The sequence below is a fragment of the Rana temporaria genome, chromosome 12, assembly GCF_905171775.1.
Source record: "Rana temporaria chromosome 12, aRanTem1.1, whole genome shotgun sequence".
In the NCBI taxonomy this organism is placed as follows: domain Eukaryota; kingdom Metazoa; phylum Chordata; class Amphibia; order Anura; family Ranidae; genus Rana; species Rana temporaria.
The window spans coordinates 44,604,939-44,749,117 of NC_053500.1; the positions used below are offsets into that span (position 1 = coordinate 44,604,939).

At 45.0% G+C, this 144,179-nt stretch overlaps 2 protein-coding genes across 5 annotated transcripts; both read right to left on the minus strand.

Moving 5' to 3' along the window:
- Positions 1-394: 394 nt before the first annotated feature.
- On the minus strand, positions 395-50,290 carry CASC3 (CASC3 exon junction complex subunit). 3 transcript variants are annotated; one of them, XM_040330591.1, is made up of 14 exons: positions 49,971-50,290; positions 32,999-33,035; positions 31,878-31,915; positions 28,761-28,967; positions 26,097-26,248; positions 24,828-25,007; positions 20,412-21,079; positions 16,805-16,866; positions 15,312-15,426; positions 15,127-15,225; positions 10,665-10,882; positions 7,789-7,914; positions 4,629-4,725; positions 395-2,119 (listed from the first exon to the last, which is right to left on the minus strand). In XM_040330591.1, the coding sequence occupies exons 1-13, from the start codon at positions 50,142-50,144 to the stop codon at positions 4,663-4,665; spliced, it is 2,139 nt and encodes a 712-aa protein (XP_040186525.1). In that variant the 5' UTR covers positions 50,145-50,290; the 3' UTR covers positions 395-2,119; positions 4,629-4,662. The 3 variants fall into 3 exon arrangements, with proteins under 3 accessions (XP_040186525.1, XP_040186524.1, XP_040186526.1); XM_040330590.1 differs by having other exon boundaries at positions 4,629-4,740; XM_040330592.1 differs by lacking the exon at positions 4,629-4,725 and having other exon boundaries at positions 49,971-50,288.
- Positions 50,291-81,213: 30,923 nt separating this feature from the next.
- MSL1 (MSL complex subunit 1) lies at positions 81,214-106,206 on the minus strand. Of its 2 annotated transcripts, none has more exons than XM_040331475.1 (8): positions 105,600-106,206; positions 98,540-98,769; positions 97,039-97,445; positions 87,108-87,172; positions 86,813-86,880; positions 84,509-84,633; positions 82,642-82,714; positions 81,214-81,590 (listed from the first exon to the last, which is right to left on the minus strand). In XM_040331475.1, exons 1-8 carry the CDS (start codon positions 106,059-106,061, stop codon positions 81,500-81,502), a joined length of 1,521 nt encoding a protein of 506 aa, XP_040187409.1. In that variant the 5' UTR covers positions 106,062-106,206; the 3' UTR covers positions 81,214-81,499. The 2 variants fall into 2 exon arrangements, with proteins under 2 accessions (XP_040187409.1, XP_040187410.1); XM_040331476.1 differs by having other exon boundaries at positions 97,063-97,445; positions 105,600-106,204.
- Between the last annotated feature and the right edge of the window lie 37,973 nt (positions 106,207-144,179).

Genomic DNA, 144,179 nt, shown 5'->3' on the forward strand with positions numbered 1-144,179 from the left:
ATACTGTAATCACTGAGCAGCAAATGATAGCACCTGTGATGTATTTCAGTTATCTCGCAAACCTGGCCTGTTAGTGGGTCCTGAGGACAGAAGTTGAGAACCCCTGATCTAGCCCATCCCGTCAGTGCTGGAGGAGAGAGAAATCCAGGAGGATTTCAAATCCCCAGACCAATGAAGCGCCATCCCAGTGCCCAACAGCAGGGGATCACGGGACTCCGGTTCAGTGGGAGATGGGAAGGGGGTCCAGTGTAAGTTCACCTGGCAGATTTTCTGTAAAAGTGAACTTGCACTTTAACAGGGAATTCTTTCCCCAAGAGAAGGGGGGGGGGGGGTGTGTCCTGTATTATGTCCTGTCCTAAACTATGAATCCTGTACAAATAGTGATCAGAAGACATTTTTTTTTTCAGTTAGTCCGCTTCTCTTTTAAGTGCCAGTTCACACCAGTGCATTGACCTGCTTTGAGCACAGCTGTAAAGACAAACACAGATCAACGGAAGGACATCTGAAAAACAATTTTCAAAGTGCCCTATTCACACCATAACACCACGCATGCATATCAACGCACATTAAAAAGTCAAAGGAAAATTAAAAGATGTCAGCGTGCGTTAAGAGATTGAGGGAAACGTACATGCATTTTCCATACACTTTAGCACAAGTCTGTGTGAACTGACCCTAAATCATACAAGTAAATTTTAACCATTTTCAATGAACTTTTGATTTCAAAGATGGCTGAAAGTATTGAAGACAACCTAATGCCAACAGTCCCGATTTTTAGGAAAACTATTGCTGGTACGTTGCCTTGACTCATTGGGGGAAACCGATAAAAAGTTTGAGGCAAAAAACTATCGCAACTGGAGTGCAGACAATCGGCTTTTAAATGTTCATTTTCTAAGCTGTGTGGAAAAAAATTTAAGATAGAAGCTGATTGTTTGCTATGGGCAATAGCACCAGCGGAGATAGAACTGGTCTCAGATACTTTTTTATTAATTCCTCCCATTAGGTCAATGTAGCTATTGGAAGCTCGTTGAAATTATTACAACGCCTAGTGCTTGGCCAGCATTAGCCCAATCCAAAGTGAACTTCAGCATATTATAACAAATCATCCACTGAGTAAATTGAGCAGCAACATTTTCTGCACCCAAGCGATCACCCAAATAATAATATCTTGAGTCTCGCCCTTTAGACTATATGAACGATAGCATCTGTGGTGCGTTTAAGTCACATGAGTGCACTTTAATAGAGAGAGAGTTCCTCCATTAAAAGTAAGCCTGTGCTTTGCCCATGCAGGCTTCTTAAATGCCCCCCATACACGTGATCCCATTGCTCTTCTGTTTAGCTAAATGAGCGAGAACAGCCCTGTGTAAGGTCTGAATTGCTCCGGTAGGTGCTTTCACATGACTAGGAACACCCACCCTGTCCCACATGCCAATGCTCTGGTGTCTACACTTAAACAGGTGGAGGACATCATGGCCCAAAAGTGACAGTGGGCCTGTTGATTTGCCATTCAGGCCCGAGTACGGTCACATATGGATGGTCTTGTGCTTCCTCATGCCTGAAAGCCCTTGGTTAGAAAGTGCTCTAGTGGTGCCGGAGCATAGTTTGGCAAGTATAACTGCCTTTGTGCTATCTGCAGAGACTATTACTTTGCTCAGAACAGGTAAAGTGACAGTGTCTCTTTAATGAGGAGAGCACCTAGTCCTAAACAGGAAATATTTGGTATTTCACACAAAATACTTAGAGATTTAGTTTGGTAAAAGAAAATACTTTGTCCCCCATGTATTTTTTTTTTTTTTTTTAATCAGCAGCACATGTTTTTCCTACATGGCAAAAAAAAAAAAAAAACTGTACAAATTCAACAAAAACAAAAATGGTTTCCTGTAACCATTCTGTCATGTAACATTACATAGGAAATGGTCTACCAAAGTACGGAAAAGTACACAGTAATATTAGTGAATGGCGAGACATATTCTGAAGTACGGAAAAGTTGCATAAATCCAGATGGCCAGGAGGAGTTTTTCATAATAAAAACACTGGTCTGAAATCCAAAAGATGGATGTGCGTCTTGTAAAAGGGAGCTCAGGAACTAGCCTTCTCTTGTCATCTTCAAGTTTCTATTTTCCTAGAAACAGCAATGTAAAAAGTTAAGGATCACAATTACAGCCAAAACAGAAATGTATAAATGAATCCGCGCAGTGGAAATAAAGGAGAATCAATGCACAATGTGGGATTTTGACACCCCCCCCCCCTACAGGTATTATAAAAGCAGCTGCTTCTACGCAATTTATTCCACCTGGGTGAAATAATGGATTAGATAGGGTGTGGAAGTAGGGGTAGCGCTACCTTATTAAATACCTAAAACTTAATGATGAAAATGTGTATGTTTAGTAGGGGTGCAACGGATCACAGTTGATCCGTGATCCGAACGGGTCACCCCCTTCGGATCGGAACACACTGTGATCCGCGGATTGCCACGGCTCTGGAGCTAGGCCGAAGCCGCGGTCTTTCCTAATGTTACGGCGGCGGCTCCGGAGCTAGGCCGAAGCCGCAGCCTTTCCTAATGTTATGGCCGCGGCTTCGGCCTAGCTCCGGAGCCGTGGCCATCTTGGTACACCCGGCGGCCCTACTCTGTTTACACCCACAGAGGAGGAGCCCGCACTCGTGGGACACGCCGCTCGTCTGTCGGTACTAGCTGGGGGGGTCACTGTCCTGAGCAGGAAGGGGGGGGTCACTGTCCTGAGCAGGGGGGGGGTCACTGTCCTGAGCAGGGGGGGGGGGGTCACTGTCCTGAGCAGGGGGGGGGGGGTCACTGTCCTGAGCAGGGGGGGGGGGGGGGCACTGTCCTGAGCAGGGGGGGGGGGTCACTGTCCTGAGCAGGGGGGGGGGGTCACTGTCCTGAGCAGGGGGGGGGGGGTCACTGTCCTGAGCAGGGGGGGGGTCACTGTCCTGAGCGGGGGGGGGGGTCACCGTCCTGAGCAGGGGGGGGGGGGGTCACTGTCCTGAGCAGGGGGGGGGGGGTCACTGTCCTGAGCAGGGGGGGGGGTCACTGTCCTGAGCAGGGGGGGGGGGGTCACTGTCCTGAGCAGGGGGGGGGGGGTCACTGTCCTGAGCAGGGGGGGGGGGGTCACTGTCCTGAGCAGGGGGGGGGGGGTCACTGTCCTGAGCAGGGGGGGGGGGTCACTGTCCTGAGCAGGGGGGGGGGGGTCACTGTCCTGAGCAGGGGGGGGGGGGTCACTGTCCTGAGCAGGGGGGGGGGGGTCACTGTCCTGAGCAGGGGGGGGGGGGTCACTGTCCAGAGGAGGGGGGGGGGTCTCTGTACTAAGAGGAGGGGGGGGGGGTCTCTGTACTAAGAGGAGGGGGGGGGGTCTCTGTACTAAGAGGAGGGGGGGGGTCTCTGTACTAAGAGGAGGGGGGGGGGCTCTGTACTAAGAGGAGGGGGGGGGCTCTGTACTAAGAGGAGGGGGGGGGTCTCTGTACTAAGAGGAGGGGGTCTCTGTACTAAGAGGAGGGGGGGGGGTCTCTGTACTAAGAGGAGGGGGGGGGGTCTCTGTACTAAGAGGAGGGGGGGGGGGTCTCTGTACTAAGAGGAGGGGGGGGGGTCTCTGTACTAAGAGGAGGGGGGGGGGGTCTCTGTACTAAGAGGAGGGGGGGGGGGGTCTCTGTACTAAGAGGAGGGGGGGGGGGGTCTCTGTACTAAGAGGAGGGGGGGGGGTCTCTGTACTAAGAGGAGGGGGGGGGTCTCTGTACTAAGAGGAGGGGGGGGGGTCTCTGTACTAAGAGGAGGGGTCTCTGTACTAAGAGGAGGGGGGGGGGGGCTCTGTACTAAGAGGAGGGGGGGGGGGGTCTCTGTACTAAGAGGAGGGGGGGGTCTCTGTACTAAGAGGAGGGGGGGGGGGGGGTCTCTGTACTAAGAGAGGGGGGGGGGTCTCTGTACTAAGAGGAGGGGGGGGGGGTCTCTGTACTAAGAGGAGGGGGGGGGGGTCTCTGTACTAAGAGGAGGGGGGGGGTCTCTGTACTAAGAGGAGGGGGGGGGTCTCTGTACTAAGAGGAGGGGGGGGGTCTCTGTACTAAGAGGAGGGGGGGGGTCTCTGTACTAAGAGGAGGGGGGGTCTCTGTACTAAGAGGAGGGGGGGGTCTCTGTACTAAGAGGAGGGGGGGGGGGTCTCTGTACTAAGAGGAGGGGGGGTACTATAGTTGGTGGGGGGGGGGAGGAGATGTGGATATTACAGTGGGGGAGATTATTTTTAATATTTTTTTGCCGATCCGAAATGATCCGATCCGTGAATCCGTGAGTTTTTTGATCCGTTGCACCCCTGTTTTGCGTTCAAAAAAATGGTGCAACTTATGCCTGAAAACAGTGTGCCATCCTGCAACTGGTGCAATAAAAACAAATGATGAAAAGATGTATTAATATATGAATAATTGGTTGAATAATTAATTAAATATATATAAATATAAATAATACAAAGTGCTCGAGTGTTAATTAATGTGCTGAATATACATAAACAGTGAGTGAATTGCTGTGCTCTCTATATCACAAGTTCTAAAGTGCTTTACGCCGGGTGAACTTCTGTTCCTGTATTGCACACAGTGACCACCTCAAACAGTGCGCTTATATGGTCCGCACTCACCGGATCCTTCACCCCCTCCTGGGGTGTAACACGTTCACAGTGTGTGCCACTGTGCAGCACTCTGGCAATAATCCGTCCTGCAGTATTCCTGGTGGCGCTTCCAGTGACAACCCCATATGTAGGAGAGAAAGAAAAAGTCAGGTCGACGAAACCGGTCGAGCGTTTTGACAGAACGTCACAACACTTCCGTTTGCAATGCATGTAGCATGAAATGCTTTGTTTAACTGCCCAAATGCGAGTACCCATTTATTCAATAAAAATACAATTTTAAATACCTTTCTCTCCTACATATGGGGTAATAACTGGTAGCACCACCAGGAATACAGCAGGACGGATTATTGCCAGAGTGCTGCACAGTGGCATACACAATGAATGTTTTACACCCCAGGAGGGGGTGAAGGATCCGGACTCGTGCAAGTGCAGTAGGGAACCGGGAAGTGAAGCCGTGGGCGCGCTGGACAGGCAAGTGTCCATATTTTAAAAGTCAGCAGCTGCAGTATTTGTAGCTGCTGGCAGACCTCTGCTTTAAAGACAACTATAACAGGAAAACTTGCATGGAGATAAGAAACAAATACATGTAATCAGAGTTCACACAACGTACAGTTGTATAACTCGACAGGGGTGGGTGGTTCATGGAGTATGATAACTCTTCCTGTATACCCGTTTTGGCTGTAGATAGGGTGTGGACGTAGGGGTGGTGCTACCTTATTAAATACCTAAAACCCATACTGTATGAAGTGGAGTACCCAATAGCATCCGCATAACACTGGGAACACCTGGGAAGGAAGGAAGGAACCCCCCCCCCCCCCATCTTGAATGACCTATCATTCCACCATATTCTGAAATGCTGCTTACCTTACAGCAGTAAGGCAAGAAGGTAGTACACCTACGGGTGTTACTCACCGAAGAGCCACCTCTCACGGAAGTCACAGTGCCACCTGTCATTGTTACAGAGCACCTGTATACTGCCACCTTGCACCTTGGATCCAGAGGAACTTTCCTTTCTGAGATTCGCCAGCACCCACAGCACTTTTGCTACACTTATAATGGACTTTTATTTTCATTTTATCATATAATTTGAACACTCATTGATTTTAAAAATCGTTGCTCTATTTCACTTGAAGTCACCCGTCATAGCACAATAGCACTTTGTTTATATTTATCCTCTCTATTTATTGTATTCAGCAAGAGACTTGCTGAGGGGAACAGCACCAGAAATACAGCAAGCATTGCAGCAAAAATTTTTTTTTTTTTTTAAATTATGATCAGTTAAAAGATTTTTTCCTGGAATTCTACTTTAAAGTGGTTCTAAAGCATACATATTTGTTTTTATCTTAATGCATTCTTTGCATTAAAGTAAAAATTGTTTAGGCATTGATTGTGGCCCCTTTGCACATTACATGCAAAAAATAAAATAAAAAATTGCCTTTGTTGTAAAGATGAACTTATGATTTAAAAGTATAACTCCACTTTTGTTGAGAAAAAAAACCTTCCCCTCTGGGTGATCGATGTACATTGCAAGGATTATAACAAACTTTGTTGCAGATTCCTACCTTTTGTTATTCTGAAGAGACCCATGTGCGTTTGTCTGTGCCTCTGTTCTCAGTGGGTCTAATGGGATTGGTTTCATAATTAACTGTCAGGTGTTAAGCTACAGGGCACTAATGAGGAAATCTGCTGGGCCATGTTGTCGACAAATGCCCCCATCGAATAGTGCCCGCACATGCGCAGGACGGAACCACACTCCAGCTGAGTTGGAGATCAGCTGGAGTGACGTGACCAGGGCGCATATCATAGGAGGTATCTCTTGATGGGAGATGCCATTTCACGGGCACAATTAAAACCTATACAAACAGTGAGGGAGACCGTAGTCCTCCCATTGTCCCTTGCTATTGTGGGGCGGCTGATGGTCCGGTTTGCTGTGTTTAACGGCCGGTTTTGCCTGTGTGAAAGGGCGGGTTGCAACACAGACAAAACCGGCCCTTCAACACAGCCACATGCCGCCCTCCAGCAGTAGCAATGCACAATCTGAGAACTACGGTATACCCCTGTGGTTTGAACAGGTTTAAAAATTATGCCTTTGAAATGCCATCTGCCATCGAGAGATACCTCCTACGATGTGCGCATGTGCCCGGTCATGTCAGCCAAGCAAATCAGCTGTTCCATGGCGTACGGCTGTGGTGAAGCTTGGGCAACGTGCCAGCCTCACACTGAGACTGGATGCTTTATGATAAAATGGTGCCCCAGGAACGACATCAGATTAGTGACAAAACGCGTTGGTCGCGCAGGCTTGCACTATTGCTTGCCAGCTTTCTGATTATTTCTAACACTTCTATTGCATGCTTGTAAGCATATTATTTATTTAAATAAAATACCACCCGGTTTTACCGATGGCAATTCCCCTCTTGTTTTCGGAGTGGATTCCAGTGGTTTGCTGCTGACTGTTGAATACATATACAGTCTCTAGGAACGCCTGGTTTGTTCGGCTATTGGAGGTGCTGGGAGGATCAAAGTCCCCTGGCTGGGTATTAGCCGCAAGCTCAAACAGCTTGTGTAGCTGGTAGGCTTGCACTATATCATGGGTGCTCAACCTGTGGCTCTCCAGCTGTTGCAGAACTACAATTCCCATGAGGCATTGGAAGCCGCTGACAGTTACAAGCATGACTCTCGAAGGCAGAGGCATGATGGGACTTGTAGTTCCGCAACAGCTGGAGAGCCACAGGTTGAGCACCCATGCACTATATGGTGGCGGATTCACGTTGTCTCAAAAGTCACGGAAGATTTCACTATAGTGTGTTGCTGCGATCACTTATTCAATTACCATTGACTTTAGGACGGTTGATTCACATGTATTGACTTATTCACTATAATCAAATTTTATACACACACAACTATATATATATATATATATATATATATATATATATATATATATATATATATATATATATATATATATATATATATATATATATATATATATATATATATAAAAAAAAAACACACACAAAAAAAGTAGCTACCCATTTACAAACATGAAGAAAAGAGGAAATGTACGTATGGCTTTGGGGAAATGTGGGACTTTTTAGTGAACAACATGTAATCAGAGTATATTCTATGGTGAGTAATGAAGTGAAGTAATAGGACCCATCCATCTTACCTCTGGTGGAGGTGGTTTAATAGTGACAGGCTGCGACGTCCGTCGGGGCGGGGAAGGTTTTGGCTGCACTTGCTGTTGTACGACAGGGTTATAATACGTCACTCCTCCATACACCTGTGACTGTGCCTAACACAAGAAAAAAAAAAAAAGCAAAACACCTTAACATATTTAAATCCCACTAAATATCATTACCTCATCTTTCACCTTTCTGAAACTACCTCTGCAAACTTTAGAGAAAGTTGACGTAAAAGCCTTTTTCTATCCACACTAATACTGTAACAAGAGCTGGAAACTGTAGAACAGAGACACGCTCTGTTCACTGCCAGCTGCATCTTCAGTTTTCTGAAAAAGTTAGCCTATACAACACAAAAAAGGGTCATTAGTCATTGACACACTGTTGAACATAAACGGACTTTAGGAAAAAAATATTTTTTTTTTAATTAAAACCCAAATATATAAAAAAAATAAAAATCTGCATGAAAGGGCTAAAAGCTCTACCAAGTTAAAAATGTTACAAAACCCAGGACCCTGCATTCACTATATCTGGTCTCATTGTACACAGAAAATGGCAATACAATTATTTTAGTAAATATAAACTGCTAAATACCTTTTTTCATCAGCAGTATATAGCAGTCTTGTGACTTCCATCAGTGCCTGGTTAAATCTTTTAGGAGTTTTCATCCCCCCCCCCCCCCCCCCCCCGATTGTCCTATGAGGCTGCAGGACCCCTGACCCTGTTTGGACAGTGCGGATTGGCCCTGTGTTGATCACATGCACTCTCCCAAGAAAACAAAAAACACAAAACTCTAGCAATACACACCAAACTGAGCATGTGCAGAGTGCCCCCAAGGCTCTGTTATCTCAGGAGATGGCTTTGGGACAGTGGAAGAAAAGGGGTGGGGGTCAGAGAAGACGGGATCAAACAGCCTTTTTACACAATGCAGAGAATTAACCCCTTAGGTTCCACTGTGCATGCAACAAGAATGCTTTACTGCATATACAGGCCGATTTTTACTGCTGTGGGTTTGGCAACACTAACTTCTGTATTTGTCCCTGTTAGTGAGATTTCTCCTCATTTTCTGGGCTAATACACATGACCTGGGGTGGATGTGATGGGAAAGTCCAAAACCTGGCAGAGCTTCTAACCCCCATTAACCTACAGTATTTTATCCTACTGGGAAAGGTTACCTTTACTTCCGGTTCTACAAAAAAAAAAAAAAAGGGAGTGAGGAAAACCACCACCTAAAAAAGTACCCACTTGGAGAGCACCCCTTGAAACCTTCTCTGGTGACGGCTGTGAAAGTTTGGATCTTCCATCACTTTGTTCTTTTGACCATGTCCACTGGCTAGAGAGCTACGAAACTTACCAGCAGGGATGGATTGGTAACTTTAGTTTCAATTCAGCAGAAACTCACAAAATAACCTCAGAACAGCATCTACCTACTGCCTGAAGACAAAGGGTTGTATATAAAACCCTGAAAATAATCTTAGTTCTCTGGGATTACCAAATATACAATTGAAAGCATAGTTACATCCATTTGGTCCTTTAACCACTTAACGACCGCCTCCTGCATATATACGTCAGCAGAATGGCACGGCTGGGCAGATGTATGTACAGGTACGTCCTGTACATCTACCCAGTCGCGGGCGCGCGCCCTTCCGTGACACGGTCCGAAGCCCTGAGACCCGATAGCCGCTGGGGTCCCCGGAGCTGAAGAACGGGGAGAGCCGTGTGTAAACTTGGCATCCCCGTGCTTCACTGTGGCGGCGTATCGATCGGGTCATCCCCTTTATAAGGAGACACAATCGATAACGTCACTCCTACAGCCACACCCCCCTACAGTTGTAAACACACACTAGGTGAAACATAACTCCTTCAGTGCCCCCTGTGGTTAACTCCCAAACTGCAACTGTCATTTCCACAGTAAACAATGCATTTTAAATGCATTTTTTGCTGTGAAAATGACAATGGTCCCAAAAATGTGTCAAAATTGTCCGAAGTGTCCGCCATAATGTCGAAGTCACGAAAAAAAAAGAAAAAAAAAAAAAAAAAAAAAAAAAAAATCGCTGATCGCCGCCATTAGTAGTAAAAAAAAAAAAAAAAAATTAATTAATAAAAATGCAATAAAACTATCCCCCATTTTGTAAACGCTATAAATTTTGCGCAAACCAACCGATACACTTATTGCGATTTTTTTTACCAAAAATATGTAGAAGAATACGTATCGGCCTAAACTGAGGAAAAACTATTTTATATATTTTTGGGAGATATTTATTATAGCAAAAAGTAAAAAATATTGTTTTTTTTCAAAATTGTCGCTCTATTTTTGTTTATAGCGCAAAAAATAAAAACCGCAAAGGTAATCAAATACTACCAAAAGAAAGCTCTATTTGTGTGGAAAAAAGGACGTCAATTTTGTTTGGGAGCCACGTCGCACGACCGGGCAATTGTCAGTTAAAGCGACGCAGTGCCGAATCGCAAATTAAGTGCTTAAGTGGTTAAAAAACAAAAAATAGTACATCAGCGGATCAGATTTCTGGCCTGTTCAACACATGCTGAGCTGGGCAGAAATCTGATCAGCTGATGTACTTTGTGTTACAGTTATCAGATATAATGTCCACAGCTACTGGAGGACTACATAACACCCCCACCTTCTGTGTTATGAAGAGGTGGTGGTGGTGTTTGAAGTGCTGTCTTATGGTGGGAAATTTGATTCTCCTTAGATACAGTAGAATGAGGGAGCGCTGTTACTGGCAGGATCGCCAAAATAAAATAAAAACAAATGCAAGTCGCATCCAAGGACTTACAAGGCTGCAACATTTTTACGCTTTTAACCATTTGTACAAACAATTTCCAGTGATAAACACCTGCTCACCTGTGTATTGGGATAGAGATGAGGTGGTGGTGGTGGGGGTAATGCACCTGGGGGATAAGGGTAGGCTGGGTTGCCAAAATTAATGACTCCAGGGGGAGCAGTGAAGTACGGTGGGGGCAGCAACTGCTGTGGGGGAGGCTGGCCTGGAGGAATGGAGACTGGCGCAGGGTAAAGGCTTGGGGTAGTCATGGGGGCAGGAGACTGGTGTGGGTGTAAACCTGAAACGAAAAAAAAAAAAAAAAAAAAATTATATATTTTATATAGGCGTTTCAAAAATATATGAATTAAGACATTTCTCAAGGAGTTGTGTATTTATTTTTCGTCTGTGCTAGTTTCCTTTGAATATTCTGGTTTCCTCCCACAATTAAAAAAAAAAATACACTTCATTCACTTATGACCAAATAGGGTTTTAGTGTGTATAAACTTATAGGAACATTTGATTTTAAGCTTCTCTAGAGAAAATCTTGCCATGCGTATACCATATTTATTCGAGTACAACGCGCACACGTGTATAACGCGCACACCTGATTTTCGATTAAAAATCGGTATAAAATCATTGTAATTGCCAAAAATCATTTATTGACAACGTAAACTGGTATAAACACAATACCGAAATAAAAGCCATGTCCCCCGTATGTGCAGCCATGTCCCCCGTATGTGCAGCCATGTCCCCCGTATGTGCAGCCATGTCCCCCGTATGTGCAGCCATGTCCCCCGTATGTGCAGCCATGTCCCCCGTATGTGCAGCCATGTCCCCCGTATGTGCAGCCACCTACTGTTAATCACCGCGGCGCGGGAACATTACAGACAGCGTTCGTTTGAACAGCTGTTTTCCCTGCCGCGCATAGACACTCCCCCTTGCTCGCGATTGGACAGATCCGTCCAAGGGGGAGTGTCTATGCGCGGCGGGGAAAACAGCTAACGTGCACCCAAACTTTGATTTATTTTTTTGGTATAAAATTTTGCGCGTTATACTCATATAAATACGGTATGTCCTGTAGCAAGTTCTACATAATATGATAGCGCTGTTGGCCCACAAATGGATGTATTAAAAAAGACACTTATGTTTGTCATTGCAACAGTACCTGTATCTGCACTGGGAAAAGAAAGCTGTTCAGAGACAAACACCATGGTCTGAATGAGATCAAAAACACAAAATGGACCAGACACTGAGAGAACCGGATTCACAAGCAGCTCAATAAAGAGACTTGTAATAGCTCAACAGGGCAGCACGGAAGCTTAGTGGTTAGCACTTCTGCCGGGCAGCGATGGGGTTCTCAGTTTGAATTCTGACCAAGACACGGTCTGCTTAGAGTTTGCTCTCTCTGTCCTTGTGTTAAAACCTTCCGGGTACACCAGTTTACTTACACACTCCATACAGACATGGTGGTAAATTAATTGGTTCCGGTTACAAAACTGTTCCTAGTATGATATTCTACTGAGAGAACATTCAAGACTGCTGCTTTACCATCTGTCCCAACAAAAGATAAATCGCTTAGATTCCCTAGGTTAAAAGCGCCGACAATAATAACAGATATTAGCAATTGTAGGATGCCATGGCACAGCTGATGGTAGAACCAGAAAATAATTACTGCCAAGGTATGTACCGCCATACACAGGAAATTGCACTGCTCAAAAAAATTAAAGGAACGCTTTTGAAATCAGAACTCCTGGGATATTGATCTGGTCAGTTACGTAGCAGAGGGGGAGGGGTGTATACAGAGGGGGTTAATCAGTTTCAGCTGCTTTGCTGTTAATTGAAATTAACAACAGGTGCACTAGATGGGCGACAATGAGACAACCTCCAAAACGGGAATGGTATTTCAGGTAAAGGGGTCTGACATTTGACCGTTTTTCACTAGTTTTGTATTTGACAAGGGTCAGTGTCACTACTGGTAGCACGAGGCAATACTTGGACCCTATAAAGGTTGCACAGGCAGTACAACTCCTCCAGGATGGCACATCAATACGTGCCATTGCCAGAAGGTTTGCTGTGTCTCCCAGCACAGTCTCAAGAGCATGGAGGAGATTCCAGGAGACAGGCAGTTACTCTAGGAGAGCTAAACAGAGCCATAGAAGGTACGTAACCCATCAGCAGTACTGGTATCTGCTCCTTTGTGCAAGGAGGAACAGGATGAGCACTGCCAGAGGCCTACAAAAATCACCTCCAGCAGGCCACTGGTGTGAATGTCTCTGACCAAACAATCAGAAACAGACTTCATTGGGGTGGCCTGAGGGCCCAACCTCCTCTGGTGTGCTCTGTTCTCAACGCCGGACACTGTGGAACTCGATTGGCATTTTCCATTGCACAGCAGAATTGGCAGGTCCGCCACTGGTGCCCCATGCTTTTCACAGATGAGAGCAGGTTCACCCTGAGCATATGTGACAGACGTGAATGGTTCTGGAGAAGCCGGAGAACTTTATGCTGCCTGCAACATCGTTCAGCATGATGGACAAGTGGTGGGTCAGTGATGGTCTGGGGAGGCATAACCAAGGAGGGACACACAGACTTCTACAGGCTACACAATGGCACCCTGACTGCCATTAGGCATCGAGAGGAAATCCTTGGACCCATTGTTAGATCCTACGCTGGTGCAGTGGGTCCTGGGTTCCTCCTGGTGCACGACAATGCCCGGCCTCATGTGGCGAGAGCATGCAGCCAGTTCCTGGAGGATGGAGAAATGTATACCATTGAATGGCCCCCATGCTCACCTGACCTAAATCCAAAAGAACACCTCTGGAAAATTATGTTTCGGTACATCCGGTGCCGCAGGTTGCACCTCAGTCTTCAGGAGCTCAGTGATGCTCTGGTCCAGATCTGGGAGGAAATACCCCAGGACACCATCCGTCATCTCATTAGGAGCATGCCCTGATGTTGTCAGGCATGCATGCAAGCACTTGGGGGCCATACAAACTACTGAGGACCATTTTGTTGTTGCAATGAAATTTCAGCAAAATGGACTAGCTTGCTGCATAATTTTTTCACTTTGATTTTCGGGGGGGCCTTTAAAATCAGCCCTCTGTAGGTGGATAATTTTCATTTCCATCAAACGATGTACCATCCATTCATTCCTACCCAGTCCATATCAATATAGATATCCAGCATGAGATTTTTCCCCGTTGAGATCTGATATGTTTTCAAAGTGTTCCTTTAATTTTTTTGAGCAGTGTACTACACATCTTATACAGAAGCCTTCCAAAGTCCCACTGCCATTTGATTGATTTAGATATACGGCACTGAAAAGACATACAGTCTATCCAGCCTTAAAGTGTTTGTGAACTCATAAGTATAAATCACTGCCAGCCCCTCTATTATAGGCAGGCATAACATACTATATATGGCTTATAAAAACGAGGCATGGAAATACTTTTTTAGAGCCATCTTGAGGCCAGTCACGTGACTCGTGGGGCGCTGTACAGCGCCGAGATCTCCCTCTGACATCAGCCGGGGAGGTCTATATATCAACTCAGCTCCTCCTTCAGTAGCCCTGGAGACCATCCAAGTCACGTGACCGCCCGACGCTCGCTCTTAAAGTGGTTGTTTACCCCAATTAAAAGACAAAATTAATAAATAAACAAACCCTGCAAGACAAAATGGCATAATGACCTAGTATGCATCGGATGTGGCCAGAGCTGCGATGACATCACTCATGCACGCGGGAGCTGGCAGTCATGGCACAGGCCCTTCAGAAATGGCACGGTCAAGCCGTTTCTTCAGTGCGCATGCGGCGATGTCGGCGCAAGCATATATGCTAAATATCTCCTAAACCGTGCAGGTTTAGGAGATATTTACAGTACCTACAGGTAAACCTTATTATACCTGTAGGTACAAGTGGTGCAACTAGATTTACAACCACTTTAAAAAGGTATTCTTCAAAAAATCTGCAGGGTATCAAATAATTATTTTCCCCAATGTATGTCCTATTGTGAGCAAAGATTGGCGCTTCCATTTTGGGGTTTTCTTGAAGTAGGATGGTCAGGGGCCTTATTACAGCATAGAATTGTTTAGGTAACAAAGAGAGGAAAGTTAAGTGCACATTTACTCAGTAACATTAAAAGACAAGTATGCGTCTATTGCAGTTTAAAACCATAAATTCATGAATGTCAAATTCTATAAAAGTGTTTGTTTCCCCCCCCCCCCCCCAACCAAAAAATAAAAAAATAAATTGGAGATCATGTTCCCTTAACTTCAATCCCTTCCTGCACAGGACAATTTTCAGTTTTCAGCGCTGTCGCGCTTTGAATGACAATTCCGCAGTCATACAACATTGTACCCAAACTAAACTTTTATCATTTTCTGGGGAGTTTATTAACTGCAGGGAAAAAAAAATGTCTGAAGTCAAAAACAGAAGTTGTAAAAATGTGCAATGTGCATGAGGCCTTATAGAGCCAACTGCCCCTCATTCATAGTGTATGTAACTTAAAGGCAGTTAACGTCCTTAAACACTCAAATACCAAGTACCTGGGTGGGGAAGGTGCATTTCTTGCTGTACAATCATGCCCTGAGGGGGCAAAGGGGAAGAGCCATCAGTGTGAGCATATATTGGTCCTTGGTACTGGACTGAAGAATCAAAAAGAAGAAATTAGTACACCAAAGCAATTTTTCCTGCAACAAATAAGAGCAGAATACATCAGTGAGGCACTCACGTGGATCATAGTAATGACCTTCCATAAGGCTGATGTGCATGGGAGCGGGAGCAGGATCAGGAACCGGCCTCTGACGCTGGGAGGAATACCTCTTGACACGGCCACTTTGAACTCCCTACATAGCAGGTAATAAACAAATCTTCACTCTAATTACTGCCAACCAAGAGCAGTAGGGCACAGAACTACATATTTAGGTGAACTGTCAAAATAGCCATATAAAAATACTGTTTAACTAGTCCCCCCCCCCCCCCATATCTTCAAAACTGGGTAGCCATGCAAGCACCACAATTTTTCCTTTTTTAGCTTTGTGGGCATATTCTGGGTCACTTGCCTCTCATTCGACTTTTAATGACCAGCAAGAGGTAAGCCATATCACTGTCCAACAAACATATAGGCTACATATGACGCTGCCAACTTGGAACCATCCCAACTTTGCATTTCTGCCAGAACTGTGTGAATCACAAGACTGGCTGAACAGAAGAAGATATTTTAGCAGGCAAATCAGTTCACAAACATTTCATTTAAAGGGTCACTAAAGGAAAAAAATTTTTTAGCTGAAATGATTGTTTACAGGGCATAGAGACATAATAGTTAACTGATTCCTTTTAAAAATGATTAAAAATTGATAAAAAAACAATCATATAATGTGCCTGCAGTGTAGTTTCGTTTTTGCTGTTGTTTGCTGGTTTTCTGATGTACAGAGAGCCACTAGAGGGCAGTCAGCCAATAGAGAGCAGTGATACTTTGTCTAAAACTCCTCAGCACCAATCCAGTTTCGTTTTACACACAGTAATCACACCTCCTTGATTAGTGACCACCGTGAGAAATCTCCCAGTACTGTGGTTATCAGGAAACAGGCAACCAGGATGTGTCCAGAACAGAGAGGATTTACAGCAACATCAGAGCAAAAACGAACAATGAGGACATGAAACCAGGACTGCAGCAAGGTAAAGGAAGCTATTTAGCTAAAAAAATAAATTCCTTTAGTGACCCTTTAATTTGGCTGTTTGGCTGGGGGGTTCCACTTTAATTTTACCTTGCACCATTTTATTACATGAACATTTCCACTTCCTTTTCCCTCCTGTTCTTTTACAATTAACATCTACACATACCGTGGTGCCTGGTATAAGGGGCGTACTCTTCCTGTGTGTATACTGGGGTAACTTCCTGACAACTCAGGAAAACAGAAGTGGCTTGGGGAAGCTACAAAACATTTTCAACAGAACAAGTCGAGTTTAATGTGACCAGTATGCCAAGGATGCAGCATGTTCCATGAATGATAGAGGTTAGACCTGCACTGAAGAGGACAGTGCAACCACTATGCATCACTACTAGCCAGGAAACACAGCATGCACATCTCATTAAATTGAAAGTACAAGTAAACAATCTAATGTGTTTGGGTAAAGTCTGAATTTCTGTCAAAGATTTTACCTCAACAAAAAAACTTGCAGTAAAAACAACACAGCCATTCTATGTCAATGGGAGTTTCTTACCATTCCCTCCATGCGGCCATATTGTGGGGGTGCTCCAGGCATGTGAATGTGATTCTGAATACCTGTTAAAAGTTGTTTAAAAAGATAAAAAATAATAATAATTTTATGAACACATGCTTAATACCCCCCATATTTTCTGCATGTGTACATACAAAAACCAACCAATACTGAACTACAGTGCATTCGTTATACACACACTGTAGGCATTCATTTTCTGCAGAGAACAAATTCTCAGTCTATGATTCCACTTGAATCTATTACATTCTTGAAACATTTTGAAACAAAGAATGGCAAATACCTACTTTATTTTGTCCAATCAGGGAAATTTCACTTCCTGCCCTGGAGACACAACTGGACATAAGTGGAGATTTGCCTATAGATACAACTTTGGGTAGGTGAGCTGTAGTGCGTTGTTACAATGCATCGCACAGGTAACTTTTTTTTTTCCCCTAAAGTGATTCTAAAGCCTAATTTTTTTTGCCTTAAAGGGGTTGTAAAGGAAAACATATTTTTTTCATAATAAGCATCCTTTACCTGCAGACATTCCTCTTTTCACTTCCTCATTGTTCGTTTTTGCTCAGAAGTTGCTCTATTTCTTCTCTGTTCTGTTCACTTCCTGCTTGTCTGATTTTACTCACCACCGTGATGGGAGGCTTTACTGCGGTGGTCAGTGACGTGCTCACCCCCTCCTGGGAACTACATCTGTGTGGCAGGACGCTCTCTACGTGGTTAGAGGCTTCAAGGAGATGAGAATTACTGGGCGTGCCGCAATGCATACTGGGAAATGTAGTTCTTACATGAACGAGCGCCGCAAACCAGGAAGTGAATGAGAGAACAGAAACTAGAACGCCGGAGGTGATATAGATGAAGGAATTTAATAGGCATTTACTCGTTTTTTAACAGAATCATTACACTATTCTGTCTGTCTACCTTGCAGACATTAATTTTAGGCAAAAATTATTTTTCCTTTACAACTCCTTTAATGCAGTCTTCGAATTTGGCTCCCCTCCCCCACACTTACTTGAGCCCTCATTCGATCCAGATCTGTGTATGACTGAAAGTTTTCTCACCCCTTCCTTCCATGTGTCATTGGCTTCGCTGGGGCACCAGGAGCCATTGGTTTCCACTGCTGTTAAAGCCAGTGAAAAAAAGGAGCGGGGGGCAGGGCCGGCTTCCTATGGGGGGCTCTGGACAGTAAGAAAGAGCCAGGAGCACCAGCAGGAGACCCGCAAAATTGCAGAATCTTGTTCCTACTTTTTCCAGTGCACGCCAATTCAGAGCCAAATGCATATGATGTGAATAAACCTTTTACACATAAAGCGAACCTTCAGTAATTTTTTCAACGTTCCATCTATGAAGATCATAGAATAGATCATATATCTATTTTTCATACTACTGCGACTTCAAAGTCTCGCGAATTTCAGGGAATGCCTGTGCAAGACCCCTTTCAAACTAGAGCGATTTGCAGATCCTAAACAGCTGCTGCCTTTCACACTGAAGCAGTGCGCTGCGCTAGCAAGACGGTACAAAAGAAGTCATGCTAGCATCTTTGGAGCAGTGTGTATACCGTTCCTGCCCATACAAATCAATGGGACAGCGCGGCTATATCGCCGGCAATGCGCCTCTGCAGAGGTGCTTTTTAACCCTTTCGCGTTCGCCAGCGGGGGTAAATCCACCCCCACTAGCAGCCGAATAGCGCCGTGAAATTGGCAGTAAAGCGCCACTAAAAATAGCGGCGCTTTACCGCTGACGCTGCTCAGTGTCCCAGTGCCCAGTGTGAAAGGGGCTCAAGTGGCATCAAAATCGGACCAAAAGTAGTGCAGGGACTACTTTGAAGTCGGAACGACTTCAAGTCGTAGTAATATGAATGGTTGTCATTGGAATACTTTGCCAAGTGTGAAAGGGGCCTAAATCCTCTGCCCTTGTTTTAACTTTAGCGATAGTAAAACATTTTTTTTCTGCCAGTAAATACCTTATACAGCCCACTTCCTGTTTCTTGTCTGGTCATTAGCCTAGGCTTATGACATCATGCACAGCTCTCTCACTCTTGTGAGAGTTTGCCAGGAAGGGAGGGGGGGAATGAGTCATATGAGGGCCAATCAGAGCTGCATAGATGAAGGTGTGCCTCTGTGTGTCTATGTAAATTGCAGGAAGTGAAAAAGAAAGAAGCAGCTTCAGCTGCCCACAGTTAAAATGGTTGCAGCCAGACTCAGTGGAAGGAGATTTCTGCAGCATATTTGGCAAGTACAGAATCACAGTATATATAAAAATATGTAAAGTGGTTGGAGGGAAGCTTTAAAATGCCAAAGATGATTTTATTGCAAATTATGTGAGCAGACTGCAGTTCCTCTTAAGAATTCTACTTTTCAACAAAAAAGTAAACAGTTTACAAACCTGGGCAATTAATACCAAATATATGATGGAAAAAGATGCACAAGGCACAGCAGTAGGTTCCGTGTAAACCAGAACCATGAAGGATATCAGCAGCTAAAGTTACACATACCACATGCCCATAAAAGCTACGCCTGGTACTGCCCACACTAGCTTTCCAATGCAATTGGTTATTAAGCGAGAACTCCTATCAAATTAGAGCTATAGAAAAAGATTCCAGGAGGTGAAATGGGGCAGAGCCAAACAAAACTTTCCCAGGAAAGAGAACTTTAACTTCATTGCATTGCCAAAATTTCATTGTACCTTGCTACTTTACTTGTTGATTACTTAAGTAATTACATATAGTAGGCAGAATCCAAGCCATTAAAGTGCATGTTACCCCAACATTTCATATTTTTGATGTGCGTCTGTGTTACGCTATACTTGTATTAAAGGGTATCTTTTTTGTTGCATTTCTTCCTGTGTGAAATACCTGGTGATCCTGCCAGTCCGCCGCTCTCAAAATAGAGATCCATTTTGGTGTGCATGGTGGGTAGGGATGAGCTCCGGCGTGTTAGCACAGTCTACGTGCAGAGCCTGCCAGGAAGTCGGCATGGCGCTGCGCTAATCACAGGCAAGGAGACCTTGTCCCGATGCTCGGCTGCAGAGATCGGGAAATGTCTCCCTGCCTGTGGTTAAGGCAGCACCGCGCAGACTTCCTGGCGGGCTCTGCACGTGGACTGTGCCATCACGCCGGAGCTAATCCCTAATAGTGGGTGCCAAAAAATGGGTACCCGACTGGCTTCATCATATATTACCCCGAAACTCCTAGTGTGTCTGGTCTTATCGAGTTCACCAGCAAAATGTTGCGCCCCTGGCCTTACGGCGCAAGACATACCATTTCCAGGGCTGCACAGGCACTCCATGTTTGTTGCGCTGTCACAGTGCATGCACACGTATACAGCAACTCAGGGGCTAGCAGTCAAAATGGGCATAGGATTGTGGGGCTGCACTGCGACTGGTGCAAACAGTTTATGCTTGTGCTCCTTATAATCCACTTAGTTTTCTAGTATTGCTAGGCACATCTCTCCATTTCAATTATCAGTTACCGAGGTGAATTGCAGCTCCCAAAGTTTCAAGACAACTGCCAACATTCCATTTCAGTTGGAAACACGCGGCTATAGATCACATGAATACAAAGTGAAAACTGTAAAAATATATATAAACGAACACTTACGTGTTGAAACGTATGGCGATTGCCCAGGGGTCCAGTTCTGGTCTGCAATGTTGACCTGTGACATGTCCTGTTCTAGTCCAGCCAAGCCACCTTCTACAGGAGGTTCCCAGCCACCAGGTTTCACTACAGGTATGGGTGGCGAAGGCTCTGGAACCACCTCAGTGGGCATCTGTGGTGGAGGTGGAGGAGGCAGTTCAGGGAATGTAGTGTCGTCTATGCTCTTTCCAGCCTCCCCAACTTTAGCTCGACTCCTCCTGGCTCTAGAATAGGACTTTTTCTCCACAGGTCGATCGGGAGGTGGTGGCGATGGATCAGCCGGTTTCTCATTTGTTAGTTCAACTTTGTTAGGAATTGACATTTCAGGAGGTTCTTCATCTGGTGGTTGTGGTGCGTGCTCTATGCTCCTGGCTCTGTAGCCTCCATAATCCTGCCTTCGTTCAGAAGTAGGTGGTGGAGAAACAATGTCATCTGGTGGGTAACCGACAGGACGATTTTCTTTGTACCCACCTGGCCGTGAGTAGGTCCTATTTGTAACAGGTCTATTGTTCCCAGGGGAATTGCGACTGTTGTAGGTTCGGGGTGGGGGGACAGACTCGGAATCATAATAGCGGTTTGACTGCCTGATTGGCATTTCCTCCTGGTCTTCCCTTCTGGAGGGGCTGGGGTATCTGAAATGAGAAGTTACAGTTTTTCACAAACATGCACAGGAGTATACAAACTACCAACACACCAAGAAAATACATCTCACTGTCTACAGAAAGGAAGCCTCTGTCCTGCTTTGCACATCTTCAGCAGTGAAACTTTCTGGATTATTCTTTGTCCGATTCGATAGACATCAGAAAGCCTTTTCACCAGAAATCACAGGGTGCTGCATATTTATACAGCAAGTGTGAACAGAGAGCAAAATTAGTCTGATAGATCAGGGCCGTCGAGGAAGCACAATGCAACAACACTTTTTGTCATTCTTCACAACAAGCAAAACTGAAATTGTGTGCATTCTGCTGCCATCACGATGGGCATAGAGGTAGATTGGAAGTAAAAGAACTTGGCAATGCAAGAACAATTTTGTTTGCTGGCACGGTATTTCTTTAAGAGTAAAATATGGAGTTATTACTTTTTTTTTTTTGGAGAGGGACATATGCAGGTTGCAAAAAAAGAGAAAGAAAAGAAAAACCTTAAAATGGTTCATAAAAAAAAGCCAAATAAAAAAAGGTCAAGGGTTATGAATATGTACACACAGTTTAAACCGCTTCTGGACTGCCCCACGCATATATACTGCGGCAGGGTGGCCCTTCGGTGCAAAATCACGTACCTGTACGCAATTTTGTTTTCTGGGTCCGAGACACGCGCACCGCCGGCGACCAGCGACCACTGTGATTGAACACAGCAGGAGCCAATGGGGATCCGCTGATCGTTCGAGGCAGACAGAACGGTGGTCTGCCTATGTAAACAAGGCAGATCGCCGTTCTTTGAGAGAATACAGAAATCATGCGTTTTCCTGCTAGTGTCATTAGTACAGTTACATTGCATATTATTGATCACTGTATTAGTGCCACTGACCCCCAAAAGAGTGTTTAAAGTGTCACATGGTGTCTGCCGCAATCCTGCTAAAAGTCGCCGATTGCCATTACTAGTAAAATAGTTTGTAGACACTAACTTTTGTGAAAACCGAGATAAGTGTATATTTATTCATCGATTTTTTTTTTTAACCAAAATTTTGAAGCAGAATACATTTTGGCCTAAATTTAAGAAGAAATTTGATTTTTTACAATGTTTTATTGGATGTGTTTTATAGTAAAAAAAAATTCTTCAAAACTTTCGGCTTTTTTTTATTTATAGCGCAACAAATAAACACTGTGGGAGGTAATCAAATACCACCAAAAGAAAAGCTCCATTTGTGGGAAAAGGGACATCAATTTTGTGAACAGCGCACGACTGCGCAATTGTCAGTTAAAATAATGCAGTGCTGCATCGCACAAAATGGCCTGGTCATGAAGTGGGGTAAACCTTTCAGAGCTGAGATTAATACAATTGGATAACACTGCTTTTTAGGACCACTGGGGAAAGGAAAAACCAAGATGTTTCTCAACCTTTTTTCAGTCAAGGCACCCTTTAAAATGGACAATTTTGGAGGCACCCTGCAAAATTATAGACAGTCTTGAGGTGCCCCATCCTAAAATGTAAAAACTATTCTAATAATACAGCAACATCAACACACGTAGGACACCCAATGTTAGCGGTGATTGGTTCTTCCAAAGCAAAATACACTTTTGCAAACTGGTACCGACTAGTATTCCAATGTTTCTCTACGTCCTCAGTTATTTTGCATCACTCAGCTTATGTGACCTCAAAGCTGACGGACAGAGGCAGGGGAGGGTCAAAGAATGCCGATATGCAGGCAGCCGACATCTTCCTTGTATACAGATGATGCCATTGGATATCAGGAGGTTGGCAGCTAGGTTGTGTAGAAAGCTTTGTGTAACTAAAAAAGGCAGATTTCATCCACCCACCAGCTTGTATACAATTTTGGGGCAATTTTTGGGCATTTTACCAAGGCACCTCTAAAGGCACCCTGGTTGAAAAGGCTGTGTTAGATAATTAGGACTCTCTGGTGCTCAGTATATACATTTTGTTCCGAGCTGAAAGGCTTAGTATAGACACCCTCCACTGCAATTTACAGCATTGAGACATTTTGAGTGCATCGCTCATTACTTTTAAGGGCTTCACCATGCAGGAGGGTTCCTAAAGTGGATGTATGTTGATTATAAAAGCCATTAATTAGGTATACATTTAAATATGCCAAACAGAGGAATCAGTATTTGAAGCACTCTTAGACCAGTTTTCCTTCTACTGACTACTCAGTGAGGCTGTCCATCAGAAATACAAGCAAACAGCCAGGCGTTGGGGAGGAAGAACCCAAATACCGTACATATTTCCGGAACCAAAAGTTTCTATTTGTGGATGGAGGCATCCCTTGGATTATTTTTACAGGGTTTTAAGTCAGCCTGCAGCGTATTAGGCCGCGTACACACCATCGGTCCAAACCTATGAGAATGGACCGAAGTTCAGTTTCATCGGTCCAAACCGACTGTGTGTACGACCCATCGGTCTGTTGTCCTTCGGACCAAAATTTTAGAACTTGCTTTAAAATCGAACCGATGGACCGCTGACCAATAGGTCCAAACCGATGGTTAGTACACAAAAGCATCGGTTCAAAACCCGCGCATGCTCAGAATCAAGTCGACGCATGCTTGGAAGCATTGAACTTCGTTTTTTTCAGCACGTCGTGTTTTACGTCACCGCGTTCTGACCCGATCGGATTTTGAACTGATGGTGTGTACGCACATCAGGCCGCTTCAGCGGTGAACCGATGAAAGCGGTCTGTCGGACCATTCTCATCGGATGGACCGGTCGTGTGTACGCGGCCTCAGTGATCAATTGAACACTGGTTTCCTTTAAAGTGTTGGCATAGGCAAAAAAATAAAAATAAAATGTAACTATGGATGGGGTAAAAAGGGGGGGGGGGGGGGGGGGCTATAACCTGTCAAGTTTTTTTTTTTTTGCCATGTGTGTCTCATTGCAGAGATTTTTAATTCCTGTCAAAACAGAAAGCGAGAGGAAAGCCCTCCAAAGTGAGGGGATTCCAGGGTGTCACCAGAACTAGTGTTCCCATTGGAAGATTTCACCTCTTATTAGAACGTCAACCCAAAATGTGGGATGAGGACGAGACTCCCCAATGGGCCACAAACAGCAATAAAACCCAGAAAGAGGTTTAATCCCTCTCCACAAAAAACTTTAAAAAAAAATGATGCCTTTAGTGAAACTTTTAAGTGCTCCCTAACACTTAACAGGAGTCCCTGAACATACCAGCACCCGAGGCTTGTAGTAAGTACATTACCTGTAGCTCCTTTATATGTAGATTTTACAAATAACTAACCAAGTGTTAAAATACCTCAAGTATTTTATTAAATAATTTACTATTTCCACAAAATCTTTATTATTTCATCAAATTCTAAAATCCTATTTGGATTCGCCATAACAAGCAGAAGTACCACTTGAATTGTCATTGCCTAATCTGGAACAGTTTATCAAGTTATGTGGACTGGAAGTACAGCCGTTTGTGCCATCCACAACACAGCAAGGAGAAATGGGCCAAGCTGCATTACCTAAGCAGCTACAATAGATTAATGCCCCCTTAGACTAGCTCTGCTATGACAGCCAAGGGCTGTAGAACCCTTCATTTAAGTGTTAGTGTTTTCAATAGCTTTTGGGTATTAAAATGTCCAGAGCTTTCTTTCATGGAGCTAAGATTTAGGACCAAGGTAGAAAATGTAATAAACACATAACACCAGTACAAATGTTCAACACAATCACCAACCCCATGGCATTACAAGAGAAAAAATAAATAAATTATACCTTGGCTTTCTTGGTCGGCGTGTATGAATTTCCTCTGGGTTTTTAGAAGAACGGATGTCATAACCGTACATGGCAATAAGTTCATCCCGAGACTTTGGCGCTTGCTCATCCTCCCGAAACCGATCATGCACCCATCGCCCCTCATCTTTCCACAACTTGCGTGGGTGGCGACCTTTTGGTCTAAAAGAAATACTCAAACTTATGAACTTTTCATTTGAAAACATTAAATGTACAAAGATAACACCTGAATTGCTTATGCAATACCATTTATTTAAAAAAAAAAAAGAAAAAAAAGGGAAGAAAGTAGACTGGCCTTGTTCTTCCCCTTGCATATACAAGCTCAGAGAATAGCTGGTAGTAATAGGCAAAAAAGAGAGATATAATGAAAACCTAAGCATATTAGTGATAGGCCACAAAATCAAAAATGTATGGGAAAGGATTGGTGCGGTTTGCCCTTTGATCGCCTGGTTTAACCCCTTTCCAGCCAGTGTCATTGATACAGTGAAAGTGCATATTTTTAGCACTGATCACTGAATTAGTGCTACTGGTTCCCACAAAGTGTCAGATTGTCCACCGCAATAACTGAGTCACGCTATAAAAGTTGCCAATTGCTTCCATTACTAGTATAAAAAAATAAAAATAAATAAAACTTCCTGCACACAATTTTTTTTTTTTTATAGATACGTTTTATAGCAGAAAGTAAAAAATATTGTTCCCCCCCCCCCCCCCCCCCCCACAATTGTCTGTCTTTTTTTTTGTTTATAGAGCAAAAAATAAAAAAAGTGCAGTGGTGCTCAAATACCACCAAAAGAAAGTTCTATTTGTGGGACAAAAGGACATCAATTTAATATGTACAGCGTTGCATGACTCCGCAATTGCCAGGTAAAGTAACGCAGTGCCGTATCGCAAAAAATGGCCTGGTCATGAAGGGTAGGGGGGCAAATCCTCCGGAGGTCAAATGGTTTATAGGGGTATACTGAGGCGTAAAATTATCCAGCACGCCCCTAACATTCTTTTCAGTAATCCTATACAAGATGAGTAAAAGTTGCTGTCAAAATGCATCCTTTGGACTTACATGTCAGCTAGACAGTAGGCTGCTTAGCAAAGTTCAATTAAATATATTGAGGAATGTAGATGGCATTTGCATACAAATTCTGAACCTTATGTTCATACCTCATTCCTTAATACATTATCCTACTTGCTTCACATTGTTACACCCTGGTCTCTTTCCTCATCTAGAAAATTATTAATTTATTACTTCAGTCTCACCTTACTTCCTCATCATTTGTGTGTCCGCGTAGATCATGTTCAAAGAAGAGCCCCTTACGAGGGATGTATGCAGGATTCTTCCTGTCTTCATCATCATCCAACTGCTTCTGAGTCTTCGGGGAGACCTTATTTTCATCAGGCTCAATGCTCTCCTGGGAATGAGACATTGTTACTCACATTACAATTACTAAGAAATGTGTGGTATTCAGACCCCCTTCACGTGTTCAATTTTGTTATGATGCAGCCTGATACTATAGCTGTATTAAAATATGTTTTTCTCTCTCTCATTAATCTACACTCACTACCCCATAATGACAAAGTGAAAACAGAATTTTAGAAATCAAAAATATGTGAAGGTATACAACAGCAAATGATGAAACAGCCAGCATAATTTGATTAGCAAAAAAAAAAAACACACATGAAAAGTCCATATGCAGCACTAAAAAAATAAATAAAAAGGCCGTCCATAAGAGTTTAATGAAAGGAAGAGGTGAAACCCCAGCACCTGCTTCAGTGAGAGATTGAATTTACACTGTGGTGTGCTGCAATCTCCTTACCAGAAGAGATAAAACAAGCATTCAACCAGGATCTGTATAGCAGCACCAGCATCAAGCACCAGGTGGATGGCTCCACACTGTGGTAACTGATGGGAGAACTTGCCTCTATCCCTTTTCACCAAACAGGACTCCAATCAAAGACATCCAGTTTTCTGGTTCACTATGCTTAATCATCACCCACTCATAATGACGATATCACCTTTTCAACCACAGCAGCTCTGTGTTTGGCTTATTTTACAGCATGGAGCGATCATTAAAAAAAAATGCCCCCCCCCCCCCCCCCCCCAATACACATGCGTAAAGGCAAATGCACACAAACCGCAAATGTCCCACACATATGAGGTATCACTGTGAACATCAGATCATGGTCAGCAAGCACCAGGCCTCCTCTGAAACTCTAATGTGGTAACCTGTAAAGGCTTTAAAGCATTGCCTATGGATAGTAAAATGTACACAGTTTTTATTAGTTGCACGGGCGTGCCCAATTTTAAAGAGTGGTGTGTTCGGTAACTCAGCGCAACAATCTTTTATACTGTACCCAGAATTGGTTTATGTATCGTGTTATTTTTGCATTAAAAAAAAAAAAAAAAAAAACAACATTTGAAAAGCTGCGCAAATACCCTGTGACATACTTTTTTTTTGTAAAACTTTCCATTTTATATAGTCTAGGGACTCTGCATTAAATGTTATATATATGTGTGTGTATGTATGCGCTAAAGTGATTACATTTACAGACATATCTAAAATTCAGTTTTCACTTTGTAGAGTACCGAGTGTAGATTAAGGAGAAAAAAAAATTGAATTTAAAAATAACTGTAGTATCAGGCTGCAACATAACAAAACTGAAAAAAAAAGTGAAGAGGGTCTAAATGCTTTATGACCGCACTGTCTATCCACAGAATTTATTTAAAGCGGAGCTCCAACCAAAGTTGAAGTGAAGTTCAGCTTCAAGTAGAGAAGGTACCTAAATTTTGACAGGTACCCTCTCCCACTTAAGTTCTCCCCTCGCCCTCTGCAGTCATCTGCAACGCTGCTGGACCATTCAGAACTCGCAGTGCGACTCACGCATGTGAAGTATGCACCCGTCTATGAAGTCGCAAGTTGTAACAGTCAAATGCCTAGAGGCTAAATGACAGGGAGAGAAGAGGGAGACAATCGATGGCTCGGCACATCGCTGGATCATGGGACAGGTGAGTGCGTTTATTAAAAGTCAGCAGCTAGACTTTTTTTTGCTGCTGACTGTTAATAGAAACAACTGGAGTTGTGCTTTAAACAAGCAACACACACACACACATTTTTTTTTTTTAAAGGCGAGGATTGCCGTTTTCTTCTGGGTAATATTCACCTCTTCCCAACTTAAAGAGGTGACAGGAAAGTGGAGTGGAAATATCCCCAGTGGGTCATTACTACTGTAATCTTTCTTCACACAAAATATGTTCCAAATAAAAACTGGATGACGTGTCAAATGGAGGCGCCATACCCAATCCACAAAATCTGCACTTCAATGTATAAAGGAATACTGATACTTTACTGTTACTTTTGAATGTAAAGAGCTGGGGCTAATAAATACATATAAATATCTTAGGGCAAATCTTTCTTTCATATTGGATAGGGAAGAGAGTTAAAAATCACTGTCAGTGCTTAGTTTTGGCACAACTTATTAGGGAGATTTCTATCCACTTCCTGTATTGCAGACTCATCAGGAAGTGAGAGGATTATCCTTCCAATGTAGGGGAAGCCCCTCTTAGACAGTTGTCACAGGAACAAGTGTTTATTGGAAGATTTCGCCTCCATTCCTGTTCTGGTGACAACTCAACATTTTGGATTTTTCCCCATCATGTTAAGTAACCGGGACATTGGTAATAAGGACAATTAAAAAGAGAATTAATCTTTCAAATGGGGACACAGCAAGAGTTCTAACCCCACACCACTCTGAATCTTAAAAAAAAAAAAAAAAAAATCTGTCTTTAGTTATAAAGAACTGTCATCGCTGACCTCTCCTTAAAATGATTTATTGCCTGTTTTTTAAGCTGGCGCCGTGGCAACATTAATCTACAGAAATCTAACGCTAAAAATGTTATTTATAACAATCTGCATTATTTTTTACCTGTCCATCTCCACTCTGACGCTCCCCTGTTACTGCTCCTTTTGTCTTAAGCTTTTCCTCTTTTGGGGTGGTGGCGGTGGGAGCAACAGCGATTGTGGTGGGGGCGGCATCAGGGGTGGTGGCAGCGGCGGTCGTCTCGACAGCTGTGTTTTCTGGTTTTAGGGTAGCTTTGAGTGCTTCCTCTTCACTTAAGTGAGGCTCTTCCTCCTGAGGGAAAAACAGCAGAATATAGTCATCTTTCCTTTGTTCCCCTGCTAGGAGCTGAAGGTTATTCTAGGTATGGAAAGCATGCAACTTCTTTCACGTCAAAGTTCTGGGCCAATCGGTGCATATCTTGGGACTTCTATTTTACATTTTGCTTTGGTGGCTTAACAGAGTCGCAGCAGAGAAAAGGTATAAGTAAGATAGATAAGTAAGCCTGGGTTCACACAGTAGTAATGCTGGAACCAGCGCGATCCCAGTGCCAATTTCCACATCGCATCTCTCCCGCACATTTTGCAATTTTGAACATGCCTTTTTTTTTTACGCTTTTTTTTCCTCTTTAACAAACTGTGCATAGCTAGACGTTGGGAGCGGGGAAGGAAGCCGGCCTCCGCATCCTTAACAGAGTCATTAGCGGTCGTGGGGTCCCCCCAATCCATACTAGGCCACGACTCCATGCCATAATTTTTTACATTCCAAATAAAACTGCTATAGGGTAGACCTTATGCAGTTAGGCCCCTTTCACACTGGGGTGTTATTCAAGCGTTTTTCAGGCGCTTTGGCATTAAAAAAAAAAAAAAAAAGCCTACATGGCTTTGACCCGCTTATTGTTACTGATTCGTTATGTGACCATATATGTCTTATTTTACATGTAGGTTCGTGTATAATCCCTCCTAATGTGCCGCGTGCGGTGCAACACTGACCCCCTTACTAAAGTGAGGGGGGCGACTACAATCAATGTTTCTTTTATATATGCAGGGTTAGCTAAATCGAACGGCCTTGCGGTGGTCCACGTACGCTTGCCTATGTTCCTTGTTCTCATGTAACTTAGACGTGCTTTTGTTGTGTCAACTACGATGCCTAATTTGGATGTAATAGCTTTCAATGTATGTATTGTTTGAGATGTTTTCTGTCTGTTTCTCTTTAACGAATAAAATAAGATTGAATAAAAAAAAAAAAGCCTGTAAAGCGCCTGAAAGAAGCCTCATTTGCAATCCCAATGTGAAAGACCGAGTGCTTTCAGAGCCCTTTCACACTGCCAGCGCCCGAAAAACGCTGGTAAAGCACCGCTAAGACCCTAACGTTTTAGGGCGTTTTTGCAGTGCCTCAGTGTGAAAGGGCAAGGCTTTTTTACAGCGCTTTCAATTCATTTCAATAGAGAGGGGCGTTTTTGGAGCTTTTTTTCAGCGTCCAAAAGCTGCTCCAAAGATGCTGCTTGCAGGACTCGGTGTGAAATGGTCCATTGAGATGCACGGAGAGCGTTTTAATAGCGCATTTTTTAACACTAAAACGCTGAAAAAAAACGATTCAGTGTGAAAGAGGTCTTAAGGAGCAAGCCGGCTGTCGCATCCTTAACCATCTATTCAGTTTGTTATGGAGAGAAAAAAAAAAAAAATGCAAAAATGCAGGTAAAAATCCATTGAAGTCTATTACACACAAAATGCAATCAGAGTTTCTAATCCATATACAGACAGACAACCACAGCAATATGCAACTGCTGGAAATCACAATACAACTCTATGAAGGAGGTTAATCCAACTAATAATGGGGATCTGTAACCCATCCTAGGTAATAATTTCCAATCAAGTTTAAAAAGCCCCTTTATCGTTTAAGCCTTAAGGTGACCATAAACGGTCTGATATTCATAAGTGATGCTCCCAGATTCCACAAAAAATAAAATATTCAATTAAATGCGAGCAAAAGTGGAGCACAAATGCACAATTTAGCCAATTAGGTATAATCTAATAAGGCTACTAATTGGTTGCTACCACTTCATCTGCTCTTCTTTTGTAAATTAGCCCTAAAGGCTCTTCCACACAGAGCCCATCTGCTCCGTTTAGCAGGAGATCCCTGAGCAGAACCCCTGCTAAACTGGAGCTGTATGGGATGGATGTCAGTTTTTCCACATCTGTGCCCATTTATTTTGTGTCCAGAAGACACGGGCAGACCCATTATAGTTTTATGGGCGGCCGGATGTAGAGGCTACCTCTGATTAGTCACGTTTAGGTACTGGATGGACTCGGAGGAAGGCGAGTGTAAACACACATAAGTCCGTTTACATCAGCATGTCCAGAGAGTTGCATGGCGCATCTAATCAGGTCCGCCTAATAAAAAGACAGGCGGACATGATCGGAAAAGCTTGTATAAAAGGGCCCTATAAAATTTTAAAGGCCGCTTTCACACTGAGGCGCTTTACAGGCTCTACAGCGCTAAAAATAGTGCCTGCATAGCGCCTCTCCTCTCACACTAATGCGAAAACCCGAGGGCCTTTACACTGGAGCGGTGCGCTGACAGGACGGTAAAAAAACATCCTGCTAGCCACATCTTTGCAGCGCTGTATACACCGCTCCAAAACCCTCCTTGAAATCAATGGGCAGCGCCGCCGAACTGCAGCAGCGCTTTGTGCGCGTTTTAACTCTTTGAAAGCAGGGTTAAAAGTGCGGTAAATAGCGGCACTTTACCGCCAACGCCCCAGTGTGAAAGCAGCCCAAGTGTTTAAGCAATCACAAATGTCCTTATAGCATAGTCAACACCGGAGCTAATCAGAAATATAAGAATTTCAGGGCAATGTATGAAAGTGCCAGGCCTTACAATGTGAATGTTTACTGCTGTGGGCGCCAATTGACATTTATGAAGTGTTATAAGAGCGAGGCAGCCAGAGCTATGAGGACTGGAAAGCATTTTGAAACCATGCCAAGGTCTGCCCTCTCCTACTAAGGTATGCACCTTTTTTACAGCATTGTTCCATATGTAGAAAAACTGTCTGGAGCAACACATCTGCCAGAGATATATAGGCCACATAAAGCAGACTAATCAGTTTTGAATGGGCCGACTTTCAGACTATAATAAAAGCAGATTCAATGGTTCACAAGCATAAACATACCTCTTAACAACTAATGGTTTTAGGATACTTACTTCAGACTCCTCAGCACTTTCGTAGTCTGACAACACGGCTGTAGGTAAAAGACGACAGAAAAATAAAAATAAATAAGAAGCCATACACATAACTGCACAATGCTGCAAGCTAGTTCCATTTTCATGCTGGCTAACATCTCAATAGAGCTGCAGCTGCAAAAACAAACACACAAAAGGGCAATCACACAAGATAAATGGAGTCTTGTCCATTCATGCAACCACTGTCTCATTCGGACTCTAGCCATGCAGCACAACTAGCAAGTGACAGCCAGCGGACTTGGGAAAACAAATTAGGGCCAGTTACAAGTTGTTGAACACTGCAATTGAGCAGTTCACGCAAGGAGACCTAAGGCCTCATTGACGCGGGGCGCACTGAAGAGTACGTCCATACTCACAGGGATGCACAGGTGTTTGTTCATCCTGATGCAGGCAGTCCTATTGATGTCAATGCTGCTGCCAATTTGACATTCATGCGTGTGCACAGCCCTGAACGCTTACAATCTGCGTTCTGGGCCGTGCAGGTTATTCTCTTTAGTATGCCCTATGTGAACGAGGCCTAAAACATCTTGCAACTGAAGAAGTTTTGCATCGAGTGGTAAAAAAATTCCACGCGTTTTTAGGCACTTATGCAATGTGGAAAAACTCGCCAGAGACCGATCACTAAACGTGCAAAGCGAATGCTCGCTTGCTTTGTATTCGTCATTCTCCCGCTGGCTGAATCAGCGAGGTATTGCCAAATGTTGTCGGAGTGGGTAGCAAGAGATCATTGCCACACTCATCCAGCCAATGAGTGTGTGACACACGCAAGGAGGGAAGTGTTTCACCAGTCAACATGTCCTACATGTACATTCTGCCACTGGCAGGATTGCACCGACATCAGGAGTGCTGGCGTGACAAGGGCATAAAATGTGGTAGTAAGAATTTATTTTATAGAACACAGACTAAAGTTATTCAGTATTCACACAAATCACTATACCGAAAATCACGAAAAATCTGAAACAAAAAGCTATTTCCAAAAAAAATAAAAAAAATGTGACACGTACCATGCACTCAGCACACACTCCGGAATTCTAGATTACATAGAAAATTGGACTTCAAATACTTGTAGGACATGCACTTACCATCACCATCGCCATCGCCAATACCATCTTCACTTTCCTTTAAAATAAAAACAATAATTAATAAAGAAAAATGCAATCCCTTGCTCATACAGGTTTGGTGTATTTGCTGTTAAACTCCTCTAGTTTACAATAATAACTTCACGACTAGATCATCAAAATTACTGTAGGTTTTATTCCTTTACGTCCTGACAGGTGCCAAAAATTTGCTTCCAGCAGAGTCTAAAAATGTCTGTTTGGTTCTAAACACACAAACCTGCAATGTAAACCTTTGTAAGTAGAGGTGTAGGTTTAAAGCTAAACAATAGTTATACGCAGAGATAATGAGAGTTGCATGTTAACCCCTTTACGCCGACCATACGCAAATATGCTGCCTCGGCTTGAAGGGGTTGTACCGGGGTGATGCCCGAGCGACCAGCCGACTTGTCCACCGGCTGGCCGAAGACCCAAACGAAGCCGGAATCTGCTTCCATTGGGTCTTGGATCTAGTAACCCAGAAGCGATGTCATGACATTACTTCCGATTTACTCGACTGCCAGTGGATATAGACCCCAGATCCCTCCATAAAAAGTACCCGTCACCGACTATTATGGTCACAAGGAATGTTGTAAAAAAAATAAAAAAATAAAAAAAAAAACATTTCAAGTGCCCCGTCCTGTCCCTCCGTGCAGAAGCAAAACGCATACGGAAGTGGCGCCGCAAATATAAACAGTGTTCAAACCAAACACGTGAGATATTGCCGCGATCGTTAGAGCGAGAGCAATAATTATAGCACAGGACCTCCCATGTACCTCTAAACGGGAAACCTGTGGAAATTTTTAACGCGTCGCCTATGGAGATGTTTAAAGCGGATGTGCCATGGGAACAAAATATTAAAAGCCAGCAGCTACAAATACTGCAGCTGCTGACTTTTAATATTAGGACACTTACCTGTCCTGGAGTCCAGCGCCGATCGCAGCAGAGCACGAGCGATCGCTCGTCACTCTGCTGCTCCCCCCGCCATCCACGCTGAGGGAACCGGGAAGTGAAGCGCTGCGGCTTCACTGCCCGGTTCCCTACGGCGCATGCGCGAGTCGCGCTGCGCCCGCCGATTGGCTCACACGCTGTGTGCTAGGAGCCGAGTGTTCCCAGCACACAACGGGCGACAGACGGGATGTGACGGAATGCCCGTCTTTTGCCCGTAGCGTGTGGCCGGAAGTGGGTGCAAATACCTGTCTTTAGACAGGTATCTGCACCCCCCTCCCCCCTGAAAGGTGTCAAATGTGACACCGGAGGGGGGGAGGGTTCCGATCAGCGGGACTCCACTTTAGGGTGGAGAACCGCTTTAAGTACCGTTTGTCGCCATTCCAAAACACGTCTAATTACTCAGTGCAACATCATCTTTCACATTATACAAAAAAAAAAAGCGTGCTAACTTTACGGTTTTGTTTTTCATGAAAGTGCCATTTTATTCTTTAGGGTCCCTGCTAAAAAAAAATACATATAATGTTTGGGGGTTCCAAGTAATTTTTTAGCAACAAAACAATTATTTTAACTTGTAAGCTTCACTCAAAGAAAAAACATAATGCGCTAGTATGCATCGCACCCTTCTTGCTCAGGTGCCAAAGAGGGGACTTTATTTTTTAACAGGAACACAGATGACAAAAAAAGCTAATAGCTATTAGCATGACAGGAAGTCACCATGAATTTCCCTAACATGGACTATGTAGATCTAGACTGCAGTTCCACTTTAAATAGTATTTTAATTTTCACTTAAAGTAACATTAAAACTTTGGTTTTATTAAAATAACAAAGATGGTATACTTACCTGCTCTGTGCAATAGTTTTGCATAGAGCAGCCCTCTTCTCTTCTACAGTCCCCCCCGCGGGCTTGCTTTCAAGCCACCCTGTCTGCGTTTCTTGACACAGACTGGGCTTGTCCCTCGGCACAGCATTTGATTGACAGCAGGAGGAGCCAATAGGTCCCACTGCCATCAATCTGACCAATGAGGAGGGAGACAGCAGTGAGAACTGCAGGTCGCTTGATCAGATTGGGCTCTGGTAAGAATAAGGGGGGGGGGCTAGGTGTGATCCTACAGCACAGAATATTTTTCTAGGAGAGACAGCGGATGACTGGGGCACGTAAACTGGTCACAGTATCAGGGGCTCAGTAGCCATGATAAAGGTGGTCAGTTTACAGAGGGAAGGACAGGATCAGCCAGATTTTTTTTTTTTTTTTGTTTTTTTTAACAGCTTACACAAACACTGTGCTGTTTAACCTGCTATGAGGAAACGGGATCTCTTTAAGCGCCTGCAAAGCGCCTCTCCTGTCACTCCAGTGTGAAAGCCTGAGTGCTTTCACACCGGAGCAGTGCGCTTGCAGCATGTTAGAAAAAAGTCCTGCAAGCAGCATCTTTTGGGTGGTTTAGGAACTCTATATACACCGCTCCTAAAGTGCTCCTGCCTAATGAAATTAATAGGCAGTGCCTGCAAAGCGATTCAGCAGCGGCACTTTGCAGGCGCTACTAACCCCTTCATCGGCCACCAGCGCAGGGCTGTGGAGTCAGTAGATAAATGTTTTGACTCCTAAATGTTCCGACAATCTAAATTTAGAAGGAGTTGTAGTTGGTGCATTGTTTGCTGACTCCAACTCCAGGTACCCAAAATTTCCTCCGACTCCACAGCCCTGCACCAGCGGGGGGTAAAAAGCACCTCGCTAGCGGCCAAAAAGCGCCGCTAAAAATACCGCCCACGCCGCCACCTCGTCCCAATGTGAAAGCGCCCTAAAAGGTACAAAATCTTGAGGCTTTAGAAACATTTTAAGCTGGCCATAGATGGATAGAATTGCATTCATTGTACTTCATATGACGGAGATCATTGGCCCTTTTACACTGAAATTACAATTCATCTCTACAACTTACCCATAAAATTTACATTCATCATGCCAACAATCACACTCCCTATATACAAATTCCCAGTATACACATCATCAGCACTGTGCAGTTCATTCATCTAAAGAAAAGCTTTGGTATGCTATAAAAAACGGCAAATTATTTTATCCAGTTCTATAAAAGGTTTAAAGTTCAAGAATGCATGTATTTTTTTCCAAGCTTGTGTTTATCATCACATGCTTTAACTTCATGCGACAAACCGCCATGAAAAACTTTTTTAAATGAAGTAGTATTTATTGTACCTAGTACAATCACTTCCCTGTCCCTAATGTTTTCATGTGATCAAGTCTCTCTGAAGTAACAGAATTTGTTGATCTTCTAGGAAGAGCACAACAACCTGACTATATGAAAAAGAGGAAAACTACAGAAGATGCACTACAAGGCCCTGTACACACAGACTGCTTCAGATTAGAATTGCCAGTCTGAAAAGTAGCAAATTCTGCAGCACTCACAAAGCATTTCACAAGCTTAGGCTAGGACTACGCTGGTGATTAAACCTCCGATAGTGAGAGATGGAACTGCTTATCGATATTAATCTCATATGAAGCACATCAAAAGCAAAGTCTGCCTTTCCCAAAAAATTATTACTGCACATATATTTGCAGAAAAAAAATTACAATTTTTTGTTTTTTCAAAAAAGGAGCCTACAAGGCATTGCACCCACAAGGCTGGGCTTCTGCAGCCTCTTCCTCCAGCTCCTTGTTTGTACTGAAGTATGGACCATCATTTAGAGAGCTCGGTGCTAATCGACTATGAGTGTGGTGATTACATTTTGTTCCATTGAGAACTACAAAACTTTCTGCTGTTGTGGCAGAGGGGACTTGTAGTTCGTTCACAGATTACAAATTCCAAAAACCGACAGCTGCTGCAGGGAAAAAGAACCCTGTAACGCTATCACAGGGGAGGGGGGGGCCGTCAGATTTTTATTATCCTGTTACATCCTAAATAGGACTGTAAGCTGTACTCGTGTTTACGATAAAACCACTGCATACCCAGTACCACAGCACACAACCAACCATTCATTAGGGATGCACCAATACTGACCATTTTCACCAGTACTTTTTTACCGATAACTAAACTTTGTGCTATGATTTGCGTTGAATGGCTGCAAATTGCACTACAAAGAATTGCTGGTGATTTGAACAGGAATGCGATGCAATTCCTCCACTGCTACTTAAGTGTATAGAAAGGTAAGCACTATCTAGTGGGCAGTTTAATAAAAAAAATGTATAACTCACATTAAAGAGGTAGTAAACGGCTGAAGAAAAAAAACACACACACACACACACACACACACACACACACACACACACACACACACACACACGAAAAAAAACCTGCAAGACAATGGCATAATGTGTTGGCATGCATCGCATACTAGCACATTATGAAATACTTACCTTAGAACGAAGCTCCCGCAGCCCGCCCTGGTCAGCACTAAGGGAGCCGACATGTTGCCTCACCGCTTCTTCTCAGGGTCGTTGGCTCCGTCGCGAAGAGTGGCCAAAGACGCGCATGCGTGCGGGAGTCCTCCATTACACCGGACCTTCACTGTGCATATGCCACCGACATCAGCGGCTACATACAGGGCGAAGATCTTCTAAACTGTGTAGGTTTAGAAGATATTAATTTTACCTACAGGTAAGCCTTATTATAGGCTTACCTGTATGTAAAAGGCCTAGTTAGACTTACCGGTGACGGTATTTCTAAGAGCCTTTCAGGACAACCTTGGAGAGAGCGCAGCTCCGCCTCTTCTGTAGGAAACACCCACAGGCTTTAAATCCCTCCTCTTCCACCATGGCTTCAGTTATTGTGTGGCCTCCGGCACTGGAAAACAAAGCACAGAGAACCACAACACCATGATAGATATATACTTTACTTTTTTATACACATTTAGGGAGGGAAATAGCGGTTGTCCTGAAAGGCTCTTAGAAATACCGTCACCGGTAAGTCTAACTAGGCCTTTCTCAAATCGCCTTTCAGGACAACCTTGGAGAGGATAACCAAGTAACTTACCCTAGGGTGGGACTACTGCCTGCAGTACCTTCCTGCCGAAGGCTTGATCTGCGGCCGACAGCAAGTCCAACCTGTAGTGCCGAATAAAAGTTGAGAAACTGGACCAAGTAGCAGCCTTACAGATCTGATCAGGCGTAGCACCGGCCCTTTCGGCCCAGGAAACTGCGGTTGACCTTGTAGAGTGAGCAGCGATCCCAGAAGGAGGAACTTCTCCTTTTGCTTGATAGGCTTCAGAAATTGCTTGTCTAAGCCATCTACCGAGCGTACTCTTAGAAGCTTTTTCCCCTTTACGGGAACCAGAGAATACCACAAAAAGAGCGTTTGATTTCCTGAACTCCTTGGTGACGGAAAGGAACTGTAACAGACATCTCCTTACATCCAGTGTATGGAAAGCTTCTTCTCCTGCATTAGCCGGAACTGAGGAAAATGTTGGTAGAATTATTTCTTGCGACCGATGGAAAGTTGAGGCCACTTTCGGTAGGAAGGCTGGATCCGTTTGAAGGACCACTCGGTCTGGCAAAACTCTAAGGAAGGGTTCCTTAATTGCTAGAGCTTGGAGCTCACTGATTCTCCTTGCTGATGTAATGGCAACTAAAAAAATTGTTTTGAGAACTAAACTTTTTAACGATGCACTCTGTAAAGGTTCAAACGGAGCTCCCGTGAGACCTTGCAAAACAATAGATAAGTCCCAACAAGGGAAAACTTTGAGGGCTATCGGTCTATTTCGAGCCAGAGCCCTAAAAAATCTAGAAATTAAAGTTTCTTTGGATAAAGATCTTTCAAGATAAACTGAGAGAGCCGCTACCTGTGTTTTCAGGGTGCTGGCGGCTAGACCTTTCTCCATTCCTTCATGGAGAAATTCCAGAACTGAAATAGTACTCTTGATTTCGAAACTTTTGGAAGAACACCAAGAGTTAAATTTCTTCCATACCTTGAGGTAGATGGACCTAGTTACCTCTTTTCTACTTGATAGTAGAGTTTTAACTACTTTATCAGAAAGTCCTTTAGATTTTAGAAGGTCTTCTTCAGAAACCAAGCAGTTAGATGTAGCCTGCTTGCTTCCGGATGGCACACAGAGCCCTGTGTCAATAGATCCTTCCTGTATGGTAATCTCCAGGGAGGTTTTGAGGCCAGGTTCAAAAGTGTTGCAAACCAAGGCCTTTTTGGCCAAAAAGGAGCGATCAGGAGCAAGTTGGTGTTCTCCTCCCTGAATTTCCTTAGGACCAGAGGGATTAGTGGAAAAGGGGGAAAGGCGTAACACAGCCGGTAATTCCATGGGTGTGCCAGGGCATCTATCCCCACTGCCTGATCCATTCTGTGAATTGAAAAGAATTCCTGGACCTTCGCATTTTGTTGACTTGAAAATAGGTCCACTTGGGGATGTCCCCATTCCTCCGATATTATATCGAACACCTCCTGGTTCAGACTCCATTCTGCTTCCACCACTCTTTTTCTGCTTAGCAGATCTGCTAGGAGATTTTGTGATCCCTTCAGGTGGACTGCCGATAGGGAGGCCACATTTATTTCTGCCCATGACAGAAGTTGATTGGCTAAGTCCATGAGCCCTTGGCTCCTGGTTCCCCCTTGCTTTAGCACATAGATCACTGCTGTCGTATTGTCTGACAGAATCTGTACGTGATGTCCTTTGACCTCCTGTTGAAAAGCTATCAGACCCAAATGAATGGCTTTCAATTCTCGCCAATTTGACGATTTTCTTGCCTCTATTTTTGACCACTTGCCTTGAGCGGTTTGACCCTCCAGGTGGGCTCCCCAACCCCAGGAGCTTGCGTCGGTTGTTAGACGCTTGTCCAGGGGAAAAAACCATGGGAGACCCTTCGTTAGATTGGAAGGGTCCCTCCACCACCATAGTGCTCGTTTCACTTTCGCAGAAAGTCTGAAACGCTTCTCGAACGGCACCTGGTGTGACCAGACCTGCAAGATGTTTTTCTGAAGTGGTCTGGAGTGCAGTCTTGCCCACTGGACTGCCGGAATTGTAGCTGTAAGAAGGCCCAGAACTGACATAACTGTTCTGACTGGTACTGAAAGGTTCGTCTGGATCTGACCCACTGCTGAAAAGATTTTGTCTATCTTTTCCTGAGGCAGGAACACTTTTTGCACTACTGAGTTTAGGGTGTAGCCCAGAAACCTCATCTCCCGAGAGGGATCTAGATGCGATTTTTCTAAGTTCAAAATCCAACCTAGATTTTTGAGATGAGTCTGTGACGTTTGGAGGTTCGTCACAAGCTGATCCCTGGAATCTGCGAAGAACAATAGGTCATCCAGGTATGGCACGACCGAGATCCCCCTCAGTTTTAGAGGCTCCAGGGCTTCCGCCATAATCTTTGTGAAAACTCTGGGGGAAGATGACAGGCCAAATGGTAGGGCCCTGAATTGGAGATGCCATACTGATGTTCCCAGATTGATGGCTAGGCGAAGGAACTTTTGGGAGGCTGGTGCTATTGGCACATGTAAATAGGCATCCCTTAGGTCCAGGGATGCCATGAAGCAACCTGGAGACAACAGTTTTGTGATGGAGTAAATTGTGTCCATACGGAAGTGTTTGTACCGTATTGATCTGTTCAGGATCTTTAGATTCAGAATCAACCGGTATTTGCCTGAAGGTTTTTTTACAAGAAATATATGGGAATAAAACCCCCGACCCTCCTGCTGTTTCGGGACCTGGACAATGACTTCTTGTTGAATCAGATCCTGTAAAAGGTTCATCATGGCCGAAGCCTTTTCTTGGTCTCTTGGAAGGGCTGTAATGTAAAACCTGCTTGGCGGACATTCCGAGAATTCCAGTTTGTAACCTTGTGAAATGATGTTCTTCACGAAAGGACTTGTGGATATTTGACTCCACTGAGGGAGAAAGGATGACAGTCTTCCCCCTACTGGAGTAGTTACGTCATTTGTCTTTAGGGTTTTGATCTGGAGGAGATCTGAAGAGAACCCCACCTCTTCCCCTACCCTTTTGAGGAATCCAACGTTTTTTGTTGACATCTTCTCTATTTTTGTAGGGTTGTTGAACAGCACGAAAATTCTTTTTAAACGTCTGTTTCTTCTTGGCTGGGAAAGCCTTCTTTTTATCGGCCGTTCTATCTAAGACTGGTTCCAGGTCTGGCCCAAAAAGAAAATCCCCTGAAAAAGGGATGCCACAAAGTTTAATCTTTGAGGCTGTATCCCCTGACCACGTTTTTAGCCAGACTGCACGCCTAGCTGAATTGACAAGTGCTGAGGATCTGGCTGCCATTTTAATTGATTCGGCTGATGCATCAGCCATGTATTTAATTGCATTAAGGATTAGAGGAAAGGAGTCTAAAAGGTCTTTCCTATGGGTGCCTGCTTCAATGTGGCCCTTCAGTTTCTCTACCCAGCATTCCAGGTTTCTTGCTACCACCGTGGAAGCCATGGCTGGTTTAAGGCTGGCGGATGCGGAGTCCCAAGCTTTTTTAAGGAGAGCATCTGCTCTTTTGTCCATCGCATCTTTCAAGACCCCCATGTCTTCAAAGGCCAGATCTGTCCTTCTAGAAACCTGTGAAAAGGCAGCATCCACTCTGGGTTTCTTATTCCAAACTTCAGGTTTCTTTGTTTTCAAAGGGAAATCTTCTCTTAAGAGATTTAGGAAGGAAGGGACCTTTTTCCGGGTCTTTCCATTCTTTCTTAACTGTGTCAGATAACACTTTATGGACAGGAAAAACTCTATGTTTGGAGTCATCCATACCCTGGTACATTTTATCATGGACTGATAGTTGTACTCTTTCCTCCTGAAGGTCAAGGGTAGTGTAGATTGCACCTAAAAGTTCATCCACATCCTCCAGGGATAATTTATATTTAGAGGTTCTGCCTGCATCCTCTTCTTCCTCTTCCTCAGAGTCTACAAGTGAGGGAAGAGTACTTGTCCCCTCATCCCCAGAGTCCACCACTACCGGCCTGGAGGTGGAAGCTCTTGGGCTTGCTGGTGGTTGCTGGGGCTCAGTATGGACCGCACTCTGTACTAGCATGGATTTCACTGAACTAAGTGAGTCCGAGAGTTCCTTGACAGATGAAAATAATTCTTTAATTTGTTGAGAAGATTCCTCTTCAACTAGGTCTTTAATACATGATCTACACATGGCTTTCTGCCAAGAGTCTCTCAAAGGGTTTTTACAGGAAGGACATTTCCTTTGGCTTGGTGGATTTGCTGGTTTAGATTTACTAGCAGTTTTCTCCTGAAACGAGAAATTAAACTGACTTAAATCAAAGCTCTCTTAGCTAAGCAAGGGAAACCACCACCGTGCTAATACCACCACCAGAGTGAAAAAATGTCCCCTTTAAGAAGAAAGATAGAACATAGCAACCACCAGAGTTTCTGCTAGATGGCCCAGCATAGGCTTCCATCAGAGCAGAGCAGGCTCCCATAAGGAGGAAAACAACCAAACACAATAGAAAGCCCATAAGGATAAGAATAAAGGCACCATTGTACCCCTCTTACCTGGGCCTGACCGGTGCTGACGGCGCCTGCATCCGCCATCGCTGTAACTCTTTCCTCCATTGCAGAGAGACAGCTGTAGAGGAAAACGCTGGGCTTTTGAATTTCCCGGGCTCCGCGTCATCAATAGGAGCCGGAAACGGAAGCGCCGGTCAGAGAACCCGCCCTCCAGTCCCTGCGTTCCAGGCGCCAGGAGCCACGAGCGCCACGCCTCCACAGGAAACGCTGCGTCGCCGGCGTGACGTCACCCGCCAGACCGGGACCCGGAACCGACATGCAGGACATGTTTCTTGAAAGAAACGGTACCTGCCCGACCACCGGGGTCAAAACCTGCGGACTCCGGGCACCAGACGCAGCGTCCCCTATGGATCCTAAAGCTCCCGTGAGCAGGCGAGACCAGAGGACTCCGGAGCATCCCCCCTTAAAGGTACAGCGGAGGAGCTGGGATGGTTCAGTCACCACCTTACAAAAAAAAGGTAAAACAATGAGGGAAAAGCCTGTCTCCAGCCTTGGAGAGAACGCAGCTCCCTGGCTCCAACCTGATGCTTCCACCATGGCGGAAGAAACACAATAACTGAAGCCATGGTGGAAGAGGAGGGATTTAAAGCCTGTGGGTGTTTCCTACAGAAGAGGCGGAGCTGCGCTCTCTCCAAGGTTGTCCTGAAAGGCGATTTGAGAAAATGTCCCAGCGGAGTACACAACCGCTTTAAAGCAGTTGTATAGTCTAAAAAAAAAAAAAAAAAAAAAAAACACACACCTGTAAGGCAAAAAGCATAATGAGCTAGTATGCACTGCATACTAGCTCATTATGAAATACTTACCTTAGAACGAGGCGTCGTTATCTCTGCCGGATCACGCCGAGGGAGATGACATTTTCCCTCTGCGTGTCTTCTGGGTATCGCGGCTCCAGCGCTGCGAGTGGCTGGAGCCAGGATGTTGTCACTCCCGCACATGCACACAGGAAACTTCTTTCCGGCAAGGTCCGGCATCTGCCGGGCCTTCAGCCGAGAATCCCCTGTGCGCATGCGCTGCTGAAGTCAGAGGCTCATTGCGAGGGGAATATCTCCTAAACTGTAAAGGTTTAGGAGATATTTTTTGTTTACCAACAGGTAAGCCTTATTAAGTACATGCAAAATCTGCACCTGTGTCCCGGTCCTACCAATGATAGCAAATCATGGCCACTGGAGGGGATGTAGAGACATTCCGCCTCCAAGCTGACATCACTTTCGCCCTATACCCACAGGGGTCCCAGAACTTCTCCTCCAGCCCTGTGAGCACCTCCAGTGGCCATGATTTTCTATCATCGGCAGGACTGGGACACAGGTGCAGATTTGCATTTGACCAAATAGAGTTCCACCTAAAAATTGAACTTCCTCTTAACCCACTCCTCGCCCCCTTACATGCCACATTTGGCATGTCATTTTTTTTGGGGGGGAGGGGGGGCTTCAGGAGAAGGGGACTTCCTGTCCCACTTCCTCCTTCCGCCGAGGGGCTGGAAAGGTGATTAGCTTAATCGCCTTTTCACAGCCCCTCCCTGTAGGCGAGCGCCTGTCCAATCGGACGGCGCCGCTCGCGCATGCGCAGTGGGTGCCCGGCCATGAAGCCGAAAGCTGTCAAGGCCGGGTGCCCACAGTGACAATGAAGACTCCGGCCGGGGAGGGGGGGAGAGGAGCGGAGCCCCGGCCGGCGCGTCGCTGGAACGCTGGAGCAGGTAAGTGTCAGTTTATTAAAAGCCAGCAGCTACACTTTTTGTAGCTGCTGACTTTTAATAAACTTAAAAAATGGGTGGAAAACCCCTTTAATGTCAGTTCTAACATTTTAATAAATCGCACACTAGATGGTGATTCACTTTCTATACACAGCGGTGGGGGGAAATGCATGAAATTCGGAGAGGAATCGCACTGCATTCCTGTTCAAATTTCATGCGATTCTTTGCAGTGCAATTTGCGCACATTTAGTTTGTACCAACGCAAATTGCACCGCAAAGTATCGGTACTCTACATAGGGAAGTAATTGATCGAAAGTATCGGTACTCAAAAAAAAAAAAAAAGTATTGGTGCAACCCCATCATCCATGTCTATGGGAGGCTATATGCTACCTGGGCAGTGGAAAGCCTGGACACTGGCATTTATGTTGAACGGACTTGGCCAACCCTTTGCAAGGACCCTAAAAAGGTAACCAAATATGGCCCAAAATTCAATGCTGGCAGTGTTGGTGTCAGTGTCACAACATCTAGTTCTTACATTCTATACAGACACCTCACTTCCTTATTTTCAGTACACTGGGACCAAACAGAAAACATATTTCTCTTGCAATGCCTGCTAGAAGCAATATCTTATATGTGCCAGAAGCACATAAAGCCGCCCATTATACCCACATCTCACTCCCCCTCTGTAAGTGTAGAACATAAATGATAATGAAGAGGCTAGGGTTCTCCCATACTCTAGACAATACATTGCATCCTATACGTGAAGTGTTGGGTACAGCAAGTGCATGCCTATAGAGGAATCCCACTTCCCCTGTTTAGGGGGCCTCTACATTCTGTGTGCTTTGATTGGGCAGCCTGTGCAAACACCACAGAGTAACAGCCCCCTCCCCTTATTCCTCTGCACAAAAGACTTCTACACACTACACTCTGGTGTTGATTTACTAAAACTGGTGTGCACAACAACCAATCAGTTTCTAGCTTGTTCAATTAAGCTTTGACATAAAACAAATGGTAGCGATTGGTTGCTGTGCCAGATTTTGCATTCTCCAGCTCTAGTAAACCCCCCATATCCCATATGTGCTTCCATGTGACAACCTGCCCACTTACTGAAGAGGCATGCCACTCAGCTTGCCCAACGCTTCAGGAGAAATTATCTGGAGGTGCATGAACACACATGCTTCCCAGAATAAGTCATCCTGAGTAAGTTCACCTTTAAAGCTGAACTCTATGACAAGTATATAATCTTGGTTTGCTTTGTGTATTTCTTCTACAGATCTGTGTAGTAACCAGTGTGACACTGTTGTGTGTGTGGGAGCTTCCTGTAATAAAGACCTCTCACTGCTGCTCTCCTTCCTTGTGCAAGGTGACTGGTCTTGTCTCCTCCACCTCCTGTCTGGATCCTGGCAGGCCCCTCCCACAGTTCTACTCTCTGCACAGATGTAGAGTGATGATGCCACTACTTTTACAAGGTAATGTCAGGGTTTTCAAGCGCAATTGGTGCACACAAAATGGATTTATATTAGGGTTGCACCAATACCAGTACTGATACCAAGCATTTGCACAAGTACTTGTACTCATGCAAATGCTCCGATGCTTAAAGGGGCTGTAAATCCTATGCATTAAGGTGAAAAAACACCTTGCAGTGTCCGGCCGCCCAGCCCCCCCCAGTTTTACTGACCTGAGCCCAAATTTCAGTGGGCGCGATCCCGCATCACTGCTTCTCGGCTCTTCATTTGACAGATTGATAGCAGCGCAGCCATTGGCTTACGCTGCTTTGAATCAAATACAATGAAGCAGCCACCGGGGGCCGAGTCATACACACGGCGTCTATGGATGCAGAGTGTATGACACAGGAGCGCGCCTGCAAGGTAACCCCCCTCGGGAGAGAGCTTTCCAGAGGGGGTTATCTAATGCGGTGAAAGAGCCGCCATGGGACCCCAGAAGAGGACGATCGGGGCCAGAACGAACGAGTTGAGGCAAGTATGATATGTTTTTTTTTTTTAAATAACAAACACTTGAACCTTTAAATATCACTTTAACCACTTGGGACCCGGGGCATTGTAGAATGACGGCCACATGGTGGCTCTACAATGCCGGGGGGACGTCATGACGGCCTCCGGGGGGGGCACGTGCGTGCCGGCCGCATCACGCCGATGCGTGTGCCTGGCGGCCACGATGTCCGCCAGGTACCCGCGATTGGCAGTCACAGAGCCAGGGACGTGGATCTGTGTGTCTAAACACACAGATCCACGTCCTGCCAGGGAGAGGAGACCGATGGTGTGTCCCTTGTACATAGGGACACCCATCGGTCACCTCCCCCCCACAGAAAGAATGACCTAGCAGGGCACACATTTAACCCCTTGATCGCCCCCTAGTGTTAACCCCTTCCCTGTCAGTCAAATTTATCAGTGCAGTTTTATAGCACCGATCGCTGTATAAATGTGCATGGTCCCAAAAATGTGTCAAAAGTGTCTGCCGTAATATCGCAGTCCTGACAAAGATCGCAGCTAACCGCCATTACTAGTAAAAAAAAATTATAAAAAATCATAAATCTGTCCCCTATTTTGTAGGCGCTATAACTTTTGCGCAAACCAATCACTATACGCTTATTGCGATTTTTTTTACCAAAAATATGTAGAAGAATACATACCAGCCAAACCTGAGGAAAATTGTTATTTTTTTTTTTTTTAATTGGGATATTTATTATAGAAAAAAGTAAAAAAATATTGTGTTTTTTTCAAAATTGTCGCTCTTTTTTTGTTTATAGCACGAAAAAATAAAAACCGCTGAGATTATCAAATACCACCAAAAGAAAGCTCTATTTGTGGGAAAAAAGGACATCAATTTTGTTTGGGAGCCACGTCGCATGACCGTGCAATTGTCATTCAAAACGTAACAGCGCTGAAAGCACTCGGGGCAGACCGCCTCGATTTCGGTCCCATTATTGGCACCTTTATTTCCTTTCGGCCGAAATGTCAGTGCACCTCTACAAATAAGACCACATGGCCATATTAGGTCACTCCCGCCCATCGGCTGCGGCCGGGGCATACCCTGCTCCTATTTACTCTTACACAAAGTGGGTGACATCATTGACCAAATATGGCCACATTACATGAATGTCACTGACTAAAGACCACGTTGCCGTATTAGGTCAATGATGTCACAAACACCACAGCTGCACTTACACAAAAAGGACAGTGGATGCTCGTGACATCACAGACCTATCATATCCATGTCACTGACTAAAGGCCATGTGAATAAATTAGGTCAATGATGTCACATGCACACCCCCCCCCCCCAACCTTTTTTGTGCATATGCCGCTGTGGGGTAAGCCTTGGCAGGGGATGCGTGTGACATCACTGAACTTATATGGCCCAATGGTCTTTAGTCAATAACAATATTGAAATGTGGCCATAATAGGTCAATGATGTCACGAGCATCCCCCACCCGTGTATCCCTAATCTACACTGTCAAACAGGGAATTGATTATCAGTGCAGTCCCAACAGTGCCGCCAATCAGTGAAGGAGAAAAATTACATGTTTGGAAGGAAAATAAATAAATAAATAAATATATATATATATATATATATATATATATATATATATATATATATATATAATATTCTTGGGCGCCTAGGTCGCAATTGCGACTAGAATTAGTGACCTGGGGTATCCTGTGTCTCCGTTCCCCCCCGGTAATTGGGGCCGCTGCTTTGCGGCCTACTGCAGGCCTATAATTCCTACTGTAGTCTGGCGCCATCTTGTGGTCGCCACTGGTACGACAAGAGACAACCAGCAATACTAATGGGGATTTCTGCCTGTATTTACTGCCCGCCCATCTCCTTCCCAAAGTGGAGAAGAGCAGGAAGTGATTGTGGCCGTCATGTGGCGCCTTTTGCCTAATGATGAGTGGGGGGGGGGGGAGCTGGATTAAATAGCTTCATATAACCATTTTAATTGCTTTTTTTTTTTTAAGTAAAAACTGTTTTTTTTTTTTCTTAATTAAAATTATTTTATTATTTGTCATCTCCCTGCTTGGCCTCTTTCACCTCTTTTTATATATGTTTTTTATTCTAACACCCTAGAGAATTAAATGGCGGTCGTTGCAATACTTTGTCACACCGTATTTGCACTTTTTTGGGAAAAATACACTTTTTTCAATAAAAAAATAAGACGACAGTAAAGTTAGCCCAATTTTTTTTTATATTGTGAAAGATAATGTTACGCCAAGTAAATTGATACCCAACATGTCATGCTTCAAAATTGCGTCCGCTCGTGGAATGACGACAAACTTTTACCCTTTAAAATCTCCATAGGCGACGTTTAAAAAAATTCTACAGGTTGCATGTTTTGAGTTACAGAGGAGGTCTAGGGCTAGAATTATTGCTCTCGTTCTACCAATCGCGGCGATACCTCACATGTGTGGTTTGAACACCGTTTACATATGCGGGCGCTACTCAAATATGCATTAGCTTCTGCGCGCGAGCTCGGCAGGATGGGGCACGTTTTCTGGCTCCTAACTTTTTTAGCTGGCTCCTAGATTCCAAGCAAATTTGTCAATATAATATATTTCCAACATTTTCATTTTTTTCCCCTTTATTTAGCAAAAAAATTTAAATCTCAGTGGTAAATAAATACCACCAAACGAAAGCTTTTTTTGTTTGGGAAAAAAAGTAATTTGGGTACATTGCTGCAGGACCACACAATTGTCATTCAAAGTGCGACAGCGCTGAAAATTGGCCTGGTCAAGAAGGGGGTAAAAGTGCCCAGTAGGCCAGTGATTAATCTCATATGGCCACATGGTCCTATTTAGCCAATGACGTTGATGTAATGTGGCCAGTAAGGATGAGCTCCGGCGTGTTCGCATAGAACACGTGCAGAGCCCGCCAGGAAGTGAGCACGGCGCTGTGCTAATCACAGCCAGGGAGACATTGTCCCGATGCTCGGGTGCAGGGATCGTGAAATGTCTCCCTGGCTGTGATTAGCGCAGCGCCGTGCACACTTCCTGGCGGGCTCTGCACGTGTACTATGCGAACACGCCAGAGCTCATCCTTAGTGGCCATATTAGGTTGATGATGTCATGAGGATCTCCACCCCTTTGTGTACATATAACTGTGGGGCGGGGAATGCTTGTGAGTGACATCATTGACCTGATACAGTCTTATTTGGTCAATGACATTGAAGTAATGTGGCCAGATTAGGCAAATGATATCACAGGCATCCTCGCCCCTTTGTGTACATGCAGTCATGGGGGGCAGGGGTTGCCTTGGCATCCCGAAGGCTCCACTCACACTTGTGCGTCTTGTAAAATTGCACTTTTCTGCACGCATTTATAAAACCACATCACGTTCGCCGCACCATTCATTGTAAATGACATTCACAGCAAGCTAACATGCGTTTTTTGCGTGAAATTTTTTTTTGCAAACGCTGTAAAGTGAGGTGTAAAAAATAAAGCACACAAAACTGAATGCATAAAAAAGCTCCATGATTTATAGGGTACCCCCATTGAAATGAATGGGGTTCCCTATGCATGTTGTGAGTAAAAAGCTAGGTGTGAATGGGGCCTAATAGGAGCCAATCAGAAGTCAGGGCAGTTGCTATGACTACTGCACTGAATGACTAGGCCCAGCTGTCTGTACATCTTCACACTGCAGAGACAAGAACACTCAGTGCAGTATCCCTAGTAGCCAATCAGAGCCTGCCTTAGAATGGTGTGGCCTCAGTAAGCCGAGTTCTGATAGGCTGCTAGGGCTGGCTGCCCTGTGCTCCACTGAATAAGGTAGGTGGGGGTGTGCCAGTAAGTGGCCAGCGTGCCCCCCATCCCTGTACAGGGCCGGCCTGTGCACACTTACACACTCGGACTTGTCTCCCTCTCTGACTCTGACAGGCACCACGACCTCTCGGGTCTCGCTTTTCCCCGGTAGGACCGGCTTCTCCTCGGAGCCCGGGCTCTCGCTGCCGGACTCTTCTTCCTCCTCCTCGCTGTCCTGGGACGCACGTCTCCTCCGCCGCCTCCTGTCCGCCATGTCGGTCAGGAGAGAATCCGCGGGGCTGCGCTGGAAACTACACTTCCCGACGTGCACCGCGCCCCTCCGTACAGATGACTGGGGGAGGGGACTACAATTCCCAGAGTACCGTGCGCCGGACCAATCCGTGTGGTGGCTTGTGCAGCGCTTCCGGTGTTTCGTCGGATTAGGCGACCCGTCAGAGTTTGTAACGGAATTGACGTTGGTGTGCGGCGATGAGGGCGGAACATGCGCATTGTGTGCCTTCCTCATGTGTGGCGCTGGGAGAGCCCGCCCCATTCACACAGCAAAGGTCGCCATCTTGTGGCTTGTTCCCAGTATGACATACTCATTACCATTGACTGACACAAAACTTTCCAATGACTAAAAGTAGAACCAAAGGCAAAACTTTATTTTTATCTCTTTATATAGTAAGGGAGGGCTTTAACTCTTGTTAGTTTCTTCGTGCCATTTTGGATATTTCCTGTAACTTCCTATCTTATAACCAAAACAGGAAGTGAGAGAAAATCCAAAACAGGAAGTGCATGAGTACCTGGTTGTCACCAGAACTAGTGTCCCCACTGAACCATTCCATCCCTATTCCTGTTCTGGTGACAACAAAAAATCTTCTTTGACCACCTGCCGCTAGAGTTGCCACCTCATCCCTTTAAAAAGGAACACATATGAATTACACAGGTTCTGAGGTTAATTTAATGCAGGTAAGGCACCAAATGAGTCTAATTACCACCTTAATTAGCCACAGAACCTGTGTAATTAATATGTGTTCCTTTTTAAAGGGATGAGGTGGCAACCCTACCTGCTGCCCGCCGGCCATCAAATGACGGCTGCGTGGTGCGGCTCTTGTTCTGGGCGGGCGTCATATGACGTACTCGCCTTTCCGGGTGTCACTGGGGTCCCGATGCGCGTGCCATGCGGCCGCGATGTCCACCGGGCACCCGCAATTGCCCAGTAACAGAGCAAGACCGTGGATCCTACCGATCCATGTCCTGTCAGGTGAGAGGAGACCGATGGTGTGTTCCCAGTACAGAGGAACACTGATCGGTCTCCTCCCCTTGTGAGTCCCCTCCCCCTACAGTTAGAATCACTCCCTAGGGAACACATTTAACCCCTTGATCTCCCCCTGGTGTTAACCCCTTCCCTGCCAGTCGCATTTATACAGTAATCAGTGCAGTTTTATAGCACGGATCGCTGTATAAATGTGAATGGTCCCAAAAATGTGTCAAAAGTGTCGCTGTACTAATGACACTGGCTGGGAACGTGTTAACCTCAGGGGTGATCAAAGGGTTAAATGTGTGCCTAGCCTGTGTTTGTGTACTGTGGGGGAGGTGGTTTTATTTGGGGAAGACATGGATCCTTGTCCCTGCTTTGCAGGAACACAGGATCAACACATTCATTAGTGATAGAACAGCAATCTGTTTTGTTTACATAGACAGACTGCTGTCTTGCCTCTGTACCAAATGATCAGTGGGTGCCGGCAGACATCCAGTCCGCGGTACCCGCAGATCAGCTCCCGCTGTGTATAATCACAGTCTGGCACCATGTCAGTGTCGGTAGGTGGTTGACCCTGTCAGTTTCTTTGTGCCATCTGTGTCCCATTGGGGAGATTTCCTGTCACTTCCTCTCTCATAGCTAAAACAGGAAGTGAGAGGAAATCCCCTTGAAAGTGAACGAGTACCTGGTTGTCACCAGAATTAGTGTCCCCATTGAAAGATATACTCCCTATTTCTGTTCTGGTGACAACCCAAAATTTGGAATCTTCTTTGAAGTTCACAAAAAGAGAGCATGGGGGTACAGACAGCAATAAAAACTGAAATTCATTGGTATAAGCCAGGGGGAACACAAAATGCCTCAACATCAGTGAAAGAAAGCAATGCCCCATCATTGGTATCAGTTGGAGTAGTAGTGCCCCAAGGGCCAGATAAAGACAAGCAAAGGGGCCACAGTTTGGAGACCCCTGGTATGAGCAATCATAATGTGTAAAAATAAAATCTTAATCACTTCCCCAGAGTAGTACAGTGTTACTATGGTAACACTGCATTGCTATGGTCACAGTGTGTTAGAAACAAAATTGTAAAAAAAAAGAAGAAAAAGTAATAAAAAATAAATAAAATCATATAGCTGGATTCATGTACAGTTACGACGGCGTATCAGTAGATACGCCGTCGTAACTCCGAATCCGCGCCGTCGTACATTTAAGCGTATGCTCAAACTGAGATACACTTAAAAAATGTTGCTAAGATACGACCGGCGTAAGTCTCCTACGCCGTCGTATCTTAGCTGCATATTTACGCTGGCCGCTGATTTACGCCTAGAATATGTAAATCAGCAAGATACGCCTATTCACGAACGTACGCTCGACAGTCGCAGTAAAGATACGCCGTTTACGTAAGGTGTTTTCAAGCGTAAAGATAAACCACCAAAAAGATGGCGCAGCCAATGTTAAGTATAGACGTCGGACCAGCGTCGTATTTTTCACGTTTTACGTCGTTTGCGTAAGTCGATTCAGAAAAGGGCTGGGCGTAGGTTACGTTCACGTCGAAAGCATTGACTATTTGCGACGTGATTTGGAGCATGCGCACTGGGATACGTCCACGGACGGCGCATGCGCCGTTCGTTCGAAGCGTAATTTACGTGAGGTCACGATTAATTTCCATAAAACACGCCCACCTCTTCCACATTTGAATTAGGCGGGCTTACACCGGCCAATTTACGCTACGCCGCCGCAACTTACGGAGCAAGTGCTTTGTGACTACTGCACTTGCCTCTCTAACTTGCGGCGTAACGTAAATAACATACGTTACGCCCGCACAAAGTTAAGCCGCCGTACGTGAATCTACCTAATAGTTTTTTTTTTTTTCCTTACATATTGTCGCCAGTCGGTGTCCCTACTGTACTGGTAATAAATGTGACAAAAAAATGACAACTTCAAAAAACTCGCCATGCCTCTTACTAAATACCTGGGACTATCTACTTTCCAAAAGGGGGTCATTTGGGGGCATAGTTGTACTGTCCTGTCATTTTCGTGCCTCTAGAACACATCATGATTGATCGATTTGGGTACAGTGTTGGGTACGATTTGGGTACAGTGTTGCATGACTGCACAATTGTCATTCAAAGTGTGACAGCGCTGAAAGCTGTAAATTGGCCTGGGCAGGAAGGGGTTGAAAGCGCCCGGTATTGAAATGGTTAAAGAGCACACAAAGCTCAATGCCTGAAAAGGGTACATAAAGCTACTTTGGCATGCTTATCACACGTAGGACAGCCTATTGAAATTAATGGACTGCCCTGTGCGTGTAGCATGGAAACACGCATTCAAAACGCATGCAAGAACATGCCTTTTACAAAACGCTAGGGGGCAGATCCACAAAAGGATTACGTCGGCGTATCTACTGATACGCCGGCATAATTTTAAATTTCCTGCGTCGTATCTTTGTTTTGTATCCACAAAACAAGATACGACAGCATCTGGGATCGATCCGAATTTTTCGGCGGCCGCTAGGTGGCGTTCCCATCTAAATCCGCGTCGAGTATGCAAATTAGCTAGTTACGGCGATCCACGAACGTACGTCGGCCCGGCGCATTTTTTGACGTCGTTTTCCGGCGTATAGTTAAAGGTGCTATATGGTGGCGTAATCAATGTTAAGTATGGCCGTCGTTCCCGCGTACAATTTAGAATTTTTTACGTCGTTTGCATAAGTGATTCGCGAATAGAAATTTGCATAGAATGCCGTCACCGTCGTAAGCATTGGCTTGTTCCGGTTAAATTTCGAGCATGCACACTGGGATACCACCAGGGAAAAAAAAACGTTGTTTACGTCAGGTCACAACGTATTTACATAAAACACACCCCCATTACATCCATTTGAATTCCGCGCCCTTACGCCGCAAGAGATACACTACGCCTCCGTAACTTACGGCGCAAATTCGTTGAGGATTCAAAACAAAAACAAGTAAGTTACAGCGGCGTAGTGTATCTTAGATACGCTACGCCCGGCGCAATAATTAATAATAATTATTGCGCCGATGTACGTGGATCTGCCTCTAGGTGTGAACCTACACTAAAGTACTTCTTTAACCTGTGGTCATGTGACACTGCAGCCCCAAGTCCTTTTTTTTTATTCTTCCTACATGCTTGGGTCCTTCTTTTGGTGTCAGTGCCTGTATTACCAAAAAATATTGGGTAGTATATTGTGTTCACATGTGCTAAACGCCATTTTAGTTTATTTTCCCCTGTAGATATTGATTTGATAAACAGTTGTGTAAATAGTGTACGAGATAAAAAAAAAATGCAAGCGCCACTATTTTATTCTACATGGCCTCTGTTTTTTAGAAAATATGTAATTGTTTGGGTGGGTTTAAGAAATTTTCTAGAAAAATTTAGCATTCAACATGTGCAAAAAACAACACAATTGCTATGGATGGAAACTAGGTAAAGCCCAACTCAGGGAAAAACAAAAACTCCCCCATCCACTCCTTTCTGACTGATCACTGGCAAAAACAAACAAAAATACAAACAAAGGTCACGTGACATTCTTCAGTCTTTTCTTTTTGGTCCTCACATTGCTTCAGGGGCAGAAGAACTACACTGGGGTGGTGAGAGGACCTGTCACAGAAAGGGTAATAAGCAGGGAGAAGTGGTCATTGGCTCCTGCTGCTGTTGATCAAATCCTGTGAGCAGGGGGGGGTGGGGGTCAAGCCATGCTGTGTGTGTCTATAGATGCACACAGCCAGACTCCGGAGCAAGACGGCAGGTGTGCCCCCATAAGGAAGCAGTTCATATGGTGGCGCACTAAAAGAGCAGGAGCCAAGAGCGCTGGCAGGTTATTCCCAAAGAGGAGGTTCGGGGCCACTCTGTGCAATACAATTACACAGAGCAGGTAAGTATAACATGTTTATTATTAAAAAACAAAACAAAAAACAACGTTTTTACAAATGCTGTAAGTCCTGAATGAAGATGACCACGAATCCAGCAGTGCAAAAGTAGTCCGAAATCTCAAGCCCCCTGCACTGAAGTTGTCCTCTTTTGGAACTTGAAAGAACCCCGCTGCTCAAAATCCAATAGGAAGTGTCACCTAGGGTTGCCACCTGTCCGGGATTAACCCGCACAGACCAGATTTTAAATCATGTGTCTGGGTTTCAGTCCGCCTGAAACCTGGACACAGGGCCTGACCTCGGAACAGGGCCTGACAGAAGGGTGAGGGGGCACTATGCGTTGCACATTACTATTCTCTTTGGAGTGCCCAAAGGTGTTCCAGGTCTGTTACAATCCTATAGTGTATACTAAAAAATATATTTTTTCCTGTGCACTGCTAAAGTGTTCGGGTTTGGCTTGAAGAAAAAGTAGCAACCCTAGTGTCACCATCATGGGGTGTATTGAGTAAATAGATACCAAACACGTCAAATGACTACGGTACCCAAAACTGTCAACAGGTGACGCCATAAAAGCTTTTAGGCTCGGTTCACATATGTCCGGCCGCGGTTTCAGCGCGGTTTTTGAAAGGAGTCCGGTGCTGTTTTGTTCATCATTTTGGGTGCAAATTTTTACTTGACACCGCAACTTAACTGGACTGAAAAATACACAGGACCTTTTTTTTAAACGGACCACAGCCGCTCTGGACATATGTTCAAAGCCGTTCGGTTCACATGTCATCGAATCGGAGGCGGTTCAAAACATGTGAACCAAGCCTTACAGCTCAGAAATGTAGAATTAACAGTGAATGATAGTCCTAGAATTAATGCTCTCACTCCTAACATTTATGGCGATACCTCACATGTGTGGCACAATCTCTGTTTACTAACGCATGCATGCACATATGCATTTGTGTGTGCGCAGGGTAACGGGGTTCCACTTACAATTTTTATTTATTTTATTATGTACCTTTTTATCACTTTTTTATTTAAGTGTATTGCTATCACAAAGGGGGCCCTATCAGGGGCGGACTGACCATTCGGGCACCCGGGCACTGCCAAGGGGCCCATGCCTCTAGGGGGGCCCCATCAGGGTTGCCAGCCTAAGTAAAACCAGGGACAGTATGTAAAAATCTGTGTTTTTAAAAAAGATTATAGCTGCCCCTACTCTCAAGTACATTTTCAGTGTGTGTATTTATACTGTGTGTGTATATTGTGTGTCTGTGTATGTGTGTGTATACTTGTGGCCCTATAATCTATTGCCTGGGGGCCCCATAATATTCTATTGCCTGGGGGCCCCATATTCTCCTATTGCCCAGGGGCACCATAATCTCCTATTGCCCGGGGACCCCATAATCTTCTATTGCCCAGGGACATAATAATCTTCTATTGCCCGGGGCCCCCATAATCTTCTATTGCCTAGGGGCACCATAATCTCCTGTTTCCTGGGGGCCCCATAATCTCCTATTACCCGGGGGCCCCATAATCTCCTATTGCCTGGGGGCCCCATAATCTCCTATTGCCCGGGGCCCCATAATCTCCTATTGCCCGGGGGCCCCATAATCTTCTATTGCCCAGGGGCACCATAATCTCCTATTGCCCGGGGGCCCCATAATCTTCTATTGCCCGGGGCCCCATAATCTTCTATTGCCCGGGGGCCCCATAATCTCCTATTGCCTGGGGCCCCATAATCTCCTATTGCCCGGGGGCCCCATAATCTTCTATTGCCCGGGGGCCCCATGAGTTGTCAGTCCGCACCTGGGCCCTATATAATAGCATCGGCAGGTGACAAAATCTCTTTATTGACACATCATGGGTCTATTAGACCCCAATACCTCCCCTGTACTCCACTCCAGCCAATCAACACTTCTAGAGCATATTCCAGCATAAGTGTTGTGTTTTACTTCATTCCCATAGCAAGAAAAAGCTTTTATTACTTCCTGTGGCATCACCAGGCTTTGGACAGATGGCGGGAGTTCAGTTCCTATTGACACAGGCATGCCCCCTCTCCCCCCCAAGCTACATCTCCTAGGAGCTCTTTTCCCTACGCAAAGTAAGGCCCCTTTCAGACTGGGGCGGGAGCCACGGTGGCGGTATAACGCCGCTAAAAATAGCGGCGCTATACCGCCGGGATTGCTGCGGGAGTCTGTCGCTAGCGGTGCGGTATTAACCCCCGCTAGCGGCCGATAAAGGGTTAATACCGCCCGCAATGCGCCTCTATAGAGGAGCATTGCGAGCGGTATTGCCGCGGTTTCCCATTGTTTTCAATGGGAAGGAGCGGTGAAGGAGCGATATACATGCCGCTCCTCTCACCGCTCCAAAGATGCTGCTGACAGGAGATTTTTTGTCTCCCGCCAGCGCATTGCCTCAGTGTGAAAGCCCTCGGGCTTTCACATTGAGTCTGCAGTGAAGGAGTTTTTCAGGCGGGATAGCAGCGCTATTTTTAGCGATGTACCGCCTGAAAAACTCCTCAATGTGAAAACGGAAAATGTATTACCAAATACTTACCGTAATTTTCCTTTCCTGATAGACTCCATGGCAGACTACGTGTGGGTTAACCCCGCCTCCTCTCCAATGCTATAGGACCCCATACCCTATAAGTTTGAGCTCACCATGCTGGACTGTGTTCCGTTTCTAGCCGACTCTTAGTCCAATTATTATATTCATACTCATGGGTGGGAACTCCGTCTGCCATGGAGTCTATCAGGAAAGGAAAATTACGGTAAGTATTTGGTAATAAATTTTCCGTTTTCCTGACAGACTCCATGGCAGACTACGTGTGGGAAATAACTAGCCAATCCACACGGGTGGGTATACTGGTCAAAGGCAAGTTAATATGCCATATCAACCGACAGGATTCTTCCACTAAAAGATCATAGAGAAAAAACAGGCTTTATGCGAATATAGTGACCTAAAGGCCAAAAAGGGAGACCCACAAGGCTGCTTTACAGACGGCATCAGAAACCGCATGCCGGGCTGCTACCTTCGGAGTCTTCAGACCCCTGGTAAAAAGGAGCCATCACCGCTTCCTGAAGGGTTTAAACCCTTAGCTCACAAGTCCGCTGGATGTATTGGACAATCCGGGCTGCAACAATATGGACGAAGCTTGCTTCCCTTACTACTGCTGGAGTGCAGGATAAACCAAATAGTTAGAAGTTCTAAAAAGGAGGAAGAAAACTTGCAGGTACTTCAACAGTATTCCCCCCTATCACAGAGGGTGGACCATGATGGAGCCTGAGGTCCTGAATGTAGGAAAGGCAACTTTTTGGATCTCCTGGAATCGATGTAACTCTACGGACTTGAGCCGCGCAAAGGGACAAGGACCCTCCGATCCAGGGAGGAAGTCAGAAAATGGCATTAAATGGCTCAGGACCCGACCTCCGAGACTCCTTTCCCGAAATAATGGCAACTACCAAAGCGATTTTGCAGAGAAGAAATAAAATAAAATCTTTGATAGAACGCGGAGCCGAACCTGCAGTACTGAATCCAGCTACAAAAGGAATCTAGAACTTCATTGGGGCTTAAGTCTTGCCACCCCACGGAAGACCTGCCGGATTAAAGGGTGAATGGCCCTCGATATCCCGGAGAAGGCCGATAAAGCTGAGACTTGAACCCTGAGGGGCTGACAGAAATAAACAGACCCTAAGCTGGAGAGAAGGAAGCCGGGAGTATTTTGGATTCCCGGCTCTCTGCCTGGTCTATTCATAGAATAAATAATATTAATACTCAAGGAAAAATGGCGCTGCTAGCCTGGTACTAGACTATAATTCGCTGGATTGTGGGCAAGTATGTGATCCGATAAATAGTGTTGGGTTCCTTCCTGTGGTTAGCCCATATGTACAGCCACCATTAGGATGTGAGGTCCCCCTTTTTATTGATGTGCAGTATGTAACCGCTTGGTCCTGTGTTAATGTGATGACCCTATGTGTCCTCCAAAAAAACAATGAAAAAAATCTTTGTGGAAAAAAGAAAATGCAAGAAGAGCAGTGGAAGAAGGGTAGTCAATAGTTGGGTACCCTAGTAACGGTGTATGATAAATCAAATCAAAGTGTCAATTTCAGTTGGGCCTCTAGGTGTCCGCCCTATGCCTGGTTAAAGACCTAAGTTCACCACTTAGTGAACCTTTAGATAAGATCACTCCAAATAAAAATAAAAAATAAAATAAACCATAAAAAGTGTGTGTGTATGTGACACAACAACGTGCAACCCTATTGAAGTGGTATGTCACTATCCGTGGTTTGTGACTCCTGTCTGTATCATGCGTCAGACATATGTATAGTTACTAATGCTTAGTAAAAAATATTAATTATAATATAAAATAAATATGATTTCATCAAACATCAAACAATTAAAGTGCTCTGTGCTAGTGATTTCTCTACTGAGATGGGTGCTAATCTGTGACCCCTCAGATTAGGTATAATATCAAAGGTGTAACGAACATTACATTAAATTTCCCATTGGTTGTGAAACCCGTGGTTTGTGATTCTAATCAAGGTATATGCTACTTCTTATTGCTCAGATTTGTACTACAAACAGGTATATCAGTGTTAAAAATTAACCTTCAAAGTCTCAATTAAAGGTTTCAAAAATAAAGCAAAAAACAGTAACAAAAAAACCATGCAGTCCTCAATTCAGGCTAATTAAGCAGTGCGATCCACAGCAGGGTCATATAATTATTCCTTATTCTGCTGCCAACAATTCTCCCGTATCCCCTCTCTGGCGTGGCTGACGATCCCCCCTTTTGGGTCCCCACTCACTAATTTGGGTCCCCACTACTAATTATTGGTATTCATAGAATAAGTATCCACGAACTTGAACCACATTCTCCCATAGACCTTAATCATGTTTGCCTTTTCAGGTTCATAAGGGTGGAACTCCTTCTTGACACATACCCGAGGGATTCCGTCCCCTGCCTCTCACGAACCAACCACCTGTGCCAGAAATGCTGGAAGGGGATCAGAGCTGCTTCCTAAAAAAAAGGGCTTGTCCTGAGAGGAAAAAGGAACCAGGTCCCAGAAGCTGGGCCGGGTCCGAAGGGAAAAACATAGCTTGTTTAGCCAGTAATGCGCCACCGGCACACCTCGAACACTTCCGTTCGAAAGAACCTAAGACGAACAGGAACGGGGAAAGGCATATACCTTGCTGAAAACTTCTGCCAGTCTGACAGCATCTCATTCCGAAGGCTTGGCTGCAACGACCCCGGTCCCTCTCATTTTGCAGTTGCCGGGAAATGCAATAGGTCCACTTTGGGATCAGCTCCCAAGACCAGGGTGACCCGGACTCCGAGAACGAAGTCTGTCGCGATTTTTGCCAGGTTTTTTTTTTTTTTTTTTATAAAAAGGGCTTGACTTCTTGAGGTAAGATGGGGCTCCGAGTGCCCCCTTGTCTCTTCACCTAGGAGACTACCGTGGTAGTGTTTGTTCCCTAAAAGAGTAGTTTTCCCTCTTTAGGGGATGACCGGAATCTTGAAGAGCACACCTGGCCGCTCGTAGTTCCAGGACATTCGAGACCGGGTTGTGATAATGGGCATTTTACCTGCCATATGTAAGCTCTAATCAGCCCAAGGCTCTCTAAAAGGGTTTCCTGGATGCGACCGTGACCCACGAAACAGGGGCGATGGAATGGCACGTCAACAGATTCTTGCTCTGAAGCCATCAGGAGATCCCAATCTCTGTCAATAGTGTCATGCGAGTGGATTTATCATTATCTCCTGAGTTCCACTGCTGGAGAAAATCTAACCGTAAAGGCGCAGTCTCCACAGAGACCTTTTTACCCTGGGGGGCATAGAGACCACTGTGTCAGAGACATTTAGGTACTAAAAAGGCCGTCCGGCTTTGAGGCTCTCAGAGTCTGTGATATTCTTTCTCGTATGGCTGGGATCTCTTTCCTGGGATAGAGATGACATTTCATTGTGTCACGCTAGGCCTCCAAACATAGCAAGCGTTTGAACAGGATCTACGTGGTTTTACCCTCAACTTAGGAGCCAACCAAATTCTAGCAGTGTGATGATAAATTGCTTTTGTCCCGGGACAGTAGCAGGAAGTCTTCGAAATGGTGGTACCACCGTATCCCTCTTGTTTTGATGAGAGCCACCATGACCAGAATAACTTTCGAAAGACTCGGGGCGAGGATGTCCGCCTAGAAGGGAGGCAGGTGAACTGTAGATGTTCCTGCCCAACCATGAACCGGAGGTATTTTGAATGTGAAAATAGGTAACCTTAGGTTGATTGAAGTTAGCCAAACACCTGGCTGCCCAGCTTGTTGGATGGTAGACAGAATCTTCATTTGAATCTCTTGAGATTACTAAACTTGTTTAGGTAGATTAGGTATATCACAGGACACCATAACCTGTTTCCCTTTAGCATCAAAAGGAGGAGGAATACTCCCCTTGGAATTCTTTTCCCTTCGGTACAGGTGCTTTGGCTCTTTGAGCCATCAGTGAAAAAGCATAGGCCACAGACACCTGCTTCTTTCTTTTAACCGTGGTTGCAGAGCAGAAACAAAAACTGTTCTAATCCTTTCTGAAAACCCCGGCTGGGCCTGTAGTGACGTGCTTCTCTTGAGTACTTCGGCCCTTCGCTTTCTTCGCCGAGGCCTTTTCTGGCCTGACAGACGTCCGTCCTGGGGTAAACGCCTAGCCGTGACTGAGGACAGCACAGTCCAGGTCAATGGGCCGAACAGGTTGACAGAAGCTTCCCCATCAGGAGGACCACTCGTCAGCTTCAATTTCTGGCCTACCAAGCCCCTGGTGAAATCTTCCGAAACTCCTTTGAGCATGGAGTACACATATTTTATCCAGCTTCCATCACCTTGGATATGGCCGCAACAGACACAGCTGGAATACAAGCCACACCGACTAGCCCCTAGGACCTTATGAGGTCTAACTTATTCTCTTAAGCTTGTGTTTAGAGAATCCCAAGTTTTCTAGGGGGAAGAGTGATTAGCTAGTCACACTAATTCTGCGTCTATCAGGGGAACATTTTCCAGATATTTAACCTTCTCTGTCCTGAAGAGGAATAATATGAAGGTTTTGCTTGATACGTTAACTTTGCTCCCACGATGATACCATTTTCTCCAAAAGAAGAGTGAAATTGGAGCGCTCCTTCCCCAGATGCTTAAGGAATCTCCATTAAATAGCCAGGGGAAGTGGGAGTGTCTTTTCACTTAAAGGCCTTCTAAGACCGTTTAAATCCATGGCGAAACTCAGCCCTCCCTCCATCCTACACAGCGCAGGAGTTTTACCTATTTAAACAATGAAACTCAGCCAAGGTTGAGGCCTCATCTCCCTCCATCTTACTGTACAAAGAATCAGGGAGGCATAATAAGGCTCCTGGGCTTCAACAGTCAGGGAGCCAGGTAATGTAGTAGACTGGCTCCGCGTGCGGAATGTACCCTACTCCTTTAGGGATTGCTGCATCACACGCTTAACTAGAGACTCTAATTAACGGATTTCAGTCTCTCTTTCCCCAACCACCTGGGCATAGCATGAGTCGCAAACTAACTTTTGCCCTCCAGGACCCATGTCCTGCGTCTCCAGCCGGCTTCTGCGATCGGAGCGACTGTGATGGCGGTGGGTGTGGATTCAGGAGGAGGAATGGAAACATCTCCTCTGATTGACGGAGGAATGGGTACATCTCCTCTGCTTGACGGAGGAATGGGTACATCTCCTCTGCTTGACGGAGGAATGGGTACATCTCCTCTGACTGCCGGAGGAATGGAAACACCTCCTCTGATTGACGGAGGAATGGGCACATCTCCTTTATCTGGAGGAAACATCTCCTTAACCTGGAGGAATTAAAACATCTCCTTAACCTGGAGGAATGGAAACATCTCCTTAACCTGGAGGAATGGAAACATCTCCTTAACCTGGAGAAATGGGAAAATCTCCTTTATCTGGAGGAATGGGAACATCTCCTTTATCTGGAGGAATGGGCACATTTCCTTTATCTGGAGGAAACATCTCCTTTACCTGGAGGAATGGAACATCTCCTTTATCTGGAGAAATGGGAACATCTCCTTTATCTGGAGAAATGGGAACATCTCCTTTATCTGGAGGAATGGAAACATCTAATCTATTGACAGGAAAAATGACGTAGCGGCCTGGCAAGGTCCCGACGTCTCGAACAGCTAAAAATCCTGAAGGGTAGGAAGAAGATACTTATGATAATGGGGCATATGTCCAACCTACAGCGGACCTAGCCCCCTTCCTCACACCCCCCACGTCCCAAGAGCGTGAGGGTTAGCCGCGCAGGTGGTACGTCCATGGCACCCCAGAGGACTAGGTGACAATCCGCAGACTGAAGGGACACTCCATGTCCCAGAAAAAAAAGGGAGTAAATAATGGCCGCATTACTGTAATGTACTTCTCCTTTAAGAGACTAAGGTAATTTTTCCACCCCCTGCACCATAGTCACAAGTTGTCACTTACCTAAACCTGGGTGCCTGGTGCCTGAAAAGGGTGCGGTAATCTGCGCCCAGTCTCCACTGAGACTGAAAGGTTTAGCAGGGATTTGAATTTCCCCGCTGTGAAGATGTCACCGTAATGCCTCAAGCGCGCCTGCGCCGTAGCAATCTGCCACACTGCGCCTGTGCGGCTGCCAGGTCCCCCGCCGAGCTGCCATGCGCGAAACCAAGCCTCGGTTTCACGCGATGGTTCGCGCATGCGCGTAAGCTCGTAGCGGCCGCGACCCAGAAGAGGGAATGCGTCCTGGAACGCAGAAGCGTTCCAGGCGCCATAGCAATACAACAACACCTAAGGGAGACAAAACAACACACAGAAACTTTCTGCCATGGAAAGGTAATAAAAGTTCTTCAGACCTTGCCAGCCGATCCCTTGCAAACGTCCGAGTCCTGGCACACGCCAGCCGTCCCTATCACTGGACGCATATGCCTGAAGCCACACACCCGTCCATGGCTGGGCCCTGGGCTCTCTTGACAGCAGTAACATCATGTGCCTGACACCAACCCTCTTGGGGCTATGGATCGATCGATTTTGGACGTCAGGGAACGTAAGTGCATTGTAGAAGGTCCAAATGAGGAGGACAAAAAAGGAACACAGTCCAGCATGGTGAGCTCAAACTTATAGGGTATGGGGTCCTATAGCATTGGAGAGGAGGCGGGGTTAACCCACACGTAGTCTGCCATGGAGTCTGTCAGGAAAGGGATCTACGGGTGATGTACTAAAGAAGTTTAGAAACTTGATTGAAAAAATTGTGTGAATATTCACTTCAATGATCAAATCATGTGTGAAAAACATCTGCACATAATCAGGCATTTTTACTTGATTACAAGCAATTGTTCAGCAAAGATTCTCAACTTCTTTAGTCAATCAGCCTCATCATTTGGGAACACATTCGGAAGTCGAGGTAGCAGTAAGGTTATTCTGGGAAAGAAATCTATATATGCGCTTGGAGAGGGACAGAGAAGGGCGGGTTAGTTTAGTTTGTTCAAAGTTGGGTATATCACAGGAATTTAAGGTTCAATAAAAGTTTTATTAAAGAATTTTAGACAGACATCAAAAGAAACATGAACTGGACCCCCAACATTGGGTGGGCCGGTTCTCATCATAACAAACAGAACCTTTCCACGACATAGTTTATAGTATGGGCACTTTTGCAACCTAGAAAAACATTTATGCATTCGACCCTATCGTGTGTACATCCAGCATCTGCTCCCTCCAACCTGGGCGCCCCTTTGGGAACCTGCTGCGCCCACGGCCAGGAGAGAGCAAGGGGACATTGCGTTGACGACAGGGGTGGTTATCACAGGAATGTAGATACGATATCAATTCTATGGATAGGTGGAGTTCTGCAGTTTTGCACTAATTCATTGCTGCAGTCTTGTTTTCCACTGGTCGAAGCCATGGGCACGCATCTGATTCGCAGATGTGTTCAGTTCTCATCAGGATTTCTCTCGTTCTCCTCAATATACTATTTATTTTTTCGGATAGATAATGGGGAGCGTTCCCATGGATACATCTATGGGTCAGACAGAGTGCTTTAAAAACAATTCTGTCTTTTACTGGCAACCAATGAAGGGTTCTCAGTGAAGGTGAGATTGATTCCCAGGGTTTTTTCCCAGTCACTAGTCTGGCGGCCGTATTTTGAACGACTTGCAGACGAGCAATTTGGTACTTTGGGAGTCCAAAGTAAAGGGCGTTTGCATAATCCAATCTGGAGTTTACAATCGCTCCCACCACGGCCGCTACCGTGTTTCCCCGAAAATAAGACCTACCCCGATAATAAGACCTAGCATGATTCTTGGGGAGGGCTGCAATATAAGCCCTACCCCGAAAATAAGCCCTAGTAAAAATAGTTTAATTTTTTTAAATCCATTTTGCAGAATGATTGCAGCGGCTCCCCCTCTCTCCTCAGCACATGAAGCAGGCAGACGCCAGCTGGACACTGGCTCCCCCCTCCTCCCACAGCCCCTACCTCCTCAGCGTACAGACGCCAGCAGGACAGCGGCTCCCCCCTCCTCCTCCCCAGTGCACGGAGCAGGCCGATGCCAGAAGGACGCCGGCTCCCCCTCCTCTCCTCCCGATGCCCCCTCCCCAGTGCACGGAGCAGGCCAACGCCAGCATGACACTGACTCCCCCCTCCTCCTCAGAGCAGGCCGACGCCAGCGGGGATCCTGGAGCAGAGAAGAGCCCAGGCAGACCATGCAACAGCCAGGAAAGTCAGGGAAGCTGCAAGAAAGGTACCCACTTTAGGATCATTGTACATATCATAGTTAAATAAGACACCCCCGAAAATAAGCCCTAGTGTGTTTTAGGTTGCCAAAATTATTATAAGACCCGGGCTTATTTTCGGGGAAACACGGTATGTCTTCTTTGGGAATAAAAGGAGTGAGTTTGCGTAGTAGGCGCAGCAGATGGTGAGATCCGCTGACTACTGACCCTATTTGTGCGTCCATTGTCACGTAGGAGTCAAAGATGACCCCGAGACTTTTGACTTTGGCGCTAGGGATGATGATTTTGCCCAGAATGGGCGGAGGTATCCAAGATGTTGCAGGTTGATTCATACGCTTGGCGTGAAACAGGAGAAGTTCTGTTTTTGCTCCGTTGAGTTTAACGGTGACACTCAAACACACACGCACGAGACAGGCCGTTATTTCCAAAAGCTGTAGTAAGCATTTGAAAACATTCTGTTGGTGTTTTGTGCAATTTTACTAAAAAAAATTATTGACATTGACAACTTTTAAACTTAGCATTTTTTCGGCACACTACAGAAAACACAACCAAACTAAATGGCGACTCAAAATCAACTGAACGCCATAGAGTGTTGCTGCTTGTCATGCAGGTTCAAACATGTTCAAGGTCACCACACATGCAGTTATAACCGGTTCTGACTGCTTTGTTTACTAGGTGGGATCACAGTCTTGATATTTAATAGACACACCTCGTGTATATAATTGCATGAGCCTCTGTGTCACATTGAGGGAGCATTGGGGTACAGCATGAAGCACCTCCTCCCACTGATCTTCTTCAAAGGAACCTAGATTTCTCCCCCACTTCATACCTGCTTTTGAGGGAAAGGCTGTCAAGAACTCATTTACCAACATCGCATAGCACCTCGAGATAAAACCTTTCGTGGAGACAGTTTCAGCCATCATGTTAAACACAGGCGTTGGAGACTGTTGCCACTACACAGACTGAGCCTGGGCCATTATAGAATGTTTGAGCTGAATATAGTAAAATAACATGGATGTTAGCAAGGAAAGTTTCACCCTGAGTTCCACAAAGGGACATAGAGTACCATCTTTAAAAATCTGATGAAGATATGTTAACCCCTTCTTCTTCCACATGTTTGCTGTGTCCCCCACATGACTTCTCGCAAAATGCAAACATGACTTCTTATGTCTTTCTTTCATCAATGGCTTTCCTCTCGCTACTCTTCCATAAAGGTCAGATTTGTGTAGTGCACGACTAATAGTTGTACTGAGAACATATTATCCTACCTGAGCTGTGGATCTCTGCAGCTCCTCTAGAGCTACCCTGGGCCTCCTGGCTGCTTCTCTGATTAATGCTCTCCTTGCTAGGCCTGTCAGTTTAGGTGGACGGCCATATCTTGGTAGGTTTGAGATGTTCAAAGCTTAGGATATTTTTGTATAACCTAACCCTGCTTTAAACTTCTCAACAACTTTATGCCTGACCTGTCTGGTGTGTTCCTTGGGCTTTGTGATGCTGTTTGTTCACTAAGGTTCTCTAACAAGCCTCTGAGGGCTTCAGAGAACAGCTGTATTTATACTGAGATTAAATTACACACGCCAATTGGTTCCACTAGATTTAAGTTAGGGGTATCAGAGTAAAGGGGGCTGAATACAAATGCATGCCACACTTTTCAGATATGTATTTTGAAATACATTTTGAAAAACATTTATAATTTTCCTTCCACTTCACAATTATGTACACACCACACATATATTTGTAAAAAAAAATTAAAAAAACATTTATCATTTTCCTTCCACTTCACAATTATGTGCCACTTTGTGTTGGTCTATCACATAAAATGAATCCCAATAAAATACATTTATGTTTTTGGTTTTAACATGACAAAATGTGGAAAATTTCAAGGGGTATGAATACTTTTTCAAGGCACTGTATGTACTGAAGAGATGTATTACGTTTTTTTTTTTTTTAGCCTTGACTTATACCTTAAAGCGGGAGTTCACCCCAAAACAATTTTTTAACATTAGATTCATGCTCATTTTGTCAAGGGGAATCGGGTGTTTTTTTCAAAATCGAAGCAGTACTTATCGTTTTAGAGATAGATCTTCTCCGCCGCTTCCGGGTATGGTCTTGGGGACTGGGCGTTCCTATTTGATTGACAGTCTTCCGACGGTCGCATACATCGTGTCACGAGTAGCCGAAAGAAGCCGAACGTCGTTGCGGCTCTATACGGCGCCTGCGCACAGACGTTTGGCTACTTTCGGAAAATCGTGACGCGATGTATGCGACCGTCGGAAGCCTGTCAATCAAATAGAAACGCCCAGTCCCGCAGCCCATACCCGGAAGCGGCGGAGAAGATCGCTCTCTAAAACGGTAAGTACTGCTTCGATTTTAAAAAAACTACCCGATTCCCCTTGACAAAATGAGCCTCAATCTAATGTTAAAAATTAACATTTCCGGGTGAACCTCCACTTTAATGTTCTTATAATTAATACATAACTGTATGAAATTGTGGCCCTTTATATTTAGAGAGAAACAGAGAAATTGCCTTTAAAATAATTATTACCATATATTTATACTATTGCAAATCCGTTCTGCAGTACGGACGCTTTGCATGTGCAGTGACTGTTATGTAGCAATATTTACAACGGGAGGGGCTTCAATTCCAGACTAGTTTGACCCTTAGCATAAGGACACATTAGTTATGCTGGGAGATGATGTATCTGCCCTTAGCTGTTATGCAAATGAACATATAAATATGTTTGTGTGTATACAGCATCTCACAAAAGTGAGTTCACCCCTCACATTTTTGTAAATATTTTATTATATCTTTTCATGTGACAAAACGAAATAATTGACAATATGCTACAATGCAGCAACAAAAGTGAGTACACCCCTAATTAAAAATGTCCAAATTGGGCCCAATTAGCCATTTTCCCTCCCGTCATGTGAATCGTTAGTGTTACAAGGTCTCAGGTGTGAATGGAGAGCAGGTGTGTTAAATTTAGTGTTTTCACTCACTCTCTCATAATGGCCACTGGAAGTTCAACATGGAACCTCATGGCAAAGAACTGAGGATCTGAAAAAAATAATTGTTGCTCTACATAAAGATGGCCTAGGCCAGGGATATGCAATTAGCGGACCTCCAGCTGTTGCGGAACTACAAGTCCCATGAGGCATAGCAAGACTCTGACAGCCACAAGCATGACACCCAGAGGCAGAGGCATGATGGGACTCGTAGTTTTGCAACAGCTGGAGGTCTGCTAATTGCATATCCCTGGCCTAGGCTATAAGAAGATTGCCAAGACCCTGAAACTGAGCTGCAGCACAGTGGCTAAGACCATACACCAAGAAAAACAGAAATGGAAGGCGCGCACACCTAGTGCATTACCAGATAATTTAATAAGAAGACATTTTTGTGTAAAACTGGGTACTCACAAAATGCAACTGACAAAAGGCCATAAACACAGTGCATGGACATGTACAGAACACAGGGTACAGCTAACGGGTTTCACCCCCTTCCTCAGAGCTAGCCTAGTTTTGCACAGAGTAGCCCGATCCTCCTCCTCTGGGGTCCCCTGCCAGCGCTTCTGGCTCCTCCCTCCCTTTGGCGAGTGCCCACATACAAAGACGGTTTCTATGGGGCACTTGTGAGGGCTCGCTCCTGAGCTGCCCTTTCTGTGTCTATTGACACACAAAGGGTGGCACCACCCCCACCCATGTCACTGGATTTGATTGACAGCAGCAGGAGACAATGGCTTCCACTGCTATCAATGCTCCGCTGGGTCCTCCGTAATAGGGGACCACGGGGCTCTGGTAAGCAGACCATTTTGCCACATTGTGGTGGACATCACAATTTTTTTTTCTTTTCACGATTGAAGAGAGTGGACGTCACTTGTTCCAAGGATTTGTGCATGAGTGGATTATTATCACTTGTTGATGCCACAGATAGATCATTCATATATGAACTTTATGAATACTTATGGACTTCCACCATCATATTTATTTCACTTGTTTTTGTTTATGAGCGTTTCTTTAAAATTAATATTTATTTAAGTTGATTCTCAATATTAATCACTTAGAGGCCTTATGCCAATTTACATGAGTGTTTATGTTTACATCTATCAATTAGGTATAGTGTCACAATTAAAGCGGAGTTCCGGCCACAATTTCACTTTTTAAATATAAATACCCCTGTAATACACAAGCTTAATGTATTCTAGTAAAGTTAGTCTGTAAACTAAGGTCCGTTTTGTTAGGTTGTTACAGCATTTAGACACTTTATAAAATAGAAATTGACTGGGGCCATCTTAAGTGTGGGCATCATGAAGCCAGACTGTATGACTTCCTGGATTTCAGCCTTGCAGATCTCGCACATGCTCAGTGCTGCACAAGCAGTGTCAGATCAGGTTTCAGCACCTGTGCTGTCCAAGTCACATGATTCTTTGAGACTGGGGAGTGCACAGACTCCTGGAAAGTTACACCCACTACATTCCCAGGAGTCTGTGCGGTGTAGGTTAGGAAGCATTAAAGGGGTGGTTCCCCTAAAAATAAACTTTTGACATTGCATTTGCTATAATAATTACAATTAGAATCGGCTGCTTTTATGTAAAAAATACCTCCGTACGTAGCGTTTGGTATATTCGTTCCCACCGCCACTTCCGGGTACGATGCTGGCGGTGGGCGTTCCTTATTGATGGACAGGCATCCGACCGACGCATCCATCGCGTCACGAGATGCCGAAAGAAGCCGAACGTCGGTGCGCATGCGCCGTATAGAGCCGCACCGACGTTCGGCGAACTAACTATTCTGCCTAGCAACAACACTTTGAAGGCATCTAAAAAAAAACAAATTTTCGTAAAGGACTAATGAATTTTTTTTAAAACTACTGATGTAATGTTATATTTATGGGTGGAACTCCACTTTAAGGTTTAACGCGATTTTATAATTTTTTTCAATCTCGTCCACTGTTTTGTAGTTTACAGAAGAGTCGCCGCTTTACGTGTGAGCTTCAGGCATTTGTGTGGGCTTACGAGCCTGCTTCCGATCCTAGCGCAGTTTCTTTTCCTCTTTTTTCCACTGCTATCAAGCTACCCAGTGAGGGACAGAGCCGCTGCTCTTGTGCACAACGCTGGATCAAGATCAATCTCAGGTAAGTATTTGGGGGGGGGGGGGGAGGTGAGGACATTATGCAGTACAGAAGTTTTTTTTTACCTTACTACATTAGAATGCAGTAAGGTTAAAAATATGAAAAAAAAAATCTTAAGGCTTTAGAACCACTTTAACCACTAGGAAAACAGAAAATTGGGAGAATTACAGAAGATGGGAGTGATGAGGGAATGGGAGAGAAGCGGAATAAAATCTGTTACTCAGTTATACCATGATGACACCTTGAAAACCTTCCAGGTATTGAGATAGCAATTTGCATTGTCAAACAAATCCTTTTTCAGGTACTTACAGGTTAGGCACGCATTAGAGGCACAATTTAGAGGAAGGACCATGGAAAGGAGCACGATACCTGTGCTCCAAAAGATAATTAACGTAGAAACAGGGAAAGGCCTTATCTCAAAGATATACCCATATATTAACAAGGGAGGATTGGGAGGGACAGAGGACCCTACGCACAAGAGGAAGTGGGTACGAGATGTGGGAAATATATCTGAAATACAGTGGAACAGAATCCTTGAAATTGCTCCAATGGTATCGCTCCCCCCCTCCCAGAGGACGTCACGCCTGTTTCTATTATATAGAACCTATTATACTCCACGTAAACTTTTCCAGTTTGGTCGGAGACCGGACGCAAGTTGTCCGACCGGGTGCTTGGAACCTCCACAGAAGCGGAGGCAAAACATTGTCTCCTGGGCTTAGTAGAAGGAGTGGGTAACACACTCAGGTCGTGGTTCTGAGATGCCTATTTCAGGCTAGGAAGCGGATTGCTCTGAGATGGCAATCGGCACTGCCTCCGACCAGAAGCAAATGGGCAAATAACATGAATGCGGTAATTCTTAAGGAGAAAATGGTACATGTGAAGCAAGGGGGACTAAAGAAATACGATAATATCTGGAAGCCCTGGTGGGAAGCAAGAGGGAATAACATCTAAATGATAAATAGGTATTTTAGAACTCAAATGATGAAGGTGACCTAACAGAAACTAGGACTAAGATAAAGGAGAGCGAAAAGGATGGATGAGTGGGCGAACCAGATGGTGGTGAATGGGGCCAATGATTGGTCCAGGACGAAAGGTCAAAAAGAATAGCTAGATAGGGTTATATGTACGTAGATACTCCCCACTCAGGAAACCCCTAAGTCCTTAACTGTAGATCCCTTTTTCTATTTTTAATCAATTAGATAGGTGTGTGGGAGAATGGGAGGGGGGATGGGATATTGCGGGTATGCTCTCCTTATTACCTGATGGTGAATGATGTAAAAAATGAAAAAAAAAATCAACAAAGAAATAAAGTAAAAAAAATATATATATCCAGGCATTGCTATCTTTCTGGATCTCCAATCCTTCACAGAACTAAATGTTTCTCCCCTTATCACTACAAAATAAACATGTCATCTATCCCCTTATCTTTGGTAGGAACGGTCAATCTTCTTAAAGTTACCTTTCTCCCGAAATTTATATAGGTCTTAAAACAATCCCCAGTTTGGACCGCTCTTTGAACATTTTGTAAAATTGACATCTCCTGGAACACTTCCGAGTGTAAGCAGGCCCATCAGAACAAGAGAGGCAAACCAAACAACTGCTTGGGGCCCCGAGCTGGCCTGGGGCCCCAGCAGGGCGGGCCCTTGATGTGGCGCCACACCGCCGCTTTCTTCCTGCAGTCTGGTCGGCCTGGTACCGTAACCGTGTGGTACAGGAGATTCAGTTTCCTGTTCCCGGCCGGACTGACAGGAAGTGCGCACACTGAGTGCTCACTTCCTTTCAGTCCGGCCAGGAACAGCAAACTGAATCTCCTGCCGTGCGGACGCCAACATATGCCGGCGTGTGGAATTCAGGCTTGTGAGGCTGGTAGAGGCTCTGCGGAGGATACCGGTTGTACTTATCATTGTAGTGTCTTGTGCAGGGGGGGATAGAGGTATCCTGGATGGTATGGAGAGGAGTGCTGCCCATACAGTCATACTTCCTCCTCCACTAAAGTGCTGCTGAGTAGAGGAGAGAAGCCAACTAAGGCTGAGCGCCAGGAGGACTTTATTATACACAGCTGGCTGTCTATGTGCAATCAGTGCATGAGAAGCCGAAACACATTGTAGTAATGAGAAGACCCCATCCACCCATCATCCTCACCCGCCTCTCATCATGACACACAGAGGAGACACCGACCACACTCCGGTAAATGGATCTACAAACTTCACTTTACTAGAAAATAATACAAAGTATGAGAGTATCTTATGATCACTGGGGGAGGGGATGGATTTCCATATATACACACTGCACATTGCAATATATCACACTATGTTGTATGCAGGCTAGGGGTTGTAAGATATCCTTAGTGTATTTCAACCCCGCTCAACGTAAAAAAAAAATCAGTAGCACCCCCCCACCCACGCTTCTTAACTTGAAAATGTCACCCATCTTTTTGCTTGGGGCCCCCAAATTCCTTCAAACAGCCCTGGGTGTAGGGACCACTCTCCTAGGTTCAGGCACTGTGGTCTGAGGAAGTCTGCAGGCCAGCCAAGTATCCAGAGCCGACAAGGCTGAAATGTGAAGTTCAACCCAGAACAGATTTATTTTCTTCCTTTCTTGTTGCAGCAAGACTTTTGGTTCCCTTTACGATGATTGATGAAGATCGCTACCATAGCATTTTCAAACTGAATCCTGGATCAGATGACTCTCCAGACAGATTGTTTAGTGTTGCAGAAAAAAACAAATTGCTTGACGATTCAGGATGTTGATCAGGAGACGAGATTCCTTCAACATCCTCTGCATTGATAGGGTGTCTAGGACTCCTCCCCAACTTGATAGACTGCATCCTTAATGAGGATCCTTCAAGATAATTGGTACAAAAAGTCCACTATATGATGATTTTGTAGTGACAGGATCTCTTTATTAAAACATCCAGGGTCTTTAGGCTTTTTTATTTTATTTTGTATTACAAGTGTTTTACAGCTTCAGGCGTTTTTGTTTTAGCCAACACAAAGGTTCCTAGGGTGAGGAAGTTAGAGGCAGAGAGCTGAATTTTGAGCGTTTTTATGTCAGGTGTTTCTATTGAAGTCTATGGATACAAAAACGCTTGTAATCTGCCGGAAAAAAAAAAAAGCTCATGTGCTCTTTTAAGCCTCAGGCATTTTGCTTTAGGAGACAAACCACTTATTTGTCAACGGGGGCCATTGAAATCAATGGGGATTGGGTGTTTTGGAGCTTCAAAGCTGAGCATCTTAAAAGCTGAAAAGTGCTCAGGTGTGAACAAGGCCTTAAAGTATGCCTATCATGAAAGGCCTACTACCATGGGCTGCCACTGCTGACTGCCTTCTAAAAATACTAGTTGCCTGGCTGTTATACCGACCCATACCCAACTTACTCCTATCTAGACAATCAGAAGTCCTTAGCACCAGGAGGAAGGTTCGGCTATGGAAGGCTCCGGCTTTCTTTCATAAAAATAAAAGCAAAGTCACCAAGTTACACTACTACACAGAAACACAAATGGGGTTATTTACTAAAGGCAAATCCACTTTGCACTACAAGTGCAAAGTGCACTTGAAATTGCACTGAAAGTGCTGTAGGGGGACATGCAAGGAAAATAAAAAACAGCATTTTAGCTTGCACATGATTGAATAAAATCAGCAGAAATACTCCTCAGATTTACAGCGACTGCACTTCGCACTTGTAGTGCAAAGTGGATTTGTCTTTCGTAAATAGCCCTCAAAGCGTTAATATTCTTTGTAATCATAAATGGCTGTCCGATGTACATACAAACAAATCATTAACACATTTATAGAATAAAAAAAAAAAAGGTCACAGATATTTAAATAAAAAACAAACAAACATGTTTTCCAGTTTTATTGTTTACAAAAAAAAAAAAAAAGGAACGTAACAAAAAAGTTCTTCAATGCTCAAAACAGAACAAGCTTATAACATTTTTCATAGTCCTCCCATCAATACTGATCTAACCTTGAAAAAATAAACTCAAATTAAATCTCCCCAAGCTTTTTCTTTTTTTTATTATTTACAAAGAAAAAACAAATAATTTTCCCCAGACATATCTCATCTTTAAAATATTTACACTGAAAAATTATTTTACACGTTAGAAAAACAAATTGTGAGAAAGGTGAATTGTTTGTGAAAATGTAAACTGCTTTTTTTTGCACTGTGATGGCATCTAGTTCAGACGACACCCCCGTCATTTGGAGAACAATGAAGTGCAGGCCCCTCTGGCGGTACATGGGCAGTTTCCTTCACAGTGCGTAAACTTGGTTAAAAAAACGGTCTTCAGTAAGCAAGGCAGACAAGATAACAGTTCGCTTTATCATTTAACACCATTTGCTTTCAATGAGGTAAGAACTGTTTCAAAGACCCTAATCTGGCCTGGAGCACACGTCGTTTCCTTCTGTTGGTAGCCACATTACTATAAACAGCAGTAAACAAAATGTCCCAACTATACACAGAGATGGCCATAATATGACCGGTACCAGCATTGATTAAAAAAAAAAAAAAAGAGCATGTTAATTAAAAAGCTGAAACATGGACATGGGGTCAGCTCACAGAACATGAAGTCAATGAGCTACAAATAAAAAAGAAAAGTTCCACTTTCAGAGAGATGGTGTAGTAGGAATCCTCTCCTACCCCTAAGCAATGACACAATGATGGGTTTCCCCCCCTATGGGAACCTACCTTTATGTTAAATGCATTTAGGCCAGTCAGCTTTCTCTATACTAGCAGCAAATAAGGACAGACTGCATAAAAATCTATTTCATTTCATAGTAGGCACAGTGTCTGAATTCTGGGAATAAGGGGGGAGGGATTAAAGTGCTGAATGCTACGTATCCCCACAGCAGAATAGCAAGGTCTGAGATGGGAGGGGGGGGAATACTTCCTGACTGACAGAGGAAATATAAAAAAGAGGAAATATATATAAAAAAAACAAAACAAAAAAAAAACGGAATCACCGTCTCTCTGAAAATAGAAACCTCATTTAAAAGCAAGTTTAAAATAGTGCATTTAAAAAGTACTGTACTTTTTACCAGAATAAAACCTCTGCTGAGAGGGACAAAGCCATTGATAACTTTTTTCGAAAGTTGCTTGGCCATCAAGCTGACACTCTGACTTCAATACTTGGAGTAACTGACCTTGAACAAATATGCAGAGAAGAATTTCTCGATTCACTTCGATGATCTTGCAGTTATTTTGGTTCAGCGACTCAAAGTATTGAAGCCAGTGACCCAGTAGAATAGTCAAGCAATAGTATTATCAGAAAGAGATTGGCAAATGCAGCCTTCACGTTAGGAAATGTTTACTTTAATATTGTGGCAAAGATATTGGGGTACATGGCCAACTTTACTGGATAGAAAGCACCTGCATGTCCCCCCCTTATGATAATTATTGCATTTCATAGGCCCAGCATTGACCATCACCAGCAGTGCTGCTGCTAGACACTATTCTGATCCCTGCTTTAAAAGCTGATCTCCAGTTTTTAGTTTAAATAAATAGTTTGGGCTAAGGTGGCTCAAACTATTTTCCTCACCATCATGCTGGATGCGCTATATAAACTGCATGGAGCCGAGACCTTCATGTCTCACAGCCTTGGCTAAATTCAGTTTATACAGCACATCCAGGGACCACATGTTAGTAAGAGAAATAATTTATTTGGGCCAGCTTGGCCTGAACAAACCATTTTAAATAAAACAAGCTGGAGATCAGCTTTAATGGATTCTAAGAATTGGGACTGACCATTATTTTCTACTACATGCCAGTGTGAGGAGACATGCTCCCTTTGTTGATGTCTTCAGGACGCAGACCGTCATGATCAGTAATAGAAGTAGCACTGCTGGAATCTGTAAAAAGTCCAGTCTGCAGGGATTAGGGCTCATCTTCTGGGAGCAAAAAAAACAAAAACAAAAACATAACACTATCCAGTAAGATTGCCTGCAGTACCCAATACCTGTGCCAGGTGGTAAAGGTACAGTTAACACCCTGTCCTCAAGTACCCCTAACAGGCCATGTTTTCAGAATTTCTCTTAGATAAAATAGCTGTCCAAAATACCAAGCCATTGACTCAGATTTGCTGCGGCGGGTCAGCTAGATCCCATAAACTGCCATACCCTTTAAGCGGGATATCGCATGCCCACTGCATCACGGGGGTGCCGATGCTCATGACCGGCCGTTGCGAGAGGTAGAACAGGGGCATGCGTGTGTAAACACACAAATCCCTGTTCTGTGAGGAGAGACAGATCGCAAGTTCCTAATAGCTAGGAATCACGATCTGTCATTTCCTCTAGGTCAGTCCCCTCCCCCCACAGTTAGAACACACATTAGGGAACACATTTAACCTCTTGATCGCCACCTAGTGCTAACCCCTTCCCTGCCAGTGACATTTATACAGTAATCAGTACATTTTTATAGCACTGATCGCTGTATAAATGCCAATGGTCCCAAAAATGTGTCAAAAGTGTCCGATGTGTCTGCCATAATGTCGCAGTTCCGATAAAAAAATAAATCGCCACCATTACTAGTAAAAAAAAAAAAAAATGCTATAAATATCCCCTATTTTGTAGATGGTATAACTTTTGCGCAAACCAAACAATATACGCTTATTGCGTTTTTCATTACCAAAAATATGTAGAAGAATACGTATCGGCCTAAACAGAGAAAAAAAAATGAAATAAATGATCTTTTTTTTTTTAAATTGGGGATATTTATTGTAGCAAAAAATATAAAATATTGTTTTTTTTTTTTCAAAATGTTCGCTTTTTTGTTTATAGCGCAAAAAATAATAGCTGAGATGATCAAATACCACCAAAAGAAAGCTGTGATTGGCCAGAGCCGCGATGTCTTCATTCCCGCGCATGCGTGCGGGAGCCGCCAGTTACAACGTCCCTTTGGAACGGCACAATCGCCGTTGCTAAAGTGCGCCTGCACCGTAGACATTGGCACCCGTGATTTTAGTAAATATCTCCTAAACCGTGGAGCACCTACAGGCAAGCCTTGATCTAGGCTTACTTGTAGGTTAAAGTGGTAGTAAAGGGTTTACAACAACTTTAAAGCATCTGTGCAAGATAAAGGAAAACCTGCAACCATGGCCTGTTTGGAGTACTTGAGAACCACTGATCAAGAGCACTGCAGAAAAGAGGGTGGAAATGGTTGCAGCATACTACTATTCTATAAATAATAGACAAAGTGCACAAGCTTTGACACCAAGGGGGCTAGCACATAAAGCACTCCGCAACATACAGCCGTTTACTAAAAAGCATGGAGGTTAGTTAAGCATCAGGGTGCGCAAGTTGGTTTTCAAATCTGAAGAATCTTCTCTTTGTTTTAAAGAAAATTGCAAGCTTTTCATTTGCCTGAATGTTTGTATGCGATGAGTCCAATTTGCAAAGAAGCACACAGTCTAGGAATTGCCTGAATTACATGATTCTCTGCAGACGGGGCACAACACATTGGGAAATCAAAATAGATTTTCCCAAAAAAGAGGAGTTTCAGACTAAATTTGCTCATCTATAACATAACAATGCTTGGAGTGGACAGTTTATGAACAGGAGAAAACAGAACTAGCAGCAACAGTGAGAATGAATGTCAATAGAAATTAAAAAGTGGAACTCCAGCTAAAGCTTTGTATATTCTTTGGATCAAGAAGGAAAAGGGAGAAAAAAAAAAAATGATTTGTGTCAGTGCTCACTGAGGCGATTTTCCCTCACTTCCTGTACTGTGACAGGTTGTCAGCAAGACAGGAAATGAGGGGAAATGTTTCCGATGATGAGAGCAATAAAAATGTTTTTCAGCCTTTTCTTTCGGCTTCTTATTTTGGTCTGGCCCTCATTTGAAAATATTTTCCTGATGTCCTGTGTTCATATAATAGGTGGCTACAGATGGGCAGCAAGATGAAATCTTTGTCGTGGGGGTTTGTGTGGGGTGGGGTCAGACAGCACTATTCTTGCTTTCTGCTCTAAAGCGTCATACACACGATCGGATTTTCCACAGGCAAAGCGTAGAACTTTTGTCCGAAGGGCGTTGCCTAAGAATTTGTCTTGCCTGCGAAACGGTACACAATTGTCAGCCAACAAACACAAAACTACATGGGTTTTTCAGCTCTTTAGCAGCACCTTTTGCTAATGTCTTGTTTGCCAAGCATTGATTCCGAGCATGCATGTTTGTAAAGCAGGAACAAAAATTGTCTCTGGACAGCCACACTCTGAACAAATTGTAGCCTTTATTAAAAGAAGGACAGTACTACAAGTCACAGCAAAATAAAACCCGACAAACTGACGCGTTTCGCACTGAAACTAGTGCTTAGACAGTTTCAGTGCGAAACGCGTCAATGGTTGGGTTTTATTTTGCTGTGACTTGTAGTGCTGTCCTTTTAATAAAGGCTACAATTTGTTCAGTGTGTGGCTGTCCAGAGACAATTTTTGTTCCTGCTTTGCTAAGTGCATTGCCTGCACCCGAGTTGTCTGCAGCGGAGGATATTCATCTGGGTTCCCACCTGAAGCGGCTACTCCCTTTTCCCATGCGTGTTTGTACTTTGGACGCTCTGAAAATCCAACAACAGACAATTGTCCACACAAAATTTTAAAGCCTGCCATCCAACATTTGCCCGTGGAAAATCCGACAACAATTGTCGGATGGAGCGTACAAACGGTTGGATTTTTTGTCAACAGGCTGTCATCATACAATTCCCTTCGGAAAATCCGACCGTGTGTATGAGGCTTTGATTGCCAATTTAACCGCAACACCCTAGCTCATAAAAAAGACTCAAACTGCAGAGGAAGAGAGAAGGGGTGTCTGACCAGTTCAGACGCAATCTCACTGCAATTCTGGCAGAACGCAGCACACGTGTTTAACTGCCATTTATTATCAATGGCACCTAAATATGGTGCCGGTTTGCCACGATTGTTCAATGATAAATCGTGCTGCAAAGCTTGCTGGGCAAATAAATAAAAAAAAGCTCATGCTCTTTTGGCCAGACGCAGCACATGCATTCAACTGCCATTCATTTTCAATGGCACCTAAATATTATGCTGTTTTGCAGAGATTGTCCCATGATAAAACACACGGAAAAGCTTTAAAGCTTATAAATTAAATAAAAAAGCTCCTGCTCTGTTTTGCCCGTGATGCAGTTTTCGGCCATATATCATGTAGCAAAACTGCTATTGTGTTTAGGTACCATTAAAAATGAATGCGAACAAGAGTGCTGTGTTTTGCCAGCATTGCAGTGCAATTTAGATCTGTGGTCAGAATCGCAGCGATTCCACCCACAATCCCAAATCACTAGATGAGAACAGGGCCTGAGTGACGAATACTGGGCGCACTGGTTTCCTAGTGGACAGCACAGTCATATTTAGACACCCAGCACAAATGATGCAACAAGAAATTGGGGCAAAACTCGAATGGTGGACTTTGGTAGCAAAACTTGTGTGACTTCAAATTGGGCATTAAATAAGTTGGATAGTGTGTTTTGTAACTTCTCAGTATCTCAGCAGAAGTATTCCAAGTTCTGCTCCAAAGCTTTTCACAATCAGCCTTATACAATTCAGGCTCGGGAGCCCAGGAGGTGTTTATGTGAGATAACAAGAAAAGAAGGCAAAAAATCTCAGCAATGTGTTGAGAATTATTCATATTCTGAAGGCTGGGAGCTGGCAAAAGGAATACAAAGTTCTTCAGATTTTTGAATGAATGTCACCCATTATCCATGACATGTGGCAGGAAGAAACAATGGCTAAATAGAATTACAAATATTTGACAATAAAGTAAACAGGTCATATATATGTAGTTCAACAGTATATTTCGTTTAGCTGAAGTTCCGCTTTAAGAGGATGCTGTTGCACAGGTTAGAAACAAACCGGCATACCTGCCAAATTTCTAGCCTACCCAAAATGGATAGCTTTTCTTTATATGGATGCTCTCAATTGGTTTCTAACATCAGGTGATCCCAGCTTTAGTTCCCCCTTAGAAGCAGTGCTCAAGATGTACGAGGCAGATGTATAAAACTTGCATTCTTAATTACATCAGGAAAAAATGCATGTCCCTACATGCCTCATATGTAGGCCATGGTATACAACAATTTTTTCAGCTGGTTAAACATTCTGACAAGTAGTAGTTGGGCTTTCCACATTTTACTCTTGAAACTTGCAGGACACCTGCGACATTTCAAAGGTATTCCTATGAAATGTCGCACCTCGTTTGAGACTCTTACAAAAAAGCACTTGACTACCGGGGACCCTGACAACATTATGTTGTAACACTGTAATGAGAACAGCCAATGGGAGGAGAAAGACAAAAGAAAAAAAAAATACTAAATACTCTGCATAGATGAGGCAATAAAGACAATACAAAAAAGTTATGAAGTTTATGTATAAAAATAAATTGACAATATTTTGCTCCAGAAGCATTTAAAAACTTTTAGTGGGAAACTTAAAAATCCACAAAAAGAAAGAGAAAAAAAGATTCATATTTGATGATGAAGAATAACTTCAAAGCCAGTGGGGTCTGAAATACATTGCAGGCCACGCTTGAGGGTAAAGAGAAAGGCAACATTAACCCCTCGGGTCTTGTACACATCAACTTGCAGTGCATATAATTCAGTACTTAAAGGTTGTCACAAGACAAGGGGTTGCCTGGCTATTTACGAGGTGTCCTGTGCGGGGTTTGCTTTTTTTGCATTTCAAGACGACATCGACTCCGCTCGTCCAGCCAGGGGAGCTCAAAATTCCTATATGAAAAAAAAAGAAGAAGAAGTATTAAAGAAGAACCTAGAGTTTTTTCCAGTAAAGCTGGCCATACACCGAGCAAATTTTTCCTGTAACCACAAGCTGCAGGAAATAAATTCTTTTGACTCCATCAACACAGACAGTGTTGATGTGGGAATCCCTCCTGCCGAACAATTGTCTTCTCGCAGTGGGGAGGCAGGGAAAGCTGTCCCCGCCAGGAGAACAGAGTGATTATTGCTATACCAGCCACTAGCGATAATCGCAGGTAAAACCCATGCAGGCTGGCTGTACCCAAGTTTAAACAATCAACTTGGTACATTCAGCCTGCCCATAAACAGTTTCAAACTCAACAGTGTATGGCCTGCCTAAGACAGTAGAAAAAAGCAGAGAGGGTCATTAATCAGATCTCAGACATAATAAAAAAAGACAACTTCTAATGTATAAGAATAATTGCACGTGGACTACATATGTAGCCTGCCACTGCTGATCTCCAAAAATGTAATCTGTCATGTGGATCAAAATGCCTCACTACTTTCATCAGATCATTCTGTCTTTCTAATACGCATAATGGTTTTCGGTCAGTGACTCAAAGTATTAAAGCCAAACAACCAAATGTGTAGGTGGCAACCTCCATATTTCCCCACATACAGACTACCTATAAGTGATAAAGCCAGCATTTGCCTTCTGACTACAGCAGACAAAGTAAATATAAGAACGTTACCCCTCAGAAAAGTTGTTGCAGTTTAGTATTGCTAGTGCTCCCAGTACCAACCTGCATATGTGCCAACAAAAGTGGAAACCACAACAGTCAGTCTGGCAGACAAGCACTGGGCAGACTGCCATTATGCTCTATGGTTAAATGCCTATTTTGTACTTAGTGCCAAGTGCAGGCTTGCACGAGAACCTGGGAGTGTTGGAGATAACGAACACATTCATTTTTTAAGCAGTTACAGCAAAAGTTTTTGCCTTTTCAAAAACAATCATTTTCATGATTATAGACCTTAAAATAAAAAAAATCAGTGAAGGATAAAAGCTTGAGGACGGTGTACTTACTGTGGGGTTATTTTAGGCAGGGATCGTCCAAACGCCACGACAGGGAGGTAGGGGGTAATCAACACAGACTGCACTGTAGCAGAAAAATAAAGTGAGACTACAAAGAACAAACTTTTAAACAGATTGCATAAGATTAAATAGAAGCAAAAGGTTTAACATGCTGTGAGAGACCATATTAAAGACAATAATTACGGCACATAGGCATTTTTTCAAAGTAGTCCCTGCTAAATCTAAAAAAAATATATAATTTGTAATATACACACACACACACACACACACACACACACACACACACACACACACACACACACACACACATATACATACACACACACACTTTGCTAAAAAGTAGAGAGTGAACAGCTTGTATAACAGTGTAAATTTGGAGGTGTGTTTGGGATCGTTATGTTGGAATACTGCCCTGTGGCCCAGTCTCCAAAGGGAGGGGATCAGGCTCTGCTTCAGTATGTCGCAGCACTCATGCAGCCCAAGACCATGACACTCCCACCACCATGCTTGACTGTAGGCAAGATACACTTGTCTTTGTACTCCTCACCTGGTTGCCGCCACACACGCTTGACACCATCTGAACCAAAGTTTATCCTATCAGGTCATATCAGACCACAGAACATGGTTCCAGTAATCCATGTCCTTAGTCTGCTTATCTTCAGCAAACTGTTTGCAGGCTTTCTTGTGCATCATCTTTAGAAGAGGCTTCCTTCTGTGATGACAGCCATGCAGACCAATTTGATGCAGTGTGTGGCGTATGGTCTGAGCACTGACAGGCTGACCCCCCACCCATTCAATCAATTCAACCTCTGCAGCAATGCTGGCAGCACTCATACGTCTATTTCCCAAAGACAACCTCTGGATATGACGCTGAGCACGTTCACTCAACTTCTTTGGTCGACCATGGCGAGACCTGTTCTGAGTGGAACCTGTCCTGGTAAACTGCTGTATGGTCTTGGCCACTGTGCTGCAGCTCAGTGTCAGGGTCTTGGCAATATTCTTATAACCTAGGCCAGTGATGGCGAACCTTGGCACCCCAGATGTTTTGGAACTACATTTCCCATGATGCTCATGCACTCTTCAGAGTAGCTGAGCATCATGGGAAATGTAGTTCCAAAACATCTGGGGTGCCAAGGTTCGCCATCACTGACCTAGGCCATCTTTATGAAGAGCAACAATTATTTTTTTTCAGATCCTCAGTTATTTGATATGGAGGTGCCATGTTGAACTTCCAGTAACCAGTAAGAGAGCGATAACACCAAATTTAACACACCTGGGACCTTGTAACGAGTCACATGACACCGGGGAAAGAAAATGGCTAATTGGGTCCAGTTTTGACATTTTCACTTAGGGGTGTACTCACTTTTGTTGCCAGCGGTTTTAATGGCTGCAGGTTGAGTTATTTTGGAGGGGACAGCCAATTTACACTGTTATACAAGCTGTACACTCACTACTTTACATTGTAGAAAAGTGTAATTTCTTCATATAATAAAATAGTTACAAGAATGTGAGGGGTGTACTTACTTTTGTGAGATACTGTATATAAAAAGGTGTTGATGCTAAAAAATCATCATACATGAAATATTCAAAATATATCATGGTGCAAGTGAACCGTGTGAAAATCTCAAACTAATAAAGTCCACAATGACAAACCCAACACCATAAAATATTAAGATATATTTCTATATCTTCTGGTTTATTGCGTCTTCAAGTAAATGCTTCACCACAAGTGCTCATGAAGTAGATGGCAACTCACCAAAGGTGTTTGGCCACTTTTTACGGTAGGTCAAAATGCGTCATTTCCGGGTTCTATAAGCGACATCCAACTAACATACCATATGTTAGTCGCTTAACTTACCTTCATCAGGTTCTGGAAAGAATGATGTGACTTCTGGCTCACTTTCCTGATTGCCCTTCTTTTTGTACATCCTCAACTGCAGACGCTGCAAGATTCTCTGCTCGCGGATTCTCTGTATGTCCCACCTAAATTAAGAGAATAAAATGTAATGCCTTGTTTTTACCTCTGGAGACAGTGCTGCACTTAGGAGGGGGTTTACTAAAACTGGTGCACACAGAATCTGTTGCAGCTTTGCATAGTAACCAATCAGCTTCAGGATTTTGTCAAAACTTAAGCTGAATTTAGAAGAAAATTGGTTTCTATGCACAGCTGCACCAGATTCTGTATGCTCTAGTTTTAGTAAATCTCTCCCTTTGTCTATATATCTGTTGATCTTGGTTGACCAGGCACTGTGAAGTCCGCCCCTGTGTTTTCTCTCTTAGAATGGAAGGCAGAGCTACACATGACCCTACCCCTCCTCCTGAACCATACCAGGCCACATGCCCTCAACATGGGGGGGTGCACGCTCCTCACACCACCTTGTCCCCATGCGGATTGGAACAAGGGCCTCTTCCCCAACCCTGGGCGGTGGGGCTAATTGGAATCTGGAAGCTCTCTTACCAAGGTGGCCCACATGTGATTAAAGTGCATAAAAAAAAAAAAACCCCTGCTAGCAGCCCACGAAAAAGTGATAAATGTGCTTGTGTTGCGGCGCTTCCGAAGTGCTTTTCAAGGGCTGCCAATTTATTGCAATGGCCAGGGGCGTTTTAGAAGCACTGTATACAGCAGGGGTTCCCAACCTTTTGAAGAGTGAGGGCCACTTAAGCAACTTGGTAACCAGTCGAGGGCCACAATGAGCGGAGTGGTCGGATGACAGGTCACGGCTACTCTATAGGCCCTCCGATCCGCCAGACAAAAGGGATACACTCCCTTCTGTTTTTCGGATTGGAGGTAGGCGGGTGTAAACAGACATCTGTCGCTTTATAGAGGTGAATTGAGGGTCCCATTTGGTCGGGCTGATCATGTGAAAAGGGCCTAAAACTGCTTTCACACTGATGTTCTGTGGTATACCAAGACCGCAGGTGCAGCGTAGTGCACCTGTGTCTATCCTGCGGGTTAGCTGAACTTTGTCATAGACTCTGCCTGCTGCAAAAGCCAGCGCTTCCAACCAACCATGCGGGATAACCAATTGGACGAGCGATTTAGCCATGCCACACATGTGAGGCGCCCCCTGTGAGAATGCTTGCCCGGGGATGCTGCTACACCGATATAGATGGTACAGTGGATATGGGCTGGAGGAGGACCATATAAGTATTATTCACCTTAAAGGCCAATATACCGTTGCTTATACATAGTTGCTTGACCTGTATGGATACTATGCAAATTCCTTTTTATGTATGTAACCCTGTTATCGAGGTCCATGCGGACCAGTTTCCCTGATATATGAAAAAAAAAAAGCTGGCGCTGTACAGGAAGCATCAGCTTATGGGGCTCTGCTCCACAGCCGCTTTCTTCCTCTACTACCAGCCTCATGCACAACACTGATGCTATGGTATGGCGGGTGGGCAACTTGCGATCTGGGCATGCCAACCCACCATTCCAGAGCAGAAGGTCGCAGGCCATGTCAGAAGGCTCCGCGGGCCACTGATTGGCCATCCCTGGTATACAGCATTCCCAAACCACCATAAAGATGCTGCTTGCAGGACTTTTTCCCAACGTCCCCCAAGCGCACTGCCTAGCTGTGAAAGCACTTGGGCTTTCACATTCGGGTGGCATGGGAGGCAGTTTTCAGGCGATTTACAGGTGCTATGTCTAGTGCTAAAACACCTGGAAACTGCCTCAGTGTAAAAAGGGGTCTTAGGGCTCTTTCACACTGAGCGCCCGTACAGGTCCGTCTGTCAGTTTTTTTTTTGCGGACCTGTACAGGCGCTCCGTGCTCCTCTATGGAGCCGCGGATGTCAGCGGTGACATGCCCGCTGACATCCGACCCGCCAAAGATCGGGTGAACACGGACATACAATCCGTGTTCATCCGATCCCCCATAGGGGGGATCGGAGAAAAGACAGGTTGGTCCCTGCACAGTGTGCGGGGACCGCCCTGTCATCCGCCGGTTCAACGGAGCGATCCCCGCTGAGCAAGCGGAGGTGCACGGGGCGGATCATTACTGATCCGCCCAGTGTGAAAGAGCCCTTAGACTGCGATAGATCATACCTCAAAATTTTTATAAAAATTTGCATCACTATATCCAGGTCACCTTGGAGGCCAGTGCTCCTCCAACGTACATTATTAAACAAACCTGACTGTCTACAGTGTCTTCACACTTACCGCTTTCTCCTCTTTTCATCGAGCTCTAACTTGACATGTCTCTTTGCAAATACTGCATCATCCAGGTTCTAGGAAGAAAGAAATAATATTTAGCCGGTACATACATTTGTCAAATTCCCCCAGATTCTCTACTTCAGGTACAATAATGTTAAAAGAAAACCTTTTATAAAACTAAAAAGGGGTTACCTGCTAGCGGCACAATTTCTACTTTTGTATCACAATAGATATATAAAAGCTCCAGCATTGCACAGGAAATCTTTTTTTTTTTGTAATATAAAAATAAAAATCAACTTGCCTCTGGTATGTCTGCACCAGTTAAATCCTGAAGGGGCTCTATAGGGTGCTCTCTCCATGAAGGAACTATAAAAAGAATACATATTAGAATACCACACATACAAGTCTAACATTCTCCGCTACAAGAAACTACAACGTCATGGTTTGCAACATTCTTGTATCTCTTACTCCATCTGCTACAGTATGTCCCAACCGATTTCCTGTTTTGTGTTCTTGTTTGATACAAAGATATAACAAAACCTCTAACATTTTTTTTTTTACTTCATCCAATAAAAGCAGAGCAGCCAATCACTATCCTACTATCAGGCAATATATTTTAAAAGATAGGATCAGTGAATATTGTCAGCTTAAAGCATATCTTGGCCTAAAAACAAAAAAATAAATACATTGCAGTTTACCAACTCCGATATCGTGGCTGCATTTATTTATTTTAGGCTTTTTTTGCCCTTGCCAATTCTATTAATATTATGCGTTTTCTTTTCCTTTGTGGCTAAATTCATGAAACACATGTGCAACGGTTCTTTCGTGGGGCCATCCATATGCGAACGTTTGTGCTGGGATCGTACTGCAATGATTGGGAACCAGGAAGCCCAGAGGGGATCATTTTTGTTAAGCCGCAATACAAAGCATTGCAGTTGGGGCACATGTAGACCTCCATCTACTGCCTTTGTAACTTAAAGGGAAATCGGTTGGGCATGCTAAAAACGCATCTCATGCGCACTTTTCTTAAAGGCAGCCCCATAGACAAGTCAACCAGTGGTTTTAACAAAAAAAATAAATTAAAAAAAAGACTGAATTCCCCCATCCACACACATGGATGGAAGAATCCTTCCCACTGAACTATTGTATTTGGACAGGGGAGACTTTCCCGTCATCAGAATACACTGGTCAGTGCTGTCAACTATAGCAGCAAGCACTGATCGAATGGGGAAAATCTGACATGGGGGGGTTGTACAGATTTTGAGCAGTAGATCAACTTCTATACAACTTCCTTGCCCATACCTTGATCGAAATTCAACTGTATTTTTGATCCATGTATGGCTGGCTTAAGCACAATATGGTTAGAGTGCCTGAAATCATTAGCCAAAATGATTCAAGCCCTTTAAGGCCTCTTTCACACATGTGGACCTTTTCTTTCATCAGTTCAGTCACATTTTTTCAAAGAAAAAACAAGTATGAAACATACATCAATTTTTTACCCATTTTTACACAAGTTTTATTTACATCCTCCAGCTAGTCCTTAACCCCTTGAGTCCCGGATCCATCTTTTTCATGCAAAAATAGACTGTTTGTTTACATCAGCTTTTAGCCTGATCAGTTTTTTTAATTGAAGAAAAAAAAAGAGAGCTTTGATCTGATGTTGATGGAAACAGATGTATATAGATGATCATCCATTTACATTAGTTTTTTCCATAGAGATGCATTGATGTCCGTTTTTAATACATCAACGAATTAATGAAAAATGGACAAACGGCCGCATGTGTGAAAGGGGTCTACGGCTGCCAATCATGGCTCCAATTTCTGTAAATGCTTGCTGAACTGGCCAAAATTCAGCCCACAAGCTGAACAAAAGAAATCTATCTGCGTATGGCCAGCTTTTGTTTGTCAGCAATCACAGTCCCAAGAGACAGCAATACATGGAACAGAAATTTGTATACACACATACATACATTATATACACTTCCATCTGATTATTACTTGAAAATATATTAAATTTAGCCAGAATGGCCGTGTCCTAGCAATTTCTAGAATAGAAACGTTTTTATTTTCCTGTAATACAAATGCTGAAGAAATCTCAGGAACCAGCGTCTCTAAAAAAGAGATTTTTAATACAGCTTACCTGTAAAATCTTTTTCTTGGAGTACATCACGGGACACAGAGCGGCATTCATTACTATATGGGTTATATGGAGTACCTTCAGGTGTAGACACTGGCAATCTCAAACAGGAAATGCCCCTCCCTATATAACCCCCTCCCATAGGAGGAGTACCTCAGTTTTGTAGCAAGCAGTATGCCTCCCAAAATGGTCCTCAAAAAAGAGGGGTGGGAGCTCTGTGTCCCGTGATGTACTCCAAGAAAAAGATTTTACAGGTAAGCTGTATTAAAAATCTCTTTTTCTTTATCGTACATCACGGGACACAGAGCGGCATTCATTACTATATGGGATGTCCCAAAGCAATGCTTACAATGAGGGGAGGGAGAACATCTCCAAGACAAAAGGATTTAATTTAGAGATATACTCAAATCATAATAAATCCAACTTAGTTGAGAAAAATAATCTTAAATTTTTAAATTTAACTCAAACAAGAGGAGCCCCCGGAATCCGAGGGTCTCAAACTGCAGCCTGCAGCACTGCCTGCCCGAAGGCAGTATCAGTATTCCTTCTTACGTCCAACTTGTAGAATTTTGTAAACGTGTGGACAGAAGACCAGGTTGCCGCCTTGCAAACTTGAGCCATAGAGATCTGGTGGTGTGCTGCCCAGGAGGCGCCCATGGCTCTAGTAGAATGAGCCTTTAATGATACTGGAGGAGGCAACCCTTTCAAGCCGTAGGCCTGAGTGATTAATTGCTTAATCCACCTAGAAATGGTGGACTTTGCAGCTGCCTGCCCCTTCTTGGGCCCATCCGGTAGAATGAACAGCACATCTGTTTTCCGGATCTTCTTTGTAGCTTTAAGATAGGCCTTCATGGCCCTGACAATATCCAAGGTATGCAGCAACCCTTCCTTTCTGGAAGTAGGTTTAGGGAAGAAGGATGGTAATACCAAATCCTGGTTCAAATGAAAACTGGATATGACCTTCGGTAGGAAGGAAGGATGAGGGCGGAGAACGACCCTGTCCTTATAAAAAACAAGATATGGTTCCTTACAGGATAAGGCTGCCAGCTCCGAAACTCTTCTTGCGGAAACTATGGCAACCAAAAATACTAACTTCCTTGTCAGTAGAACCAAAGGAATATCAGCCAACGGCTCAAACGGTTGTTTCTGTAAACTTGACAGAACAACATTTAAATCCCACGGACAAAGCGGGGATTTAACTGGAGGTCTAATACGTAAGACCCCTTGAAGGAAGGTCTTAACCAGCGAGTGGGTGGCCAGCGGCCGCTGAAACCACACTGACAGAGCAGAAATCTGTCCTTTGATTGTGCTTAATGCCAATCCTTTATCCACTCCTAGCTGGAGAAAACTTAATACTCTATCGATGGTAAATTTGCGAGAAAGCCATCGCTTGGACTCACACCAGCCTACATAGGCCTTCCAGACCCTGTAATAAATCAGCCTAGAGACCGGTTTCCTGGCTCTGATTAGGGTAGAGATTACTTTCTGAGACAGACCTCTACCCCTGAGAATCAGGGATTCAGCTTCCGGCCGTCAAATTTAGATGCCGTAAGGCAGGGTGGAGGATCGGACCTTGCGATAGCAGGTCTGGCCGTAGAGGAAGAGTCCACGGGTCTCCCACTACCATCCTTAAGATTAGTGAGTACCATGCCCTTCTGGGCCATGCTGGAGCTACCAGGATGACTGGTATGTGCTCCACCCGGATCCTGCGCAGCAGGCGGGGTAGTAACTGGAGCGGGGAAAACGCATAAAGAAGTTTGAACTGATGCCAAGGGCAAACCAACGCATCGGTTCCGCAGGCCATCGGATCCCTTGAGCGGGATATGAACCTGTCTAGTTTCTTGTTGAGTCTCGATGCCATGATATCCACGTCCGGCACTCCCCATCTTTGGCAGAGTGCTTGAAAGACTTGTGGATGCAGAGACCATTCCCCCGGCCATAGAGTCTGGCGGCTTAAGAAGTCCGCCTGAAAGTTGTCCACTCCTGGAATGAATATTGCCGATATGCAGGGCACATGAGCCTTTGCCCATAGGAGAATCAAGCTCACCTCTCTCTGAGCGGCTTGACTGCTGGTTCCCCCTTGGTGATTTATGTATGCCACGGCCGTGGCATTGTCTGATTGAATTCTCACCGGGAACCCCTGCAATTTTGACGTCCAAGCCCTGAGGGCTAGTCGAGCAGCTCTGAGCTCCAAGATGTTGATGGGCAACTGCTTCTCTGGCTTTGCCCAAGTACCTTGGCGAGTGCAACCATCCAAAATTGCTCCCCAGCCCGTCAGGCTGGCGTCTGTGGTCACTATCTTCCAAGCCACTGGGCTGAAAGACTTCCCCTTCAGTAGATTCTGAGGGTCTAACCACCAACACAGACTTTGTCGGACTCTTGATGAGAGCGGCAACGGGATATCCAAGGCCTGTGGCCTTCTGCTCCATGCTGACAGGATGGCTGCCTGTAGGATGCGAGTGTGGCTCTGGGCGTATGGTACCGCCTCGAATGTGGCCACCATCTTGCCTAGTAACCTCATACATAGGCGAATAGTCGGTTCTTTCTTGCTTAGAACCAGTAGGATTAATTCCTTGATGGCTTTTACCTTCCTCAGAGGTAGGAACACTCCTTGTTGTTCTGTGTCTAATCTCATGCCGAGATATTCCAACTGCCTTGTGGGCTGGAAAGCTGACTTTTCTCGATTTAGGACCCAGCCGAACCTCTCGAGGTATTGGACCGTGAGGGCCACTGCTCGCTCCAAGCCGGGAGACGAGTGGTCTATGACTAGGAGGTCGTCCAGGTATGCTAGGATCGTGACCCCTTGGATCCTTAGCTTGGCTAGGATCGGAGCTAGGACCTTCGTGAACACCCGGGGGGCCGTAGCCAACCCGAAGGGAAGCGCCACGAATTGGAAGTGACGCGAAGCCACCATGAAGCGTAGATATCTTTGATGTGGCTGATAAATTGGAACATGAAGGTAGGCATCCTTTATGTCTATGGACGCCATGAAGTCGTCCTTCTGGAGTGTGGCAGCTGCTGACCGCACGGATTCCATCCGAAATGAGCGGATCTTTAGATATGCATTTACCATCTTTAGGTCCAAAATTGGCCTGACATCTCCCTTGGATTTTGGGATGATGAATAGGTTGGAGTAGAAACCCAGCCCCTGTTTTTCCAGGACTGGTACCTCTACTATTACTTCCTGGGAAAGTAGATGATCTAATGCCGATCTTAATGCGGCTCCCTTTTCCGGATCGTTTGGAATCCTCGACTTCTGGAAATGAGGAGGAGGAAACCTTAGGAAATCTAATTTGTAGCCTGTGGCCACGGAAGACCGTACCCACTCGTCGGGAATGCTGGCTTCCCAAATCTCTGAAAAGAGTCGCAGCCTTCCCCCCACCTTCGTGGGTGGGGGCGCCCCTTCATAAGGTTGGCTTGGGGGCTGGTTTTGCTGGTTTGCGAAACCACTGCCTTTTGCCTCTAACAGCCTGTCCTTGTGATTTGCTGTTGAAGCCGAAGTTTGCTTTTGCAGGAGGCCGTCGATACTGCTTGGCATTAGAGGGCCCCTGCCCAGGGGAATACTGTCGTTTAAACGCAGGTCCCTGAACCTTCTTCTTAGTTGGCAAGAGAGTACTCTTGCCGTTTGAAATGGTCTGAATGTATTTATCTAGGTCTTCTCCGAAGAGTCGTCCTCCATGGAAGGGGAACCCTACCAGGAGCTTCTTGCATGGGGGCTCAGCCTCCCAGCTTTTTAACCATAAGAGTCTTCTCATATGGATAAGGGATAACGATAAACGTGACGCTTGCTGGATAGAATCCTTGATTGCGTCTACCGTAAAACATATGGCCTTAGGGACATCCGAAAATTTTTCTGCCTGCTGGGCCGGAATAAGTTTAAGCATCTGCTTAAATTGATCCGATAATGCTTGAGCGACCCCAATCGCAGCCACAGCTGGCTGTACTACTGCCCCTGCAGTAGTGAAGGAGTTCTTAAGTAGTGCTTCCAAGCGCTTATCAACTGGATCCTTGAACACCTGTATGTTTTCTACAGGGCATGTTAACGATCTGTTAACACATGAGATGGCTGCGTCCACTGCAGGAGTAGCCCATCTTTTGGAAAATTTTTCTTCCATAGGATATAGGACAGAGAACCTTTTAGGTGGTAAGAAGATCTTATCTGGCTTGTTCCAATCTTGGAACAAAATTCCCTCTAATAGAGGATGGATCGGAAACACAGCATTGCTTTGAGGCGCCCTCAGTGAGCCCAAAGCTGAAACCGTCGATACCTGGAGATCTGGTACTGGCAAGTTGAACTGCCCCAGACTCCTCTGTATCCGGATCTTCGATCCCTGAACCTACTTGGTCCTTGTCCAAGAGGTCGTCCAATTCCCCTGAGGAAAGGACCTCCTCTTCTGAGGGTCTGCGCTCGGGCGACGGAGATCTATTCCGCTTACTGCCCCGCATAGCTGCGGCTACCCATGCTTTTCTGCATCTCCTTTAAAGAGGTGAGTAATACCTCCTCCGTGACCATCTTAGGGTTGGACTGACCCGCGTCAGCTCCAGCCCCAGATCCCGATGGCCCCAAGGCTCCCTGTGGGGAAAGCAGCGGCATAGCTTTGTCCGAGACCTCAGACTCTCTGGGGGAATCCCCACCTCTTGTACCCTCTGACCCGGATGCCATGGTACAATACCGAGGTACACCTGCTACCTATTGGTATTTGGAACTATAAAAGTTAATTGCCCAAACACCTGTTTGGGGGATAAAAAATGCTTCCTCTCCCCTAGATGACTTTTTTTTTTTTTTTTTTTTTTTTCAAATCCAGGAAAGAAAAAACATTCTGTCCCCCTGAGTAGTATTGCAAAGAAAAACTATGAGATGGAAAGAAACAGCCTATTTCTAGGCTTGAAAAACAGTCCTCTGAAGACTGCAATATCCTTTCTGGCCACTGTGTGTCCTCGGCGCCCCCGTGCTGCCGCTCTGGTCTTTCTCCTCAGTTCCAAAGTATTGAATGGAACAAACAAGGAAGGGCCGCCCCTTCCTTTAAGCCACTGACCCGCCCTTCCCCCCCAGCAATCTCAAACAGGAAATGCCCCTCCCGACAGGGGGGGGGGGGGGGGTTTGGGAGGAAGGGACCTCTCTGTTCCAGCAAACTGCAGCCTGCAGCCTGGAACCATGAGGAGGTCAGCGTTTTGCCTGCTTTGCAGGCCTTGAGGAGGAAGACTGAATGGAGCATCGCCTGGAGGCTTGCAGGTAAGCACAGCTCTCTGACACACACATATATTTTTATATAACACAGGCCCCACTCAATGCTTTTCCAACACTACAAGGGAGGTCACATCTTATGGGGAATAATACATAGAGAGCCATCCTATCTTTATGATATGTGACTAGTTTGCCAGATGCAGTGCATAACTTTAGGCATGTCCCCTGTGACCCCCCAGAAAAAACCTGCTAAGAACCAAGTTCCGCAAGTTTTCCCCTCACTTACCTGCTCCATGCCGCAGGACTTTGCCAAGCAAGAGGCCCAATCTTCCCCCATCTCCGTGGGGATGTCTAGACCTTCAGGCCCTGGGTTCCTATGAAGGATCCACTGTCCTGGGCCCATATAGCACCCTGGCAACAGAAAACATTAGGCACCCAAAGGTTTCTAAGTTCCGGGCCCAGGGTCCAGCTCTCTAAAAAGAAAAGCATTATGGGCTATACCCCAAGGGTTTGGGGTCCGGTTACTGACCACTTTAGCGCTGAGGCTTTTTTGGACAGAACCGGTAGCTCACCTAATCCCAAGGATGCGGAGGCAAGCTAAACCATGACTAACACCTAAGACACTGGCGTAAAAACTGAGGTACTCCTCCTATGGGAGGGGGTTATATAGGGAGGGGCATTTCCTGTTTGAGATTGCCAGTGTCTACACCTGAAGGTACTCCATATAACCCATATAGTAATGAATGCCGCTCTGTGTCCCGTGATGTACGATAAAGAAATTATAAACAGCCCTTTGAGTCCATTCTATTGACATTCTGAAATAAGAAGAAATTAGGGTATAATAAGCAAAAAAAGTAGAAATAAGACTTTTTTTTTTTTATTATTTTTTTATAGTGCCTGCTGGCTCTTATTTTGGATCGACAGGCTCCTAAATTCAGGATTTGATGACTACAGATTCACAGGCTGAATGACGTTTCCATTATGTTGGATGAGCCAATCAGGTTTCAGATACTCACATCTTCAGGAAATAATGAAAGTGTCAGAATTACATTGGTTAGCGAGGGAGTAATCTGTATTGAATGGACGCACTATTTCATTGGTTCAGACCACGGAAAAACTGCCAGGAAAAATGGGAGTAAATAATTACCTTTCCAATGATACAATTGTATTAGACCAGGACAGGTTTTCAATAAAGATGGTACAGCTGGAGGCAACAGTTATCAAACATAATTTCCTGTCTAGCAATCACAAACAAATAAAAACTACCAGCTGCCATTTTATTATCTCTTTTGCATCGAAGGGCAGACCATACACTCTTCCAGCACGCTGAACATGAAAAAAATCAATAGATTTCTTTTACCACGCTAAACAGTGTGCATGGAGGGAGCTGCACTGCCGGCTATATTATTCTGACAGCTGCTGCTCCTGTGGCCGCTTGGATACCTAAGCAGTGATTGCATCTGATTGGGTGTGTGTGTTAAAGATAAAAGTCTGATTTCAGATCAAAGTCTGTCTGGGTGACAGGTCCATCCATGGCTCAAATTTCAGCCGATTCATCCTAACAGCAGCTAGCTTTTAGTCGGTATTGACAGCAAATTTCTTTAGGAGGTGCTTATTGAGCAAAGCAGGAAAATATGCCTTTAAGGTAATAAACTATGAGATTGAACCCAGACACATGCGGAGGATTTTAATAGCCAAGTGTTCTTTTGATGTGGAAAAAAAATAAATATTCCATACACTTTTTTTGTACCCAATGCAAGAAAGGGTGAAGGTATTATCACTCAAAAACACACACACACACGGCTACCATGTTTCCCCGAAAATAAGCCCGGGTCTTATATCAATTTTGGCAACCAAAAACACAGTAGGGCTTATTTTCGGGGTAGGGCTTGCCATGTAATGTCTTCTTTTCTCCTCTCCCTCCCTGTTAGGAATCCCCAATCCCCAAAATAATAAAAGTGCTTGTAAAATGCTAGAATCCTCTCTATTACAGTAGTAAAAGGTGTGCGTTTCTGTAATCTAATTGTGTCAAATACTTTTCCTATAGCGCTGCTCAGCGCTTCTGTGACCCGCCGAAGCCGTTTTCCCAACTCAGAGGACTGCAGAGGGAGCGCCCCCCCCCCCACCCGAGATCCCCCGCTGGGAGAAGAGGAGACCAGCTGAACACCGCTCGGCTGCAGGGTGGGGGGGGGGGGGTCAGATTACAGAAACACATACCCCTTACATTATATGCTACTGTAATATAGATGATTCTACCAGTTTACAACCACTTTAAACTAGGGCTTATTTTCAGGGAAACACGGTAGAAGTTTCTCCTACAAACATAAGTGGAATCCATGCCATTTGCTAAAGGGTAAGAGGATGCAAAAGATGAAGCAATCTCTACAGATTGAGCAAAACGCTGAGATGCAAGTCGAGCGTTACACACAGGCTGTGGCCATGTCAGAAGTGTGCATAAGTCATAACAATCAAAAGTATCAGTGTTCTGAATTTCAAGGGCAACTTTAACCAAAATACAGCAAAATGATTCTGTTTTTCTTTCAGAGAATCCAGCAGTAGTTGTGTGGTCTGAACAAGGCTTTGGTGGGAGGCCAGAGCTGCCATCTACAGGTGAGCTGTACACATTGCAGTCTCTGAAATGCAACTTAACCAATCTTACATTTTCCATTGCAACCAGTTTCCAAAAAGTTTACCAATGAAAATTACAACTCTAAATACATAAAAACCCTAGTAACTGTGCAGCAGCCCCTATTTTTATTCGCTGCTTTTCATTTTAGGATTTCCGCTGCGTCTAATTGAATGCAATTCATTGTTTAGCTTACAAACAAAAAAAACACAACAAACATATTTAACAGCATGTGGCACCGAACGCCACAGAATACCTTAAACGAATACAAGCAGCGCACTTACAACAAATATAGAGTAAGCTCTTACTTGCCACACACTCTTCTTTCTTGGGGGAGGGTTCCCTTAGAGGGGAAGGAGGTGGCCGATGCCACCGGCATAGATACATGTCCGTGGTGGAGAGGTAAGGCAGATCATCTGCCTCGCCAGGGTTTGGGTCATTGTCCTTTAATGAAGATGCTGCAGTGTCACCCCATGCAGGTATTTGCGGGGTGTCTACAGGAGATTGCGATTTCTCAGGGGTCTCTTTGAGGCGCAGCTCTCGACGACCTCCTGCCTCTGATACAGAGCCTCCAGGTTCAGTTTCTGATATTTCTACTGGCAAACGGGACACTTTACCCTTCATCTTTGCCAAGTCAGAAGACAGTCTCTTAACAGGGGTCCTGTGCTCTGCACGGCCAAAGGCAGACTTCCTAAAAAGAAAAACAACCACACATTAACTGATATTCAAAGGTGATCGGCAGGACACTTCGACCTTCTTTACCATCTGCAGTCCTATATTTCCATTTCAAGAATGGGAATAGAAGTATATCAGGAAAAAGAGAATATCTATTTATTCTTGTGTCTGCCAACATTGGTACCTATTTCAGGTAAGCTTCATCTGCTCAGGGAGGAGAACTACCGCTCTTTCTGCTTGTTCTAGGACTGGTCCATCTAGAATCCCGATTTCTCCCAAATACATAACGAGTAGAACTCTGGGTTTTAAAAAGCTGTGTAAACATACCACTAGGGCAATTCTCAACCCTGTCCTCAAGTACCCCCAACAGGCTATGCTTTGGGAATTTCTCTTTGATAAAATAGCTGTCCAAAATACCAACCATTGACTTTGATTTAAGGCACCCGTGTAAGATAAAGGGAAACCTGCAAACATGGCCTGTTGGGGATGCTTGAGGACGGGGTTGAGAACCACTAGCCTAGGGTACATGAGAGATTCAATCTCTTCCATCAGACTCTTGAACAACTGCTTTTTTAAATTAAACTGTACACTAGTCTAGACCCAGCAGGTCTACTCAGCGATAATTTCCCTTACGGAGTCCTATCTAGTCACCCTGCTGGGAGCTGTATGTGTCAAAACAAACAGCCCTCAAGCTTTAGGACAAGCCACTCCCCTGCTCCCGCCGCCTCTTAGCCAATAGATGGGAAACTGCTGTCCTTGGGACACAGAGCTCACCCTCCCCCGACAGGAAGTTCAGGGAAGCTGCGCTTAGGAATCTCAAACATGCAAGTGATATGGCATATGTATAAAACGAACTATATCATGTACTGCTGAATATTTCCCTGGTAGATCAGAATAGATTTAAAATAGTATGAGAAGTTTCTTTTTACTACTTTAAGTACAATCACAAATGTAAATGGGCAAGCCAAGCTGTGACGCTGCCATCTGAATTTCACATCAAGCAGCAGGGCCAGGATCCTGACCAAATATTGAGTCATTTGCATTCTTACAGCACCCGGTTCTTGTGTAAGTGAGTAAGTAAAATGAAACAGACAGTTTTCTCCAACAAACCTTTTATGTCCCTTTGCATTGCGGCCATAGGAGAAGGGTTTTGGGGTAAGGCTTGATAGCCGCGGGGAGGCCTCTGGGGGAAACTCCCCACCCCCTGCGCTCTCTGGAAGAGGAGCCTCTGGCATGTCGACGGCCGACTCACGGCTTTGAGGCGTGCGCGGTTTGTCCTTCTCGCTGTCCTTTCTGACCAACTGCATGCGTCTTTCCATCCGCTCAATGCGGGCCAGGAGCTAAAGGCAGAAGAAAAATCATTACGAAGAGCTCCGACAGGCATGGTAATAGAACCGGCTACCAGTATGCACACGGCTATTAGACAAAACAGCATGCTTTCAAATTAGCAGTCTACACTGCGGAGGGGTTTCCTTTAAGTCTTCCGTTTTACAGTGGTGCCAACTGTAGGTACAAGAAAGGGACAGTCCTGGGCCCAGTTATTTTCAGGCAAGTCATATAAAAGGGGGAGGGGCGACAGAAACACTTCCAGCATTGAGGTTTATTAGTGGAGAGGGTTATGCAAGTTATTTACCATGCATAGCCCCAAGTAGACATGAGTAATGATGAACTTGATGTGTGTATGTGTGGGGGAAGGGATGGGTGTGAAGCAGAGATGGAAAATGTATGGAAAAAAGAAATAAGTGTCAAGAGGGAGGGAGGCAGGCCACAAAACAGACATCTATACAGCAACCACATACAGTCTGCATTGCACCAAATTACAGGCATAGACAGACACCTATAACAACTAGGAGACATGCCAAGTATGGACAGTTCACAATGTCTGGAGGGTGCAAAAGAAAATGCAATGGCAGTGAAATAAAGACAAAAATATGCAGAAACACAAGCTACAAATTAATTCCATTCTCAGTGGGGTTTTTTTCATATGCAGACAAGCAGGTATAATAAAAACAAAAACCTCACAGCAATAGCTTAACCCTTTCTTAGTGTGCATCATTGGTCCCTGTAGATGTGGGCTATAAAAGGGTCAATGAGGAGCTGAAGTCCTGCTGCCAAAAAAATAAAAGGAAGGGGGGCCTACAGCAGCCAGAAGAGCCAATGCCATGCAGCAGTGAAAGGGTTAAGGGGGCAGACCTTCCGCTTGCATATCCAAGCTGCTGCAGGCTTGCGGATTCTGTTAACCATTGCTGCTGCAGCTAACTTCTCCTCTGCATGGGGGAGTTAAATAGGAGGAAAGAAAAAAAAATGCAGCCAGAGTCTCCCTCTGCTTTCACCAAACCTTAAATCCATGGTATACCATCCTCCTTTCTGTTGCCATGGCAGCCCATTTAAACCACCACCCCCCTCCTCCAACGCCATGATGGTCCTGTGTGAGCCTCATGAATGTGCATAGGGTGGGGGTTTGTAAAGAGAAGGGGGAGGGCAATATGAAAGAAAAAAAAAGGGGGGGGGGGTGTTGATGGTGAGGGAGGTGGCATTACCTCAGCCTGCATGGGTCCTTCCTATGGAGGGCTGGTGAGGCAGATTCCCCAGCATTACAGCATGCAGGCACCGGCTCAAACATCCGCACTCCATTTCCAGTCTCCCCCCTCACAAGCATCCTTCCCCTCTCTCCACTACAAGTTCCCCTCTCTTCCAAAAAAAAAAAAAGCCCTGTGCTCTCCCTCCCCCCAGTCTGGCCGCAAGACGCACAGAATATAGCGAGGCTGGCTGTCTTGTGGGAAAATATATATGAGCATCAGGAGAATTGATCACATATCCGCTGAGGCTGCAGCTGTGATAAACTTTGCACAATGCACCCATTTTCCCTTTGATGTTCCCAGCGCACAATCACAGACTTCTCATACATATTCACAACTCCTTCACCGATACAAGCTGACCGAAAACAAAAACCTCAAAGGGTTATGAGGACGATATTTAGCACTAGGATTCCAACTCTTCAATAAAACTGATGTGGACAAATGCGGTTCTGATAAATGAGTGGCTCGTGTATCCCTGCGGACAGTTGTAGGCGTCGTGATCTTTGCTGACAACATAAAGAGGGATGAGTAGAGTGGTGACCCAGAGGAACCACAAAAATGGATCAGATCATGTCCACCTGCACCCCTCCCCCCCTCCACACACACAAACATCTGATGTGTACATGCAGATCACCGTCCATAAATAACATCTCCCATAAATAACATTCTCAAAAAGGTAGGACTATGACATTAAACAAAACAATAAAATATATATATATATATATATATATATATATATATATATATATATTTTTTTTTTTTTTTTTTTTTAGAGCTGCACAATTCTGGTCAAAATGAGAATCATTATTTATTTTTGCTTAGAATATAGATTACGATTCTTGCGGCGTAACATCTTTCACATTATACAACAAAATTGGGTTAACTTTACAGTTTAGTTTTTTCCTATTTAATTGAAGTGTATTTTTTTTCCCCCAAAAAAAAATGAATTTGAAGGACGGCTGCGCAAATACAGTGCTACATAAAATATTGCAACAACTGCCATTTTATTCTCTAGGGTCTGTGCTATAAGAAAAAAAAAAAAAAAAAAAACACACACACACACACACGTTTCTTTGCCCAGGTTCACACTAGGCTGCGGGAATGAAGCCGTGCGAGTTCAGCTGACATCTGCAGATTTCTACACAGATGTCAATGTAAATCGTGGTCCAAAAATCGCAAAAAGTAGTACAGAAACAACTTTTTGAAATGCGGCGTCGCACTAATTAGGACAGTGCCATTGCCGGCAATTGTCGACGATTTGACATGTCAAATCACACCAGTGTGAACCAGGGCTCAGGGATGTTGTGATAAACTTGGCAGACTGCCTGTTTTTTGGCAGCTGTCAGCAGTGCACTGAATCAGGAAAATGCTGTGTTAAGATCACGAGGGGGGAGGGGGTGGGATCACGATCATCTTGATTATTTAACGATAGATCGTGCACACACACACACACATCTATACATATATATCTACACACACACATATATACACACACACATCTATACATATATATCCACACACACACACATATATATATATATATATATATATATATATATATATATATACACACACACACACACACACATCTATACATATATATCCACACACACACACACACACATCTATACATATATATCCACACACACATCTATACATATATATATATATACACACACACACACACACACACACACACACACACACACATCTATACATATATATATATATACACACACACACACACACACACACCTATACATATATATCTATCTACACACACACACATACATATACACACACATCTATACATATATATATATATATCTACACACACACATACCTATACATATATATCTATCTACACACACACATACATCTACATACATACATATACACACACACACATCTATACATATCTACACACACACACACACACATCTATACATATATATCTACACACATATACACACACACACATATACATATATATCTATCTACACACACACACACATATACACACACACACACACACACATACATACACACACACTGGGGCTGATTAACTCAAACTGAAGTGTATAAAAGCGTGGTGCAGCTCTGCATAGAAACCAATCAGCTTCCAGGTTTTAGGCTCCATTCACATTTGGCGTTTTGGGATCTCGGACAGAATCGTTTCAAAATTCTGCCCGCGATCTCAAAAAGCACTGCAACTACAAAGCGCATGTTCGGGTGCCATTCATTTTCATTGGCACCCAAAATGCGGAGCGGTCTTGGAGTGATAAAACTTGCGGCAAACTGCATTGCGCCAAGCTTGTTGCCCAAAAAGGAGCAGAAGCTTCTTTTGGGCGACAAGCTTTGCGGATTGCTGTGCGATTTATCGAGCCGAAAGCACCTTCAGGTGCCATTGAAAACGAATAGCACCCCAACATGCATTTTGAGACCGCGGGCAGAACTAGCAACGATTCTACCAAAGATCCCAAAACACTAAATGTGAATGGAGCCTGAAAGCTGCGTGAATGAATGACGCAGCCGTGAAGTGCCTGTACTACTTTTGCGACTTCGGAGGCAATTTCATCTGTGCCTAAACCCGCACAGATGTCTTTGAAGTCGGTCTGAAATGCGGCTTTGAAATTGTGAGAGTTCAGATCAGTGTGAATGAGGACTTAATTGAACAAGCTGAAGTAAGATGCTGATTGGCTGACATACACAGCTGCACCAGATTCTGAGTGCTCCAGTTTTAATAAAACTCTCCCACAGTATATATTATACACACACTAGGGTTGCCACCTCATCCCTTTAAAAAGGTACACATATTAATTACACAGGTTCTGTGGCTAATTAAGGTGGTAATTAGACTCATTTGGTGCCTTACCTGCATTAAATTAACCTCAGAACCTGTGTAATTCATATGTATTCCTTTTTAAAGGGATGAGGTGGCAACTCTAACACACACCCACCTACACCAATAATAATAGGATTTTGACAATGGTAGCCAATATACTGTTCAGTCAAGTAGTAAAGCAAATATGGATATTGAAGGGCTTGTTCCCATCCAAGTGTTGCATTACTGCATTGTAAAAAAACACTGGGGCTGATTTACTAAAACTGGGAAGACTCACAATCAGCTTCCAGGCCTTGTTCTCAAAGCTTAAATTGAACAAGCTGAAGTTAGAAGCCGATTGGCTACCAAGCACAGCTGCACCAGATTTTGCACTCTCCAGTTTTAGAAAATTAACCCCTGTGTGTTGGCGACAGCGTGCCGCTAGAGCAGGGGTTTCCATACTGCGGCCCAAGGGCCGGGGTGTGGCCCTTTGCTAGCCTTCATCCAGCCCTTGGGGCAGTATTGCTCCCAATGATAAGAGGCACTGTTCCTTCCAATGGCAACAACAATGGGGCACTATTTCTTAGACTAATAGCAATGATGGAGCACTATTCCTCCTCCTACTGCCCACCAACACTGGGGCCACGTTTATTCTCACTGATGCTCGGTCCTGGGGAATTTTCTACCCCAACTGGTCAGAATCCGGCCCCCCTGAAGTCGGAAAGACCGTAAACTGGCCCTTTGCTTTAAAAGTAAGACTCCTGTGCTAGAGGGATCCGTTTTACAGGCAAGTCTTTCATAATCTATTCATATGCCATACATACTAAACTAGTACATTATGACATTCCACTGCAGGGGGACCAGAAGGTTTTTATATATTTTTTTTTATTCATATTTACTACCACTTTAATGCATTACCATGTATACATTTTAATATTTGATATTATTTACACTGATGCTGAGCTGCTACCACTTCATGTCTGAAATCGTGTGTTAAGAATCTGCCATGTATAGCTAGGTTATCAGCTACAATCCGATTGGTTATACACAGACTGCTTAGCATATATAGGTGAATCAATAGGGTTTCCTTTATTCAGGCTGAACAAAAGAAATCCTAATACAGTGATGGCAAACCTCGGCACCCCAGATGTTTTGGAACTACATTTCCCATGATGCTTACCTACACTGCAGCGTGCATGAGCATCATGGGAAATGTAGTTCCAAAACATCTGGGGTGCCAAGGTTTGCCATCACTGTCCTAATATGATCAACAGACACACTGGGCTCCTTTAAACCCCTCTGAAAAATGACCCACCCTCGAATCCCTTTTCAGAGGCATTTGACTGGTGGTGATAGGTTGCCGCCTCACCACCTATTTTAACTCCCTAAATGCCACGACCATGTGCATTGCATGTGAATACAGCATGGCCCCATTCACTCACATGGGATGATTATTCCTGCCACAGCTGCAAAGCATCACAGGCCCGGCAGGTGTATACCCCCGACTTCTGCCTTTTCAGCGAGAGCGATTGAGAGGTGGTAAAAATGAGGCTTCGTTCCTGATAGAACAGTCTGAGGGGATTGACTTATAAAGCAATGTTAAGTACTGTTTAAGCATCCAAGATTTGTAATGGGTTTAGAAAAAAAAATATATATATATATATATATATATATATATATATATATATATATATATATATATATGGCTTGGCCCAAGTTCACCATTGGGCGATTTGGCATGCCAAATCGGCGGCTATTGCCAGCAATGGCACCGTCCCAATCGGAGCACCTCTGTATAGTTCCTGTACTATTTTTGGCAACTTTGGGGATAATTTTAACAAACTTCTATGCAGGAACCCGCACAGATGTCTGTCAAATCGCCCCCCGAAGTCACACTGCATTGTCGGGTCAGCTAAACTTGCATGATTTCCCTTTCATACTACTGCGACTTCAGGGAATGCCTGTATAAACTGGAGTTATGGAACTCGCATCAAAGTCAAACCAAAGTAGTACAAGGAGTACTTTGAAGTCGGCAAGACTTGAAGTCACATATATACGAATGGTTATCATTGTAAATCTTGGAGAATGACTTGTCATGCAACTTTCCAGTCGCAAGAAAAGTCGCATAAGTGTGAAAGGGCCCTTAGCCTGGGTTCACACACACACACAAAAAAAGCATGTTCACCGCCCCTCGTTCCTATGCAATTCAGTGTAGTGCAATGTAAGGCCTTTAAGGATCTGAGGCCCAGAACATTTTTCTTTTGGGGCCGGGTTAGATCCTCTGTCAGATCTCTACTGCTGTGTCATGGGGGGAGGGGATAAGCCAGCATTTGGAGCTGTCAATGGACACAGAATAGAGGAATCCACCAATGGGGACACATGCTCAGTGACAGCGGTCTAGCTTTGACTTCTTCTGCTGTCTCCAGGACAGGAAGTAAAGGGAAATCTCTCCAAAGGGGGACACAATTAAAAAAAAAAAAACCTGTCAGGTCCTCTAATTTGAAGTGAAATGTCATGAGTCCTTCACTGAGGATATAATCATTCCCTACTCTATATCCAACATGAGACATACATATAGATCGTGTACTGCATTGCACCCTATCAGACTAATGGCTGTGACATTTCTATGTGGTCGGTGACAGATGTACAATAGATAGTAATCTAAAGACAGCCTGTCATGCCCACACACAGTCCGATCTCCAGCCCTGCCCCGTCCCCACACACAGGCCGCATCCCCGGCCTCGAGTTTTCTTCTCCCCGCCCTTACCGTGTCCTTCTCGGCCCGGAGCTCCCCGATCTGGCGCTCCCGCTCCTGGATGCGGTGCTGTTGCTGCTCGATGAGGTCCAGCTGGAGGAGGACGATCTGCTTGAGGCAGGCCCCGGCTCCCCCTCTGATCGGCGGTCTCCAGCGCGGGGGGGACGTGGAACTGGAGGCCGGGGCCTGGCCTTGCCCCGTGGCCGCCGTCGTAGCCGCCCCGGCCCCAGTCACCGCAGCCCCGGCCGCTCCCCCACCGCCTTTCTCCGCCAGGGCCCCCGCTTGGCAGCCGAGCTTCCCGCACGGGTCGGCGAGGAGGCCGGCCGGAGCCTTCCCTCCCCGCTCCGCGGCCCAAGCGCCGTCCGCCGGTTGCTGCGGCCTACTCCGGCCCGCAAGCCCCGGGTTTTCCTGAGCCTCTTCCCCCGGCAAGGGGTCGTCGTGCCTCGGGCGGCACACACTGGTTCTCATACTCATGGCTCCTCCTCGGGCCCGGCATCCTCCTGCAGCCTCGAGTGAGGGGAGGAGGCCGAGGCCCCCGGGGCGCACTTCACACAGAACCGAGGAGGAGGAACCCGAACAAGATGGCGGACGAGGGGGGAAGGAGGGCGGCCTGGAGTTGTGCTGTATACGGGGGAGAGAGGAGGAAGAGGAGGCCGAGGTCCGAGATACACACAACGCACTGCTCCGGACAGGAGAGTCGTACACAACACAAGGGTGTGTTCTACTGTGTTATGGGGCGGGTACTCCGTGTGTGAGAGAGAGGATAGCCCGGGGCGACACTCCACTCACACCACACTACTACCGGTATATGAGGAGGAGGGATATACACAGAGTGACACACTACTCTCCCCTCACCCCACACTACTACCGGTATATGAGGAGGAGGGATATACACAGAGTGACACACTACTCTCCCCTCATCCCACACTACTACCGGTATATGAGGAGGAGGGATATACACAGAGTGACACACTACTCTCCCCTCACCCCACACTACTACCGGTATATGAGGAGGAGGGATATACACAGAGTGACACACTACTCTCCCCTCATCCCACACTACTACCGGTATATGAGGAGGAGGGATATACACAGAGTGACACACTACTCTCCCCTCACCCCACACTACTACCGGTATATGAGGAGGAGGGATATACACAGAGTGACACACTACTCTCCCCTCACACCACACTACTACCGGTATATGAGGAGGAGGGATATACACAGAGTGACACACTACTTTCCCCTCACACCACACTACTACCGGTATATGAGGAGGAGGGATATACACAGAGTGACACACTACTCTCCCCTCACCCCACACTACTACCGGTATATGAGGAGGAGGGATATACACAGAGTGACACACTACTCTCCCCTCACACCACACTACTACCGGTATATGAGGAGGAGGAGGGATATACACAGAGTGACACACTACTCTCCCCTCACACCACACTACTACCGGTATATGAGGAGGAGGAGGGATATACACAGAGTGACACACTACTCTCCCCTCACCCCACACTACTACCGGTATATGAGGAGGAGGGATATACACAGAGTGACACACTACTTTCCCCTCACCCCACACTACTACCGGTATATGAGGAGGAGGGATATACACAGAGTGACACACTACTCTCCCCTCACCCCACACTACTACCGGTATATGAGGAGGAGGGATATACACAGAGTGACACACTACTCTCCCCTCACCCCACACTACTACCGGTATATGAGGAGGAGGGATATACACAGAGTGACACACTACTTTCCCCTCACCCCACACTACTACCGGTATATGAGGAGGAGGGATATACACAGAGTGACACACTACTCTCCCCTCACCCCACACTACTACCGGTATATGAGGAGGAGGGATATACACAGAGTGACACACTACTTTCCCCTCACCCCACACTACTACCGGTATATGAGGAGGAGGGATATACACAGAGTGACACACTACTTTCCCCTCACCCACACTACTACCGGTATATGAGGAGGAGGGATATACACAGAGTGACACACTACTCTCCCCTCACCCCACACTACTACCGGTATATGAGGAGGAGGGATATACACAGAGTGACACACTACTCTCCCCTCACCCCACACTACTACCGGTATATGAGGAGGAGGGATATACACAAAGTGACACACTACTCTCCCCTCACCCCACACTACTACCGGTATATGAGGAGGAGGGATATACACAGAGTGACACACTACTCTCCCCTCACTCCACACTACTACTGGTATATGAGAAAGAGGGATATACACAGAGTGACACACTACTTTCCCCTCACCCCACACTACTACCGGTATATGAGGAGGAGGGATATACACAGAGTGACACACTACTTTCCCCTCACACCACACTACTACCGGTATATGTGGAGGAGGAGGAGGGATACACACAGAGTGACACACTACTCTCCCCTCACCCCACACTTCTACCAGTATTTGAGGAGGAGGCATATACACAGAGTGACACACTACTCTCCCCTCACACCACACTACTACCGGTATATGAGGAGGAGGGATATACACAGAGTGACACACTACTTTCCCCTCACCCCACACTACTACCGGTATATGAGGAGGAGGGATATACACAGAGTGACACACTACTCTCCCCTCACACCACACTACTACCGGTATATGAGGAGGAGGAGGGATACACAGAGTGACACACTACTCTCCCCTCACACCACACTACTACCGGTATATGAGGAGGAGGAGGGATACACAGAGTGACACACTACTTTCCCCTCACCCCACACTACTACCGGTATATGAGGAGGAGGGATATACACAGAGTGACACACTACTCTCCCCTCACCCCACACTACTACCGGTATAGGAGGAGGAGGGATATACACAGAGTGACACACTACTCTCCCCTCACACCACACTACTACCGGTATATGAGGAGGAGGGATATACACAGAGTAACACACTACTCTCCCCTCACACCACACTACTACCGGTATATGAGGAGGAGGGATATACACAGAGTGACACACTACTCTCCCCTCACTCCACACTACTACTGGTATATGAGAAAGAGGGATATACACAGAGTGACACACTACTTTCCCCTCACCCCACACTACTACCGGTATATGTGGAGGAGGAGGAGGGATACACACAGAGTGACACACTACTCTCCCCTCACCCCACACTTCTACCAGTATTTGAGGAGGAGGCATATACACAGAGTGACACACTACTCTCCCCTCACACCACACTACTACTGGTATATGAGGAGGAGGGATATACACAGAGTGACACACTACTCTCCCCTCACTCTACACTACTACCGGTATATGAGGAGGAGGGATATACACAGAGTGACACACTACTCTCCCCTCACACCACACTACTACCGGTATATGAGGAGGAGGAGGGATATACACAGAGTGACACACTACTCTCCCCTCACCCCACACTACTACCGGTATATGAGGAGGAGGGATATACACACAGTGACACACTACTCTCCCCTCACCCCACACTACTACCGGTATATGAGGAGGAGGGATATACACATAGTGACACACTACTCTCCCCTCACCCCACACTACTACCGGTATATGAGGAGGAGGGATATACACAAAGTGACACACTACTCTCCCCTCACCCCACACTACTACCGGTATATGAGGAGGAGGGATATACACAGAGTGACACACTACTCTCCCCTCACACCACACTACTACCGGTATATGAGGAGGAGGGATATACACAAAGTGACACACTACTCTCCCCTCACCCCACACTACTACCGGTATATGAGGAGGAGGGATATACACAGAGTGACACACTACTCTCCCCTCACACCACACTACTACCGGTATATGAGGAGGAGGAGGGATATACACAGAGTGACACACTACTCTCCCCTCACACCACACTACTACCGGTATATGAGGAGGAGGAGGGATATACACAGAGTGACACACTACTCTCCCCTCACCCCACACTACTACCGGTATATGAGGAGGAGGGATATACACAGAGTGACACACTACTCTCCCCTAACCCCACACTACTACCGGTATATGAGGAGGAGGGATATACACAGAGTGACACACTACTCTCCCCTCACCCCACACTACTACCGGTATATGAGGAGGAGGGATATACACAGAGTGACACACTACTTTCCCCTCACCCCACACTACTACCGGTATATGAGGAGGAGGAGGGATATACACAGAGTGACACACTACTTTCCCCTCACCCCACACTACTACCGGTATATGAGGAGGAGGGATATACACAGAGTGACACACTACTCTCCCCTCACCCCACACTACTACCGGTATATGAGGAGGAGGGATATACACAGAGTGACACACTACTCTCCCCTCACCCCACACTACTACCGGTATATGAGGAGGAGGGATATACACAGAGTGACACACTACTTTCCCCTCACCCCACACTACTACCGGTATATGAGGAGGAGGGATATACACAAAGTGACACACTACTCTCCCCTCACCCCACACTACTACCGGTATATGAGGAGGAGGGATATACACAGAGTGACACACTACTCTCCCCTCACCCCACACTACTACCGGTATATGAGGAGGAGGGATATACACAGAGTGACACACTACTCTCCCCTCACCCCACACTACTACCGGTATATGAGGAGGAGGAGGGATACACAGAGTGACACACTACTCTCCCCTCACACCACACTACTACCGGTATATGAGGAGGAGGGATATACACAAAGTGACACACTACTCTCCCCTCACCCCACACTACTACCGGTATATGAGGAGGAGGGATATACACAGAGTGACACACTACTTTCCCCTCACCCCACACTACTACCGGTATATGAGGAGGAGGGATATACACAGAGTAACACACTACTCTCCCCTCACTCCACACTACTACTGGTATATGAGAAAGAGGGATATACACAGAGTGACACACTACTTTCCCCTCACCCCACACTACTACCGGTATATGAGGAGGAGGGATATACACAGAGTGACCCACTACTCTCCCCTCATCCCACACTACTACCGGTATATGAGGAGGAGGGATATACACAGAGTGACACACTACTTTCCCCTCACACCACACTACTACCGGTATATGTGGAGGAGGAGGAGGGATACACACAGAGTGACACACTACTCTCCCCTCACCCCACACTTCTACCAGTATTTGAGGAGGAGGCATATACACAGAGTGACACACTACTCTCCCCTCACACCACACTACTACCGGTATATGAGGAGGAGGGATATACACAGAGTGACACACTACTTTCCCCTCACCCCACACTACTACCGGTATATGAGGAGGAGGGATATACACAGAGTGACACACTACTCTCCCCTCACACCACACTACTACCGGTATATGAGGAGGAGGAGGGATACACAGAGTGACACACTACTCTCCCCTCACACCACACTACTACCGGTATATGAGGAGGAGGAGGGATACACAGAGTGACACACTACTTTCCCCTCACCCCACACTACTACCGGTATATGAGGAGGAGGGATATACACAGAGTGACACACTACTCTCCCCTCACCCCACACTACTACCGGTATAGGAGGAGGAGGGATATACACAGAGTGACACACTACTCTCCCCTCACACCACACTACTACCGGTATATGAGGAGGAGGGATATACACAGAGTAACACACTACTCTCCCCTCACACCACACTACTACCGGTATATGAGGAGGAGGGATATACACAGAGTGACACACTACTCTCCCCTCACTCCACACTACTACTGGTATATGAGAAAGAGGGATATACACAGAGTGACACACTACTTTCCCCTCACCCCACACTACTACCGGTATATGTGGAGGAGGAGGAGGGATACACACAGAGTGACACACTACTCTCCCCTCACCCCACACTTCTACCAGTATTTGAGGAGGAGGCATATACACAGAGTGACACACTACTCTCCCCTCACACCACACTACTACTGGTATATGAGGAGGAGGGATATACACAGAGTGACACACTACTCTCCCCTCACTCTACACTACTACCGGTATATGAGGAGGAGGGATATACACAGAGTGACACACTACTCTCCCCTCACACCACACTACTACCGGTATATGAGGAGGAGGAGGGATATACACAGAGTGACACACTACTCTCCCCTCACCCCACACTACTACCGGTATATGAGGAGGAGGGATATACACAGAGTGACACACTACTCTCCCCTCACCCCACACTACTACCGGTATATGAGGAGGAGGGATATACACATAGTGACACACTACTCTCCCCTCACCCCACACTACTACCGGTATATGAGGAGGAGGGATATACACAAAGTGACACACTACTCTCCCCTCACCCCACACTACTACCGGTATATGAGGAGGAGGGATATACACAGAGTGACACACTACTCTCCCCTCACACCACACTACTACCGGTATATGAGGAGGAGGGATATACACAAAGTGACACACTACTCTCCCCTCACCCCACACTACTACCGGTATATGAGGAGGAGGGATATACACAGAGTGACACACTACTTTCCCCTCACCCCACACTACTACCGGTATATGAGGAGGAGGGATATACACAGAGTAACACACTACTCTCCCCTCACACCACACTACTACCGGTATATGAGGAGGAGGGATATACACAGAGTGACACACTACTCTCCCCTCACTCCACACTACTACTGGTATATGAGAAAGAGGGATATACACAGAGTGACACACTACTTTCCCCTCACCCCACACTACTACCGGTATATGAGGAGGAGGGATATACACAGAGTGACCCACTACTCTCCCCTCATCCCACACTACTACCGGTATATGAGGAGGAGGGATATACACAGAGTGACACACTACTTTCCCCTCACACCACACTACTACCGGTATATGTGGAGGAGGAGGAGGGATACACACAGAGTGACACACTACTCTCCCCTCACCCCACACTTCTACCAGTATTTGAGGAGGAGGCATATACACAGAGTGACACACTACTCTCCCCTCACACCACACTACTACCGGTATATGAGGAGGAGGGATATACACAGAGTGACACACTACTTTCCCCTCACCCCACACTACTACCGGTATATGAGGAGGAGGGATATACACAGAGTGACACACTACTCTCCCCTCACACCACACTACTACCGGTATATGAGGAGGAGGAGGGATACACAGAGTGACACACTACTCTCCCCTCACACCACACTACTACCGGTATATGAGGAGGAGGAGGGATACACAGAGTGACACACTACTTTCCCCTCACCCCACACTACTACCGGTATATGAGGAGGAGGGATATACACAGAGTGACACACTACTCTCCCCTCACCCCACACTACTACCGGTATAGGAGGAGGAGGGATATACACAGAGTGACACACTACTCTCCCCTCACACCACACTACTACCGGTATATGAGGAGGAGGGATATACACAGAGTAACACACTACTCTCCCCTCACACCACACTACTACCGGTATATGAGGAGGAGGGATATACACAGAGTGACACACTACTCTCCCCTCACTCCACACTACTACTGGTATATGAGAAAGAGGGATATACACAGAGTGACACACTACTTTCCCCTCACCCCACACTACTACCGGTATATGAGGAGGAGGGATATACACAGAGTGACCCACTACTCTCCCCTCATCCCACACTACTACCGGTATATGAGGAGGAGGGATATACACAGAGTGACACACTACTTTCCCCTCACACCACACTACTACCGGTATATGTGGAGGAGGAGGAGGGATACACACAGAGTGACACACTACTCTCCCCTCACCCCACACTTCTACCAGTATTTGAGGAGGAGGCATATACACAGAGTGACACACTACTCTCCCCTCACACCACACTACTACTGGTATATGAGGAGGAGGGATATACACAGAGTGACACACTACTCTCCCCTCACTCTACACTACTACCGGTATATGAGGAGGAGGGATATACACAGAGTGACACACTACTCTCCCCTCACACCACACTACTACCGGTATATGAGGAGGAGGAGGGATATACACAGAGTGACACACTACTCTCCCCTCACACCACACTACTACTGGTATATGAGGAGGAGGAGGGATATACACAGAGTGACACACTACTCTCTCCCCTCACCCCACACTACTACCGGTATATGAGGAGGAGGAGGGATATACACAGAGTGACACACTACTTTCCCCTCACCCCACACTACTACTGGTATATGAGGAGGAGGGATATACACAGAGTGACACACTACTCTCCCCTCACCCCACACTACTACCGGTATATGAGGAGGAGGGATATACACAGAGTGACACACTACTTTCCCCTCACCCCACACTACTACCGGTATATGAGGAGGAGGGATACATACAGAGTGACACACTACTCTCTCCCCTCACCCCACACTACTACCGGTATATGAGGAGGAGGAGGGATATACACAGAGTGACACACTACTTTCCCCTCACCCCACACTACTACTGGTATATGAGGAGGAGGGATATACACAGAGTGACACACTACTCTCCCCTCACTCCACACTACTACCGGTATATGAGGAGGAGGGATATACACAGAGTGACACACTACTCTCCCCTCACACCACACTACTACTGGTATATGAGGAGGAGGGATATACACAGAGTGACACACTACTCTCCCCTCACACCACACTACTACCGGTATATGAGGAGGAGGGATATACACAGAGTGACACACTACTCTCCCCTCACTCTACACTACTACCGGTATATGAGGAGGAGGGATATACACAGAGTGACACACTACTCTCCCCTCACACCACACTACTACCGGTATATGAGGAGGAGGAGGGATATACACAGAGTGACACACTACTCTCCCCTCACACCACACTACTACTGGTATATGAGGAGGAGGAGGGATATACACAGAGTGACACACTACTCTCTCCCCTCACCCCACACTACTACCGGTATATGAGGAGGAGGAGGGATATACACAGAGTGACACACTACTTTCCCCTCACCCCACACTACTACTGGTATATGAGGAGGAGGGATATACACAGAGTGACACACTACTCTCCCCTCACCCCACACTACTACCGGTATATGAGGAGGAGGGATATACACAGAGTGACACACTACTTTCCCCTCACCCCACACTACTACTGGTATATGAGGAGGAGGGATATACACAGAGTGACACACTACTCTCCCCTCACTCCACACTACTACCGGTATATGAGGAGGAGGGATATACACAGAGTGACACACTACTCTCCCCTCACACCACACTACTACCGGTATATGAGGAGGAGGAGGGATATACACAGAGTGACACACTACTCTCCCCTCACACCACACTACTACCGGTATATGAGGAGGAGGGATATACACAGAGTGACACACTACTCTCCCCTCACTCCACACTACTACCAGTATATGAGGAGGAGGGATATACACAGAGGGGGTTAATTACAAAAGGCGAATCCACTTTGCACTACAAGTGCAAAGTACATTAGAAATTGGACTGAAAGTGCACTTGGAAGTGCAGTTGCTGTAGATCCGAGGGGGACATGCAAGGAAAATAAAAAACAGCATTTTAGCTTTCACATGATTGGGTGATAAAATCAGCAGAGCTTCCCTCATTTCAGATCTTCCCCTCAGATTTACAGCGACAGTGCAATTTCAAGTTTACTTTGCACTTGTAGTTTGCACTTGTAGTGCAAAGTGGATTTGCCTTTAGTAAATAACCCCCCTAGTGATATGTACACAGAGACTCACATCTCTCCCTCCACTACTCTTCCTTATCTTTCATAACTGTACCTCACAGGAGAGCAAAGTCTTTTATGTCCTTATCTGCTACACATCTGTCCATGACTGGATACCACACCTGCCTGTCCTTGCCTGTGTAACCCACATCCCTCACAACTATCCATCACTGAGGAGCCATATTGCTCTGTTCTTCTCAACCCAAAACTTTCCCTCACAGGACAGCAAAGTCCTTCATCTCCTTCTCTGTTACACATGATCTGAACACGACTCCCTGTACTAATCTGCTCTAAATCTGAGAGCCAAATCCCACTGCTACACCTGTCTCTGACTGGGAGTCGCATCTGCTTATCCTCGCCTGTGCAACCCACATCCTCCACCACTATTCATTACTAATGCCTCGTACACACGATCGGTTTTCCCGACGGGAAAACTGCCATGTTTGCCTTTGGGCGGGAAAACCGTCCGTGTGTATGCTCCATAGCAGTTTCCCCGACAGGAAAACTGCGAGCAAAAAAATTAGATTTTCTTCCCTTTTTTTTCTCGCCGCGATTCTCAGTGTTTTTTTGCTCGGCAGTTTTCCTATGGGAAACACTGCAGTGGAGCTCTCATGGCAGTTTTCCTGTCGGGAAAAACGGCCATGTGTACACGGGGAAAAGCAACCGAGCAGGTTCTCGGTTTTCCCGGCGGACTTTTGACCGCCGGGAAAACCGATCGTGTGAACGAGGGATAAGGAGCCATATTCCTCGGTTCCTCTCAACTCAAAACTGACCCTCACAGGAGAACAAAGTCCTTCATGTCCTTCTCTATCAGACATCTGTCCCTGACTGGATACCACATCTCCCTCTCCGAATCTGCTCCAAAACTGAGAGTCAAATCCCACTACTACACATGTCTCTGACTAGGAGCCACATCTGTCTGTCCTCTCCTGCACTACCCACATCCTTCTGTCCCTCCATTCTCCTTAGCTATGTATCACTGAAGAAACCAAATCCCTCTCACCTCAAACGTGTCCCTCACTGGAGAGCTAAATCCCTATATCTTTGTCTTCTACACATCTGTCCATGACTGGAAATCACATCTCTCTGTCCCAATCGATCCAAATATGACTCTTACTGGAGAGCCAAATCCCACACCTCTGCCGGGTTAGCCCCCCCATATAAAAAAATTTGACTTTTTTTTATGCAGTTTGTTAGATCTTTGTTAGATCAGGTTAGATCAATCATTGTTTGCGTTAGATCACACACAGAAGAAGCAATATTAACAGTTATTTGCTGGGGGGGCTAACCCGTCACCAGCCCCCCCTATCAAATTTTCTGGCCAAAAATCATTCAGGCTAATAGATATTCGTTAGATCCGGTAAGATCAACTGGTTTTAACGTTAGATCTCACATAATTAGAGACTTATTAAGTGATTAATGAGGGGGGGCTGGCCCCCCCTTATCAATTTTTTGGGCCAAAAATCATTCCGGCTAATAGATATTCGTTAGATCCGGTAAGATCAAGTGGTTTCAACGTTAGATCTCACATCGTTTCCGAGATATTCCACATAGAAATAGGGATATTAGGTGGTACAGAAGGTACATCCATCTACAACTGTCTCCGGAGGGTCTCTGGAACCGTCTTTGGATGGTTCTCTAGCGAATGCCTGTAGCCTCTCCTCACACCTCTGTTCATCTTCGTGCCTCATGGTGATCTCCCCTCAGACCAACAAGCTTAAGTCTTTAGCTAGCCCCCCTTCTTGCAAAGCAAAAGTAGTAGCTCTGCCCCCTGTAGAAATCAATGGTGCCATTTTGTGATGATACTTCAAGTCCCGTGGTCCTCTGCTGCCGCTTGATTGGCTCCCTCACCCTGCCAATAGGGACACAGAGAAGAGAGCATAGTGGGCGGGACCTAAAATCTATTTTTTTTATGTGGAATATCTCGGAAACGATGTGAGATCTAACGTTGAAACCACTTAATCTTACCGGATCTAACGAATATCTATTAGCCTGAATGATTTTCGGCCAGAAAATTTGATAAGGGGGGCCAACCCGTCCATATGTCCATGCATATGTACCACCTAAAATATTTTTTTTTATGTGGAATATCTCGGAAACGATGTGAGATCTAACGTAAGAACCACTTGATCTTACCGGATCTAACGAATATATATTAGCTGGAATGATTTTTGGCCCAAAAAATTGATAAGGGGGCCAGCCCCCCCTCATTAATCACTTAATAAGTCTCTAATTATGTGAGATCTAACGTTAAAACCACTTGATTTTACCGGATCTAACAAATATCTATTAGCCTGAATGATTTTTGGCCAGAAAATTTGATAGGGGGGGCTGATGACGGGTTAGCCCCCCCCCAGCAAATAACTGTTAATATTGCTTCTTCTGTGTGAGATCTAACGCAAACAATGATTGATCTAACCTAATCTAACAAAGATCTAACAAACTGCATAAAAAAAAAGTCAAAATTTCTTATATGGGGGGGCTAACCCGGCAGAGGTAAATCCCACTGCTATGTTCCTGAAGAGAACCACATCTGCCTGTCCTCACCTGCAAAACCTGCATCCTTCCGAAGAGCCAAATCCCTCTATCCTCTCATCCCAAAACTGTCCTTCATGTCTTTATCTGCTACACAGCTGTCCATGACTGGAAGCTACATCTGTCTGTCCTCTTCTGCAGAACCCACATCCTTTTGTCCCACCATCTTCCCCAGTCCATCAATGATGAGCAAAATCTTTCTGTCCCTCTCACCCTTAGACCGTCCCTCACAGCAGAGCAAAGTCCTTTATGTCCTTATCTGCTACACTAAGGTGACCAGATTTTTTAAATGAAATCCGGGACATATTTTTTCTTTACTAGCAATGGCAACAATCAGCGACTCTCTGCCCGTCGCCGCCCGCCTCACAGCCTCTCAAGTCTTACTCTTCGGGCCCCGGCTACTACTGAATGGGGAGCGGAGGAAGATCACTCTGCCAGGGAAGGCAAGGAGATAGGCAGGTGGCTGGCCAGGATTTGAGCCAAGGCAGAAGAACATGAGAGCGGAGCTGAATGGGCATGCACCCGAAACTTAAGAAATATTCCCTCCTCTCTGACCAGCACATGATCATCAGAAAGGGGCACAGATAATGGGAAAAATACAACCCCCGTATGCTAGTAGGCACGGCGGAGCTGGGGGGTGTAATTTTAATTTTTATATTTTAATTTTGCACTGACTGTCTTTGAAATTGCCCCTGCCCCCTCATAAATCCAATCTTGGGACAAAACCAGGGACAGACTTGGTCTGGGGACAGTGTCCTCAATCAGGGGACTGTCACATGAAACTGGGGATGTCTGGTCACCCTATGCTACACAGCTGTCCATGACTGGAAGCTACATTTGTCTGTCCTCTGCTGCACAACCTGCATCCTTCTGTCTCACCTTCTTCCACATTCCATCACCAAAGAGTCAAATCCCTCTGTCCTCTCATCCCAAAACTTTCCCTCAAAAGAGAGCAAAGTCCTTCATGTCCTTATCTGCTAAACATCTGTCCATGACTGGAAACCACATCTGTCTATCCTCTGCTGTACAACCCACATCCATTTGTCCCAATATCTTCCCCAGTCCATCAATGAGGAGTCAATTCTTCTGTCCCTCTCGCTCCAAAAGTGTCCCTCACAGGAGAGAAAAGTCCTTCACGTCCTTCCTTCTCTGCTAAACACCTGTCCATGACTGTCTTCCACAATCCATCAGTGTCCTCCTTACCCCAAAACTGTCCCTCACTAGGTAGCTGAATCCTTCTGCCCTTCCCTGCTACACATTTGTCTCTGACTGGAGGCCACATATGTCTGTCTTCTCCTGCACAACCCAAATCCCTAAGACCTCTAAAACTGTCCTTCATTGGGGAGATAAACCCATATTTCCCTCTTTGCTACACATCATTTTTGGGAGCCAAGTTTGTCTTCTGCACAACTCACATCTTTATTTTCCTCTGTTCTCCACAATCAAAGTCCTTTCTGTTCCTGACACCACAAAACTGTCCCTCACCGGAGAGCTAAATCTTTTTGCCCTCTTCTATTTAACATTTGTCCCTGATTAGAAATGACATCTCATGGTCTCAATCCCGTCCAAAACAGACCCTTCGACCACTTTCTCACTGAGGTGCTTATCAGGTGCTTCCAGGCTAAAAAAAGCGCCTAAAAAGCTCACGAAAACCTATTTCCATTAAAATCAATGAATGCTTTCACACTGGGGCAGTGTGCTGGCAGGATGATGAACAACCCCCCTCTCCATTGAAATGAATGGAAAGCTCTTCAAAAGCGCCTGAAAAGCTCTTCAAAAGCGCTCAGTGTTTTTACTGGCAGTTTGGAATCGCCTCAGTGTGAAAGGGGCCTTACTGAATAGCTAGTTCCCATTGCTATGTTCCTGACTGGGAGTCACATCTGTCTGTCCTCACCTGCACAACCCTAGCCCTTCCCTGTCCCCCACAACTATCCATGGCCGAAGAGGTAAATCCTTCTGTCCCTCTCTGCTAAAGGGGGGCTAAACCCCTCTGTCTTTCTCCTTTCTACTCAGTGGTCTCACCTTGTTGCAGGAAGCCATTTTTGAGACCAGAGCGTGCGTAGTGACAAGCTGGTAACAGCTTTTTAGACTGTTAAACTGTTATGTGTAGCATGAGCCCTTGACTACTTGGTAACTAGTGGCTGTAACTGCCTGGACTTTTTCTGTTGGGCTCTAGGCCTACCCTGGCAGCAGGCCCTACCACATCTTTGTAAAGCAATCCATGGTGGACCATTTTTCAGAGGTCATTTTTAGGCATTCCAGGGTTGATACTGTTACCTCCTGATTGTCTCTTTTTTAAAATTCTTACAGCCAAATAGGATTTTTACATTGAACTACTGTGCTGCAACCTGAACCAAGAGTTTGGTTTGCGGCACACTCCATTTGACTTCAGTGGACGGGCTTGGCAAGTGACATCGCTTGCCAAATTCTGTCTGCCGATCTAAAATTGCCATGGCAACGTGTACTCACCCGAGTGGCCACCATGTTCTTTTGGAGTTAGGTGGTCATGTGACAGTACTAATGTGGCGGAACTGTCAGTTTGTCAGGATCAGCGTCTAAGGTGACCAGACACATAGGCTACACAGAGGAACTGAGACCAAACAAAGGATATATACATTAAAGTGAAATTTATTTACAGTGAGAAATAGCAAACAATGAACACAGCAAACCATGAACACAGCAAACACGGCACACAGTAAACATGAACTACCCCAAACAGAACCAAAAAAACACACTAACAAGAACATATATATATATATATATATATATACAGACCAAACTAGGGACAAGGGTACAAGGATTGCAAGGACGGGGTATCACGGCTGGAACAGAACAGAGGGAGGCAGGAGCAAGGCACAGACTAGATCAGGACAAGGCTAAGCAGCAAGGCAGGTACCAAAATTGTGACGCGCCGTGGGAAGGGAGGAGAAGCCTACGTAGCCACCAGGCAGCTGAACACTAATTAGCCTGATTGCAATAGCCTGCAAGGTCCTGGGAGACACCTGCTGGTGGACACTGGAACTGCAGCAAACAGCCCAAAGCAGGATAGTGCCACCAGCAGGTGAACTTAATCCCAACACAGTTTTTACTGTCTGTATGAATAAGGCCTTTTGCCCCATACACGATCGAAAATTCCGACAGCAAAAGTCCGATGTGAGCTTTTAAATGGAAATTCCGACCGCGTGTATGCTTCATCGGACTTTTGCTGTCGGAATTTCCACCAGCAAAAGATTGAGAGCTGGTTCATAAATTTTCCCGGCGGAAAAGAAATCCTATCAGAAAATCCGATCATCTGTAGCAATGACACGCAAACCTCCGACGCATGCTCGGAAACAATTGGACGCATGCTCAGAAGTATTGAACTTAATTTTCTCGGCTCCTCATAGTGTTGTACGTCACTGCGTTCTTGATGGTCGAAAGTTCAGAGAACTTGAGCAGAATTCTGACGGAAAATCCGATCGTGTGTACGCGGCATAAGGCTCGGTTCACAGATGTCTGGACACGGTTTAATTGTGATTTTTAAAAATAGTCTGGTGCGGTTTTATTGACCAGTTCAGGTGCAAATATTTACTTGAGATCGCACCGGAACCGGACTGGAAAATGTATAGGGCTTGTTTTAACCACTTAAGCCCCGGACCATTTAGTAGCTAAACGATCAGGCCACTGTTTGCGATTCGGCACTGCGTCGCTTTAACTGACAATTACGCGATTGTGCGACGTGGCTCCCAAACAAAATTAAAGTCCTTTTTTTCCCCACAAATGGAGCTTTCTTTTGGTGGTATTTGATCACCTCTGCGGTTTTTATTTTTTGCGCTATAAACAAAAATAGAGCAACAATTTTGAAATATTTGCTATAATAAATATCCCCCAAAAATATGTAAAAAAAACGTTTTTTTCCTCAGTTTAGGCCAATACGTATTCTTCTACATATTTTTTATAAAAAGAAATCACGTTTATTGATCGATTTGCGCAAAAGTTATAGCGTCTACAAAATAGGGGATAGTTTTTTATAGCACATCGGACACTTTTTGGGACCATTGTCATTTTTGCAGCGATCAGTGCTATAAAAATGCACTGGTTACTGTGAAAATGACACTGGCAGTGAAGGGGTTAACCACTAGGTGGCGCTGTAGGGGTTAAGTGTTCCCTAAGGCATGATTCTTACTGTAGGGGGGCGTGGCTTGCTGTGACACGCCACTGATCGTGTTCCCCATGACAGGGAACACGATCAGTGTCAGCTAGGCAGAACGGGGAGATGCTTGGGCAGATCCACGTACAGCAGCGCATATTACCGCCGAGCGTAGCGTATCTAAGATACACTACGCCGCCGTAACTTACTTTTTTTTTCCGAATCCTCAAAGAATTCGCGCCGTAAGTTACGGCGGCGTAGTGTATCTTTGGCGGCGTAAGGGCGCGGAATTCAAAACGATGTGATGGGGGCGTGTTTTATGTAAATACGTTGTGACCCGACGTAAACAACGTTTTTTTTAACGGCGCATGCGCTGTCCGTGGGGGTATCCCAGTGCGCATGCTCAAAATTAAACCGGAACAAGCCAATGCTTACGATGGTGACGTCATTCTACCCAAATCCCTATTCGCGAACGACTTACGCAAACGACGTAAAGAAATTCAAAATGCGAGGCCACCATATTGGGTACGCCACCATATAGCAGGGGGAACTATACGCCGGAAAAAGCCGAACGCAAACGACGTAAAAAAATGCGCCGGCCGGACGTACGTTCGTGGATCGCCGTATCTAGCTGATTTGCATACTCGACGCGGAAATCTACGGAAACGCCACCTAGTGGCCGCCGTAAAAATGCAGCTAAGATCCGACGGCATACTAAGACGTACGCCTGTCGGATCGATCCCAGATGCCGTTGTATCTTGTTTTGTGGATACAAAACAAAGATACGACGCAGGAACTTTGAAATTACGCGGCGTATCAGTAGATACGCTGGCGTAATTCTTTTGTGGATCTGGCCCGCTGTGTTTACAATAAAATCTCCCCGTTCTATGTCTCTGTGAGACGATCGCGGGTATGCAACAGCCGCTTTTTAAAGGGGACGTACAGGTGCCGTATATCTGCGTGCGGTCGGTGGCAAGCGGTTAAAAACAGTTTAGTTCACATGTCATGCGAATCGAATGAGGTTCAAAATGCATCCAATTTGCATATATGTGTTGTGATAGTTCAGCTAATTATAATGCTGGATGCATTCCTGAATTAAATTTTGAACTCGACAATCAGTTATAAAATGTAACCATTTTAAAGGACACCCCTATATTACTTTTATGCAGAAAAAGGGACGCCAAATCAAATCCCCTTGTCCCTATAAACTGGTGTTGGAATGAATTATCCTGTTTAGTATGGATGGATGAGTCATACCCTCCACTGTGCCAGTCCTCTCTTATTTCAGTCGCAAACAAAATTTGAAAGTGGGTGAGGATGGGCTCAGCTGCATTGCTGAGTTTATTAATAATAGCCCCATTTATATTATAAATAATTTACAAAAAGCACCATTGAAGTTGTATAGAGAAGGTTTATTATAGCTGCCATGATAGCCAATGTCACATACCCATTGGCTCTAATTGCTGTAATTGGCTGGCAACACCCAGACCACTATGCCCAGTGGTACATATAGGTGAAGGATCACTTGCAAAGTCATGCAATGTATGGGTTAACATTTGCTCAGTGACAAGAACTTGGAAAAATCCGGCCATAGATGTATTTTTATTCTATTCTCACACCTATTATATTATGGCATAAACCACGTTGCTGTATGTTTTGGGTCGTTGTCCTGCTGCAGAATACATTGGGGCCAGTCACTTCCCTCTATGCTTCACTTTTCCCTGCAGACACTCATTATTGTATTCATGGCCGTGGATAAGAGGGTACCACCAGTCCTCTTGTAATGGGCCTGTGCCAGCAGGGGGTGCCAGGCAACAGGATAAATCCGATGTGGGTAGGGAGGGTGATTGGTGCGCCAGGAGGGGTGGCAAATACTTACTGGAACTAATCCCCTGTATAGCTCTCTCTGCAGCAGCTGAAAGCCGGCATCTTTTCTCCCTCCTGCTGGCATTCAGCTGCTGCAGAGAAAGCCATACAGTGGATTGGTTCTGCAAATCCGGTGCTCACGGCATCCCTCCTCTCCTTCCCACCTGCAAGCACACAATAAGATTCTTCAGGATGGAGAGTGGGGAAGGGTCTGGTAAATATGTAATATTTACCAGCCCCATCCTTTCCTGAATGAACACAATGCGTTATTGGTACCAATCTCGCTCACTGTGTTCATTCATAACTGAAGCATAATAAACTGTGTATATTTGGGGGTGGGGGCTGCTGTCAGGTTGGCTGTATGGGGCCCCTGTAGTTTCTAACAACAGCCCTGATTATACGGCTCTCCACTCCTCCATGAACAAACTGCCTCCTTCTACAACTACATATTTCACATTTTGACTCATTGGTCCAGAGCACCTGCTGTGCATAGCTGAGTTGCTTAGCCTTGTTTTGAGCTGTGATCAAGGCGGTTGTGCAGAAACGTTAGTCCCTTGCAGTGGCGTCTCCAGCTTTCATATTTAGGGGGGGCACATGGGGGGACAGGGACAAAAGTAGGGGGGCCAACTATAAAATGCAATTATATATATATCCTGGGGCCCTTTAATACGATCCCACTATGGGCCCTTTCACATGTTCTGCAGTGAGCTCCCTTCCTACTATACTGGGGCCCGCCAGGGTGGCAGAAAACAAGAGATATATGTCACCAGCACACCAAGAAAATATAAGGGTCCAAAGCAGTGGGGGAACTATCATTGTTGCAAAGGTTGTCTTGCCACCGGGCCCTGGTGTTCTGCCACAGTGGGGATCCCCAGCTGTCCTGTCCCTGCTATTTACAGAGCTGGTCTGGCGTCTGTCTCCTTGGCAGCGGCGGCAGTCTATTAGGATCTAGTGCTGGTGACATTATGGGTGCATGCAGGGGAAGGCTGGCACTATTGGTTATAGAGAACCGCGCCCCCAGCTGGTCACCTAGCAGCAGTAATGCTGTATAACCTTCTCTGTTGACATGCTGATCGGCATGTGATCCAGGTGATGCTCCCAGTCAGATCTAATAAACACAGTATTTATTAGCATCAAGAGTACAACCACATAAATATAATCAACCGCATGATCAGCAGCCATGTGGGCTTTATGCCTGTAAAGTGTGGGCTTTGATCAATAAAATCACTGATATTTATGACTAGGATTTGACTAAGAGCATCACCTGGATTGCATCCCGATCAGCTTGTCAGAGAAGGGTCCACTGCTGCTAAGCAACCTGCAGGGAGCTCAACTGTCTACAACCAATAGAGATGGGCTCGGGTGTGTTTGAAATCCCACATGCCCAATCCCGCCAGGAAGCCGACACTCCACAGTGCTAATCAATGTATGGGCTGCCTAAGAGCTAAGACCAGCCATAGACAGTTTAAATCTCAGCTGGTTCAGCAGAAACTGGCTGAGATTTGAACCATTAATGAGCAGATTCTCTTATAATTATCACTAGTGGTTGCTGTATAGCCACTGGTGATAATCACTGTTTGTCGGGAGAATACAATTGCTGGGCAGGAGGGATATTCCCCTGTCACCACTGTCTGTTGATGGGGGAATCATGCAAGTTTCTTTCCTGCAATCTGTGTATGCAGGAAAGAAATTTGCACCGTATATTATCTGCCTAACTGAAAGTGAAAGTAAATTGTGAATGTTTTGAAAGAACAGGAGAGGGGGAGGGAGACAGATGGGGGTGAGAGAAGGGATGGAGATAATGTAGTTCAGTGATTACAGTGTACTGCAGTCTGCAGTGCACACACTTAAACACGGTCCAGGCTAGAATATCTGGTTGTGTGAGCGCTCGCATTATGCAGTGTCGGCGAGCAGAGGGAGGGGGAGGAATCCCCCGCAGAGCTGACTGGGGACGCTCTCCCTCTCGGGGAGCAAAATACAAAAATTGCAAAAAAAAAAAATTGCAAAAAAAAATTTTTTTTTTTTTGGGGGGGGGGCACATGGTGGGGCACAGCATGATGTTGGGGGGGTCAGGGCCCCCTCTGGCCCCCCCTAGGGACGCCTCTGGTCCCTTGTACCCTTTTATGTGCGCCTAATAAGCCATTTACTAAGGATTTGGAGTGCCGGCTTCTTCTATTAGAATTTGCTGATTACTTGCTGTCGTGAGGATATCGTAGCCTGAGCACCCTCCTGTGGACTGCAACTGATACCTAGGATATTTCCTTGTAGAGCGCTGCATTTCTTGACTGTTAGCCTTATTTTTAGGTGACATGTTCTCTTTAATGAGGCATGCAGGGTCTCCTTTGGGCTCCACTGAATGTTTTGCAATGCACATCACATTGCAATACATCCCTTCTTGTCTAAGCTAGCCGGAGACACGGAGAGGCTTACCCGGAAGTGACGTCATAGATTTCTCTTTCTGGGTCACAACAAGAAGGGGTGGAGAGCGGACGTGTGTCCGCTCTTCTCTTTACTCTGTTCAACTGAATTTGCTTTTGAACAGGAATTTTAGGTTATTGTCAAAGATTACTGGAAAGAGTATATTGAGCCTCTGTCATCCCACAGGGACGGGACAGAGCTGCAAAGAGAAATAGAGACAAACTATTATTATCTGTTTCACCAAAACACAAGAACAAAACCTATTTAGCGAGGTCTTTTACCTCTTTTGGTCTAATGAGGACCTCCAAGACCAAAGATAGCCGACATCCTTCAATACATGGCGGGTTGCGAGCAGGGGTCAAGTCCTGGGGAAAAAAGTGTGGGAACTCCCACCCAAGATCCACTCCCCCACCAAAAAAAAAATGATACGCTCATATGCATAATTACTAAACCGCATGTTTTTTTGTTTTTTTTCGATCCACTGTACATTAGTAATCCTTTATGTTACTGGCCGATTCCTGCATATGGATTCATCGGGTAGTGTGCAGGTATTCCGTCACTTCCTCGATGCCACAATGTCTCCTGGGAGCTTTTGTCATTGTTCCCGGGAAACATTGCGGCATCGAGGAAGTGACGGAATACCCGCACACTACCCGATGAATCCATAAACAGGAAGCGGCCAGTAACATAAAGGATTACTAAGGTTCGCCTGCCCCGACAGTGACTCGAGCTGGGCATCGCCGCTTAGTGAAGGATTGGCTCGGGCGGCTCGACTGCTCTAGTCCTGCAAAGGGAACTGCGTTCCTGCTGTGAAAAAAGTGCAGGGACTCCGTTCCCACGCGTTCCCGCAGGACTTGAGCCCTGGTTGCGAGGCATAGTGGGTGCAAAGATGGTGAAAGTGATTGGGCGTCAGACACTTCTTGGATGTAAAAGAGGTTTTATTTCTTTTGAAAGTCCTTTTTAGATATTTTGGGGGAAATAGGGTTAGGGCCAGGACACCCTTAGATAGTTGCAAACTCAATTGGCAGACTCCGAGACTCCAATAGGAGAACAGCCCTACAGGGAAAGATGCACTTTTTATCTATCAAAATGTGTTTTCCAGCACTAAACCTTTCATCTGATTTCTAAATTGCTGCATTTGTAAATTTCAAAAGCCAATATGAATAAATAGTAGTAGTAAAAAAAGCACGCGGCAGGGGGCGTGTCCTATGCTTGCATACTTTTGCTGATGGGTGTCCCTCATTCCCATCTCAAAAAGTTGGGAGGTATGCATAAACATGTCCGTGGAGGGAAGTACACATGGATTGAAAAGCCTACTTGGGTGGCATAGTTGGAATACACAAAATCCCGTTTTAATGTGGGCCTCCAGAACAGCAGCATCCGCATTGAGCAGACACGCCGCCTGAGATTTTATACACACACCCAGGTATGTGCAGTGCGGGAGCTGGTAGGTAGGAGATTAGAGGGCATGGATGAATGTAGGTGTCTAAGTGCAATCGTAGCCTGCGAAGGGGGGGGGGGTTGGTGTTGTTGGAGAAGAATACTCTGCTATCTCAACAACTTCAACACGGTAGATACAATTTAATACCCTTACATCGTCGATTTGTTAAATACAATGCTGTGGGCTTCTTGGCTCGCCTGCTCAATGGTGAGGGAGGAGGTGGAGGGGGTAAGAGTGGTGTGTGTTTGTGTGGCTGATTTTGACTTTTACACTGAAATAGGATAGACAGGCAATCTATTGGGCTCTGCGTAGTCCATTGGGTGAGGAGAAAATTCTGGACAGTCGCACTCAAAATCAATGCCTTTATTATAAGCTATGAATAAGCACTTTTAAAAGTGTGAAACGCGTCAGCTCCTGTATTCCGTTACTTGCTGTGGCTTGTATTTTTTGGATTATTACCTCTTTTTAATAAAGGCATTGATTTTGAGTGCGGCTGTCCAGAATTTTCTCCACACCCAATTGCCTATGCTTAGCCTGCACCCGCTGTTCATATTCTGAGGAGAGTTACATTTCCAGACACCGTTCTTAGAGCGGCACCCCTCTTCGCTCTGCATAGTCCAACCATAATAGTTTTGTTATTTTATGTCCTATCACTCCTTATTGGGAGATATCGGAGTTATGTCACTGCTTTGTTAATTTTTTAGCCTTTTTAAGGCTTGTTTTTATTTTTTTATAGCATATTATTGTAATGCTGTGTTGCTTTTGGAAACCATGAGGCCTTGTACACACGAGCAGACATGTCCGATAAAAATGGTCCGTGGACCGTTTTCATCGGACATGTCTGCTGGGAGCTTTTGGTCTGATGTGTGTACACACCATCAGACCAAAATCCCCGCGGACAGAGAACGCGGTGACGTAGACGACACCGACGTTCTCTAACACGGAAGTTCAATGCTTCCACGCATGCGTCCAATTAATTTGACGCATTCGCGGGATTTCGGGCCGCTGGTTATACGTCATAACCAGCGGACATGTCCGATGAGTCGTACTAACCATCGGACATGTCCGATGGACAGGTTTCCACTGGACAAGTTTCTTAGCATGCTAAGAAACTTTTGTCCGCTGGAAACCTGTCCGCTAGGCTAGGAAACCTGTCCGCTAGGCCGTACACACGGACCAGCGGACATGTTCGGTCGTGTGTAATAGGCCTCATAGATAAATACTTTATATTAAAAAAAAAATACACACGTTTTGGTGCAGTAGTCACTTTTAATTAAAAGCTCTATCTCGCAGTACATCTTTTCTGCCACAAGATGCCCTCAGTCAGTTCACTTCACCTGAAGCCAGACAGTCTTGGACCAGGCCCTGTCTGTGGCTGGATAATAAATGCAGAAGCAGCACAGCAAGGGGCGGACTGACCATTTGGGCACTGCCCGAGGGCCCCATGCCTCTAGGGGGCCCCATCAGGGTTGCCAGCCTCAGCAAAACCAGGGAAAGTATGTAAAAATCTGTGGTTTTTTTTTGCATCTGTCCCTGAAATGTCCCTTACCGACATCCTTTTGCTCGAAAAATCCCAAGATTATAGCTGTCCCGCCTCTCCAGTACCTTTTTAGTGTGTGTGTGTGTATACTGTGTATGCGTACTGTGTGTGTGTGAATAGTGTGTGGTCCCATAATCTCCTATTGCCCCGGGGCCCCATAATTTCCTATTGCCCGGGGGCCCCATAATCTCCTATTGCCCAGGGGCCCCATAATCTCCTATTGCCCGGGGGCCCCATAATCTCCTATTGCCTGGGGGCCCCATGAGTTGTCAGTCCGCCCCTGCAGCACAGTGATAATAAGACCAAAGAGCTGTCCAAAATTGTACACCTCCACAAGGCTGGAAAGGGCTACGGGGAAATTGCCAAGCAGCTTGGTGAAAAAAGGTCCACTGTTGGAGCAATCATTAGAAAATGGAAGAAGCTAAACATGACTGTCAATCTCCCTCGGACTGGGGCTCCATGCAAAATCTCACCTCGTGGGGTCTCAATGATCCTAAGAAAGGTGAGAAATCAGCCCAGGACTACACGGGAGGAGCTGGTCAATGACCTGAAAAGAGCTGGGACCACCGTTTCCAAGGTTACTGTTGGTAATACACTAAGACCTCATGGTTTGAAATCATGCATGGCACGGAAGGTTCCCCTGCTTAAACCAGCACATGTCAAGGCCCGTCTTAAGTTTGCCAATGACCATTTGGATGATCCAGAGGAGTCATGGGAGAAAGTCATGTGGTCAGATGAGACCAAAATAGAACTTTTTGGTCATAATTCCACTAACCGTGTTTGGAGGAAGAAGAATGATGAGTACCATCCCAAGAACACCATCCCTACTGTGAAGCATGGGGGTGGTAGCATCATGCTTTGGGGGTGTTTTTCTGCACATGGGACAGGGCGACTGCACTGTATTAAGGAGTGGATGACCGGGGCCATGTATTGCAAGATTTTGGGCAACAACCTCCTTCCCTCAGTTAGAGCTTTGAAGATGGGTCGAGGCTGGGTCTTCCAACATGAGAATGACCCGAAGCACACAGCCAGGATAACCAAGGAGTGGCTCTGTAAGAAGCATATCAAGGTTCTGGCGTGGCCTAGCCAGTCTCCAGACCTAAACCCAATAGAGAATCTTTGGAGGGAGCTCAAACTCCGTGTTTCTCAGCGACAGCCCAGAAACCTGACTGATCTAGAGAAGATCTGTGTGGAGGAGTGGGCCAAAATCCCTCCTCCAGTGTGTGCAAACCTGGTGAAAAACTACAAGAAACGTTTGACCTCTGTAATTGCAAACAAAGGCTACTGTACCAAATATTAACATTGATTTTCTCAGGTGTTCAAATACTTATTTGCAGCTGTATCATACAAATAAATAGTTAAAAACAATCATACATTGTGATTTCTGGATTTTTTTTTTGATTATGTCTCTCACAGTGGACATGCACCTACGATAACAATTTCAGACCCCTCCATGATTTCCAAGTGGGAGAACTTGCAAAATAGCAGGGTGTTCAAATACTTATTTTCATCACTGTATCAGTGCATATATTGATTGGCTCCTTCTGCTAAATCTTCCTTTTACACTTCAGCCCAGCTAAACAGGGACTGCAAAAGACTGATAGCAGGTTCAATTCAGATAGCTAAACAATTTGAATTCAGAAAATGTTATGTACTGATTAGGAAGTTCCATTAATTTGTTTCTATTTTTTAATACTATTTTTAGGAAATAAAACTACAGGGAGACAAGATCTTACCTCCTTCTGGCTGCAAGTGGTAAGTCAATAAAGGCTAATAAAATATAAATATTTATATATAAAATATATAAAATAACACCATATCTTCCCTTTAACCACCTCACTGCAGGACACATAAACCCCCTTCCTGCCCAGGTCATTTTTCAACTTTCAGCGCTGTCACACTTTGAATGATAATTGCGCGGTCATGCAACATTGTAACAAAATGTAAAAAAAAAAATCACACAAATAGAGCTTTCTTTTGGTGGTGTTTGATCAGCTCTGCGGTTTTTATTTCTTGTGCTAAAAAAACAAAAGAAGAGGGACAAGTCTGAAAAAAAACACAATATTTTTTACTTTTTGCCATAATAAATATCCCAATTTTTTTTAAAAAATATTTTTTTCCTCAGTTTAGGTCGATACGTATTCTTCTACACATTTTTTGTAAAAAAAAAACGCAATTAGAGTATATTGATTGGTTTGCGCAAAAGTTATAGTGTCTACAAAATAGGGGATAGTTTTATGGCATTTTTATTATTTACTTTTTTTACTAGTAAAGGCGGCGATCTGTGGTTTTTATTGTGATTGAGATATTGCGGCGGACAGATTGGACACTTTTGACACTATTTTATATGACACCCACCCAGAACGAGCGGCAAGGGATTTGGGGGGAGAATTTACACTAGTAGGGGGGGTTTGGTGAGAGGATTTGTACTAGGAGGGGAGATTTGGGGGGGGGAACTTACACTAGTAGGGGGTATTTGGAAGGAAAGAGGATGTGTGCTAGGAGGGGTGATTTGTGTGGAATTGGGGGGGGGGGGGTGCTTCAGATTTCTCTGCCTATAGGCTCCTGAGGTGTAAATCCAGACCTGCCATCAAGCCAAAACATGGAAATGTAAACTAGCCCTAAGTAAAGTAAGGGCTCATTTATACACGCTTTGAAATTTTAGATACCATTGATGCCCATTAATCACGTTAGGTGTATTATCGATGCGTTTTAGAAGCGTTTGCATCAAGCTAACCTATGCTTTCCAGATGCCTCCTCTGTATGGACTCTTGTAGACATGTGCAATTCGTTTAGTGACAAATTAGTTAAATCCGAAATTTCAGAATTTTCAGAATTTTTCAATCTTTGGAAATTCAGAATTTCGGAAATTTGAAAAGTTAGGAAATTCGTAGGGTTAGGTTTTAGGGTCAGGTTTTAGGATATTAGGGTTAGAGGGTTAGGGTTAAGGTTAGAGGCTTAGGGTTAGGGGTTGGGGTTGGGGTAAGGGTTAGTGGTTAGGGTTTTGGGTTATGTTTTAGGGTTAGGGTGCTAGGTTTAGAGGGTTAGGATTACAGGGTTAGGGTTACAGGGTTAGGGGTGAGGGTTAGGGTTAGGGTTATGGTTTAAGGTTTGGGTGTTAGGGTTAGAGGGTTAAGGTTAGGGTTAGATGGTTAGGGGTTAGGGTTAGTGGTTATGGTTAGGCTTTAGGGTTAGGGTTAGAGGGTTAAGGTTAGGCATTAAGATTAGGGTTAGAGACTAGGGTTAGGGTTAGGGAATTAGGGTTAGGTATAGAGGGTTATGGTTAGGGTTAGAGGGTTAGGGGTTAGGGTTAGTGGGTATGCTTATGGATTAGGATTTAGGGTTTAGGGTTAGAGGGTTAGGGTGAGGGTTAGTGTTAGTGTTAGAGGGTTAGAGGGTAGGGTTAGGGTATTGGAATAGGGACCTACCCCAGAGGTCAAAAGGTCAGAAGGTGGGTTTCCAGAGGTCAATGGTCACAAGGCCCACCCCCCACCAAAGTGTACCGCCTACCCCAACTAAGTCAGGAATGAACAAGTCAAGTAATGAACAAGTCGGAATACCGAAAATTCGGAAATACAACATTTCAGAAATTTTGAAACTTTTAATTCTATATTTTGGAAATTTGGAGATTAGGTATTGGAATTTCCTTTCAAATTTGGCTGTTAGTAACGAATACGAATTCATCCAAAGTTACAAATTATCCAAAATAACAAATGCCAGATCTAGACGAACGTAACGATCTAATAATAATAAATAATAATAATAAAAACTTTTTATTATTATTATTTATTATTAATTTGTTCCATTCCATTTGTTTAGATGTTCCATTAGTTATTTTGGATAATTCGTAACTTCAGATAAATTTGTATTCGTTACGTTCACTAACAGCCAAATTTGAAAGGAAATTCCAATACATGTAATTTAATAGTTATTATTAGTTAGTTATTATTTCCAAATTTTTGAAAATCTCCGAATTCTGAATTATCGAAAATCTCAGAATTCAGAATTTTTGGAATTTCCGAATTTTTAGAATTTCCGAATTCCGAAATTTCGAATTTCAGAATTGCAAATTTTTGAATTTCCGAAAAAAGCAAAAAAAAAAACATATTAAATAAAAACAAACAAATTTTTCGGCAGTGCACATGTCTAGATTCTTGTACTTTCATCTCGGCTAGTAAACACTTTCTTAAAGGGGTTGTAAAGGTTTTTATTTTCCAAATAGGTTCCTTTAAGCTAGTGCATTGTTGGTTCACTTACCTTTTCCTTTGATTTCCCTTCTAAATGTTTTTTTCTTTGTCTGAATTTCTCACTTCCTCATTAAGCTTGCCCCCATCATCCGAGCCGTTCTGGCTGGGGGTTAGTCAGCCAGAACAGCTTACTGAGGAGAAACAGGAAGTGAGAAATTCAGACAAAGAAAAAAAACATTTAGAAGGGAAATCGAAGGAAAAGGTAAGTGAACCAACAATGCACTAGCTTAAGACCCCTTTCACACTAAGGAGTTTTTCAGGCGTTTTAGCACTAAAAATAGCGCCTAAATACCGCCTGAAAAACTCCTGCCCTGTAGTCTCGGTGTGAAAGCCAGAGTGCTTTCACACTGGGGCCGATGCGCTGGCGAGACCGCTCCAAAAGTCTTGCTAGCAGCATCTTTGGAGCGGTGAGAGGAGCGGTGTGTTTACCGCTCCTTCCCATTGAAAACAATGGGACACCGCGGCTATACCGCGGGCAATGCGCCTCAGCAGAGGTGCAGAGGCGCATTGCGGCCAGTATTAACCCTTTTCCGGCCACTAGTGGGGGTTAAAACCGCACCGTTAGTGGCCGAATACCGCCGCAATTCCGATGGTATAGCGCCGCTAAAAATAGCGAAGCTATACCGCACCTCCCACCCCAGTGTCAAAGGGGCCTAAAGGAACCTATTTAGAAAATAAAAAACAAACCTTTACAACCCCTTTAACACATCTCAAATGCACTGTACATGCCAAATGGGCTTTTCTGGTGCATTTGCAGCACATTTACATTGACATGAATGGAGGTGTTTGAAGAGCAGTAAAGCTAAACACTACATGACAGATATGTTTTGGTGCCACACAAGGAAAAGTGGCGCAAACAAAGCCATGTGAACAACACTGTTTGCTGCAATGCACATAAATGCCACAGAACACTGACAGGCATCAGAGAGCCTTCAGACACACATCTGAATGCAGATCACTCATGTAAACAAGGCATACGTTTGTTTCCAACGTAATGTACACTCACCAGCCACTTTATTAGGTACACCATGCTAGTACCGGGTTGGACCCCCTTTTTGCTTTCAGAACCGCCTTAATTCTTCGTGGCATGGATTCAATAATGTGTTGGAAACATTCTTCAGAGATTTTGATCCATTTTAACATGATGGCATCACACAGTTGCTGCAGATTTGTCGGCCGCACATCCATGATGTCAATCTCCCGTTCCACCACATCCTAAAGGTGTTCTATTGGATGAGATCTGGTGACTGTGGAGGTCATTTAAGTACAGTGACCTCATTGTCATCTTCAAGAAATCAGTGGTGAGATGATTTTGGCTTTGTGACATTGTGCATTATCCTGCTGGAAGGAGCCATCAGAAGATGGGTACACTGGAGTCATTAACATCTTCAGCCCTGAAGGATTTGGCTGCCCAATGACCGGGCCATTTTTTTGCGATTCGGCACTGCGTCGCTTTAACTGACTATTGCGCGGTCGTGCGACGTGGCTCCCAAACAAAATTGGCGTCTTTTTTTTTCCACAAATAGAGCTTTCTTTTGGTGGTATTTGATCACCTCTGCGGGTTTTTTTTTGAGCTATAAACAAAAAAAGAGCAACAATTTTGAAAAAAAACAATATTTTTTACTTTTTGCTATAATAAATATCCCCCCCCCCCCAAAAAAAAAATATATATATATATATATATATATATATATAAAAAATACCTTTTCTCAGTTTATGCCAATACATATTCTTCTACATATTTTTGTTAAAAAAAAAATTGCAATAAGCGTTTATTGATTGGTTTGAGCAAAAGTAATAGGGCCAGATTCAGGTACATTTACAGCGGCGTAACGTATCGCATTTACGTTACACCGCCGCAAGTTTTACGGGCAAGTGCTTGATTCACAAAGCACTTGCCTGTAAAGTTGCGGCGGCGTAGCGTAAATCCCTCCGCCTAATTCAAATTATCCGGGTGGGGGGCGTGGATCATTTAAATTAGGCGCGTTCCCGCGCCGAACGTACTGCGCATGCTCCGTTTTGAAATTTCCCACCGTGCTTTGCGCGAAATGACGTCGCACCAACGTCATTTTTTGAACGTCGACGTGTTACGTCCTTTCCTATTCACGGACGACTTACGCAAAAAAAATGTAAAATTCGACGCGGGAACGACGGCCATACTTTACCATGGCAAGTCTAAATATAGGCCACAAAATAGCAGCTCTAACTATACACCGGGAAATGAAAAGCCGACTAGCAACGACGTAAGAGAATGCGACGGCCGCGCGGAAAACGACGCAAACTTCACCCAGCGGGCGCCAAAGTATTGCACCTACGATCTGAAGGTGTACGAAGCCGTACGCCTGTCGGATCGAAGCCAAAAGCCGTCGTATCTTGGTTTGAGGATTCAAACTAAAAATACGACGCTGCAAATTTGAAAGTACGCCGGTGTATCAGTAGATACGCCGGCGTACTTGTACTGTGAATCTGGCCCATAGTGTCTACAAAATAGGGGATATATTTATGGCATTTTTATTAATAATTAATTTTCACTAGTAATAGCAGCAATCTGCGATTTTTATTGTGACTGCCACATTATGGCGGAAACATCGAACACTTTTGGGAATTTGGGACTATTGTCATTTATACAGCGATCAGTGCTATAAAAATGCACTGATTACTGTGTAAATGACACTGGCAGGGAAGGGGGAGTAATTCCATATGGCAGTGTTTCTGTCCAGTCCTCAAGGCGCCCCAACAAGTCATGTTTTCAGGATTTCCCTCAGATGAAACGGCTGTGGTAATTATTAAGGCCGTGAAATCGATGAAATCACCTGTGAAAAATAAAGGAAACCCCGAAACTATGACCTGTTGGGGCGCCTTGAGGACTCGAGAAACACTGCCATAGGGACAAACAGGCAACCATCCTGCCACTGGTGACTTTGACAAATGGCCAGCGGCGCGATCGTTAGCCTCAGAGTCGCCCACCTGACACCAGCCTTCTAGAATTAGACACTTTCTCTTCGCCCTTGTTTAGAGGTCAGACTTGTTAATGGGTATATAGGTTACTGTATATAGTGTAACATCCTGGATAGACTTGTTCTGCAACTCTGCGTTTACAGAAATTATGAAATTATGAGTAATACCTTGACCCTTATGTCACACTTCCCAACACGTGAATGTGAGGCTGTAGTATGTCTTTCAAGGTTTGGAAGTAGGTGTGTTCATATCCTGAAAAGATAATTACAGCCGTGAGAAACCCTGTATGATGGTAGACAAAAGATTCCTTGGTATAATGATGTGTGACACAGACACGTGCTAACAACGTGCTCCAATTTTAATAACCGTTTTTGTTTTTCATAACATTCACTTGGACTTATGTAACTAAGGCATACTATTAAATCATAATATATTCCATGTGTTGGTACACCTGCCTTTGCATGATGTCAGCGTGCTCACAAACACGGTTACCTTATTACCTGTTGAGTAACTAGCATTGTGCAGTGAGCCACATTATGCATGTTCCAATAAAGTTTTGATCAGTGGCGGTGCGTCCATAAAGGGCGCAGGAGCACCGCCCCTCTCTCATAGATAGATAGATTCATGCATGAATCTATCTATGGTCGCCGCTTCCGCCCCCATGTCGGGCGCCGGGCATCTGAATTACAGCTAAAAAAAAATTTGCGCTACCCCCTAACCATGTGATGTAAATATTAATTAAGAGAATTCAATCACCAACATTATAAATACCAAAAACAGGCTAATGGGACTCAGAAGGCGGGTTCCCAGAGGTCAAAGGTCATAGGGTGTGGCTGACCCACCCCCACCAAAGTGTACCGCCTACCCCAACTAAGTCAGGGAATGAACAAGTCGGGGAATGAACAAGTCGGGGTAAGCGTTATTGAGGCTGTCAAAATACAATAGCTAGGCGGGGTTTAGGTTTTAGGGGTTAGGGTTTAGGGATAGGGTTTAGGGTGTTAGGGGGTTAGGGTTTCCCATTGAAGAATATGGCTAGGACTCAGAAATTGGAACAGGGACCTCCCCCATAGGTCAAAAATCAGAAGGTGGTTTCCCAGAGGTCAAAGGTCATAGGGTGTGGCTGACCCACCCCCACCAAAGTGTACCGCCTACCCCAACTAAGTCGGGGAATGAACAAGTCGGGAAATGAACAAGTCGCAGTAAGCGTCCAAAGGCTGATAAATGAACGTGTCCAAAAAATGTGATGAATCCTCCACCAATCAGTAGAAATTGCTCCTTACCAACTTGCCATGATCCCTTATGACAGGGGAAAATCCAAATCTTCAAGCAACGAATCCCAGCCAATAACGGTCATAGATCATCAGCATATGCATCCGACGTGCAAGAGATAATGATAGCTCCACATAGCGCATTAAACGTATAAAAATATTTATTAATAAAGTTTATGTGGCACTTACAATGTTGCAGAAAGAAATAGGCCTTAAATCTGGTGTGCCGGGCCGGTACACAAGATCCTGGATTGGATTTGTCTGAGCTGCGTGGTCGGAGTGAGAACTTTAATTACATGCTTTCAGTGATCCCCTGTCATAAGGGATCATGGCAAGTTGGTAAGGAGCAATTTCTACTGATTGGTGGAGGATTCATCACATTTTTCGGACATGTTCATTTATCAGCCTTTGGACGCTTACCCCGACTTGTTCATTTCCCGACTCGTTCATTCCCCGACTTAGTTGGGGTAGGCGGTACACTTTGGTGGGGGTGGTTCAGCCACGCCCTATGACCTGTGACCTCTGTGAACCTGCCTTCTGACCTTTGACCTATGGGGGAGGTCCCTGTTCCAATTCCTGAGTCCTAGCCATATTCTTCAATGGGAAACCCTAACCCCCTAACACCCTAAACCTAACCCTAACCCCAACCTAAACCCCGCCTAGCTATTGTATTTTGACAGCCTCAATAACGCTTACCCCGACTTGTTCATTCCCCGACTTAGTTGAGGTAGGCGGTACACTTTGGTGGGGGTGGGTCAGCCATGCCCTGTGACCTTTGACCTCTGGGAACCCGCCTTCTGACCTTCGACCTCTGGGGGAGGTCCCTGTTCCAATTCCTGAGTCCCATTAGCCTGTTTTTGGTATTTATAATTTTGGTGATTGAATTGGTGATTGAATTTTCCATCTGAATTACAGCAGCATTTTTTTTTGGAAGTGCCTGATTAGGGCCGTAGGTTCTAAAAGGCGTCCTGATTAGAGCCATAGGCTCTAATAGGCTTTCAAAATGGTAAACAGCGGGCACAAAACTGTTTACTCAGTGTTGTGTTAGTGGAATGCACACTGGCAGAATTTGATGGGGCACAGTAGCGGCAATTGATGGGGCACAATGGCGGCAATTGATGTGGCACAGTGGCGGAAATTGATGGGGAACAGTAGCGGCAATTGATGGGGCACAGTAGCAGCAATTGATGGGGCACAGTAGCGGCAATTGATGGGGCACAGTGGCAGCAATTGATGGACAGAGTGGCAGAAATTGATGGACAGAGTGGCAGAAATTGATGGGGCACAGTGGCAGCAATTGATGGGTACAATAGCTGCGTTTGATGGGCACAGTGGCTGCACTTGATGGGCACAGTGGCTGCGCTTGATGGGCACAGTGGCTGCGCTTGATGGGCACAGTGGCTGCGCTTGATGGGCACAGTGGCTGCGCTTGATGGGCACAGTGGCTGCGCTTGATGGGCACAGTGGCCGCCACTGGTTTTGATAACAAAGCTGGCCATACACGTTTAGATTTATTTGAATCCAACAGACAAATCCCCCTGCCAAGCTATTGTATTTTGACAGCCTCAATAACTGTCTGGCAGAACACCCAAACAGTTTGCATCTGATTGGACGCAGCTGAAAAATTTCACACGGGCTCCTTCTACAAAAGTCAATTAAAAAATCAAATAGAGAAGTGCTGACAGAGTCATACAGTGGTTTAAAGAATACGAAAAAATATGGGAAAAAAAAGAGAGGGTGCAAAGGCATGGTGCAATAAAAAAAAAGTTTATTGAATTGAAATAAACCAAAATTATACTCACAAAGATGGCTGCAGGCCAAAAGCTTTTTACATACTGTAAAAAACCAAAGTGAGAAGAGCTGTGCATCACAAACAACCAGGTTGACGCATTTCGAGGGACAAGCCCCCTTCTTCAGAGCTTCGCTGAAGAATACTGAACCAGACCATACACTGGTTTCGGACACTTTTGACACTATTTTGGGACCATTGTCATTTATACAGCGATCAGTGCTATAAAAATGCACTGATTACTGTGTAAATGACACTGGCAGGGAAGGGGTTAACCACTAGGGGGCAAGGAAGGGGTTAAGTGTGTTCTAGGGAGTGATTCTAACTGTGGGGGGCTGGGCTATAATTAACATGACCGAGATCACTCCTCTTATGACAGGGAGCAGTAGATCACTGTCCTGTCACTAGGCAGAACAGGGAAATTCCTTGTTTACATCTCCCCGTTCTGCAGCTCAGGGACATGATCGCGGGACACCGGCGGACATCGAGTCTGCGGGTCCTGCAGGCACAGTCACGGAGCTCGCAGCCGTGCCATTCTGCCGATGTATATTGGCATTAGCTGGTCGGGAAGTGGTTAAAAAAGTAGACTTTTACTAAAATATGGGAGCCGCCATTGCGGATCTCTTAATAAAAATGCCAGTTGCCTGGCTGCTATGTTGACCCTCTGGCTTCAATCCTTACTGAGTCATTAACATTGAACAAGTTAGGTTTGCACTGATACAATTTTCTTTACAGTTTAAATACTGATACTTATGCTCAAGTACTTGCTGATACCGATTACTGATACAAAATTAATGGGCTCAAATCGCATTTTAAAGAATCACAAGAATGGGGTGCGATTCCTGTCCGAATCGCAAGTAGTTTCCCGCATGATTCCTGTCCGAATTGCATGTAGTTTCCCGCATTGCTCCTGTGTGAACCCAGGCTGGAGTCACTATGACAAACCTGGGTTCACACCGGAGCGGTGGGGGAAACCGCATGTGATTCGGACAGGAATCGCACCCCATTCCTGTGAATCTTAGTGCGATTTGAGCCCATTATTTTTGTATGGGCTCAAATCGCACCACCAATGCATCAGTTTCAGAGCATTTGCTCAAGTACAAGTACTTATGCAAATGCCGATGTCGGTGCCAATACTTGGTATTGGCACCAATACCACCGATACCAAGCAATATGACTATTGATATTGCAACCCTAGAACAAGTATTTATCAGCCAACTCAGAATCTATTTAAAAGTCCTGATGTGCATATTGTATTTGTTTCACGTTAGTGACTCAAAGGGGGGAATTTACTAAAACTGGAGCATTCAGAATCTGGTGCAGCTGTGTATGGTAGCCAATCAGCTTCTAAGTTTGTTTGTTCAATTAGGCTTTGACAATAAAACCTGTAAGCTGATTGGTTTCTACGCAGAACTGCACCAGATTTTGCACGCTGTCGGTTTAGTAAATAAACCCCAAAGTGTTGAAGCAAGAGTCAGCATGACAGCCAGGGATCTAGCATTTTCGGAATAAGTCAGCATTGGCGGCTTGTTAGCCAGATTCAGGTAGAGTTACGTTGGCGTATCATTAGATACGCCGTCGTAACTCTGAATCTGCGCCGTCGTATATTTAAGTGTATTCTCAAATTGAGATACACTTAAATCTGGCTAAGATACGACCGCCGGCGCCGTCGTATCTTAGCTGTCTATTTAGGCCGGCCGCTAGGGGCGTGTACGCTGATTTACGCCTAGAATGCGTAAATCAGCGAGATGCGCCTATTCACGAACGTACGCTTGCCCGTCGCAGTAAAGATACGCCGTTTACGTAAGGCGTTTTCAGGCCTAAAGATATTCCACCAAAAAGATGGCGCAGCCAATGTTAAGTATGGACGTCGGAACCGCGTCGAATTTTAAATTTTTTACGTCGTTTGTGTAAGTCGTCCGTGAATGGGGCTGGTCGTAATTTACGTACACGTCGAAAGCAATGAGTCTTTGTGGCGTAAGTTGGAGCATGCACACTGGGTTACGTCCACGGACGGCGCATGCCCTGTTCGTTAAAAACTTCATTTACGTGGGGTCATGCTTTATTTACATAAAACACACCCACCTCTTCACAATTTGAATTAGGCGCACTTACGCTGGCACATTTACGCTACGCCGCCGTAACTTAGGACGCAAGTGCTTTGTGAATACAGCACTTGCCTCTCTAACTTACGACGGCGTAGCGTATATGAGATAGGCTACGCTTGCCTAGCGTTAGGCACGGATACCTGAATCCAGCTATCTATATTTTTCTTGTGTGAGGTTTTCTTAAACTATTCTATTGGCCATTCGCTATAAAGCTTATTGAATTCATCCAAGAGATACAGAGTAACCAATCAAAATTCATATACCATAACCTAAATAAAAATGTCAGATTTGGGCTAAAGATTGGAAACATAGACGACAGTAATCTGGTGCATTTCTTGGTAAAAGCCTCATTTTACTGTGTTTTTCTTTTTCTTTAGAGGTGTTTTTTTTGTATTTACAGAACAGTAACAATATAATAATGAAAGTGTTACTAAACCCACAACAGTAAAACCAGTCTGTATATGCATGTCTGTTATACTCCCTGTGGAACCTAGGGGGTTAATCCTCTGCATTTTGTAAAAAAAAAAGACTGTTTGATCCTGTCTCCTCTGTTGCATGTGATCAGCACAGGGCCAATTAGCACTGTCCAGACAGAGGGTCAAGCTTTAACCAGACACTGATAGAAGTTACAGGACTGCTCTAACTACTGATAAAAAAAGATATTTAGCAGTTTATATTTACTAAAATAATTGCATTTCCATGTTCTGTGTACTGTCGGAGACCAGATGTAGTGAATGCAGGGTCCTGGGTTTGGTAACACTTTAAGTGAAATAAACTGGTTCTACAAATCGCCCAACCAGCTAATCACACCTCACCTGCAATCCCAAGATAGTAGCAAAAATCATATGGTCCCAAGCATTGATAGTAACGTCATTCTCTGCTGTCCTTAGTGCTGTACCCATGGGTGTCCGCTGAAATTTTTTCAGAGGGGGGCGCTTCGGCAGCAGCGATACACAGTCGCATTTTACCCTTTCTTCGAACCTCTAGCACGGGTTAAAAGCGCCCCCCCCCACGTTAAAATGTAAAAACACCCCACTGTGCCCCCTGCATCTTTCAATATCTCTTTGTCACTACTGTGTACCCCCTCTCCACAACTGCACCTCTGGAACCCTTTACATTACACAGCACCCTGCACCTCTGGACCCCTTTACATTACACAGCACCCTGCACCTCTGGACCCCTTTACATTACACAGCACCCTGCACCTCTGGACCCCTTTACATTACACAGCACCCTGCACCTCTGGACCCCTTTACATTACACAGCACCCTGCACCTCTGGACCCCTTTACATTACACAGCACCTTGCATCACTGGACCCCTTTATATTACACAGCACCCTGCATTACTGGACTTCTTTACATTACACAGCACCCCTTTCCCTTGATTGAAACACTACACTTTATTGACAGTATATTTATTTCAGGTCTAAAAGAGGAACCTTTTGGAATGAGGGACAATTGGATTTGATTCCAGAAGAGGGACAGAAACTCTAAATAAGGGACAACTAGAGGGGAGGGGAGCGCTGCAGTCACTGCTTAAATCGGCCCCAGGGCCAGTTCAGCCCTTCTCCAGGTTCTCCCTGGCGATTCCAGGGGGGCAAGCGACCCCCCTTGCCCTATGGAGCAGATGCCCATGGCTGTACCGTATGATAAATAGGTCTCGGCAATCTCCATAGTAATGCTTTGGTGTTTTTTTTAAGCCCTTATTCACATGGGCATGCTGCAAAGGTGTTGTATGTATCTGCGTGCAGGCAGTCCCATTCATGTCCCTTGGGAGGCAGTGGCTGCACAGACACAGCCACTGCTCCCATTTTGACATCCACGTGGGTGCAGATGCAGTCACAGTTCGGATGTTCAGGCAGCCACGGGTCCCACAAATGTCTGGATATAATAGCCACGTTGCTTAGTGTGCATGGGGGAACCAATCCATTTGTCACATGTAGCCTGCGAAGGTGAACATAAAAAAAAATCAACACATTTGGCTAACCTTAAAGTGTTTCTAAAGCTATTACATTTGTTACCTGCATTAAAATAAAAAATGTCCCAGTCACCCCCTAAATACAGTAACTACAGTCCTCACTCGATCCAGCGCTGTGCCCTTCTGTGGCAGCTCTCTCCTCTCTCCCTACATTTACAGGATTGCCATTGGCTCCTGCTGCTGTCAATCAAATCCTGTGAGTGGGGGGTGTGGCTAAGCCGTGCTTAATGTGTGTCTATGGATACACACAGCCCAGCTCAGGATTGAGCCTCTATGTGTGTCCCCATAGCAAGTGGCACATAGAAGAGGAGGAGCCTAGATCTGGGGGGTCCAAGAAGAGTAGGTTCAGGGCCACGCTGTACAGAGCAATTGCATAGAGCAGGTAAATATAACATAGAAAAGATAAAACGTAACCTTTGATACATATTTTCATGTGTACACAAGCCAGAGAGCAGTGACTAGAAGCGCAATATACTGTGGCCCAGATTCAGGTAGATTTGCCCA

Coding starts and splice junctions, on each gene's coding strand:
- MSL1 (XM_040331475.1), bottom strand. CDS start 106,061: ATGAGTATGAGAACCAGTGTGTGCCGCCCGAGGCACGACGACCCCTTG. Junction 86,881..87,107: donor CTGGTGCAGACATACCAGAG/GCAAGTTGATTT, acceptor CTTTCTTCCTAG/AACCTGGATGATGCAGTATT. Junction 84,634..86,812: donor GATGAAAAGAGGAGAAAGCG/GTAAGTGTGAAG, acceptor CTCTTAATTTAG/GTGGGACATACAGAGAATCC.
- CASC3 (XM_040330590.1), bottom strand. CDS start 50,144: ATGGCGGACAGGAGGCGGCGGAGGAGACGTGCGTCCCAGGACAGCGAG. Junction 15,427..16,804: donor ATGGCCGCATGGAGGGAATG/GTAAGAAACTCC, acceptor CCTGCTATGTAG/GGAGTTCAAAGTGGCCGTGT. Junction 10,883..15,126: donor AATGCACCTTCCCCACCCAG/GTACTTGGTATT, acceptor TTTTCGTTTCAG/GTTTACACCCACACCAGTCT.